A 144,179-nucleotide genomic window follows, 5' to 3' on the forward strand; every position below is an offset into this window, starting at 1 on the left:
CAGGCCAATCTGCTGTCCTCTGTTTTACTCTGAAAACATTGTGTGTATTTACCTGCAACAACCAGTTTTTAATTGATTTTTTCTAAAGGTATTTCTCTCCCCCACCCCCTTCTTTCACTCTGATTAACAATCATATCATGACCTCATCAGGCCTAGACAAGTATTGATGGGTTATAGTATCATGAGGCTAATAAAGAGTGTTATCCAGTATTTTCTCCTGACACATAAAAACTCCCTTATGAAAGATACAGGAGACAGAGTATAATATAAATGCCATTCTAGTAACAGTGGTATTACAGAATACATATAGCCAGACATTAGTGCATTCACTAATGGACTTAAAACAGGGTTAGAAGTGTATGTGTGTATTTGGGGAAGGGGGGTCACTAGAGGGAGGTAGAGGAATGGAGTGGTCTCCAACACAGTGAGCTTTCCAAAAGTGCAGCTGTTATGATTGGGGTGAAGTCAGACAGGTCCTGGTGCACTTCAGAGGAAAATAAATCCTCTGTGTGCTCAGTATGAAACACTAGCTTAGGACCTGATCCAAAACCCTTCCAGTCAGTGGAAAGACTTCCATTGACTTTAATGGGCTAAACATATGGCCAATGGAATACTACAAGAATGCTCTGCCTTGTGTGTCCTTCAGGTCTTTCTTTCATTATTTACATACTGATATATATTAATATAATGCCAATACCCTGGCTATATTAGACCTTTGCCTATTTAAAAAAAAATAAAAATGTTCACTGGAGTAGAGTTCTGTTTCACACCATTTGGAGAGGTAAATGTAAACAGGAGGGATTTTGATTCAACAAATACCTCTACACCTCTTAATAAACCTGAGAATGGTACTCAAAATAATAATAAAACAATCAAATATCTTACATTTATGTAACACTTTCAATCACAAAGCATTTTAAAAGTAAAAGCCAAAAATACAAACAATTCCCAGATTTTTTCATCCACCACTCTGGAGTGAAAGGCGGCAAATGGAGCATTCAGCAACAATGCACAGTAGTTTAGGACACGAATTTAAACTACTGCTGGAATCTAGGTAGCCAGGAAAAATCAGATCTTAAGCTCAATTTTTTTACAGCTTTCCACTGGCATAAACATAACTGATGTTTTTGAGCAAGGTTAGATGATGTGATGAAAATGCCTGTGTTTGGTCTACACCAGAACTTGCTCTATTGATAGCACCAGTGCAACTGCACCACTGCTTGAAAATGGGTATAAAATGTGGCTTAAGTTTTCAGAAGTATCTGGTGATTTTGGATGCCTCAATTTAGAGACATAAGAGGGTTCTGATATTCAGGAAATGCTGAGTACCCCCACTTTAGAAATCTTCTCTCTGTAAAGTATCTAAAGTTTGGCACACAAAAATGGAGGCACCCATCTCCTAGTGTAGATGGACACTGGATGGTTACACAAATACCACATGATTCAGCACCACAGCTAATATTTGCTCAAGATCCTAGGACAGGACTGCAAGTTTGAGGTGCTTTGGCACAAATGTGTGGCATATTTGTATATTGCCTGCCCACTGTATACTTAGTCCAGACCAAAGTTTAAATTATGCCTGTATAGTGCCAGCCCACTGTATTTCTGGTCCAGACCAAAGTTATTAAGCCTTCACTCTAAAAGGGGAATTACGTTCACAATATATTAAAAAACAAACAAAAAAACTGGATTCCCACATTGCTGCAAACATATCAAAATCGTATATGTACCCCCACCTGCAGCATGCTTGCATGTGTTACACCCTTTACCACAGCATGTGTACATGTAGCCTATGCTGTGACACAACACAGTACACATGCACAGATTATTTCTTGTAGGACACGCAAAAAGCTATGGCTGTTTTTCTTAAGCTATTTTACTGTTGCACTTACTGGCTTTTGTAAAGAAAAAGAGGGAAATCCTGACATTCACATCTGTGAGGGAGAGAAAATATCTTTCTTTAATTAAGTAATTTTAGAGGCTTGATGAGGATGGGGCCAGTCACTTCATGAAAACCCAACAACAAAAGAAAATCCCTCTTTTGTATGTCTCTCCCCCTGCCCCCCCCCCAAAAAAACCCTTTGGAAATAACTTCACTCCCACAGAGTCCTTGAATATAAACTTTGCTCAGCACACTCAGGGTAATCTTTTCACATCATAAAACTTATAATCCTCCTAAAGTGGTTTCTTAGGGTTTGAGGTATGATGCACTTATCAAATAACTGGAACAAATAAATCAGCTTATTTAGGCTGTGGTGTGTCTGCGTGTGTGTGTGTGTGTGTGTGTGTGTGTGTGTAGGGAGGGAGGCCAGCGCCATACCAACATTTGTATACATTAGCAACAAAGCTGTCTGTGACAAGCTGTCCTCTGCATAACTAAACATTTAGTTGTATATTATAAGTAACTTCTGAAACGATTAAAATGAGTTAGAGTGTGCTTTTCATTTGTACTGCACTGAAAGCAATGTGGGAAGCCTCACTAGTATGTAATTATAGGCAGCATGGCAGTGGTGATTACATGTGTATAGGGGATAACTTTTAGCACAATAACTTCAAGCTGAGATACAAAAGGAGAGGTTACTTACTATTCTCTGCTGCTGCTGCCACTGCATATGCATGCTGTTGGGAAAAGGAGCCCTGCGGCCGCTGAGTTCCAGAACCTTCTAGCAAAGTTGTGCCTATTGCAGACCACTTCAACACTGCATGTGAATGTTCAGTTACTGAAGTTATATGAGGGAGAAGCAGTCCCAGCCACTTCAGTTCTTTTGCCCCGGCTACGCAGGAAGACAGGCAAGGTGCAATGGATGTGGCTTAATTAAGATGCAACTTTAGTCACTTAACATATCTGGGAATACCTGGCAATGAATTGTACAGTGCAGGTCATCGTTCTTTCCTTCATCATTTCCACCCATTTTGGAAGGCTGCCATAAACCCTCCCCCTTCCCAGCCTGATCCCAGCCATGTGCTGGTTGGACCCTGCTATCCTCCTTGTGTTGTATGAGTGTTAATGGGGGGTGTATCCCTGCTGTAGCTAATGGTAGAAGTCCCAACTCCTTTTTTCCAGTTTCCTTAGAGGATGCCTCCCACAAATCCACTTTCAACTCCTGCTACAGGCTCCCTGATAAACAAGTACCTGCACTGGACGCCTTGACAAGGAGGCATCAGCAATTAGGCTGGATGCCTCCTCCACAGCCAGTTTTTACATACTTCACAGTTATTTCCCCTAACATCAGCCAAAAATATGACTGATGAGAAAGCGTGGCTTCTGGACTGCAGGGGTGTAAATACCTCATTCTCTCCCCTCCCCCACCTGAAATGCACATGATGGGTCAATGCCCCCATTTGATCTAGCCACTTCTTGTTCCCCTCCTTTACTCTGCTCAGATAAGTCCACCTCCCTTTCCCCTCCCTCATTCCCCAAATGCAGTAGGGACCTTTAAACAAGCCCCATCTACTTTTTCATGCCAGACAAAGACCCACCACATTCAGTTGAGGTGAGCACTTCTTTCTATAGCCACCAGTAGGTGAAACTACCTTTTCTCTGCATAGTCTCTTATCAAAAAGACCAGCCTCCCTCTCTCTTCCGGGGATGGGGGGCATGTACGAAATTTAAAATGAATCTAGTTAATTGTATTTTTTTAAAAATCATATGTACATTTTATTATATATCAATCACTGACTTGTAAAGATTAATGTAATCTCGTAGTTCTGTTGTGATGGTATAGGGATCCTGAGGAAAGAATGTGTGGTCAGAGAAGGATGCAAAGAGCTGATATTATTCTTTGGTGCAAATTTTACTAAAATGAAGTGCTTTGGTTTTTTTGTTTTTGAAAGAAAATAGCATTTTTTGCCTGAATAAAATTCCAAATTACAGTTAAATGTCTTGTGGCAACTTGGGGGTGCAGGAGTTCAGTCATGTGGATCCTGTTCTATCATCTGGCCCAGCATTTGTGGTGTTTTACTATGAGAAAAAGGTTTCAGCTACAATTTGCCTACTTTGAACAAGGACGTGGAACAGACAAGTTGAACAATCTTCAATAATCTGAATCTCTTTTCCTTTAGATGAGTTATACTATGGAACAGGATAGACAGAGATTGCCCATCATATAACAAAAATAGTTTATGCAAAAAAATTGACACTTGCTCAAGTGTAATAACATAGCTAGAAATTAAAAAAAAAAAAAAAAAAAGTCCTGTTCAAAACTGTCTGGAATAAATCTCACACAGCTTTGAATCCTACTGTTACTGGCCACGTTTTAGCATTCATTGAAGCCTCCCAGACACTATTATAAGTGCTCTGACAACCATGTGCCTACACTAACCTGGTCTCTACCAGCAGATGCTACCTCTAAGACTTTATACGTTTCCCATTCCTATTTTAAACTGTGGTTCTTCCCACTAGTTCATAGTGGGAAATGGTTAAAGCAGTGCTGGTCACACGACTGTCACTGTGTTAGTTAAGGGACTGTATCAGTCTTTTCACAGACCATGCCATATCCCAGCACATTATAGTTATTGTATTCCGCAATCTAACAAGGTATATACCAATACCAACAATGTGGGACTATTTCCCCAATTTAAACATGTAAATACAAACGAAAAAAACCCTAACATCAGAATGGTTTCAATTACAAAAATAAAATGAGTTCTATCATCTAGTTTACTGTATTGCTCTATTTTAAAAATTGTACTGACACGTTGTGTAAGAGATTTCGTTATATACATATGGGAGTTCTGTGGATGGAGGCAGAGGATTTTTTTTTTTAAACATTCATGTGTTACAGGAGGTAAATAATGAAATTAAAATGAACAAACAGTTGCTAGAAAGTCTGCCAAGGAAATAATCTACATTTTAAATTATCTACAGTAAATATGTATTCACATGCTAGTTCATAACAGCTCTGCAAATACTGAATAATGGATATTTTAATTATTGACATAGTAAGTATATTTGCTTGAAAATGTATGTATTTGCATAGACAGAACTATTAATACAATCATGTAGTTTATACCACTAATACTTCTGTTTTAAAGGGACATTGTCAAAACGGTACTACAGGGGGATAAAATGATTTGCCTACTGTGTTTTTTAACACAGGTTTATAATACTTTCCCTAACCCCACCTGTTTTGTGGCAGTAAAGTGAAACTGAAATCAAGAGACAATTACTGTGTTTGGATTTTAAAAGAATAGGCTAACTTTATGATCATTGATAACATCTGCAGATCTGCAAGCAACAATGATGATTCCTCTCCTGTAAAGTACCTTATGCTTTAAGTCTTCAGTTGATCAGCTGTGCAGAGAATTAACTACCAGAAAGCCTAAACCTGTTGTCACTGAAGAGACTAGGAGATTTGCCATGGCTTCAGCGGGTCCACATATATACAGCATTGCACAATGGGCTAGATGTGATAGTAGGATGGGGTTCATCTGCCACTGCCAAACACTTAATTTCAAGGACATAGAAAAATGCTACATTTCTATACAACAGGACTCACATCAATTTCATTTTACTGCCAGGATAAAATAAAATGAGGGAAAGCATTACACGCGACTGAGTGTACGCCTGCACACATGGAAAAAGAGCCCTTGCACTACTCTGGCAACATAGAGTTGAAAGTTTGAAACCAATAGATCAAACTCAACATTGTAGCCCTTATTTAATACCATCATCACTACCCCACTACCCAAACACTGAGCTTTTAAACAGGATACAAGGCCTAGTGCTGCAATGTACTAAGAACCCTTCCTGAACAACGTAGGAGTGAAGGTCTCTCTCAGACACTTTTGGGATCTGGACCATTGTGGGCCAGTTTCCGCCATGTCATATTGAATGGCACCTTGTGCCTCAAGCAGGCCCACTGAGTTCTGCTTGGGACTACCCAAACAGTGAAGTGCTACTCAGTGTGAAGAGCAGTCACTGAATCTGGCTTCATGAACAGATGAATGCTTCATGAACAGATGAATGCTTCATTTGCTGGTCTGCGATAAAAGCTACGTTATATAGGTCAGATTTTTAGTCTCAAGTGTAAATACATAATTACTGGCTTTCTAATCTACCATGAATAACACATTTTAAAAGTTAACAATTAGTGGTAACATTTTCAGGATAATGTCTATGGTTTGTAAGCACTGTTACAGATGGGAGTGAACAGCAGCACAATTGAACAAGTTCCTCCCCTGGAATGCATATTAACGCCAAGTCCTGCCCTGTTAGTTTTTTTTTAAATCTTAATTTTTATGGAGAAATGTCATACTTGAGACAATGACAACAAATCAGCCTTTATTCAAGTGTGAAAATTAAGGAACAACTTAATTCCTCTTAGCTCTCAAAACAATGTCTCATTACAAGAAATGTGATATTTTGAAGAGAAACAGGAAAAAATGAATCAAAGTTTTTGTTATTATTGCACTATCCTCTTGCTTGATCTACCAGCTATAGATATTCTGGGCCTGCTTAAGTGCTTTTCATTTTTCCCATAAGCAAATTCTGGTTGAAGACCATATATCTTTTTAGTCTTGTTCACTGCTAGCCTCAGTGCCTCATTACAGCAGAGCACTTTTTGAGACTGAGCTACAGCCCAGATAAATGATTGTATAAAGTTTTAAATAAACATACATTTATGTTATGTTGTTGCACTGGGATAATTTATAGTCATTTTCTTCTTCCAGTTCTGAGTTCTGGACATAAAAGACACTGAGCTCTCTGCTGTTTATCCAAGCTAAATCCTCTGTTTGTTCTGCATAAGCGTTCTTGATTCTTTAATATATTGCAGGCTTTAGTTTCAGGTTTATTCCCTCCGGGAATGGTGGAATTAGATACATTAACTGACAAAGATAAGGTATGGACGTTGTAGCTTAATAGCCATTAAAACAGATACTATGATAACAAAAATGGAACTAGAAAAAGCAGTTTAGTTTGTGATATTTTAAAAACATGTATTATGAGGATGCATGAATGTAGGATTTTAAATCTTCCATTAAGAAACCTCCCAAAGCTTGTGTTAAAGAGATGAAGGAAACAAGAATTAGCGCTAATCAGGAATTCTAGCTCATTAAAACCTCATGCTTGATGTTGCCTTTAACCTGCACCAACGCTACTTTTAATCCCCAATGAGTGTAATATCCACTTTAATAAGAAAATTACTACAATATTTGATGTTGGTGCCCTCACCTTTGTGATGCTGCCCCATAAAAAGGAGGAAAAAAAATAAATAGCAGTATTTTCTAGCTTGAAGATGTCTAACTATAATGCCTATCAACTCCATATTCTACCGTTTAGCAGCAGCAGATTTTAAGAGAAATCTTGTATAGGGTTGTTCTATGCTTATTCCATACTTCCATCCCTTCATAAATGGATCTTGTGCCTCATCTCTCAAAAGCAAACATTTGAAAGGCTTCAGGAACTTCTATTGCTAATGAAAATGGAATAAATCTATAGTTAAACCTCTGATTAAAATATTCATCCCTTATTATAACAGAAAAGAAAATCAGTTAAGCTAAGACTGCAGGGACCATTAAAGGTGGTTTTCTTTTTAATAAGTCAATATTAACTAGTATATAAATAACAGTCTGGTACATTCACTCCCAAAAGTTATCTAACTAAAAGTTTGAATCCAGCAATATAAACAGCAGACCTGCCTGTACTCACATAAGTTTGTTATTTTGTGGTACACAAGTTAGTATGTTGTTCATTCTCTGTAATAGATTGCATTCCTTACAGCATGAAATGTGTTAGCTGAAACTTGAGTGGTAAAATAAGCAGCAGCAAAATGAAGATATGGACAACCATTTATTTTTTAATTCTAGAAGCATTTTATGGCTAAGGTACATTATTTCCATTTTTAGCAGAATATTTCCATTAGAACTGGAAGGACAATGAAAATGAATTTTTGTGAATAATTTATTTGATGACTGCCAAAAGACTGCCAAATTATTTCCCGACCACTATTTGTGCATCTATACATGCAAGTTAAAAAATTAACACTTGAGAAGAATTTTTTGGGAAAACACTTCAGATTTTTTTTTTGGGCAACAGATACTCTGATCTAGCTTAATTTTGAGGTAAACACTTAAACATACAACTTCTATTTGCATTTACCCACCATGTGTTCATTCACACCTTTCATCAGTAACAATTCCACTAATATTAATTTCTGTTTGTAAGAGGAACTTGCCTCTCTCCTAGTGTGTACACTCCAAAAAGAAAAGGGGGGGGGGAAGCTCCATTGTGGAGTGCGATTTATCAGTTTTTTATCACCATTCTATTTAGAATGGATAGACTCATCACTCTAATCTAAGCTCTTTAGCACTAGCCAAGGAGTAAGTGGCAAAACAAAGAGCTGACTACCAAATGGACTCTGCAGCAGCCGTTAGTCCTGCACAAAGTGTATCAGTCTCTCCTCCACCCCCCTATTAGCTCCCCCTCAGAGATCAGATATTTTCCACCATCACAAGAATGCTGGTAACTAGTTGATATATAGGGAGATTTTTAGGTTTTGTAGTGAGCATTCTCTGCAATAGACAATCAGCCAGAGCTAAGCAACTGCTTTCTCTGCCTCTTTCTCTCTCTCTCTCTGTGGTCCAGCATCCCCTCAGAGTGTTTATGCTAAACTCCAGGCCAGTTTAGAGGATTTAATTCCAATGATAAAGCTATAAATTCACTGATGAGGTATGTGTGTGTCTTTGTGAGGGAGACATTTGGCTTCACACAGGCTGAGGGTTATTGTACTAATGCTTCCTTCCAGCCCTTTAAGTTTCACTTTGAACATTATCTGTCATGTTTCTTAGGACAATAAGGATTCACTTTTATTAGTACTCCAATACTAATAAGTCAGCAAATGATTTTCCTATAAAAGAATTCACTAAAACCCTCTCAATTTCTTACTCACTTAATATAAAGGATCTGATCATAAACAATGCCTTGCCTTAAATGTTTTCAAAGCACCATACAAACATTAACTAGTTGATCCTCAACACCCCATTGGGATGCCTCATCCGAATTTTATAGATTGGGAAACAAAGGTACAGAGGAACTGCCTAGAGACCACACAGTAAATCAGTGGCAAAGCCACAACTAGGCTCAGAACACTATAGCACACCCCGCTCTGTGCTACACATCTATTTCTTTTTCTCTAGGAAAAAAGCAGCCTGCCCAAGGCTCTCCTGAGAAGTTATGGGACTGGAAAAACCTCATTCAATTTTAGAAATTAAAAATGAAAAAATCCTCTCTTTAAGAGGCTCTTTATGCTTAAATTGCTAACCAAACTAGGAAGTAATAGTTGTTAGATTTTGCTGCATCAAAAGAAACTAACATAGGCAACTTCTATTGACTTGCTCAAAAAAGACAGTTCCAGTAGTGGCCAATCCCTCCTTCCTTCCTTCATTTTTGTGTATTATTAATGAGATAATAAAAATCCACTCTGATGTATTGCTTTTCATTTGCAGGCCTCCAAGTGCTTTACAGAGGCGGTCAGAATCATTAATTCCATTTTACATATGGGGAAACTCAGGAACAAGATGAAATGACTTGCTCAAGGTCACTCAGCAGGTCCAGTCCTGTGCCCTATCCACTACGTTGCACATATCACTGTAATATTAGGAGCATTAGGAGAGGTCAGCTCTGTTAATTGAAGCAATTAAAATTGTCATTCCACATTGTGTGATTGTTGTAGGGATGTTCCCTTTTGTTGATTTCTCCTAACACCCCTATCTGTCTGTTTTCTGTTATGCTTCACCCACACTTCCAGTAACCTGTGAAAATTAAATTAAAAAAAAAATCAATCTTTTATGTATCTTTACTCATTTTAAAGGTTTAGAATCCTTTCATTTTTGTGTAGAACAGTATCTGAACCGGATGCTGAAACTTTAAGTTTATATGCTGAAATCACTGTCTTGACTAGACTTTCAGACAGCATGAACAACCACTAAAGCTCCTTGGCAGTAGAGGTAGCAGTTGAAGATGTAATTCTTTAGACTCACTAAATCCTTGCAGTGGTAAACCAGAGACTCCACTATTAATGGAATATTTTAGCATTGACTTCAATAATTTGAAGGCTGGTTCTAATCTAAAAGGGACTCTAAAATAGCATTGTGGGGTTCCATACACACTGTTTCAAATTACTCTAGATCAGATTTGCTCAGTTAACTAATAAAGGGGTGGTTTTTAAAGCTACCATTCCATACAACCTCAATCTGGCATCTAAAAGTCAAGATGTACTCATACTGGCACATGTATCACCAACTGAAAAATAAATAAAAAAAAGTCTGCAGTCCAAATTCTCTCCTCAGTTACACACGTGCAACCTCTCTGCCTTCAAATGAAAATGCTGGCCCTGCACTTAAAGAGTTTCATTTTTGCTGATGATGCCTAGTCCAGAATATAACCCAGCTCACTTTACTAGTTCTGTTGGTTCTGAAGAGCTAAGCAGGAATAAATGGTAACAAGCTACTTATTGCTAAACTCAACAGATGTGACTCTCAACACAAATATAATTCTGATCTGCTGAGTAAGAAGGATCATTTCATTTCTGAGCTATTCTGATATTACCTGCTCTCTGAGGGGACAAAAGCTGTGACTGTGAGCTAATCATCATTACCATGATCCTTTGGATTTAGAAAGGAGCAAAACACCAGGAGCAGCTGGTCACCAGCCCTGTCCCAATCACTGATCTCCTACCCCTTAAACCTAAAAAGGAGCTTCTGCAGGCTTCTAAGGAGAGAAGTGTGCAGCTTCCATCCCCATCTGTACCAACCTACCCACCTCAGCACATGGTTTGCTACTTTAGTCACATAATCAGATTCCTCCTTTTTTATCCACTCTACATTGCATATACACGCACACACACTTTTAGCCCTACAATGTGGGCATAATATTGTGGTTGAGGGAGACTCTAGACACTCTCCAAATTCAACTAACTTTAGACCATTTTAGATATATGATGGGAGACCAATGATTTGTTTTGTTTGCAATAGGAAAATACAATCCTGGAGCTATACAATTTCATTTGTTCTCAAGGGACTGTGTTTCCCACCAAGGATCACAATGTTATTCAGTGGTATTCACAAAACAAGGCAAGAAGCTCCCAGAAGGACAAGTATAGAGGTTTGGATATAATCTCAGGACTCACATGGTGCAAACTGGTTGTTCATGATAAGGCAGTACAACAAAAATCTACAAGGGGGTCAAAAGCAGATGGAAAAATGGTGGAAGAACTGGTAGGAAACAGAAAACAAAGTCATTCAGGAAAGCATGGTGGGTAAAAACTTCCCCCCTTTAGAGATTGGATGTATAGGGTGACATATATGCAAGCTTTCCCAAAGTGGTAGCTTCTTCTCCCTGGTAGGGAGCCATGGTAGAGATTATGGTATGTGTGTAGTAAGCCATCCTGTGCTCTTGCTGACATCCTGTGAATTTGCTTCAGGTTATACTGGGTTGTAAACTCACCATTTCTTCAGCAGACATGTTTGGGTTATGGTTAGCCCATAAACATCTCCAGAGAGAGATGAAATAATAAAATAGATGTTTCAAGCAACATCATAATCAGCCATGCTTCCGAAAACCATAAATAAGAAAAAAAGTATGTTAGCTAAGTGAATACATTATAGAAGTTATACAAACCTGATAACATACCTTGACATAAACATGAACTTTGTTTTTAAAAACTCTTTTCTTCACACAAAGTTTAAAAGGGTCTCAGAGAAGTAGCCCAAACCAGCTCTCTACACTCACAGGTGTGTGACTGCTCATAAAAATAAGGGATTAATAGTATTAATTTAAATTACTGTACATAAAAATAAAGCTAATAAGCTGTATAAACTGTAAGCTGTTTGGAGTGAGAACTGTTTTCTTATGCGTATACAGTGCCTAACACAATGGGACACTGCTCTCTGATAGGGGGCCTTTAGGTACTACTATAAATAAATATGACGACTATTTCCAGTCATTGCCCTGCCAATACACCTCAGTCCTGATCTGTAATACCTGGTCTGCTCAAGTCCTGGGCGTCTCTTTCACAAACACAGCCAAATACATTGCACGTATTAAAAAGGTTGTGTGTGTTAAATTCCACTAGAATTTAAGGTGAGACCAACAAGCTCATTTTCCCACTGGTGGCCTACAGCAGAACTTGAATCACGTCCTGAAGTAAAAGACTAGTGCATCATCCATCTGTACCACCTTGCATCAAATCAGCAGCTTGGTTTAAAAAACATGATAACACGCCATATGGAACTCATGTTAAACGATTTACCAACTAAATGCTTTGTTCAGCTGCAGTGCCATTATGACTTGATGTACTTTATTTAGCGTTTTATGCAATAAAACAGTCTTAAACATGACTTATAGTGATGACACTTCTGTGAAAATAATTTTAACAGTTTCCTCTTACAGTAAAACCAAAGTCCATACTGGTTAGAAACAGGATGGAGCACCCCAGTGTGATCATTTGACTTATCAAATCTTGTTCTTTTGGAATTCTAAAACATGAACCTACCTTAAAGTCTCCATACATGTTCTGAATGTTCATCATGAATTATTTTGTCAGTGCAAATGTGCCTTTGTCAATACATCCACACACACATTAAAACCATCTGATCAAACATTCAACATACCTCTGTACTACTACACTGGTGTATTGTGTGTACATTTGTGAGGCAAAACTTTCCTCCATAAATACACAAAATTCTCAAAATTCTGTCAAGCTGCAAGTATTTTACTTGAAATAAAACTGGCCTACAAATTAGTGGGTGTAACTTTTCCAAGAGCATTATTAATGGGCACCATTTTAGTCTGCTATGATGAAGAATGACAGATTTGTGGGGGGATTTTAAATTAAGAATAGAAAACAATTTCTGTACTTGCAAGAATTCAATTCCTCTATCTTAAAGCCTCCATGGGGTTACTGTACATTTATACTCAAAGTCAGTAAATTATTTTTCCATAAAATTAGTCTTTCAAAGCTGACTCCCCCCAACCCCTTTCTTTCTATCCTGGATGCCAAACTCCTGGCTGCTTCTACACCACAGAGACTTTATATCTGGAGAGCCAACATCTGTAAAAACATTTCTAATGAAAACACTACTAATACAACCCCCTGGGAAAAGCAAATGAAATGAGATCTAAGTATATAGCCGCTTTTCTGCAGTTCTGTCTTTGACAATAGCAGAGCTGGTGCTTCCTCTTCGAGACTTGACACAGGTCATGATCATTTAAGCACAGAAGCAGCAAAATAAATAATTGAGTAAATACGTATTAACCAGTATAGACATAATTCAGTAGCACTTAACAGATGTGATAGACAACTTCCATTCTTGATCATTGCATTGGGGAACCTCAAGGGATGGAAAGGAAAGGCATCTTAATTCCAGTGAAAAAGGGTAGTTGTAGAATACATGAAACCTCAGCATCAGACGTAATATTACCATTGTAGAAAAGGTGCAGATCTTGAAAGTGGATTACAAACTGTAAAATAACAATTATAGCAATGAAGTGCAATTGCCATAACTCCACACAAAAAGCAATATATAGGAAAATAAACCATGCAAATCTATTTTAAAAATCTAGTTTCAAAGCACATACTGCTGTTTCTTTTTTTATATATATTTCATCTGGCAAATTTCTTTATCTACTGAATTCCATTGCACTGCAGTTACAAACTTTTTTAGAAGCCAAGATATTTCAGATAAGCATTTTAATAATTAAGAAACATTCTTTCAATTTGTTTGTACAAATCTCAAAACCTTTATCAAAGCTCCACTGTCAGTTGTGAAGGTATAAAAACATTACACATCTACCCTTCCATCTTTAACCAACAGCACTACATAGTTATTTCAGGTAACACTTCTAGTAGTGAAGTTGTGTAGTGCCAAGCAAGTCAGCATTGCTGATATATAAATATTCAACAATTAATGTGGCTAAGGGAGATGAGAAAATGGCTATCACATATAAGTAATGAGTTTGCAGACACCCTCATTTTTGGAGGTACCAATGACCCACCACCAGTTGAAGAACTGAATTTGGACAAAAATGGGCCCAGATCCTGCAACTGATTCCATGCAGGCGTCTGCCCGTGCAGAGTCAATCACAGGGTCAGGACCATGGCTATCTGGTAGATTAAGACAAACTGAATTAAACTCTAACAAACTGCAAGAAAAAACAAACAAACCACACACAGTAAACAACCCTCTGGAGATCTATGACTCTTTGGGAGGGTTGGGGGAGACGGTTGTGAAAGGGTAACTAGGGAGTTGTGACATGTTGGGGGGAAAAAGGAGGGGGAAAGCTTTCTTGCCTTCATGAGAAAAAAGAAACTCCAACTGTGGCACTTTACAACTAACTATAAGCTGTCACCCATGCAGGTATGAGTGCAGCACAGCAATTAGCATGTCACACAGGTACTGGGAACACCGTCAGAGTGGCACCTGGACCCTCACTCTGCCAACAAGGCTGCTGAAGCTCCTACTCTCTTGGTGCTGAGAACCAGAGGCTTGCTAGGGAACAAAAATGGGGACTCCCACAAGGGGGTAAGACATGGATGTAGGGGCTCTTGTGTCTAGGTGATGTCAGAGGGCCTCTCCCTCCCTTGAGGGAGGGGAGGGGATAATGAGAGGGGTGAACGTCTGAGAGATGGTTATGAGGGTGAGAGGGGGGCATGCTCCATGCCCAGTTTTTCTGCATCTTGGAGTGCCAGCCCTATTTATAAAAGTATTATAAAATTGGGATCACACTACTGCAATTTTTTGGATTGTCTAGAAATGTTTTTTCATGCTTTTAATTTTCAAACCCTGAATCTCTCAGATCCTTCCCCTTTGGGCTCACCTCTGTTAACGTGACTGTGATCACAACATGAAAAACTTTGGGAACCACTTAAAGCTATTTCAATCTAAGGACCTAACACTGTAAACACTTAGAGATATGAATCCCATCTACTTCACTGGTGAAATCCTGACCTACTGAAATTAAACAGGATTTTTGCCATGGACTCTGATGGGGCCAGGATTTTAACTATGTGCATAAGTAAGTGTTTGCTGGAGCTGGTGCATGTGGATTTCCTAGGAACCTGTTTCAGTTATCGGATAAACTCAGATAAACCCAAGTATCTTGTGTTTGTGTGTGTATTTGGGGGCGGGGGCAGGGAAGGACAGGGAGTTGGTCTTCTTCCTGCCTCACTGAAACATTTTACGGCAGAATAAAGTGAGATTTGGTCTCACTGGATTGTTAGTGTGCTGGAACAAGAACAGATCTTCAGTTAATTCAATGGATTTAAAAACAGCTCTGGAACACAATGCACACGCACAAATACATAAACCTCTGGAAAAATGTATTTGTACCAGACATAATAAACAGCTATTTTAGATAGAAAAGCCTTTGGGCAAGTTATGTCTGAAATAAACTAAACCTACTTTGCATATACTAAAGTGCCTAAAATTCCATCCAGATCCTTTTCAATCCTGGTCAAAATAGAAATACAATCCATTGTCAATAGGTACTAAGAAAAATGTACAGAAAAGCTTTTATCTAGAGGGTCACGGAATATACGTTTCCCATTCTTGCAATACTGTTTTTCAATGTAAATGCACATGGACATCTAGGTAGCATATCTAGAAACAGCTTTTAAAAAATAAAGTGTTCTTATCTTGTGTATTACTAAAAATGTTTTAGTTGATTAAAATGAAAAATGTTCACGGTGATGAGTTCTTAAAAAAAAAAATCTTTTACCACCACCACCACCTTTATTTTTGTTATAAAAGACTTGTAAAACTAGCCAATGAATTAGAAACAAATGAGTTTTCAAACTGAATTTGGCAACATTTTCATTGATTGAATATACAATTATGTGCAAGCATCTAACACACTAAGAATAGATTTTTGTAACAATAAATTGAAGTAAAATGTTTTCCCCAAATATACAGTTTGAGAATAAAAATCACTCAGTCCTCTGTAAAATGTGAAGTTGTTTAAATTCAGATTTTATTTGTTAAATAAAACAATGAAAATCACAAAATTTAAAATATTATAATTTTAAAGATGAGAATCTTTCCTTCACCTAAGCCAAAGTAAACGAACTTTAGTATTTTAAGAGAGTTGCCTTTTTTCTAGTCTAAGGCCCCCTCTAGTGTTAGAAAAAATTATAATCCCAGCAAAGGAATAAACTGAGAAAGATGACAAAGAACTCGGAACGGGTCTTGCATTCAAGATAATAAAACATCCCACATTTATTTGACTATATTTGCATATAATCATACATCAGCGATACAGAATATGTAGCCATAGTTAAATATCTACAATTCTCCATGGATTTATAAAGGTTACCTGAGCATTCATTATTCCCATAGCCAGGGGAGGTTTTTTTGCTGAATTTTTTTTTAAACTAGCATCTTTAAATCCATTAACATATTACAATAAACATTTTTTAAACACTGACAAGTTTACCAGATATTGCTTTTTTTAGTTATGAAATTTATGCGTTTATTGATAAATGATCATTCCTCATGAAAAAATTCTATGTTCACTTTCCCCCCACAAAAAACGTGTTTTAAAAAGTTTTGTTTTCTTCCAAAAAAGTGACCTAAACAAACCCTCCATTAAATAAATTGCTGACTAAAAGAATAAAGAAATACTATCCTCTTTATCAACATGTCAGAAGTAAACCCAGAACCAATACAAAATCTGTATTACATGAATGCAAAGCTCCAAAAGAAGAATATGGCACTTATATGACTGGGGCACCATAAAAGTCCAGTGATTATTTTAAATAAAAAAATTAAGTTCTCTGTATTAATTGTCTTCATTCATGTTTGAAGTGAAACTGAATTGTTAGGGTTTGTTTTCAGTACTATGAGATTTGCACCAGTCACTAACATTTGTGCTAGTAGGCGATATATCAAAACCCCAGCATTCATTGATGAGAGAAGAGATTAAGTCTAAGCTTTCAACCCTGCCCACAGTACGAATTTTAATTGTGCCAAAACAGAGTAAAGGGTTTATAATGCAGAATGATCCTTATTCAACTTTGGCAGTCAGAAAAAAAAAACACGCACACTATTCTTTGTGCTCTTCTCTTATAGCAATTAAACAAATACTGTTTAACCTTTCATTTTTTTAAGCTTCTTTATATCTCATTTTCACATAAAAATTTAAAACTGAAAATCATAGATGATTGAAAAAAAACTCTGTAGCCACTGCCATTTAGACCTTCATTCAGGAAAGCATCTTTGTTTACAAAAGCACTAATTATAATTGTATTGGCATTAAGCACGTATTTACATTTAAGCGTGTGCTTACAAAGAACTAGTGTTCTCCTGAATAAGGATGGACTTAAAGCACATGCCCAAGTGTTTTTCTGAATTAGGACCTTAACTGCCTCATGAGCAACTAATAATTGTTTTCCCTTTGAATGCAAAACTCTCATCAATAGCAAAGAGATTTCCGTGCTAAGAATGGTTACAAGATCAGACTTGGAGTTACCTAATAATTTATGCAGTTTCAGTTTGGTAAATTATACCTCTGGTTTTATCTTCAAAACTTTGTCATCTACAACGGGTACAAGTTTAAAAAAGGTGTTTGCTAAAAGAATGGTGAGCTACAGAATTTATGATAAAATAATTTAAACTGTGGTCACAGAAATAGTTTACAAATTAAAATACACTAAACATATTTGCAAATGTAACAGGATATGACATTTGTAGAAGTGCAGCACTTGTTTTGGCTAAGAATTAACAAAACTCATATCACTGGGAATTACTGCAGTCGCTTTTTACTAATACAATTTTATTGAAAAACCTATTTTGAAAGAAATCCATAAAACAAGTTATGATAAATATTGAAGAGAAGCTTAGAATAGATATTTTTAAAAAAGTATTATTATAAATAAATCCAGCCAGGGGATGGGGAGAGGTAGAAAATATTTAAACAGAAAATACAAAACATATGTAAGTATATTTACATATAAAAATATATTTTAACATAAAAATGTGTTAAAAAAACAAAAACAAAAAACTCCTTATGTTCTGATCCTGCATAAACTTACACATCTGTTTAACTTCACATCCTGTGAACATTTACATTGACTTCAAAAGGTCTCCTAAGTGCGTAAAATATATCATGTGCCTAAGCCTCTTCAGGATCAGGGCCTTAGTTTATAAAATTAATCATCCTAGTATGCTAAAACATAAGGTATCTGACTTAACTTACAAAAACATTTTCCAAATATACTATTTACTGCTGCTTCTTTTTGCAAGAGCCTCTCTGATTTGGCGATCCAGTTCACTTACTATATGGTCTTCATGGTTATACACACCTGTTCTCAACAATGTATCTCTCTCTTCTATCAGGCGAGTGAGATAATCATCCAAGCTTTCATTTAATTGTCTAGTATGAAGACTACCCACTTGCTCAACTGAAATATCTCTGGAATCTTGTGATTGTTTTTTGTCTTCTTGTTGCTTTAGCCTGACAGTAAAAGAAGTACATCATACAGGTAAAGGACACACGGAAATTCTGTCCTGTTAAATACGTTCTAGGTGGATTTTTACTGACATTTCTTACTGAAGTAGTAGAAATCAAGGAATTTTTTTTTAAAGTAACACAAACTAACCCTTGCTTGATTAAATTTAAAGGAAGCCTTTCGAATCTAAGAATACCTTAGATCACTTTTGTACATATTACCATGATCTCATCAAGGTTTCTGCACTGATAATGCAGTTTAAAAACCCACATAAGTGATCACACTCAGGTTCCAAAATTACTTGAAGCATAATAATAAATGGAGGACATGATTAGATGTACTTAAAATATAAAGATATGGGCCAAGAGGAGAGTTGAAAGAATCACCATTAGTGTAGCTTTTGATGAAGCAGTTCTGCTTAGAGTTGAGGGTAAAAAAGGCTTGCTGCAGTATAAGCACAATCATGACAAAAACTGGTTATAGTGGCCTTTGGCATAGATTTTCTATAATACAAGACTCTTACATCTTATAAATGAGCGATTTTTTACCTAAGGGACACTAAACTGTGTTCTTCTACTGGATTGACAGCCAATTAAAATTTGATTTAACTCAACCTTCCCCTATTTTGAGGCAGAGGGAAAAAATCCTACAAATGCTATAATACCTGTTCAGTTCATTTCTAATATCCTCCAGTTCTTTTCGCTCTGTTTTCCCCATTTCCTTCTCCTCTGCTGCCAAATAGCGCAGTCTCATGTGTTCCAGCTCTTGCTGCTGCTTTTTAAGGCGAGCCATAGCATTCTCTTGCTCACGCTAAGGTGGGAAAAAAAAATCATTTGACATTAAATATTGCAGATTTAAAAAGTGCTAATTCTAACAAATCTTACAGTGTTTCAGAATCCACAAGTAATAATATGGAAACAGTAACTAAGTAGCACAAGTCAATACAAAATATTTAATGTAGATGAGATTAATTCTGATGTCGGTCAAAATGAATAAGATTGAGGTAAAAGATTGCCTCAGTCAAGATCACGCTAAACATTTGTCCACAACAGATTGCAACTGAATCTGAGGGCAAAAGTACTAGCTCAACTAGTAGTAGACTATCCAAGGGGTATATTTTAGAGGTGGTGTGCAAGAGTCTGAAGATTTTGCTTAAACTGAAACACAGACTAGTGTCTTAAATACCACTCAAGTAGCTACAGTGACAGGGGTTATATAACTACCTAGACACATAATTGTAAAGCACAAAAATTCAATACAGTGAGAATTAATATTTCAAAGCCCTAAGTAACTGTATGCGACTCTCTCTCCCTACTAGCCCTGCTATGCATAGCACCACAAAGTTTTGTTGGGCAGAGATAATTTATATTGTCAAAAGAACTGCTTTCTAAACTGGTATCCAGTCTTAGGGCATGTCCACATGAACATTTAGTTTGCTGCAAGCTGGGATGTGAATCTACCCCACAATAGCCTGTCATACACTGTCATTGTGGATCCTGTTGATATGCACTAACAGATAGCGTGCTTTAATCTACTCCTGTTTCAAAGTGTGTAGATCAAGCCACATTAATGAACTGAACATTTAAGGTGCTGGAGGATAGTGTGGGGTAGATTCACGTGCCAGCTTGCTGCAAACTAAATGTTCATGTAGACAAGCTCTTAGAAAGTCAGGGGTGAAAATCTAAATATTTAGATTTCTTCTTACATTTATTCAATTTTCAAACTCTGAATAAAAGCCCAGAGGGGGAAAAACAGAACAAAAATTAACTCAATATACATTTTTTAAAAACTTCGTTCAATTCCTAAATGGGTTTTTCAAAGTCCCATAATCTAAGATATAGTGCCTTGCCCAGCATCAAAGATTATATTTTATAGCAGAACTAGGGACAAAACCTAATTATTCTTGGTGATATTCAATTGCCTTAACAAGGACTATCCTTTCTTTTCCTCTTGTCTTCTGACTAATGCTCTACATAACCCTGCTTCATTTACTGCACACAGTCCATCCTGTGCACTACAAAGGGCAGGGGTCCTGGAGTTAAAAAACAACATATGATCATGTTATTAAATACTACGCTATACTGCATGGTCCCCCTTAATTCTGGCACATCTTAACTTGCGCTTGCTTGACTTTGCAACATTTTACATTTTTTGCATGAGTTTACTCTCCACTGTCTGACTTCATTAATAAAATCTATTTGCTCAGTATATGTAATTCACCAGTCCTAGCACCACTAGCAAGCAGAAAAGAAGAGAATTAGGAAAGGACAGCAACTTGTAGGTGCCAGCCACTGAAGAGAGAGTATCCAACAAGGAAAGAACAGATTTTGTGATGATTAGTAAATGAATGAAGCAATTACCAGGTTGCAGCCCTGCAAATTTCTTCATGAAAGTGCTGTGTCTCTCTTACCATGAGCCAGCCGCTGACTTAGAGGCTAAATGAATGTCTGCTTACTAAAGCAGAAGTAGTTTCCCTACTGACGTGCAGACTGGAGCAAAGGACAGTAAGTCTATTTTGCTATATGGGCTTTGGACAAAGTGAAAAATCCTACTGAAATGGGGTATTTGTTATTAAATTCAATGGGGTAAAGAGACTATGACCTCTTTAATATCACAATATGAAACAGAACACACAATCTGTAGAAGGATACAGTACCTATAGGTCTCAGCATCCACATAAAAGCAACTTTCAGTAGGACAGAATAGGCAAAAAGGCGGAAGAGTAACGTCCTAATTAATGTGAAAGGCTCAGTTCACTTGGGACAAAACTTCCAGAGTTGTTCACAATCCTAGTTTTGTCCAGAAGAACTGAAAGGTTCTCCTTAACGCTTAAAGCTCCAAACTCATTTAATCTGCAGGAAGAGGTAAATGCCTAAGAAAAAAAAATTTACTTCAATGGTAAGATCAAACAATGAGCATATCATTCTGGGCTCAAATGGAGATTGGTACAATGTCAGCAAGACCAGATTAAATTTACATCTATGCAAGAAGTCAAAAGGCTGGTCTGATCATCTTGACTGCACTGAAGTTTAGAAATATGGAGAGGAGGATCCAGTGCTTCTCCATATATCCTCAAAGCTCCTGGTGCTCCCACTAGAATCTGCAAGCAGCTTAGCCTTTGTGAAAAGAAGAGAAAGGAGAAAAAGTCAGCCTCCAATTAAGGCAGTGTTAAGATTAATACTAAAAGGAGGAAATAAGGCTGCATACAGAGACAGTGTTAAACCTTGGTTGTACAGTTTTGATTGGATTTCAGGAGATTATCCACCATCTACATAGAGTAAATCTGGAAGTTTCAGCCTCTCCGTCTAGAGACTCTAGAAAGAGTCTAGGAACGTGCGTTCAAATAGCTGACCATGTAGCCTTTCAGAAGACCCTCAACAACAGGAAGTCTGAAGAGGTTTGTTAGACAACTCCTTGAAACAGCTGACACTAAAAGGTGGAATGCCCAACCACCATTGTTTACTTCATCTAGTCCCACCTGATTTTCCTGTTGAATCTACCTAAACAATGATAAAAGAGGTATAGAAGAACCTCACTTGAACACAGCAGTGAGAAGATTTGACCTGCCAAGCCACCTTTACCCAGTGTCTGGGAACAACTGGACCATTTTTGTGACTGTAGGGTACAGCTGTGTCTATCTGTGGGGTTTCCTAGAAGGCCAGCACCCTGCAGAGAACCCTACTCCTTTGGCTTGAGAACTCGCCCAGATGTTGAAAGTTTCTTGTATAGAGGAGGATGACATTAAGGGCCTCTCTCTCCTCTTTAAACCTGTATCACAATACAAACTGCTTAGTTGATATGTTCCAAAGGATTGCTATGGATTCTGGGGAAGGAGTGAATTTCTAGAAGAAATATCCTATGGTCCCTAGGTCCGGCTATACTTCAACTAACCTCCTTCTATACTGCTGCTCTTGTCATGTAAAAGAAACTCAGATGGGTATCCCAGGTCCTCAAACTTGCTTCTCTCAAGATTCAGATTGAGAGAGATTCTGGGAGAGATTTTCACTTGATTATTGGGAAATGTTCACCATCTCAGCAAACAAACAAGCTGGAAAGGTGGTATATAGATTTAAGTTCTCTTCTTGGTAGTCTCCTCATAAGAGCAAAAAGGTCTGAAGAGGTTAGGAGTGAAGTCTGTCTGTACACAATATTGTCTGTATTACCTCAGAATATCATGAGGATGGAAGGTGAAGAAAGCATCAGAGGGCTGTGAATGGAGTGAACAGAAGTATTTTGATTGTATCCTTCAATTTGTGGAATGTGTCACCGAGAAAAATCACCTCATTGAGGTGAGAATAGGATCTGCCGCTTAGGTGGTCCAAGCTCCTCAAAAGGCAAGTCTGAGCTCTTGCTGAGGTTTGGCATAAAGCAGTGGCTTTGGAGAACTGAAAGAACCATGTTGGGGCCCTAGGAGGCACTCTGAAAAGAAGAAACATCATATAAGGATTATCTAAGTAATGCAATAAACTGACACCTTCCCATTTAAGGCTGACGAGTACAATCACCAGGAGTTTCAGTGTCTTGGGAACAAACACACAACAAAAGGCAAGACAACATGCTGGTAGTATCATGTCGACAGCAAAGAAAACTCAAGTGTGCTAGAAAGTGCATGTACACATTTTTTAGGTTGATGGACCAGAATCATCTTTGGCTGGGTGGATACAAACTAAGGAAAGGCTAGAAACCTCTAGATTCTCTCTTAGTCAAAAGACAGTCTGGAAGTCCTCTTTTATGCTGGAATGGGCTAACAGTCCCCATGTCTAGAAGTTTCTTGATACAGGTAATAATTATTGACCATTTATAAGGGCCACAAATGAGGGACAAGCAGAAGAGCAGTCACAGATGGGGTCTGTGGAGGTAACTGTGAGGGAGACCTTGTGGAGAAACAAGGCCTACATGACACTTTCTTCGTCCTGCATTGGTCATTTCATCCTGGCAGGATGGGTTGCATCAGGCCTTCCAGCCTTGCAAACAGGCTGAAGCAAAACTTCCCTGGAAGTGGAAGCAGAGCTGACTGGTGATTGTACAAAGCAATTTTTTCTATATGGGCAGAGAACAGAGAGTGAGCTGCTGCAGTGTGGCTCTGGAGATAGTTTAATTTGAGTGTGCTGAAGTGCCTCCTGTCCACACAAACTGGGAATTGGTCTCCAAGAATCTTTTCTCCAATGACAGCTGTGGACAGTATTTCCCAGCAGTGTCAAGATTAGTAAATTGGGTACAGTATGATAATTTCTGAGTAACACATTTCTGATCAGATAAGCAAATCTTAACTAAACTTATTGCAATACAATCCTTCCACACAGTAGAAGACCAAGTCTGGTATATTTATTGCAAAGTCATTTTTTATTTCATTACTTTTGTGGGTTTATATTAGATTATTATAAAAACAATAAAAAATAAGCACCTTTATACCTTAAGAGGGTCAAACAAAACAATAATGTGAATTACCTGACTAGATGTGTCACTGGAAGATGTACTTATATTTTTAGCATTGTCCTTTTCTCCTTTTTCAATACTACTTTATCACATCTATCTAAGACCAATCTTCCCCTGAAAAATCCATAAAGTACATGGGAAGTGATCCCATAGACTACAATGACAATTTATGGTGTATAATCTAGTTTAAAATGCAAACTCACATTCTAAACTACATATTATTTACCCAACATAACTACTTGTAATCCTTTATAGTCTGTCAATCTGTATGCTGAACATACATAAATCACGTTTGTTTATGAAACAGTCTGAACAAACGGAAACTAGCTCCCTATATAATCCTTCAATAAAGGAAAATGATGTCAAAGAATGTACATTATTTGTTTGATACGGATAGGAGAGTTAGCATACAGTATGTGAAAATCATACTATGTATGATACAATTCCAAGCTAAGATTTAGTATTAGACCAGATCAGAGGTCACAAAAAGAATGGATCCTTTGTAAAACTCAGATTTTGGGAAGGGAGGGTGAAGGAAAGATTCTTTATCCTTATTTGGTAATGAAAATTGCTTCCCTTTATCAAAGGCTCTTTCAGATAACCAGAAACCCAATCACACTTTCAATACCAAATTATGCAACAAGCTCCGTAATCACCAGCGCTAAAAGTAGTTGATTGTGTAGGACTATTTCAATTTTAATGGAAATTAGTGAAAAACATCTTTTGAAACCAGGAAAAGATATATAAAATGATGTAGCATTCTCAACTTCATTTACAGTATCTATATTACATACTACTCACACAATTGACAAAAGAACAAAATTAATTTTTTGCAATTTCTATAATGTTAAATACTTTCAGTATAAATCTTCTACATATTAATATGAAATAGGAAAAAAGGTCTCAATTCTCCATTGCTGAAATCATGACACTTGGACTGCCACTGCAAAAATTTATACTGCCACTGATACTTTGAGGTAACACTTATGCAAACATTAATCCGATTATTAAATATCCTCTAGCAGGGTTGCTGAACTATTTGTATAGTGGGGGTGCTGAAAGCCATTGAACCAAACTGTAAACTCTGTATATAATGGAAATCTCAAGCCAGAGGGTACAGAAGCACCCCTAGCACCCGTAGTTCCAGCATCTATGTTCTCTACCAATTTATCTTAAACGAAAAAACATAGTTAATACATTTTAAAAATGTATTTGATCTGAGCATTCCATTTGTAATACTCCTAACCTGAGGACAAACTGAAGAGTATTTTCAGGTCTGAAACTGCACTCGTTGCTTACTGAGCTGTTGCTCTCCTCATGTGGCAGATGTATGCCTTAGACAGATACTTTGCATGGATGAGTAATTTTTATATTACACCATCAAATTTTGAAGTTTAAAATCTGAAGATGGTTACTGAGCCCTGGGGCAGTCTAACTGGTTTCACTAAATGGTTGGAAAACGTGTGAAACATTCCTGAAATATATTTCCTCAGATGAATATCTGCTCGCAGAGCAGAGAACTACAGCTGCTGCAGGAACTGCAGAAAAGCCAGAAGAGCAGCAGTGTGGTAGAGATGAAGGCTGACAGTGCCTCTGAACTGAAGGTACCCCTAGTCAGTTATACCAGGCCTCCAAATATCAACAGTCCCCAGTGCAGCAGTGGGATAAGGTAATCTCAGAAGGCCCAGATGCCCATGATGTCAGCAAACTACATTATGTATTTGCTGAAGTGATTCTTTTTTTTAAAATGAGACAAAGAGTCCTGTGGCACCTTATAGACTAACAGAAGTATTGGAGCATAAGCTTTCATGGGTGAATACCCACTTCGTCAGATGTTTATTGGTTATCTGATCCGGCACCATTCTATCACTCTCTTCATATTGACAGTCTCACTCTCCCTGCCTTCCATGCTGTCCTGTCCTTCCCTTCACTTTTCCTCCCTCTATAATCATTTATTCCTTTTTCATGTTCTTATCCTCAGGTTAACTCTGCACTCTTGCTATTGCTCCTTACTCCACCAATGACCCCATATCATCACCAAAAACAACCAATCCCAAACATGTATAGTTAACAAGAGGTATATCAATCGTCTGATTATTTATGCCCGATATATTCTTTTCCCCAATCCTTCATTTCTTTGTGTGTCTTGAGATTGCACGCCCTTTGGGGCAGGAATGATATCTTCTTAATGTTTGCACAGTACCTTTCACAATGGGGCTCTAAATAATGATTTGGGGCCTTTGGTACTACAGTAATTTAAACATTAATTAATTAATCAATCAGTAAGAAAGAAAAATAATCAAATTGTAAAAGAATCCCATCATGCTGCCAGGTGCTCTAGTTAAGAGGCTCTTCAATCAAAAGAGGACAATCTATTTTGCCATAGCTGCCTATAAATCCAAAGGGGAGATGTAAACATACATACACTAGACTAAACAATGGCTAAATAGCAGCCACTATTCACTCTCCCACTCACGCATACCATGCAAGCGTGTGGGAAAAAAATTACGATTGAAGCTAAGGAACTCAAGTAAAGTTTTCTGAAAATAACCCAGAGCTGACAAGTCAGTAGGAGGGCCTGGATGGTTTCAAGACACAGTTTTTAACCAAGACTTGGACCTCCATCTGTTTTTTTTTTTTTTTTTTTTTAAACAAAGATTTACATCCCATCCTTGGCTAAATTACTTATAAATTAATCAAATTAATTACTCTGAGTGGATAAGCAGGAGGCTGGACAAGATAGAGCTGATGTCAGTCAATAAGGTCTGTGTTGTTTTAAACAAATCCATCAGTTCTGCTTTGAACAAATCCATAGAGTACAAATATGGTAAGAGACTTAAATCCTACAATAAAACCTCTTATCCCAAAATGTACATAATTCTAATTTAAGCGTAAACATTGTTTTTGTTAATTTTCCAGACCAGAAAAGGGAGATTATCAGCCTTCAAAACTGACATAACACTGTTGCTAGTTACAGCTGCAATGGTAATATGCTGCATTATTCTTAAAAAGTGATTTCCTGCATCATTCAAATGTGTTAAATTTTACATCTCGAGCCTGCAAAGTCTTCAACGTGTGTAACTCAGCACATGAGTAGTTCCACTAACTTTAATGGCTCTACTTCCATGAGTAAAATTACATGTGCCTAAATCTTTGCAGGATCTGGGTCTAAGTTGGTAAATTTTAAAGGCCAAGGTTTGAAAACCTTGAGTTGTAAAGAAAAAAAATGCACATACATGCACCAAATGTGCACATTTTTGAATTTTTGATCTTATTTTTGAGTAAGACATTTTGTTAAACAGCATAAATTAAAAAGTTATGATAAATACCTTCAAGAAAAAATGGGAATGGGCATGAGGGAGAAAGATCTGAGGGGCCTTATGATATTCTGAAAATCCACAGACTATTTTATAAACTTTATATACCATGATCAAATTGGTTAAAATGTGTAATTTTGTATTTTTCATATTTAAAAGATGAGCCTGTGTCACAAACGTCAGTGTGCTTCAGGCCTTTCTCTAGTTATAACTGGTATTATGTTTTTATTATCCAAAAATTCTAGATAAAGAGAAATTAAAAACTTCTTCCTTTTAATGTCAAAACAAAATTTTCAAAGTTACAATGCACAAACTTCATTTTCTACAGAATATAAAGCCATCACAGCAGTGTTCTAACATGACTAGTTCTCAAAGAAAAAGAAAATGCTATAATTAAGGAAATATGGACTTTTAAAGTTGAAAAATCAGAAGAAAAGAACATTTTGCTAAAATACTCAGCCAGCTGATTATGCTTCTTTATTTCATAAATTGACTGTACTAGGTCACCTCTGAGTAATGGAAATCTCTGTTTAAACAGTTCTTTGGCAATGGGCACAAAGCATTAGATCTCATTTCCAAGACTTACCAGCTGGGTTTTGTCATTAACATTTATTAACAATCTAAGATATGGCTTTCAATGTCTAATTCTCACTACACAAATGTTTAGTATAGTCCTCCAGAGGGCTTTGGTGTGACAAATTACTGGCACAGATTACAACCCTGTGGCTATTCACCCAAGGCAACATAAAATTAATATGGTACTAATCCAATTTAAACAAGAAATTGGATGAACTATTGCAATTCCACAAATTATTTGAACTAAAAGCTGATGTGGAATTCCTGAAGGCAACTAAATTTCCAAATTTATATTCAGACACAGTCCACGGGTTCCTGATCAGTTTTGCTTTTTTAATTTTTAAATAAATTTAAAGTGCCAGATTATTCTATTGATAAATAGGATTTAGTCAAAGTACAGGATTAACAATAGTAGCATAAGCATTAATATATTATTTCTCACAAAAAAAAGCCTCCATCTAATTTTAAGTGGACTCCTTTCAGGGATAAAGTTTTAGGGGAGTTTTAATGGTTCAGATGTCTAACAAGGGTTTCAGCTGGTCCTGGACTGGAACCATTAGCTTAAAGTTACGAAACTTATCATCTACTGATGGTTTTTGTCACTACCCATCTGGCATGACTTGAACCAGTGAACTAAAGGTGAAATGCATCTAACAGGACTCTAAATAGCCTTTAAGGGAAAACAAACAAGCAAAAAAAACAGGCAGGACATTTTAGTGCTTCCTTTGGGAAATCCAGCATCTGGTGTGAAAAGATTAGAGGCAAATGATCACCCTGTCATGCACAGGTACACCTCTACCCCGATATAATGCAACCCAATATAACATGAATTTGGTTATAATGCGGTAAAGCAGCACTCCAGGGGGGCAGAGCTACGTGCTCCAGCGGATCAAAGCAAGCTCGATATAACGCAGTTTCACCTATAACGTGGTAAGATTTTTTGGCTCCTGAGGACAGAGTTATATCAGGGTAGAGGTGTATTTCAGAAATATTATGGGCTAATTTCTGACACCTACAATAATTAGACAAAAAGGAACAATGAGGACAGTACATAAAACTGAACCTTTGATTTTCTAGCTATTATCAAATATACATTGTGCTAATTTCTTTGATTTATCTGTAAGTTATAAAATAAAGAGCACTGAGAATTTGGGATCTCAAATTCACTGAGTTCAGATTTGGGTACTCAAATTGATTGGCTTATCCAAAGATTTTGACAATCACCCTGCCTTAGGCTCCATATCCCTCCTTGATTAGCACCCAAATTTCTCCTCTCCTCCCAACAAGACCATTGGACTCTCACTGAAGGACCTTCCTGAAGCTTCAGTTATTCATTAGATTGTGTTTTCTCTTCACGGGGGAAGGAAAGGAAAGGTAGAGAAGTAGCAGCATCCTGCTTATCCCTTTCCATATCCAGAAAGGGTCTCCTTTTGAGCAGATATCCAGATAGCTAGCTCCTCCTCCTTCCCAATCCAGTAGACTTTCCTTTTCAATCCACAGATGTAATTTTCTGAGAGCAACTGGTTGGCCTATTCTTCAGTAATGTCTCTGATAGATCCTGCTAGATTACTCCCTTACGGACTGCACCAGAAAGATCTCTAGTACTGCAGGAAAAAGAGTGAGTTAGCCCCCTCTTCTTACTTTTCCTCCTGGGTGTCTATATTCCTAGGAGATTAGAGCCCCTTTCATGCCACTGCAAATCTTATGGAAAAACAAGGAAGGCAGTTTTTATACTGCAACCTGGATCATACACATCAAAACCTTGCAATGGAAAAGCAGGGGAACATAATCCAAAGAGTTATTGAGTCCTGCTGAATTAGACTTGGATTCAGGGAGCTGAGGTGCTCACTTATTCTGTGAAGGGTGTCCTTAATGCTGGAGTGAATTAGAAGTGCCTCTCCTTGAAAAGTAGCCCTTCCATAAAGCAAAAAAAATGGACGGGAAACAGGGGTGAAGATGGAGTATGAAAAATGAAGACCCTTGTTTGAATCCTCAATCTTTAAATGTATTAGGTTTTGTTTCGATCTAGGAATAGGTAAAATTCTTGCTTTTTCTAGTGTGTTTGACTGTACCTAACGGAAGTGCTTACGGAATCTTAAATTACTGCAAGCACAACCCATACGATATTTATAGAAGGCAGTAAGGAAAGGAAAAATAATATACTGGCACGTATATGCATTACTGAGGATGAAGGAACTGCTGCTACATGTTTGCTTGAGAGAGATTTTAAATGCCTCACTGACAAACACAGAAAAATCCACAAAAACAAACCAACCAAAAAAAACCTCTATTGGCATCACTGATGGGAAAATTCAGAGACAGGAAAAAATTGTGTAACCTGTGATTTCTGGATCTCTCTAAGTTTGCTGTATTCTGCAATATTCTACAAATTCTATCACTCTTTAAAAGCTAAGGCCCAGATTTTTAAAGGTATGTAGGTGTTGCAGTATACCACCTGAAATACCCAACTGATTTAGGAGCATACATTTTATTTTTCAAAAGTGATTTAGGCATTTAGGAGCCAAAATTCTATTGACAGTGGGATTTTTGGCTCCAAAGTACCCCTTTTGCAAATGAAATTTAGGCTCCTAGATACCTTTAAAAATCTGGGCCTAAGTATTCTTTATGACAGCTATGATATAGCTGTCACAGTGCAAACTGATCTACTGATGCCTGTTAAGTCAGTTTTGCAAAAAACCAAAAACACAAACAAAAACAAGCATGCCTCCAAACCAACAGCAGCAAAGATGGGTACTTACCTCTACCCTTCATTCAACACACCACAGTTAGGATGTAGACTTTGTAAGCCTTAAAATTTTTTTTAAAGTATTTAAAAACACAAGTAAATTTTTACCCCTCAGTCACACTTCTGTTGGAAAATACAGGAAGTTAAAAAAAAACACAAAAACCAGAGACTAATGCAACAAGGTTTAATCCAGTTAATACTGTCAAACATGAATCTATAATGGATCCTCAGATACACGGGCACCTCATCCCCACCAGGAACAGATTAAAATTCAAGAGGGTTTTATTGCTTATGTTCCAGTACTACAGAATATGGCTTACAAACTTTACTGACAGTGCTATGCCATCATAACCTGAGACACCTGAAAAATAAGATATTTAACTAAAACAAAACTCTAGGTAAGGCACATTGTAGGTAGCCACTTCCTGTTTAGCAGGAAATCTCCATCCACTATTACAAAGTCTACTTCTCAACTGCACAGTATTTCTGGACACATGATTTATACCTCTACCCTTCCATTTGACATTGTAAAGGAATCTGGGGCAAATTCCATAAGAGGTTGGGCAGCAAAGAACTTTTCCAAGTAATTCTTTTGATTTTGCAGCTAGTGGTGATGGCACAGGTTCAGAATCAATGCTCTGTTTCTCCCTACTATTGAATGAGACATTCTAGATTTTCTTAAAACAGTCCTGAATGCAATGTTAAGGTTGCACAATTAAAGTTAGGGTGTAAAAGAGAAGAAATACCAGTTCAGAGTCTAACAGTGACATTAACTCAACTGCATTATTCATGCATAGCATTTTTCATTCTTGTTTTTCTGGTTCAATGTTGAATATGGTTAAATGTTAAATATTGCAGTTTCTGGCATAAAATATAAAAACAACAGGATGTGCACCATGGCCAAGATAAACCACTGTAACTTTTTATTTTTTTGACTTTTTCCAGCAGATGCTTACTGAGCATCCTCAGAAGTAACCTCTCTTTTTTTTAAATCACCCCAGTTCCAAGCCAAGCAAAGGCCTTGGTCTACAATGAGAATTATGTCCAAGTTTAAGTTCCAAACTTCAGCCAGTTGTTCTGTATCCTTGTTATTTTAAAAATAAGCGTAGTCAGAATTTTTTTTAAAACTTTGGGCAATAGATATTTTTCCATTTTTCCTGTACTCAAAAATAGATGAAGAGATTTTGCTAAAAATCACTGTCAGACAAAGCCCATTTGCAAAAAATTCCAGCCCAAAGATGACTGTTTAGGAAAGTTTTGACCGTTTTAAACATACACTCGCCGTTACAATGGAAATCAAAACGCAACAAGAGCAGGCATGACTAGCATATAATATTAATAAATAGTTTTTATCATAGAACCACAAAGAAAAAGACTACTACATCCTTATTGTGCATGTACTCTACCCTATTTACATACCTGTTTTAGTCTTGCAAGTTCTTTCAGAGCCCTTGCCCACTGTTGCTTGTAGTGCAGCTTTGATTTGGTAGCTGATTCCAACTTTCTTTCAAGTTCAACCTTATGGTGATTAAAATCATATCAGCTGAAACACTATACTAGTGGTAACAATCATGGAAAGATTATATATACAAAGAGTCCGTTTAAGAAAAGTGCTTATGCAGTATAACATACAACATCATCTAAAGCTGTTATGTAATTTAATGTAAATATTATGACACATGAACATTTTCTTGTTTAAAATATAGCCTTATTTTTATTGTCTAGCAGTCTATACAAAAAGAACTAGATCCGTCTTAGCCCCAAGACAGCTAATGTAAACTTTTTTAAAAGTCTCAAAGCGGTGAAAAACACATGCATTTTTCTATAATAAGCTCTAATTGTTAGCATTCCAGTTTAAAGGGCACTCTAAACTTTTAGGCCCAAATCTTGCCTTTAGAGGTGTAGGCAGCTTACTAAAGCAAATATATGTCTCAGAGGGCAGAATTTGGACCTTTGGTGGGGGAGGGGGGGAGAAAATCAGGAAAGTTGGCCTAGGTTTCATTGCAAATTTGCTATAGAACATTGCAAAAATATTTTGTTGTTTAACTTATCATTGATCAAGATATAAAACCAACTAAACAAATATTTGAAGATTACATTAGAATGGTAAAACATGGTAAGAAATAGTTACAATTATAGGCAAATACTCATTCAGGCTATATTTAAAATATACAAAAGCAACTAGGCACCAGCGGTTATAAAAAAAATATTTATTTTTATATGCACTAAGCAATCTGTTATACCTGCATTAAAGTCAACTTGGCTAATATTCAGGAATGCGGTGCCTCAATGTCTCAAACTAAGAACCAAGTTAATTATTGTGGCCAATACAGAGTTGGAGTTTTATTAATTAAACGATAACAGAAAATCTGTCCAGGTTTCAGTATAAATTCTCTCATATCTGATCTGACAAGTTGTGATACAAACAGAACGGCTAATTTTATCATTTCTGAATTGTGAATGATTTTGTAAAATTGTATCATAAAATTATTGTGTCATGGAAAGCCTACATATGTGGCTCCACCATGGGTTAGCAGAGTTGTGTCATATCTCTGCCAAGCCAGAACCAATGGTGAGTGATGTGCAATCATCTATTCAACGTAAAACATCTTGGAACAATGGGTTAGCTCTAGCTGAGAAAGATGCCCTCCTCTTGTTTGAAAAAGGGGGATGTGAGCAGTATGTGAGAGAAATGCAAAGTTGCCAGGAGAACTAAAGGAAGCAGGTACACACCAGCAGCAACTCATAAAAGGGACTCATATGGGGGAACTAGGGAGAAAGCCTTTTTGTACCAGATTAAGATGAGGAAGGCGGCTGCTGGGACGGTGTATGCAAGAGAAGCATGTATGCCAGTCTGCTTGCCTGACAGAACACAGATGGATCCCCCAAAGACTTCCAAGAGAATGGTGAGCTAGTGAGGGACACAGTGTTTAAGATGTTTTACTGTTTTGCATGACCTGTACTCTCCTGTGCTTTATCTACTAAGTAAAAAGAGCATAAAAATGTAAGACAAGGCAATGTGTGTGTGTGTGTTGACAGCTTCACAACTACTGCATGCCCCGACAATTAAACTGTAAACTAGAAGCTTCACATCTGTTGGGGTGGAGTTCTGGGAGAGATGTGTTTAAGTACTAGGCAGTCTGGGGCCAATGCTGAACTCAGAGGGGCTTGGTGGCTGGACAGCAGATTCCAACATATAGAGGGAGATGTCAGACAGAAGGTCTGCACCTTGAGAATGTGCATAACGACCTCAAGATTGGGGCAGTGCTGGACTGTGTTCAGGCTCCAGGAGCTTGAAACATCCCAGGGATCCACAGCAGTAGAAGTTTGGCATCCCCTCAGAGCAGCCCTAGTGTGTGGCCAGGCAGGAGTGCTCTCTAGGATGTGTGACAAGACATGATTCAAATATAAAATAGTTCAATCTTTTTCCTGACTATTCCTGTTCTAGGCATGGAATACAACTCCGACAAAGAAAATGAAAGGTAAAATGTGAAAATGCCACTGTTTTAGAATTATGAATCATCTACATTTATCATAGAGAAGTTTAGCATGATATACAGAAGTATCAAACTTTATACTACAATTTAGCTACAGAAATTTAAAAATAAATTACATTTTGGTAAGAAAGAGAGACAGGATATGCTGTATCAGAACATTTAGCATGGCTATTCTACCTCAAACTAGCAAAATGTTAGATACTTCAGAAATGGAATGGCAGTTCCACAATACGAAAAAGAAAGAAGCAAAAAACTTAAGAGCCAAAGCTACTTCCTGAATAAATACAAGAAACAAATTATCATCCCCAGAAGACTCATCACCCATAAACCTCTGGCCACTACATACAATTATAAATATGCTGAAAAGCTCTGCATAAGGACTTCAGAAAAAAATAAAGAGACATCTACATCTCACATAATTCCACCTCAAAGAAGAAATCATCAGATGCTCCCACAGAACCGAAGGCGGGTGGGGTGGGGGGGTGGAACTCCAAAAACCTAACATGCAGGAAATCCAAAGCAACTATCAAAAAACTTTATGACAGCCATCCAACACAAAACCAAAAAGTGGAACCGACTACAACTCCACAATCCACAGAACACAACCTCCAAGAGAAACCACAGCAGCAGAACTCAGCACAGGACACTACCTGACACCCCAACATCATCAGTCTATCAAGACTGTCACTAAACAGAGTTGAATTATGTAGTCTCTCCAAAAGGATTGAGCTTCTGATCTATCACAAGCAGGTGGAGGAACTAGAAGAACCCTTTTACTCACTCAAGGCTGGTCTTCATTACGGGGAGATTGCTGCTGCTGCAATCAATGCAGCAGGGATCGATTTAGCGGGTCTAGTGAAGACTCGCTAAACTGATGGCAGAGCACTCACTGGTCCACTCCAGCTCTCTGAGACGAGTAAGGAAAGTCGACCGGAGAGCATCTCCCGTTGACGCAGTACAGTGAAGACACTGGGGTAAGTCGACCTAAGCTACGTCGACTCCAGTTACATTATTCACATAGCTGGAGTAGCGTAACTTAGGTTGATTTACCCCCGTAGTGAAGACAAGCCCTCAGTCTCAAAGAATTCTTCCTCAAAGATGACCCCACCCACACTAACACATCCCCATTGACAGTTACAAGAAAAGAAAAAAAAAAATCATCTGACTGGACATCCCCCAGTGGGCAAAACCACACACTTGCTTGTTACACTGATTGCTTCAGGGAAAACAAAAAACAAAACTGAACTCCTTAAACATCACATCCTCTCAACCATCAAGAGGATTGCTATATAGTCCCTGAAGGTCAACCACCAAATTGTGATCACATCAGCAGATAACCACGATGACAACATATCAGTGAGGCCAACCAACATCTCTCAGAATACACCAACTATAAAAACTTACAGACTACTTTGAGTCTGCTACAATTCCCACAGGTATTTAAGGATATAAACAAATCCTCCCCCCAAAAATTCCAAGAGAATCCCTACATCATTATCTCCAACAAAAACAAGGGAACCCAGACAGACCTATCATATCTGGTCATGGCACTCTTACTGAAGAAATATTAGGACTCATAGAAACCATCCCCAAACCACTCCCCACACAAAGAGCTTGTTTCCTCCAGAAACTCTGCAACATTAAACACCACCGTCTTTGCCACCATAGTCTCACCTCCTATACACCAACATCCCTCACAATGACAACATTGCTGCCTGCCTCATATATTTAGTAGACAATGGACAACTCTCAGACATCCACCCCAAACACATCCATAAACTACCATACATTTAACAACAAATACTTTGTCCAAACCATGGAAACAGCCATGGATATTAGGATAGCTCCCCAATATGCCAACCTTCATAGGCCACGTTGAGGAAGAATTTCTGGACAAATGCACCATGAAACCAATGATATACCTGAGATACAGCAATGATATTTTCATCCTTTGGACAGACTACCTAAACTCCCTCCGATTTCTACAACTTCATCACTACCACCCATCTTTCAAACACTCTCTAGAATACTTCCACATGACCATTAACTTCCTGGATACCGAAATCAGCTTCAACAATGGAGACCCTAGAGATGACTATGCAGAAGAAATCCATGGATCTCCACATTTACCTTCACAGATCTAGTAACTACCGGAACACACCAAGAAATCCATTATGTATAGCCAGGGCACCATAGAACATGCTCCAAGTCTGAGATACAACCTTAATGTAATTAAAACCACCTTTACCAAACAAGGACATTCCATTAGAGAAATAGACCACAACAAAGAATGGGTATCCAAAGACCCTGAGAGAATCGCCCACAATACAGAGGGAGAACACAAAACCATCTCACCACTGCACACTTCTAGTGGTCACCTACAATCCCATACTGGAATCCATACCAAGTATCAATTACAATCATATTTGTAGGGAACCACATCCTGAAAGAAATGTTTCCCAACCCCCAATTCTGACCTTCGAACAATGCCCCCAACCTCACCAATGTTGTCTTCAGAAGTAAGCTCCCCACAGATCAGGATACATCCACTCAAAGGGGCACCAGACGCTTCCATAACAGATGTAAAACCTGCAGACATACCTCACTGCTATGATGATCAACACGCCTTTCAAGATACATGAGTCCAACGCATGTGGCATACCTCATTCAGCGCATCAAATGCGCTAACGACAGCTAGGCTGATTTCACCCATGTCACTACCCTCTCAAGTGAACAGAAAAATGATAAAAGACAAATGCACCTTTTCACAAAGCCATCACTGCATTTCTGACCTCTCAGTCCTTGCTCTCAAAGGAAACCTGAATGACACCTTCAAAAGACTAACTTGGAAACTTAAATTCAGAAGTCTTCTAGACACCGAAAAACGGTCTCAGAGACACTGGTTTTATGACTCACTACAAAAATCTGTAACCTGCTAACCCTCTTTTGTGCTATGACTGCAGAGATGTTAATTGTCTGCTTCATTTTAAGTGGTTTCTTGCCCCATGTTGAACCGTAAGGGCATGGCTACATTAGAGAGTTCACAGTGTGCCGCTGTAAACTCTCTAATGTAGCCATCCTAAATGACAGAAGAGAGCTCGTCTGTTGGCTTAACTTTTCCAGTCCCTGCAAGTGGCAGAAACTATATCGGCAGGAGAGTTTCTCCCACCAACATAGCGCTGTCCACACCAGTGCTTATGTCAGTGTAACTAATGTCACTCAAGAGTGGATTTATTCATATCCCTGAGTGACTAATTATGCCGACAAAAACTGTAATGTAGACAGCCTTATTCTTAATCTGCCTGCCTTGTAATTCGTTACCTTTTTCAGACCTGAAGAAGAGCTCTGTGAAGCTCGAAAGTTTGTCTCTTCGGCCAACAAAAGTCAGGGCAATAAAAGATACTATCTCACCTATACTGTCTCTCTCAGATACTTCTGACGACGTTGTAAATGTCTTCCATAATACACTTAAGTGTGTTGCCATTACCCTATGAAATTCTTCCAGACTTCAGTCAGCAGTACATCATATTTTTAATTCGTATATGAAAAGCTAATTCTTTTGATATTTACTGAGCTATTTACCCCTCAAATCTTATGGCAGCGAGTTTCATAGGGTAATTTTATGATGTATTTAAAATAATCCTCCTCCTCCCTCCTATGGATCTTAATTTGATTTTGTTAATTTTGAGTGCCTGTTATGCTGTATTCTGAAAATGGGTAAGTGTCCACCCAAGTAGTCCTAAACATTAAAACACAACTTTGATGAGATTTATAGTTTTTAACAACAACAACTATTTACTATTCAGTCTTTGGGGATCTCAAAGGAAACTGGCATGAAAAACAATATAAACATTAAAGGCCAAAAATTTCAAAAAGGAGGCTTATGGTCTGAAGGCAAAAAAACATATACTGAATTATGTGTGTGCATAAACCTCTGTTTTCACTTTTTAAAAATGTGAACCACAGAGAAAAATTCATAGTTTGACCCAACTTATACCACCATAGCAGGAAAAATAGGGATGAGTGGCCTGAGTTGATAACAGAATATCTGGGACTGAATGGTTCAGTGGATTAGCAATGATATGGTCACTGCTTCTTAGAAACTAGCTCAAGTCAGTAGTAAAATAAAGTAGTCACTACATGACTGCTGTTCAGTGACCCATTTAAAATAAGTTGAGGGCTTCAGTTAAAATCTCTGTAAACAATGTCCAGATGGGAAATGTACACTCTCACTGGTAGTCAAGCAAGAACGCAAAGAACCAAATGAACACAGACTAAAACTACCCTCTTACTCCTAGTTGTGGTGCCATTCTATCTAAAGTTGAAACTCATTGAAGGAGTTGAATGGGGGTAGTTATCATTGCTAAAGCAAATGTGGTTTCTGTCTGTAAACAAACAAGGGACTTCTTTCTGGAGCACTCTCTAAAAAGTAATAGTGGAATGTCCATCTTAAACTTACCTTAACAAAAGCTAGGAAATTCAAAACCCTCAATTCTTTTTCTCCTCAGGTTTTGCTCTTCAGAATCCCCCAATTCTAACTACAGTGGTAATCATTAAAACATAAGCATTTTCCAAGTCGTATGTAAGTTTCTACGGTTTCCCCCTGTACTTAAAACTGGATATAAATGTGGTAATTGTTGTCGAATGTTGACTTCTAATAGTCAAAAACTGTCAAAAAAGTTACATAAGACTATTCTACAAGATCAGTTTTACCTACAAATGGGTTCTAAATATTTAGTGGTGGAAGAAATTGGTGGAAGAGACAAAAAAAATGGACATTAACCCATCTTGGAAACAAATTATTCTTTCATCTTCATTAATAATGAGAACATCATTATGGAAGATTAGTAAAGTCCAAAGGTACCTTTTCTAAAGTGAGAAGATTTATTTCTGATTGTAACCGGATTTCTGGTTTGCTGCATTGCTGTTCCTTGTACTGCTGGAACTCCTTTTCCAAAATCTTATACTTGTTTTCTGCTTCATAAAACTACATTAAAAACACCCAGATATGAAATCCATTAGAATACATTACTGTAACAATAAAACACATTCACAGGGGATGGAATGAGTCACAGAACTTAAATTAGCCCCTGGACCTAACATTTTATTTCAGTCAAGTAACTGATATAAAACAGACACTAAAAGCTTCACATTCGTAAGTAATGAATTCTTGATTATGGGCTATACAGAGAGTGCAACAGAAATAATGTTTAAGGAAAGTTTTGGCTACACAGGAAAGGAAGTTCTATTTCCCTCTGACATAAAAACAAAAATGTATAAATATAGCTGTTCACCAAATTTTTCAAGTGAGACTTTGTAATTCTATAGAATTACAACCAACAATGAACTTTTATCAAGTTTGTACCCATGGCTGTCTTTTCTTTTTTTTTTTTTTTTTTTTTAAGTCAACTATATTCGTATCTTCTATCTGAAGTTTTTATTATTGACTCAACTTCACCAGTATAGCTTGTCCAGGAATGTCTGGAAGAGGAAATAAATAATATTTTGGTTAGCCAAATAATGATTTAAAAGGCTGAAGCAGCAAGAATTCAGTGACAAATGACTTAAATGTTAGGCACCTTTGCCCTCACAGTATACTTGCAGAGTTGCAGGAAGACAGGATTTTTGCTTTCTAGATAGAAATGGATAATTTCAAAGATGCTGTCTTAACCAACGTATGGCCATATCAGTCCATCAAAAGAACTAGGCAAATCATATCTTTAAGTAACTAGCACTTTCAATACTCCAGATTGGAAATATAAAGAAAATGCCTGGCAAAACAGTTTCAATTACCTACTGGGAGTAGGAGTACATAAAGTAATGATATAAATTAGTTAGTTAATCTAATTGACTAATTGTCTAACAAACTTGGTTCACCTCAATAACACAGTTCACTTCATTAGTGGAAATGAAGCATTTCTAAATGTTGGATTTTGCTTTTCTTTTAACATGTAAATATAACTCTCTCCATGGGTTTTCTTTTTAGCTTAGCAGTTTACAACCACATATTGGGGAAGTTATTCATTTTGGTTAAATGCATGAAATTGTTGCATTAATACATCTATTTATTTGGGCCCACTTGCTCAACACATTTTGGTATCCAACATTTAAAACTGTCTATTATTTTGTATAGAAATATCATCAGAAGACAATAGTGCTTAAAAAAACCCATCACACACAAAGCGGAGACATTTAGGTTCCAGTCATTCTCATTTACACCATTTGAAAAGAATTCATCATACGTGTACTGTAAAAGTAAGGCAGCTAACATACCATCTGTCTTTTTATTCCTACTAATTCCTTTGTAAATACGGCATTATATGTTAATCATCAACAAGGCAACTAACTGGCTTGGTTGTGAGGAAATGCCTGTAATGCTAAAAACATTTGCACCAAATGTCTAATCCCTGGCTTGTTTTCCAAGACCTGAGAACCATTTCCAGGAGAAGTATGGACATGGTCTTGTAACCAAACTCAGAATAGATGCCCATGCTGTGCAAACAGTCAACGAGACTCTGCCACTGGGAAGCGTTACAAAACAATATACATAGCTGTCAAAAACAAAACAGGATTCTGTTATTAGGTAGGTCTCAAATAGAACAGTTTGAAGATGACAATCCAAATATCCGTTCTTGAAAATGATTGGGCTCACCTTCATCCACCATACACTACATGACAAGTCATTTAAAATGGTATTTTGAAAGAATTCTTCAAGCATGAAAAAAAAAAAAAAATCAACTATCTTAAATAGGCAAATGAAAGAAGACACAAAGATAGGCCTTTTAATAGATCAGAAAAATGAAGAAGCCCACACTAGTGGATATGAAGATCCCTGTATGGGGTTACAGCTGTCCAGATTCACTTAACTGGCACTAAACAATAAAGATACCACAGGTCAGGCTTCTCATCTCCCATTCACTGCAACTTTAGGCAAAGAAAAGGCAAAAGCTTTTTTAGTTGTTCATACTTGAGGTTACATTTATTTGAAGGGCCATAAAAATATCTGGGAAGCATGGAATGTAGTGAAGCATTTCTTGGTAGGTCATTCTTTAATTACTAAAATCACTGATATATATCTGTAGGAAACTGAGTAGCATGAATTATTCCTTTATATCAACATCAGGCCACTGGCAGTGTCATTGGGACAAGACAGCACTTGGTCTTCAAGCAATTGATGTACCCAGGCAAATTTGCACCAGCACAATTTGAAAGCAATGCACTAGGTTGGGCAAATTTGGGGACCCACTGCTGTACCAAAACCAAAATGTCAAGATCCACCAAGTGGGGTGGAAGAGGAATCCAGTTGGTGTAAACCTGCATGAATGCCAGCAGGATGCAATAAGTTTGTCCACTGTGAATTTCAGGGGGACTGATAGGTATGATGTATGTGGTATAAAGACAATGGCAGGTCGTCAGCACTATGCTACTCTGCTGAGGAAAAAAAGATATATGGGCCAGTCAGTGGCAACTAATATTTTACTAATTAATTAGTGATGAACCAGAAGACACACATTTACTAATATTAATGAATTTTAAGGCTATATTTAATGATCATCAGAGCTTAGCTTTGTATACTAAAGGCCAGATTCAGAAGTGGTATTAGTGGAGTCTGAATATGGCTCTCAGTGTCCCATGCTATGGTTTGATTGGGCTTCTGGTAATGAACTAATATATTAACTTAGGACAGGGGCAGGAAAACTTTTTGGCCTGAGGGCCACATCCGGTTTCCAAAAATTGTGTGGAGCGCTGGTTAGCAGAGGCTGTGCCTCCCTAAACAGCCAGGCGTGGCCCAGCCCTGCCACCTATCCGACCCCTCCTGCTTCTTGCCCCCGACAGCCACCTCGGGACTCCTGCCCCATCCAACACTCCCTGTTCCTTGTCCTCTGACAATCCCCAGACTCTGACTGCCCCCTGCTGCCTCATCCAACCCCTCCTCTCATTCCTGATTGACCCCCAGGGACCCCTGCCCCATCCAACCACCCTTTCTCCCTGTTCCCTGACTGCCCCCAGAGCCCGTACCTCTGACTGCCCCCTGCTACCCCCTCTCCTTCCTGACTACCCCCGGGGACCCGCGCCCCCGTTCAACCCCCCTGTTCCCTGCCCTCTGACCGCCCCGACCCCTATCCACACCTGTGCCCCCTGACCACCCCCCCAAACTCCCCTGCCCTCTATCCAATCCCCCTCCCCCCACTCCCTGCCCCCTTAACGTGCTGTCTGGAGCATTGGTGACTGGTGGCACAGCTTGCACCAGGACAGGCAGCCGCGCTGCCCGGCTGGAGCCAGCCACGCCACCACGCAGCACAGAGCACTGGGTGAGGCCCCGGCTCTGCAGCGGCACTGAGGGGAGGGGCCAGGAGCTCAGGGGACCAGGCAGGAGGGTCCTGCAGGCCATGTAGTTTGCCCACCTCTGACTTAGGATATGAACACAGGTGTGGCACGATTAGGTCACATAACTGTATAGAATTATTTCATGTTTTGAATATTGCAAAATAGCTTAAATAGTCTAAATAAAAATAGTTAATATGATTTATGTGAAAATTGAAATGTATGCTTGTGTGATATAGTCACAATTTAAAATGCTGGCTGAACACAGCAGAATGAGTTTGGAAGATGGGCTCAATTTTTAAATGATCAAATATGAATACAACAGGTGTCATGCTTGTAATCAAAAGTCAATGGATTTTTGACTCAACAGCTGGACTATTTCTAGGTTGTCAACATCTCACCACCACAATGGAAAATTTACATTAAACCTTGATACACTGGATACTACTTTTCACATGAAAAAAAATCTTAAAACCAAGATAATGCTAAATGAAAATTAAAGACATACTGAAAAGGACAAAATTGAAAACAACCCAGCTGTTTCTAATACAAAGGATTCCTCTAGCAAGATACAGATGGATCTCTTCATTAGTCAGTGCTACTGTGGGGATTAGCAATCCATAAACTCTCATGTTAAGAAATGAAAGACATGAAAAACACTAAAGAAAAAAAAATACCATTCAAATGAGCTAAACACACTGAAAAATATTTAAGTAATATTCCGTAGTGTATTTCCAGTAACAATAATTAAGAGAGAGAACGGGGTAAAATGGCTCAACAAACTGTTAGAAATAATGCTACTAGAATTAAAAAGAAAACATGCTTTATTTTTCTGTTACCAACATCCTTTGTAACATTCAACAAAAAGGTTTGCTATCCTATTCACATGATGGAAAAATAATTATACTGAGTGAAAAGAATAATGTATTCTCAAAATTATTTTTTCCATTTTCAAATATTTAACTATACTTACGATCGGTTGTAAAATGAAGTGGTCAAAATAGTTAGAAATGTCATTAATAAATTCTAATTGCTTCAGCAAAATTTTGGAAAATATATACTACACTTTAGTAGCATCACTCCGAAACACAATACACCTTTGTAATTTCAAATTTGGTTTTCAGCCTCAAAAAGAAAATAATGCTACAATACCTAAATGGTAAAATAAAGGCCCTGCTCCTGCAATAAGCTTCTTATAGGTGGACGTCTACGCTTGCATCAAGCTCATTGAATGATTGGGACCAAAGTGTTGATTTCCAAGTTGCCAGACTATGCTTGTGTGTCTAAATATTCAACTTTTTAACATTATTTGTATATTTATTTCCACTCAACCAGTGGGAAGGGAGGTAATTTAATTTCTTTACTCACATGCTGTTGCAGGCGGACCTTGTCCTCTTCCAGCTGTTTGATCTTTGACCTCTCTAGTTCAACTTGATGTGCGCATTCTTCTTTGACTCGCCGCACAGAATCCTGCAGTTCTTGAAAGTTCCGTTCATGCTGTGCTTGTAACTCTCTCTTTACTCTTTGGAGCTTAAAATTAAAACATTTTTGAATGCAGTAATAGACAGGTTTATGATCTTTAGTTGGAAGTCTTCATTACAACCATTAGTACTGTTTTAATAAATTCTCATTACACTTGGATCCACTCTTTATGGCTCATATCTATGAAGTATTACTCTCACTTCCTTGATTTCTATATTTCCAATATGGACTATAGTCATCCGCTATTCCCTCCCAGACTCGAAATAGTGACCTTCACATTACTACATACTGGCCACAGATCTAACTCTCCTCTAATTCACCTGCCTGTTATGGGCCAGAGATACCAACAACTTACTGTCTAAGCATAGTCCACAGACATTGCACATCCTCAGTCCATCATAAGCCGAACTGAGTTTATTCCATCTAGCCTATTATAGTGGAGCAATAACAGCGCGATCGGATTTAAGGTTGAATCAAGATGTTCAGTTCAACAGGTCTCAACCTTCACATCCAGAACTGAACATGCAATATGGTCTTTCTTGGATGCTTGAATTTTCCAAAAAAAGGTATGAAGAGCAGTAGGGTTGCTACAGGCTGAACAAAACCCTCTCAAAAAACCTCCTTCTGAAATTACGTACATCCTAAAGACTTTTTTTTTTTTTTTTAAAAACCATGTTGCATAGATACTGTCGAACACAACAGCTTCATAATATCACTAAACCTTCAGGTCAGTGTCCCATTAAATCCAAAGCAAATTTTGAGCTAAAAATATCTAATTCAAAATTAATAAAAATACCTTCCCTCAAGACTGAAATGACCATGGCCAAACTCTGGCCACTGGATATTTGAACGAAAGCTAAAAAGGAAATTTGTCAGATATATGACTATTTACACAGCAAGTTACATCTCAGGTATGCAGGGAATCTCAATGTAGGGCAAGGCGTGGACAGAGCCAGGACAGCTCATTCTGAGAGCACTCTTATCTCTGTCCACAAACCTCAGAAGGAGTTGATGAAATGGAATGATATTCATATTGGGGGTGATAAACAGCCATATCTACCCACACTGCTAAGAAAATGTCCAGAAAGGGGGGCAACAGAGAAGCCCTCTCCACCCCACATCCACAATTAGCTTTCTCCTCCCCTGATATGGAAGATCCACTGGGACCCAGCAGCACTGTTAGGTTCTGCTGCTCCTCTTTCTCCCTTGTTCTTGGGGCTGTTATGCTAGGAGATAAACAGCACACACATTTTATCTGATTGCCAGAATTTGAACAATTCAGCCCATCCAGCCCCTGCTTGGCACTCTTGTATGTTAAAATGGGAACAGGGAGGAGGTGGGGGAGTCTCTTTCTGAAGCTCTTAGAATAGGGGAGTAGGGTTCCTCTCTAAGCAACTTCTATGCCCAGCAATCTTCTGCTCACTTGCCAGCAGGCAAATGCATCTGGTGGCCCTGATGAGGCTGCTCAGACAACAAAGGAGCTCTGAGGCAGAAGCAGGAGTCTCCATAAAAGAGGCAAGAATTAGAGCTGGGGGAAGGCAAAATGCCCTTGCGGGCAGATTGATGCCCTCATTCCCAACTCAGAACCACTTATATTAGGATGTGATGGTGACACTTTGGGGTGGTGACACTACTGGGTGATCTGATGCATCCAAAAATGCATTCCTTATAAGGGGAGCTACTTGTGGATGTGAAGTCTTGGAGAACTCCTCCCCACTTTAGACCACTACTACACCCACTGCACAATAGGCATTTAATACCTGTCTGCTTCTGCCTTTTGTCAAGTCTACCCCACTTCCATATTCCACACACACCCTCCTTTCCAACTGTTGGGTCCTTCACAAACAAACAAAAAAAGGCCACCCAGGAAAACAGCAAACAGAGACTTTGTTCAAGTCAGTTTAGGCACATCTAGAGCTTAATCCACCCACTCACAAAACCTAAAAATCGAGAAAATTGCAAATAGAGAATTTTTTTCCTGTACCTTTTCACCCATGACTCAAATTACACACTGTCTATGAGACAACGTGGCCCCCCACAGAAAAGTGATGTTCATTTCTAACAGATACAAGTACATAATACACTCACCAAATTCATTTGACTTGCAATGTAATGCAAAACATTAACTGTGACCTCAGTCTTTCCCCAAGAACATTTCCAATGTCATCTACAACCTGGGCAGATGTCTTCTCTGCACACATACTACTTGTTGCTGAGGTCACAATTCAGCTTTTCCATTACTGCAAATGAACAGGTGAATTAGCTGAAAGTAGAGGATTGCCACACAGATACCAGAAATAAAATTGCACCCTTATCTACGTCCACAAACTTCAAAAGAAGCTGAAGAAATGGAATGATATTCATGTTGGAGGTGTTAAATCCCCATATCCACCCAACTGCTAAGAGAATGTCCAGAAAGGGGGGAAAAATAGGAAAGCTCAAGAAAATGTACACATGCATACAGGATTTAAACACATTCTCTTTGACATATTGATAAGTATTTTTTACCTCCGATTCTGCACTGACAAGCTGTCGTTCACGCTTCTCTAAATCTGTCAAGGTTTTCTGAAGTTGCTCTTCCAAATTTGTATATTCCGCTACCTAAAACCCAAGCACCGATTTCTTGATTTTTTCTTGTAATAAAAACCCCAATTTTAGATAAGCCCAGAGCTCCAGATATATATATACCCCAATATCTATATAAACAAAAAAGTAATGAAACTTAAAACATGCATGTATTAGGATCAGAAATTAGAGATGAACTTCTATACTATACAAGGCAAGTCAAATCTCTAAATATTAAGGCTGGCTAATATAGAAATTACATGGTATGGCAGAGATCCTTTTATTCTTTCTCATACACTACCTCAGTACCATAATTGGTAGCACAAGTGACCTTTGTTCTAGATTTAGTTTGAAAGATGGATTTTGTCTGCCCTTTTAATGATGTGAAGTCTTGGTCCCCACTAACAGCCGCACATCCCCAGCTATGCTCTTGTTTGAAGTTACCATATTGCAAAACAATTTGTGTGGATCACTCTCCTTACCTTTTTCTTTACCAATGCTTCTCTTTCTTTATCCCTTTTTTTCCACTCCTCTGCAAGTGCCTGCATGTGAGCCAACTCCTTCTTTTTTAGCTAACAAAAAAACCAAAACACACACACTTCAGCTTTGGAAGTCAATAAAATAAAGCAGCAAAGAATCCTGTGGCACCTTATAGACTAACAGACGTTTTGGAGCACGAGCTTTCGTGGGTGAATACCCACTTCGTCAGATGCATGTAGTGGAAATTTCCAGGGGCAGGTATACATATGCAAGCAAGAAGCAAGCTGGAGATAACGAGGTTAGTTCAGTCAGGGAGGATGAAGCTGTTCTAGCAGTTGAGGTGTGAAAACCAAGGGAGGAGAAACTGGTTTTGTAGTTGGCAAGCCAGTCACAGTCTTTGTTGAATCCTGAGCTGATGGTGTCAAATTTGCAGATGAACTGAAGCTCAGCAGTTTCTCTTTGAAGTCTGGTCCTGAAGTTTTTTTGCTGCAGGATGGCTACCTCAAGATCTGCTATTGTGTGGCCAGGGAGGTGGAAGTGTTCTCCTACAGGTTTTTGTATATTGCCATTCCTAATATCTGATTTGTGTCCATTTATCCTCTTCCGTAGAGACTGTCCTATTTGGCCAATGTACATAGCAGAGGGGCATTGCTGGCATATGATGGCATATATTACATTGGTGGTCGTGCAGGTGAATGAACCGGTGATGGCGTGGCTGATAGGGCTGATGGTGTGGCTGATACGGTTGGCATCAGCCACACCATCACCGGTTCATTCACCTGCACGACCACCAATGTAATATATCCATCATAGCCAGCAATTGCCCTTCTGCTTGACATTGCCAAATAGGACATTCTCTTACGAAGAGAAAGTGACACAAATCAGATATTTAGGAATGGCAAATATACAAAAAACTGTAGAAAGAACAACACTTTCCACCTCCTGAGCCAACAATAGCAGTATCTAATGATAGCCATCCTAGCAGAAAAAAAACTTCAGGACCAGACTTCAAAGAGAAACGCTGAGCTTCAGTTCATCTGCAAATTAACCACATCAGCTCAGGATTCAACAAAAAGACTGTGACTGGCTTGCCAACTACAAAAACCATTTCCCTCCTATGGTCTTCACACACATCCCAACTAACTAAAAACAGCCTCATCCTCCCTGACGAATAAACCGTCAATATCTGCCACTATCTTCTTGACTTGCAAAGAATATACCGCCCCTGAAATTTCCATACATGCATCTGACGAAGTGGGTATTCACCCACGAAAGCTCATGCTCCAAAACGTCTGTTAGTCTATAAGGTGCCACAGGATTCTTTGCTGCTTTTACAGATCCAGACTAACATGGCTACCCCTCTGATAATAAAATAAAGGATACAGAAAAAATTAAAATGCACAGCTAGCCAACTATAAAGTAATTATTCAGGAGAGTCTTCCTGAAGAATGAGAACAAAATTCTATTCTAAGATCCACATAGCATATTTTAGTTAAAATATTCTGGCTTTACACAAGCAGAACTCTCAGGGAGATCTGACCTGTAGAGGAGCAGGATACTGAACATGCTGGGCTTTTAGTAGAAGGATGCCATGCACAATACTTGTTAAAACTATTTAGTACATTGAGCCACTCTGCATCTAATTTAATAGTGTAACACATACTGTGATACTGAAACATCTTTGTACTTTAATAACATTTAGCAGTACAGCATACACACAGTATGATATGCAATAATAATCGTTTTTTATATTTACTATGATAAAAAATTTCCTCCTACTTAAACCCAGGATCCCTTGAATTTATTTTTATAAGAACGTTTGGCACTATTTTTGAAACAATGCCTGTGATATAAATATTATGACTTCATGAACTGAAAGACAGCAATGGACAAGACATCCTAAGCAGCAGATTTTAATAGAGAATAAAAAATATTCAGGTTGAATAGTGGGAGAAAGTTAGGTATTATCTTCTAACAGTGGTCATCTTTTCAACTCAATAATCTATACGCTTTATTATATCCTTTAAAAATATTCTCAGGGATATATTTGAGCTCAATGGTTCCCAAACTTTTTCCTCCCACGACCTCCTTTGGGATCACTGCCTTTAACATGGCCCCCAGGAATCTAAGAGGTAGGTGGTTTGAAAATTAGAAGCACAAAAAATCATGTTTAGACCACCAAAGTGATAGGAAGGGGAACAAGTGGAGCAACTGAAACTCAGCAGTGGGAGGAGTGTGCCCGGTGCCCTTCTCCTCCCCTCTTCTGGGGCTAGCACCCAGTGCACCTACCACCTCAGCAGCTGGCACCTGTGCCCCCTGCCTAGCTGCCTCTGCCCTGTCCTTCCTGCCCCCAGGTGCTGGCCACATGCTCTGAATCCTGCCCTTCCCTGAGCCAGGTGTCTCCACCAGGTGCTACCTACCCAACCCAGGTGGACAGCCCAATCTTATGCACCATATCAGCCACTCCTCCCATCCATGTCAAGAAATCGTCTGAAGTAAATATGATGAAATTCAGTAAGGACAAATGCAAAGTACTCCACTTAGGAACAAACAATCAGTTGCACACATGCAAAATGGGGAACGACTGCCTAGTAAGAAATACTGTGGAAAGGGATCTGGGGGTCATAGTGGACCACAAGCTAAAATGTGTCAAAAGCGTAACATTGTGGCAAAGAAAAAAAAAGCAAACTGGAATAAATTGCCTAGAGCGGTTGTAGAATCTCCATCATTGGAGATTTTTAAGAGCAGGTTAGACAAAACGGTCAGGGATGGTCTAGATGATACTTAATCTGCCATGAATACAGGAGACTGGACTAGATGACCTCCTGAGGTCCCTTCCAGTCCTATGATTCTATGTGCATGGGGAGGGAAACATAGCCAGGGCCCAATCTCGCCTTCATAGATATTGTAGCAGAAGAAAACATTGGAGGGTGGAAACATACATCAGTTCCCTCTCCCCAATTCCTTCCTTTCCCCTCCCTCAACATCCCACAACCCCCCTGGTACTCTTTGGGGGATTGTGATCCATAGTTTGTGAAATGCTGTTTTAGCTGACAGGGTCATATAAACCTATTTCAGTTTACTGCTAGGTGATCAGGAAGTAACCTCCTACTGACCAGTAAGAAAAGCTCGGTCATATGATCCTGTAACAGTCAACTGAATTGTTTGGGTTTTTTTGAACTACAAGTAAATTAAAATAAATAAATAAATAAATAGCGTATGTCTAATGATTTTTCCCCCATTTTGTTAAATGTCACTAAAGCAGAGATGTAGTCTGAATTTTGTTATAAAAATATAGGTAAAGAAACCTGGTTCTCAAAGATGTCCTCTTGCATTTCCTTCCACATTTCTAACTCAAGAGCTGCTTTGTATTCAAGAGTTTCTCGTGGCTGTGGCTCTGGCTCAGTTTCTGGGACATGATGAGGCTGAGGTGGAGGGACCTGCTGCTGCTGCTGCCCAGCACCTAAACACTGATTATGAAAATAATGCAATTTTACTTGTTTCATAAACTTTAAAGAAAAAGGATTAGGTTAATGTACTGTATAATTTACCTGAGAAGAATCCGATACCAGAACTTCATGCATTTTCACAAGCCCATAATCTTCCAGAGTCACAGTGTAAGAAAGTTCTGCTATCTTATTGTTTGCCCTAAAAATTACATAAGAATGATTATGCTTTATTTTTGTTGGAAGTTCCCATAAAACGTACTGTAGTTCATTTATGGCAAGGTAGCGTAGAACTGCAAAGCTAAAAAGGTTGAACAAGTTTACAGTGTAGTCTGTTCGAATCTCTTCCAAAGCATAGTATGCTGCATGCGAGTTCTAAAACACTATTAATTTACAGAACTTACAGTACTGTTTCAAGAACAGTTAAGACTGTTGCTCCTTAGGGTTTTTTTTTTTTTTCTTGATCTTTTTTCTTTTATTACACATAACACTACAAAAGAGAATCAATGCTTCAGCTGGGCTACAATCTTAAATCTCCAATCTGAAAAATACACTTGATTAAAATATTTTCCAACTGAATTTACTTCATGAACCCTATATTCAATTGTATGCTTAACTTTTTAAAAATCAATTATAAAAAAAAATGACCTAACTGATGTAGTACTTAGCAACATACCCGAATACTATTCTTTTAATCAATATACCTGCCCATTGAATTTGTTAACCTTTTCCACTTCAAACTCTTGACATTTTAATTTAACCATTTTCTCACTAACTCTCCTCTTGTTTCATCACAGAGCAGCTAGTGAGATAGTCTGAACTATTCCTTCCAAAGCCCCAGTCTCAAATACGTTTTATGCAGAATGTGTTCACAAGCGAAAAGTTTGTGGGTTCCTAATGCTCATTTTAGAATGGGGAATTATTTCTCCCCACATCCTATAAAGAAAATCTGAACCCCACCTAGGGAGTCTCATGACAATGCTATTGTACTGAAACTGATATGCCAAGTGTCTTCAATAAGAGATTTACTATTCTAGATATAAAAAAGGAGACATCTTTTACAATTTGTGAGTACACAGAGAGTAAATGATGCCCACTAGCCAAGAGAAAATTTTGCCTGTCCCACCTCTCTGGGTGTGGAAGGCAGTGGAATCAGGGTGTTTATATTGCATGAGAAGAGGATGTTTGAATAAGTATGCATATAAACGCCATAGAGATGAAGGCAACAATCTTTCCAACATCGACGGCTGTTTTGGTATAGAAAGTTCTGGTCTAAGTACTTCTTTATTCAGCATTGTTTAAAAAGATATACTGAAGTGTTTTTAAAAGCTATATTCCATAGGCGTAGTTTGGGGAGAGCAGGAGGCATGTTGCCCCTTTCCCTTCCCTCCCTCCCACCCAGCAAATTGCAAGCCTTGGGCAGGCACAGAATTCCCCCTCGCCCCCCATGCGTGGCCTCATTGATCTGACTTGAGCTGTCTCCTCCCCCACCCTCAAAAGTCAAAACTACACCTATGTTATATTTTATTTTCCAAGGGAAGAAGTTAACTAAATCTGAGAGTGGAGTAAGCAAGATGATGTTAATTTCTCAGAACTGTCTAAACTTCTGATTTTCTGAAAATAATATCCAAAATATTTATATTTTTCTAGGTTATATTAAATGTATGCAGTTTACATAAAGAGATGAGACGTTAAGGTAAATTGTCTCTTTGAACACGATCAAATTAAAGTATTCACTGTAGTACTAAATGTTATGTCAAACGAGAATGAAATTAAAAGTCACTGCCACAATAAAAACACATGCTAACAACATTTTTGAAAGTGCCATCTATTGGTAATTAAGTTTTGTGCAATACTGCCATGTGTTCCATTCTGAACAGAGATTTTCACCTCTTGGGGAAAAGCCCATTTGATTCTATAAAGAAAGTCATAATTTAGACCGTGATCCTGCAAAGAGCTACACATATGGCTACATTTACAAACCAGGGGTGAAATCTTTGCCTTATTGAAGTTAATGGAAAAACTCCCATTGGTTTCAATGGGGCAGGATTTCATTTCATGTGTAGTCCCATTGATTTCACCAGGACTTTTTGTAATGTGTAAAGGTTTGTTGGTGTCACTAGGTATAAATCTAGGTAACTCAGGAAAATGGAAGACCACGAGTGTCAATAAAGCCCGCCTGCTCAGGCCTCAATGAACCATTGTTCCTCCATGTTTAACACTTTGTGTAACCTAATGGAACCTAATGTGTTAATAGCTGTAAAATGTAATGTCAGCAGTTAGTTTTCTGATTATAACAGCCAGTTCCCTGCTGTAATACACTGAAGCTAAATTGAAGCAAGTTTCAAGGTCGGTTTTAGATACAGCATACATGTCTCTGCAGCAGAAAGGGGGAGAGGGAGGGGGAAGACAAAGAAGTGTGTGAGAAAAGAATGCTGCAGCCGGACAGAAGAGGGAGGGGAAATGGGGGCTTGCTAGTCAGCGAGAAAAGTTCTCATGGATATAAAGGAACAGACTGATTGTTTTAGCTGGGCTGGATCTGAGGCGTACTAAGTCTCCCAGCACCGCTTTGGGATCCCAAATAAACTTGTGTTTTGCCTCTCCACCTCAGTGTGTTTATTGGCACTAAGCACTCCGGGCACGGACCACTGTTGCTCGCCTTGGGCATTCTTCTGTGCCTGCAACAGGTTGAGGCCCCTAAATTTCTATTAACAAGCTATTGTACTATTAGAAAGTCCTCTGAAGGACATTGTCCAACAAACTCCTGCTCAGTTTCTTATAGATCACAATACTGATTCAGGACACCTAAATGAAACCTCTTGCACTCTGATTCAGGAAAGCACTCAAGCATATAGCTAGCACACATTGAAGTCAATGGGATTTAAGCACATATTTGAAGTTAAGCATAGGCTTAAGTGTTTTCCTGAATGAAGGCCTTAATGAATGGGTTTTACTTTACTACTCCTTCTCTGTAGTCACCCAAGATTACAAAACATATAAAGGTTTGTAAGCTTTGATAATACTAATTCTGAAGTTTCATACTGAGGAAGACATTCATTTTGGGCAGCCTCAAGCTGGAAAGTTTTAAAAGAATAATATGTTCCAAAATGAAGAGGGCAATACAAGATTTATCCTAATTTAGCAAACAAAACAAAACAAAAAACCAAACAGAAAGTATGGAAGGAGAAAAAAGACAACAACAATTACAGCCTATGTTTTGTCAGCTAAGAACAGACCCAGACCTAATAACTTGCATGGAAGGAGGAATGAGGATGCAGTCGTGTTTACAGCTGGATCTGAAAAAACTAAAACTGGTTATAGGCTATGTTATTTCCAGGAGGTAAAAGCCACAACAACATAACTTGTCCAAACAAATTAGTGGGAATTTTCAGCTCTGTCACTCTCAATGGTCCCTGAAGTTACTGTTGTCCAACTGCCTGCTTCCCAGCCAAAAGAAAAATTTGACTTAATGCAATACTGAGAAATTGTCCATGATTCTCAATATATTTATAGTCTACAGTTATTAATAGGGACAATGTCCTAAAATATTTTGAAAAATAAAAAGTTCCTTACATGTTACTAAGACCACTTCAGATTATTAAAATAAGCTTTTTTAAAAAATCTAAAATTACTTTCCACTATTTGTTCTGATTACCTTTGAAAATGAAAGTCAGTCAATACAAATTTCAGTTTCTAATACTCCAGTACTATCATTTGTACAGCTCCAGAAGGGAATGTTTATTTACACGCAAATTACAAGAAATATTTGTATTGGCTTTCCAATCAGTTTTGGGAAATCTTGCTTTTACAAAAACATAAATTTGGGGCCAAATCTGACCTACAAGTATACAGTATCCCTTCAAAGAGCAGCTCAACTGAATATTTCGTTGAACCTTCAAATAATATTTCTTACCTATTTTCAAATTTTAATCAGAAATTTCAGCAATAACTTAAGTTTCTACAGCACTTTGAACATAAATTCAAAGTTATAATAGGTACATTTTTCTACACAGAAATTCTGTAAAGTTGTTAAAACATGGGGAATAAAAAAAATCAACCCCAAATACCACGACCGTATGTATTACAGCTATTCATAAAATTCTATGAATGTAAAGTTCTATCCCTTTCAAGCATCTGACCTAATGCTTCAAATGAAAGTTAAGAGTAAAAGATTTTCAAAGTAGGATAAGGGTCAAATAGAGGGAGGAAGGGATTCTTTTATCAGGAGAAAACATTAAACAAATAAAATTAAAAAGGTAAGACATGCTATTATGCAAACTACACCTCTAACCTGATATAACGCGACCCATTATAAGGCAGGCTCGCATACAACGCGGTAAAGTTCTGACATGCTGCTCTGAACAGCGTGCTAAGGGTGCTGGGTAAGGCCGGGACTGAGGGGTTTGATAAGGGGCAGAGGGTCTTGGGGACAGTCAGGGGCTCCCTGCCCCCAGGGTCTAGGGGGCAGGAGCTGTAGGAGGGGACTTTTGGGGGGCCTGCAGTCCCAGAATGGCCCAGGAGATTAGCGGAGGGCCAGGAGCAGCCTGCTCTGCTTCCCTCACCCCATTCCCAGCCGTGTAGCTTGGGGGAGGGGACTTGGGGGAAGCAATCCCCCTCGCACTCACCAGCAGCACCAGAAGCAGAGCAGCCCAGTCCCCTCCGTGGTGCTCTGCTTCCCACCGCAGGTGAGTGCGGGGGGGGGGCATCCTTTCCCCAACCTCCCCGCACTCACCGACAGCGGGAAGCGGAGCGTCGCGGACTGGTGCTGGGCTGCTTTACTTCCCGCTGCTGCCAGCGAGTGCCTGTCAGAGGCGGGGGGAATAGGGGTCAGAGCAGTCAGGGGACAGAGGGGGTTAGGTAACGGGTGGGGTCCTGGGGGTGATTAGGGACGGGGATCTCTGGAGGGAATGGTCAGGGAACAAGGAATGGGGTAGGGGGTGGGCGGTGTCAAAGCAAGTTTGATATAATGCGGTCTCACCTATAATGCAGTGAGATATTTTGTCTCCTGAGGACAGTGTTATATTGAGGTAGAGGTGTGTGTATATTATATATATATATAAAAAAAAAAAAAAAAAATTCCCCTCTCAACCCTATGGTGGATATGGTGTCTTCCCAACCCGGGTCCTAACCAAGAGCCACTGGGGAGTTGTGAGGTGTCTGCGCAGTATCTTAGCTGTTCCTACAGCCTTCTGGACAGAAGAGACTCTGATGTTGTCCTGGGACTGTTGGAAGCCACTCAACCCAGCTTAGTGCAGTCACAGCCCCGAGGGCTCCTACCACCACTTGGACACTTTGCCCTTCCACTTTCCACATCCTCTCTAGTTCTCTTTCAGGCCTGGTACTCTTCTCCAGCTTCTCTCATCACTTCCTTTCTTCCTGATGGACTCTGCCTTACTTTATGGCCATGCTATATCTATCACCCAACTGCTGTCTTCTGCTCGGCTTGTCTATTAACATACTACGATGGTGGTTGATTGGGCCAGTACCTTGCCTGTTCCGTCTTGATCTGAAGTCCACACTGCAGAATCTTGGAGCGCACGAGCTACTTGCTTCAAACTTTCTGGCGCGTAAGTCTTCCTCATCTGTCTGCGCAGGGCTACGCCATACGCTGTGCAGATGTTCCTGTACACAAGCCAGCACTTGGTTATGGCCGTTCAGGTCTATTGCTGTTCTGCGCCATGCATTACATCCTGTCCCACCTCACGTGTTGGACTGATCTCTGAGCCTCTGCTGCACAGTCTGCACCTTGGGTCTCTATGAGGTAGAAACCCCCTGCCTTGCAATGGATTGGCGCAGTGCCCCTTGGTCCTGTGCTGCTCATGATCAGTTGCCTCAGTGCTGTCTTTATCCAGCCCGTTCCAGCCACTGGTAGGATTTCCCAATGAGCCACCTCAGCTATCTGTCGATGTACATCCCAGAAGGGTCTTGTCTTGCCATGGCACTCTCTTCTGCTTGGTCTTCCTCCCATGTCTTGCTGCTAGAGCCTCATGGCATTCTCATCACCAAGCTTCCATCTTGGGCCATCTTATTGATGCTAACTCCTGGATGTTCCGGGTTTCATCCAGGATAGTGCCTTGACAGCTTCCATCCTTCCAAGCCCGCCCGCCTTCTTCGGCTGTAGTATAGTCTCTGGGGTGGTTTGGCGACCGTTGGGAGGTGGATACCTCCGTGCATGTGAGGAGCTTCCGGGTTTTTCACTCGCAAGCCGTCCATGCCTCCTTTGGTGTTTGTGCAGCCAGCTCCTATACCTGGCGAGGGTATCCTGATAACGGGGTTGGAGTTCAGGGCGATCCGATGACTACCGGCGGGAATCTTGTTCTTCCCACGAGGCATGGCTCTTCAGGACTCGGTATCCTTTGGATTACTTGGATGTGGTGCCTGGAGAACAGTCTTCCTGGTCGACTTCTCATCGTGGTTTTCCTATGACTGACGGCGGGACTTCAAGTAGACTTGTACCGTCCTGTATGTCTGCTATGTGGCCCGTGGTGTTCCACCCATCAGTCTTAGACTACCTTTCCTCCTCTCTCCTACCATCCGGCCACATCTATCTCCAGTCCGATATACCGACGTTCAAAATCTCCCCGATATCGCTCACCTTGATGAGACCTCCCGGTAATGGTGAGGAATTAGCGAGTCGATGTCCTTCCATTGAGCAGTCTCTCTTAGCATACTAGCTTGAATGTCATCCATGTAGAGGAGGTGGCTGATGGTTTAGCTAGTCAACTTCGCTGAGAACCTGTACTTCACCGTATCCATCCCGTCCTGTGATTATTCATGGCTGAGGGAGGGTTTTAAGCCTATGCCAGAACCAGCAGCGGGACATTTAGGAGCATCACCTTGTATATGCACATCATTGCATGGCCACTTGTGACAACGAGATTGCCTTGAGTCTGACTTATCCTAGTTGTGTCCTCCAATATACATGATCCCATTCGAGTTCTTGAGGAAGGTCCTTAGTGTCACCTGTTGACTTTGTATAGCACCAGACATTTTCACAGATCCACGGGTGCGGCATTGACTCATAGGCTTCCCGGATATAGTCAGATCTCAGCTGTGCTAGAATTGGTTCTGTCCTAGACCTTGAGTCTGGTGACTGCTCTAATAATATGAGCACACGGTGTTATGAGCCCTCTGAGCGTTGTGGTACACCCAATGCCTTCTGAGCTGTGCTCATGCACTCGGCCATGTGGTCCTGTAGCTTGGCAGCTATGATGCCTGATAAGAACTTTCCATGTTGGGGGACGCAAGGTTATTGGCGGTAGTCTGGCCCGGTTCTGTGCCCCTTGCAGGGTCTTCATGATCAGCATCTGATCCTTCCCATTGTGTTAGCCCACGTTTGGGTCGGGAGCCTGCGCACAGCTGGTTCAATCTGTGTCGCTAGGCGTTCAACAACTGCACACTGCTTTGTTCAATCTCTACTTAGCCTAGTGGTGTGGACATGCTGGTCCAGTGCTGTACCCAAGTACCTCTTCATGTTTTTTTTGACCCGCTGCTCTGGATGCTCTTCTACTGAGATGGTGCACTGGTTCCTGTCTGGGAGATTGCTGTGCTCTGTTCTCAGTCCTGCAGCCACTTTGCAACTAGCGTTACTGAAATCTCATTTCTCTTTCCTCCCATATTCTACCAGTTCGCTTAAGATTTAGTTTCATTCTGGTGGCATCGGTGGCATCCTACAGATATTGCTGCTTGATTTGCATCTTGCAGTTGGGAGTACACTTTGGATGTTACCTTGGAGAACAGGGCTAATTTACGTTTTTGTACTCTGGCTGGGCTCGTAGTGTATCTCTTAGCACGTTGGTAGCCAGTGCTGTGAAGCCGTTTGTGTTAGCAGTCTCATAGGTCGAACAGATAGAGTCAGCGCCCTTGGTAATTTTTCAAGGACCCAAAGTTCACTTAAACCTTAAATTATTCACCTCTAGTATTCCACCTCAGCTAGACTAAGGCTTATATCACTCTCCGACGCCTTGATCACTTTCATCACTCCAACCTCATTTTCCAGGGTGGGTACATACTGGTTGTTCTTCTTGAATCGTGTAGCCAAAGCATCTCCAGGATATACCAGAGGCTTGATTAGCGTATACCAGTTCATTTGGTTTGAGTATTTGGGTGGTAAGAGTAGGGAATGGATGAGGGCTCTATTGGTATCTTCTAAACAACTATTGGATGGACTTCCAACTGAGCCTTGGTAATCGGTCTCGAGGATTGACTGTAGTAGTTTTTCCATGATTTATGCCTCAAATAATCAGGCTGCTCGTGCTCTGCAAATGAGGGGGTGAACAGTGAAGTTTCAGCTTCAAGGGTGTGGGCCGCAACATCACTTGTTTCTTCCCAGTCTTCTTGAGTCTGGATGTAATGTGGAGTTGGTCTACTCAAGCTGTGAGAGCAGCTTCTCTTACTATGTTACAGCGTTGGGTAACTAGCGTTCTCAGTAAGTGTAGGATGTAGGAGTCTATTACTGTCCATCCACAGGGTACCCACTCCATTAACGTTTCATATATTCCCCCTTCATTAGCTCTACTGTCGTAGTAAGCATCCATCAAATTCCAGGTTCACTTTGTTCTCGTCCATGAAACTGGTTTTTGTTCCAGTAGCCCAATTATCCGTCAAATTGTCCTGGTTCCTCAACATCTGGCCGCATTTAGACCGTTCATCCGGGCGACCGTCCGAGCCGCAATCTCCTAGTTTTCGTGCTCACTCATCGCTGATATTTGACGTACGGCAGCTGAAGCGTTAGGAGGTCTTTTGCCCAAGGACCCACTGGAAGTTGGGTACCAACCGGGGATTTGAACCCCGGTCTTCTCGTATCAAAGGGCGGTCTCCGTATCAAGGCCGTCTAATCACTACGCTATCCAGTCGCTCATATATATATATATATACACACACACACACACACACACACACACATATATATTTTAAAAGAGGTTTTACCCTTGTGCTGCCATAACACCAACTGTTTCACTACAGGTCTGACGCCAACATTGTTCACCATTAGAACCCAAGAATCGGGTTTTTTCCAAGCTCAAAACATTTGAAAGCTGCAGCCTGGCAACTCCCAGAAGTATGTCTTTAGTCATTTTATCTTTGTGCCACAATTCAACCAGTAGCGGTAACCTGAAATACAGAAGAGTATTTTAGTAGTATCAGTAGGCCAGACAAAAGATGACATATTCACCTACATGGAAAAGCAAGAAATAACTTACAGAAATAAATTCCCAAACCAAACTAGCTCGTTCTTACCACAGCATAAACATACCCTTGATACCTTTCATTCCCACAGGAGAAAGACTGACTCACAACTCTGCATCTTCTCATGCATTCTGTCACTTCGGCTAGATCACTACCCTGTTCCACTTTGTATACAGAGAACAATCCTGCACTGACATACTGATGGGCTGGATGATCTTACAGGCCTTTTCCATTTCTGAAAATGTTAATCTATGACTTATTTACTGCATATACAAAACCTCTCTCCTCTACTCTTCTTTCCAAAATACCACTTTGTTTTAGGCTTTAGGGAGGGAGTATGTGTGAAAGATATTCTCCACCCTACTCACATGCCTACAAAAAGGGAGCAATGTAGTGGCGAAACATTCCACTACAATTTCATTTTTCTAATCCTTACAGCAACTATGTTTCACAAGTTATGGCTGGTTTGATTGCCAGACTCCAAGTCAGCAAGAGTAGGTTACACACCCAGGCCTGGTCTACACCGGGGGGCGGTGGGGGGCGTGAAAATTGATCTAAGTTACACAACTTCAGTTACACGAATAATGTAGCTGAAATCGACATACTTAGATCGACTTACCGTGGTGTCTTTACTGCATTGAGTTGACTGCTGCCGCTCCTCCATCGATTCCACCTGCATCTCTCACAGGGGAGGAGTATAGGAATCAACGGGAGTGTGCTCGGGGAGTCGATTTATCGCGTTTAACCTAGACGCGATAAATTGGCCCCACTGGGTCGATCACTGCCCGTCGATCCAGTGGGTAGTGTAGACATACCCCTAGAAAACTTACTACTATTCTGCGAAAGCAGAACTGTTTTTTTCAGGCTGCATCATGTAACCCTTACTTTGATAACAAATTTACCCAAACAGATGCTCCAATTGATATCACCACATTTCCTGTTTAAGTAACGTTCACAAATATGAGTAAGGTTTGCACAATTTGACCTTTACATGCTAGGCTAGACAGTCTCAAAGGGCAAGAAAAATATCTTAAGTATCCAGTACTAACTGCTGGATTTCTCTTTTACACAATTTAAATTATTTTAAGACACTAAATTTAAAAAAAGTGTAGGATTTACAAATTTTTATATATTAAAAAACAGTTAAATAATGCTTCATGTAATAAGATAAAAATACAAGTGCTACCTGAAGAAGGTGTCTTGTAGCTGATGAGACATAGTTGCAAAATCAAATGCACAATAGGACTGGGGTAGAAAAACTTCCACGTTTTTTCTCACTTCTATAGGAGGATTTGTCATAATAGGTGCCGCACTACCAAAAAATGGATATGAGTACCTAGTGAGAAAAAAGAAAATGCAAATTCAACTCAAGTCATATTCTTGTAGGCAAGAAAGTCAAGGAAAATTATCCTCAGTTGATGACTCTAGTAGCTTAGGACCAAATTCTACTTTTGGAATATGCATATGCAATGTCAGTTTTACAAGCATATCCAACATCAGAATTTGGCCCTTGATGTTCAACAGCTCCCAATTACGTTAACAATGCAGAATCAGAGTCAAAGTTCATTATCATCTGAACACAAAACACCCTTTATAGCTATTGCTAATCTTCAGGACTATGAAAGTTATATTTAACGTTTAAGCCCTCTGTAGCACACATCTAATTTCTGTAAGGGTGTGGGGGAAAGGAATCTTCATATCGGATTCAGGTTGCAGAGAGCAACAAGCATTTAAAATTGGGTATTAGCTACAACAATTACATTTAAACCCTGAAAACAATAAGCCTTTAACAAAGAAACAAACAAAACCCCACAAACCAACCAGAAATTTAGGTTTCTATTCCATTCCAGATCTGTATTTGAAAAAGCTGATAAAGTTCTTGCTGCTGCTAAAAGTCCAACTTTCTCTGGTTGCATATGTAAATACTGCTGTTTAAAAAGTCAGTTTAGACCTTCACTGAAAATGTAACTGAAGATGCATATCAACTTATTAGTTAGAATATTTGTCTGCTTTTTAGGTCTTTGAAGAAAAATCACCTCTGGCATCAGCATGATTATTTTGGAATATACTAAAGATGAAAAAAATATTCTTTGTCTTAACTACTAAAACAAAATGCTCATGTGATGCATGATGACAATTTGACTCCGAGCTCTGTTGTACTGGAGTGCATTTTGTCTACTTATTCCTCCACTTAGCAATTAGGTGGGAAGGTGTGTTCCCTTACAATCCAGAAGATCCCACTTGAGCCTAAAAGTGAATTGTGCCTAAGAAACAGACAAACAAACAATCTTCCTGTCTTTTCTTAGGGCTGAGTGACAGTCTATCACATGGTCTGAAATTTTCAAGTGATAGGCACAATAGGAAAATCCAATATAAATAAGTACAAACGCTCCCCAACTTATGCAAGTGTTCCATTCTGGAATGCCTTGTGTAACTCGAATTTTGCGTAAGTCGGAAATGTCTACCCGACCATTACGCAACACACACACACACACACACACTCCTATTTCTAGCTTACGGAACTTTTTCCATAAGTGTGGAATTGCATAACCCGGGGGGCATCTATACTATGTTTAATACACTACTCGAACTCTCTCAACTTTCATTTGTGATGAGTAAACCTAACATTTCCAAGTGTTTTGCCCACTACTGAAAGGTAGCTACTTGAGAAGGCATCAGGTTGCCTGTGCTACCAATATTCCAAACCGTGTGTAATTTTCCTTTTTTTTTAAATGGGGGCGGGAGGGGGACAAAAAACAAAACAAAACCCAATACCCTTTTTTACAGTAAGGTCATCAGCTGAAATATATCATACCTTAAAACGCAATTGACTGGAAACCCAACCTCGAGATTGTGAATACTCCGTAAATCTATTGAAAAGCAAAAATGATGCGATGCTGCTGGAACTGCAATTTTTTGCCCCGAAGTAGACTCGGCACCGGACGTAGCTCCAGGGTGGGACTGGGAAACAGGTGCCAGAGCATTCAAGGCTGAAAAAATAAATACAAGGTGTTTTACATATAGTTTTATCCTCCATTTTATCCAAAATAATATTATTATTTATATATGACACGATATGCCTGGCACTTTAAATGAAAATAAACAAGTTGCCACTCTGAAACACACTACAATCTGTGTTACATTAGAAGCAAGAAATGGCATTTCAATTTTTAAGTTACCACTTTTCAAGTAGAGGAAACCATTTGGAAAGATAAAATCCCATATGATCATAGCTTTATAGTGTGTATGAGAAGGAATATCGAAGGGGAAGCTACTTTATCATCCGCTTTAAATGGGCACTTATTACTTACATAGCACAGGTAAGTATATTCAATTTGACAAAATAGGTAAACAGAGGGTCTTTCAGCACTAATTTTAGAACCTGACGCTGAGATTTTAGGGAGCATCAAACCTTGTAAAAAACACCCATTAAGAGTTTAGTAAGTATGTGCAATAAAACACCACGTTAGCCACATGCAAATTACCAATGAAAATAGTTGGACACAGATTCTAAAAGCTTTCCTTGAAGGGATGAAGTATCAGACAAATAGTCTGGATAGATCCTTTGCCTGGAAAGAAGCAAACTCCCAGGCTTGTCCTGGGTATGGAATGAAAGTGCTTAGATTAAGTAATAATGCCTCTCTCTTAATTAGAGCTTTTCATCCTCAGATCTCAAAGCACTTCAAAAGAAGTTTCATCTTCATTTTACAGGTGGAGAAACTGAGGCACAGAAAGATTGATCTTGGGTAAGACACACAATCAGGTGGCCAGTTAAGGCCTCCTAAGTTCCAGTCCGGTGCCCTACCATCTACACCCTACCTTTCCAAATGCTCCTCCAGGGAGCTGACAGCAGGTCAAGTTGTGGGTTTGATGAATGAGGCTACCACGGCATAGCTTCTTCAAATCTCAAAAGATATGTTTATTCACTCCTCAACCTATTTTATGATCTAAGATAGGGACAGGATTATCTTTTATAATTGAAACTAATTTTAATTAGTTACTACAGTATATCCTTAAACACTGGTTCTTCTGCTTTTGGTCTTTCAAACCTGGTGCAATTTGTCATATTTTGAAGATAGGTCTCATACTAATAAAGAGATAAAATAAATAAAAACTCATCTATCTTCTGCTGGCTGGTGTTTTGTAGCATTAACAGTAGCAATATAAGAAAGGTACAGGAGAAAGCTAAATATGATGGCTTTCAAAGGATGCTATTCAATATATGGAGGGATCCATGGAAAACAGTTTGAGGGCAGTTTAAAATGTAGTATTTTACCCTTTATTGAAAAGATTCATTAATTGCATTATGTAGCCAAAATGACTCGACAGGAATCAGAGTTCATCACAAGCATTACAAATCTGTAGCAACTTACAATTTTAAAAAATGAACCTAAGCAATAAGGTTGACAAATTTTCAGTGGTATATGGAAACAAATACTTTTATTTTCTGTTTTTAAACAGTTGCACTGATTAGAGTTTTCTATGACTGAATATTAGTGAGCATTACATGAATTTTGCAGCTCTGACTGTAAAGGCGACTTTGCTCTGCTCTGAGATTTGAAAACTGCTAGCTCTTCAGACTCTTGGTTGTTAACTTCTTTGCAAGATTCAACCACCAGCTCTGAAAGATAATTGTGAAATGACTTAGGAATAACTACTTGCGCACTTGCAAAAATGTCTATTAAAAGACGAACAAAAAAAACACCAACAGCAAATACAACTCTGCATTTCCCTCATAATCTATAGATTAATTCCTGTGCTCTTGATTTTTATCCCTGTCATGTTTCAGATTAAAAGCCCAATCCTGCTGACTTTTCTTAGAGAAACTCTATTAATGATTAAACAGCTATTGCCCGAATAAAGGGAGCAGGATTGAGACCTAGAGTATATCCCTGTAGTATGGTATAAGACCATTCCCAGAAAGCTGAGTAACAAGAAGTGCATTTAGCAAATAAACTGAGTTCTTGTTGATTCCACTGTCTTGGGATGTTTAGCCAATCATATTGCTTGATTAATATGCCTCTTTGAAAAAAGTCTTGAATAATGTTCAACAGATAGTGTCAATGTCTCTTCTGGGCTTTGTTCTTTGATTTTTATTTTATTAAATAAAAATATCCCCCTTCGACCACCCCACCCAAAAAACCCACCTACACCTTTGTTGGGTCTCCTTTGTCTATGTTTTTATGCTATCACTGAATGTTTGGGCAAGATCAAAAATGCTTTATGGCTGTGGTACTTTGTATTGTCCAGGTAACCTACAGACAAATTAATGTGTATTTATAGTCATAGATGTGTTCTCAGACACCGAGTGACCTACACTGGGAAAGTATTTACTCACTGAGCTGGTCAAAAAAAGTCATGAACATTTTGTTTCCATTTTTGTCCAAGTTTCAAATCCCAAAGAATTCCAGACAGCTTTAGTATATGTATAAAAGCAAACTGTTCATACTGTTTTATACAATAAGGTCTTACTATCTTGCACCAGGCACTGGGGAAAAGTGATGTGAGTTAATGACTGAGAAAACAAAAATCAAGAACAGTACATATTAAAATTGTACTCCCCCCCCGCCATCTCTTTTGTTAGAAGTAGTTTAGGTTATTTTATTTAGTAACCTAACTCATTGCATTCTGGTTGATTCCCTGATAAAACCTATGTAAAACCAGAGTTAAGGATAAGTACACATCAGTAATTTAAGAGTAAAACAAACTGCAGAGATGTTGAATTACCACAAAAACAAGCATTGCAAACCAAGGTAATTCAGAGTTAAGATTAACTGAAAAGAAATTTAGAGATATTCAAGTATATAAATGCATAATTAAAGCACCCAATCCACCTTCACTCTACCCTGCAGTGACTGGATGCAAGAACCACAGTTATGATTAATGTACAATACTGATTGTAGTTACTAATTACAAGAAAGCTGGTTTTAAAAGACAATAGGCTTTTTTCCCCTTCTTCCCACTCCCTCCACACACACAAGAAAATGGGTAAATTCAACTCAAACTTAGCCAAGGAACCAAGACTGGGCCTTCCATAATGGTGAATATTTAGTAAAAATTCATTAAATCTAATCTCTCTTCTATTAAATCTCTGACGAGAAATGGGAAAGACTTGGGTTTTCAAAAAAACATATTTGTGGATTAGCAAACAGAAAATTAGTGAAGTTCTACTGTACATTTAAATATTTAATGTTAATCTGTAAGTAGTTTTCCTTTTCTCTTAAGGATGCATCACTCCTAGGTTTCATGAAGTTGATGCACTACAACCATTAAAATAGGCAGCTATTCTTACAAAAATTAGATTCTCATAGACCATTGTTGAGGAGCTGTTTCCCAGTTCCTTAAAGAAGTTTAACTTCAGGGTTAAATATCCTACGCTCCTCCTCTCCTTCCCCATTTAATGTATTTTTTCATGTCAGACCTTTTCACCTACAAAATTAAAGAAAGTATCTTTAAGATTTTTATTTAAAATCTCTAACCCACCAATTCCCAAATTCAGAGAGAGGTCTTTAGATATTTGTGGCACTGCTGGTCAAACTGCTGTCCATGGACCACTGGTGTTCTGCAGCGCAATGGTTACATGGGGCTGGCTCTTCTACTTATTTTCAGCTGCCAACACACATTAAAAAGGCAGCAAGAATACATTAACTACTCTAATATTTTTTCTACATAAGTGATTCTTATTTGCCACAAGGATATGATCACAAATGGGAGAGGATGAGTCCAGGAGGTAATCTGTGGGTTGTGCTATGAAAACATTTAAGAATAATTATCAATATTGATAGGCATAAATCACCTACCTGTTTTGTTTAGTTTTGTGCCCCTGTCATATTGAAGACTTTCTACTTCGCTCTCTGTTGCTTCATCTTTTGTGGGAGGAGAATGGCCATTCTGAAGTGGGGCAGAAGGAGCACTGTGAGATCTTTGCTCTGGGCTCTTTGTTTTATCCCATGTGGGAGACAAAACTCTTTTCTGCGAGTGTTCTGGCTCAGTTTGAAGGTCTAAGTGGAGCAAAGACTGAACAAAATAATGCAATTTTCTTATTAATCATAGCAGTGAAAAACTCTTTACTATATTTACAGAATTTGAGATTACTCTTATGGCATGGATAAGGCTTTTCTTTTCATGATTTAAAGTGTAAAATCTGATTCAACAAAATCAAACTTATTTTTTATCTTTTAGAACAGCAGCTGAACCACAATCTAGATGAGTGGATTGTACCTGGGTATTTACGCCTTCCTTTTGTAGGATTACTGATACCCCAACAGTAGGAGTCATATCTAAGGCCAATGGTGGCAATTTTTGCTTGGCTCTATTTGGTGGAACAAGGTTGAATGCCCCTTCAACTGCCACAGGTTGCTGATCAATCTCCACATTTCCTTTCTTCAGCAAGCCAGTTAGTGGTATTTCAGTGCTTCCAAGAGACTGGTCCCCACAGCAAAGATGGATCTATTGTAAAAAGAAGTGCTCAGAAAATAACTTTGAGATATGTATTTACATCTCCCACTGCCAGTATCTGAAACTGAACCTCTTTCTAAAAAGAAATGAAAAAAAGATGGAGCAAGATCCAGTCCCCTCCAGTCTCTTAACACTGAATAAAGGGGCTGGAGTTCTGTAAATAGACCTAAAATCTCTGTATCAATCTGGGTAAGGATTCTCTCAGAGCAGGCACTGTAGTACATAGACAAGATACACAATTATCTACACCACAGTGAGGTAGGCTATGTCTACAGTAGCAAATGAAAGACAAAATTTGTGTCCTTCAGAGGTGTTAAAAAAACAAAACAAAACAAAACAAAACCACACACCACACCACACACACACACACACACCCCCCGAAAGACAAAAGGTTTGCCGATGGCAAGTGCCAGTGTGAATAGCGCTTTGTCGGAAGGAGTGTGCTCCTGCTGACAACACTAACGCTGCTCATTGGAGGTGGAAGTTTTTTGCAGGCAGGAGAACCAAACAAACAGCAGCTACGGTGTGCACCTTCCAGAGGCACGCTGTAGCAGCACCGCTGTGTTGCTAAAAGCTGCGTAGTGTAGACATAGCCATATGCAAAGGGAAAAAAGGTAAGTTATGTATCTGTATGCATCCACATATTTCAAATATCATCCTAATAAAGAGACTTTATGAACTACTAGGGGAAGTCTAGAACTGTACAGTTCAGTAGAGAAAAGGTACAACTCTATAAATTCAGCTCTACGCTTCACATTTAAACAACAGACTAATAAAAAAGGACAAAATGTGTTATGTTTGCCATATGACTTGCTCATCAACTGTCAAACTTAGGGCCAGCTCCTACTCCCATTTGGGAATTTTTCTATTGACTTTAACAGGAGCAGAATCAAGTTCTAAGAGGGGTTTATAAATATTACCCAATAAGCTCAAAAGATGACAAGACAAAAAATTAGCCAACAATATAATAATATTGATTTTGAAGTCTACTGCATTAAAGTTCTAGACTGGCAAGTTTAGATCTGAATTGAATTTTACTTAATGTAGGTTACCACAGGTGTGAAGACACAATTTACCTGTATTTTTGGCTGTGCAGAAAAATAAACTTGAAGGACTTCAACAGTACTGCGTATTCGAACTGATGCTCTCTCTGGTTCAAAGTTTGGATTGATTAAATCAGTGAAGGGTTCATTTGTTACATCATTTCCCAGTAACGAATAGTAAAAGAAAAACTCAGGCTGTCGTTCTGGAAGTTTCATTGTACTAGGAATTAACTAAGTGTGGGGAAAAAAAAATCAATTTATTTATTTTTACAGACAAATAATTACAGCTGCCTTCAAGCATCTGCTTAGAGTTATAAATACTGTAGCAAAAAAACTGTCTCAAACTTCAGAAGACCAGACTAACCTAAATCCCAGACTGCAAGAATGTTTTAAAATATCTGTATACATGGGGAGTCAGTCTTTCCATATTAATGGCCAGATTCTGCCACTATTCCTCACGCTGAGTGATACTTTACTTCAGATGCAATCCGAAAGACTTCAGTGAGACTACTTGTGGGATAGCTTTAATTTGTATTAGGGCTGTCGATTAATCGTAGTTAACTCATGCGATTAGCTCAAAAAAAAAATTAATCAGGATTAAACATATTTGTAATCACACTGTTAAACAACAGAATACCAATTGAAATTAAATATTTTTGGATGTTTTTCTACATTTTCAAATACATTGATTTAAATACAGAATAAAAAATATAAAGTGAGCACTGTACACTTTGCATTACAAATATTTGCATTGTAAAAAGAAACAGTATTTTTCCATTCACCTCATACAAGTACTGTAATGAAGTCTCTATTGCGAAAGTGCAACTTACAAATGTAGATATTTGTTACATAACTGTACTCAAAAACAAAACAATGCAAAATGACAAGTCCACTCAGTCCTACTTCTCGTCCAGCCAATCATTAACAGGAACAAGTTTGTTTACATTTATAAGAGATAATGCTGCCTTCTTCTTATTTACAGTGTGAACAGAAAGTGAGAACAGGAGCTCGCATGGGACTTTTGTAGCCAACACTGCAAGGCATTTATGTGCCACATGCGCTAACGATTCATATGCCCCTTCATGCTTCATTCAGCATTCCAGAGGTCATGTTTCCATGATGATGATGCTTGTTAAAAAAAAAAAAAAGTTTTAATTAAATTTGTGACTGAACTCCTTGGGGTAGAATTGTGTATCTCCGGCTCTACTTTACCCACATTCTGCTATATATTCCATGTTAAAGTAGTCTTGGATGATGATTCAGCACACATTCATTTTAAGAACACTCTTACAGCAGATTTGACAATGTAAAGAATGTACTAATGTGAAAGACAGCTATAGCAGTCAATGCAAGGTTTAAGAATCTGAAGTGCCTTCCAATATTTGAGAGAGATGAGGTGTGGAGCATGCTTTCAGAAGTCTTAAAAGAGCAACACTCACATGCAGAAACTACAGAACCCAAAACTACCAAAAAAAGAAAAATCAGCTTTCTGCTGGTGGCATCTGACTCAGATGATGAAAATGAACATGCGTTGGTCTGCACTGCTTTGGATTGTTATTGAGAAGAACCAGTCATCAGTATGGATGCGTGTCTTCTGTAATGGTAGTTGAAGCATGAAGGGACATATGAATCTTTAGCACATCTGGCACGTAAATATCTTGCAACGCTGGCTACAATAGTGACGTGCGAACACCTGTTCTCACTTTCTGGTGACATTGTAAATAAGAAGGCGGCAGCATTATCTCCTGTAAATGTAAACAAACTTATTTATCTAAGCAATTGGCTGAACAAGAAATAGGACTGAGTGGATTTGTAGGCTCTGAAGTTCTACATTGTTTTAGTTTTGAATGCAGGTTTTTGGTGTGGGTGTTTTTTTTTTTTTTTTTTTTTTTTTTTTTACACACAATTCTACATTTGTAAGTTCAACTTTTACGATAAAGAGATTGCACTACAGTACTTGTATTGGGTGATTCCCCTCCTACTATTTCTTTTATCTTTTTTTACAGTGCAAATATTTGTAATCAAAATTAAATATAAAGTGAACACTGTACACTTCATATTTTGTGTTTTAATTGAAAATCAGTATATTTGAAAATGTAGAAAACATCCAAAAATATTTAAATAAATGGTGTTCTATTATTTTTTAACAGAACAATTAATCGCTTGACAGCCCTAATTTGGATTACACATTAGTGCCTAGAGGACTCAACTGAAATCAGGGCCCCAACACAACAGGAACTGTACAAACACATAGTAAGAGTCTAGAATCTCTGCACCTTGGAACCAATCAAACAAGGGAGGTCAGAGAGAGAGATGTGTAATGACTTGCCTGAAGTCAGTGGTAGAGATGGAAATAGAACCCAGGTTGCCTGATTCCCATTTCAGTGCCCCAGCAACTAGATCATATTGTAGTACTAGGATTTTATAGTTGTATTTTGTATAATTTAGAATGAAGGATAAAGAATAATGTAGCATGTATTAAATTTATTGATGTGTGATATTATTTGACCATACTCTGCCAGCCACCATTTCTGAAAGCAGAAAGGAATGGCCTCGCGTGCCCTTGATAAAGATACATCTGCCAGAATCTTGTGTCTGAAGCTGATTTCAAGGCAGTAAAAGATCTTTAGTGTCACCGCTTTGTTGTAGGTTTAAAATTAGTATTTTGAAATACGTAAAAGAATGCAATGATTATTTTCTCCTGCATTGCAATTTGATGTTCCTATTCAAATGTTCTCTGTAAATCAATCCTTTTTTGTGTGTGAATGACGAACAGGTGTGTTAGAAGACAAGTGTGAAGGCTATCACCAGAGCAGATGTTCTAAGGAGGACAGACAAAGGCGCCAGAAGATTGTAACGTGCCCTTATTGAGATGTCAAAGGAGGGCAGATTGACAACTCTAAAAGATGAGGCAAGCACCTATCTACCAGGACAAGACAGCTATGATCAAAACCAGCATGGGGTAATTCCCCAAGAGACTAATGAAGAAATAAAATAAAGAAGAAGAACAATTTAAGAAAACAAGCACTTATCAAACGGCAATTGATTACAACATGATGGTGCAAAACTCATTGGTCCCAATGAAGGAAGATCACTATATAAACAGAATGCTTTGCCCAAATTTTGGGTTTGTCCTTCCAAGACTTCCCCGGAGCATCATGTCATGATTGACAGTAACTGGCTCCTCCCTGCCCGTGGTCAACCTAGCTGGCAGCTAGGTTGCTCCGCACTGTGGACTGGTAACTATACTATAGACTGGCAGGACAGTGTTTATCTGTGTGTGAGACTGAATGCATATGCTAATTGTTGTATGTTCAATAAACGCAGTGTGTTGCCTTTTCCCCTGAAAAAGATCTCATGTGCTTCTTATAAGTATAAGAATACCACAGTCATATAAGGTACTCAATGTAAAAGTAGCAAAATCTGGTCCTATGATTCCAACCAGTTTCATTATAAAGCTCTAATTTTGTTTCCCTATGATTTTGGCATCGAAAATTGCCAAATTTACTCAAGGAAAAGACGACTATTTCTGTAAGGTTTGAAGAAAGTTCAAATAACTTTATTTACAAATCATTTAAAAACTACACTGATTTGAAAGTATTACCTATGTTTAACAATTATTTGTGTCCTTGTAATTCAAAAAGTAGCTTGTTGTGAACGCTCCACCTTTTCCATTCGTTAAATCTCTCTAAATTTATTTGTGTCTATATTTGAAGAAATAGGTTGTATTTAATTAAAGTTATTGCTTGGATAGTTTGAGCCCAATTACTGCGTGAGAGAGAGAGCACATGTTGTCTCTTCTGGGCTGGTTGCATCTTAGAAAGAAGAGAAAGTTACTCATCTTGCAGTAACTGAGGTTCTTCGAGATGTGTGTCCCTGTGGGTGCTCCACTCTAGGTGACGGTGCGTCCCGGCGCTGTTGATAGGAGATTTTCGGTAGCAGTGCCTGGTTGGGGTGCACGCACTCGGTATCTCCCGCCTCGTTGAATCTTCCTGAGTGCGTGTGCCCTACAACCTTCTCAGTTCTTTCTCTACATGGAGAATCCTACTAGTACTCCAAAGTAGAGGGGAGGAGGGCAGGGAGTGGAGCACCCACAGGGACACACATCTTGAAGAACCTCAGTTACAGCAAGGCGAGTAACTTTCTCTTCTTCTTCGAGTGCTGTCCCTGTGGGTGCTCTACTCTAGGTGATTGTATAACAGTACCCACTATGATTGGTGGGACTTTGGAGATGCGGCAGTGAGTACTGTAGATAGTACCGTATGGCCTACTATGGTGTCAGCCGTGGTGTCTTGCATAAGAGCATAGTGTTCTGCAAACGTGTGTTCAGATGACCATGTAGCCGTTTTGCAGATGTCAGGAATGGAAACGTTGTGTAGGAAGGCAACGGATGTCAACATGGCTCGAGTGGAATGAGTTCTAATGCCTTCAGGTGGTTGAAGATTTTTCGCATGGTAACAGGATCTGATACAGTCAGAGATCCACTTGGATAGGCGTTGTTTAGAGATAGCCATGCCTTTCGATCTTTCGGCAATGGAAACAAAGTCATGGAGACTTGCGAAATGGTTTAGTCCTGTCCAAATAAAAGGCGATTGCTCGCCTGACATCGAGAGTATGCAGGGTTGCCTCTTGCAGAGTCTTGTAAGATTTGGGATAGAAAGTAGGTAAATATATAGGTTTGTTGAGGTGGAAGGTTGATACCACCTTAGGAAGAAATTTAGGATGTGGTCTCAAAGTGACTTTGTGTAGGGAGGATGGGCCATCAGGGCACTCATTTCACCAAGTCTCCTTGCCGATGTTATGGCAACTAAGAAAGCCACTTTCATGGACATACAGAGGTGAGAGGAGGTAGTCAAGGGCTCAAATGGAGGCTTCATGAGAGCATGAAGAACGAGGTTAAGATTCCATGCAGCCGCTGTTGGATGAATTTCAGGGTAGAGATTTTGCAGGCCCGTGAGAAAGCGTTTTATGGTGGGGTGGATAAAGAGTGAGTACCTATCTAATAGGTCATGGAAGGTGGTAAGCGCCACCAGGTGCACTTTGATGGAGCTGAGCGAAAGTCTGTCCTGTTTTAGTTTCAGGAGGTAGTTTAGAATGTTAGGGAGGGTCATGTTATTGGGTGCTTAGTGATTATGTGAGCACCAGAGAGCAAAACGCTTCCACTTCTGCAGGTAGGTTTTACGAGCAGAGTCTTTCTTACTGTGCAGGAGGACATATTGGACTTCCTCGGAACAGGCTAGTTCATGGGTTTGGAACCATGAAGGAACCAGACTGTGAGGTGGAGCTTTTGGAGTTGGGGGTGAAGAACTCGTCCGTTGTCCTGGTAAAGGAGGTCTGGCTTGTTGGGGAGAGCCCGAGGTGACAGGAGGACATGCGGAGTAGGTAGGGATACCACGTTTGTCTTGGCCAAGTTGGGGCAATAAGGATGACCTGGGCCTTGTCGTCCGCGATCTTCCGAAGAAGCCTGCGTAACAGAGGGATTGGTGGGAAGGCACACAGGAGGTAGTTGTTCCATGGGATGAGGAATGCATCTCCTAGGGATGCAGTCCTGAATCCTGCTCTGGAGCAAAACCAGGGGCATTTTTGGTTTTGGGTCGTAGCAAAGAGATCTATTGACAGGGTGCCCCAGAGGGAGAAGAGCTGTTGGAGTACTGCGGGATGCATTTCCCATTTGTGTTCTGTTGAGAAGTGTCACTGAGTGCGTCGGCAGTAGTGTTGTAGCAGCCTGGTAGCGATGATTTGTATTCGATGTCGTATGCATCAATTCCATAGTCGAATGCCTTCCATGCAAAGGGAATGTGATCGGGCTCCCTCTTGTCTGTTTATGTAGTACATACATGGTATGTTGTCTGTTAAGAGCCGCAGATATTTTTTTCTTTATGAGGGAAGAAAGTGAAGGGATGCTCTCCCCACTGCTCTAAACTCTAAGAGATTTATATGTGTAGATGCATCTCTGATGCGGACCACCGGCCTTGTGCCCTGTGTCCCCCTAGATGCGCTCCCCAACCGATTAGGGAAGCATCTGTGGTGAGCATGAGCGTTGGGGATCGTTGCTGGAAGGAAACCCCTGTGCAGAGGTTTTCTGGACTTGTCCACCACTGTAGGGAAGCTATAACATTGGGAGGAGAAGTTAGCAGCATCCTTAAGATGTGTCTGTTGGGTTTGAAACTGGAGTTGAGCCACCCCTGGAGACATCTCATGTGTAGCCTGGCGTGTTGAACCACGAAGGTGGTGACTGCCATGTGGCTGAGGAGCTGTAGGCAGATTCTTGCTTGTGTCCTGGGACGAATAGAGAGTGTGTATATGAGCTGCGTGATAGAGAGGAATCTTTTGTATAGGAGCGAGGCCCTCCTCTGGGTTGAGTCGAGATGAGCTTCGATGAACTCGATCTGTTGTGTAAGTGTCAGGGTGGATTTTTGGAAGTTTATTTGGAGGTCTAGGCTGCGAAAGAGGGAAATGGCGAAACACGCAGCATCAAGAGCTCGCCATAGGAGTTGCCCTTGATGAGGCAATCGTCCAGGTAGGGGAACAGTGTGACCCCGTGTTTGCAGAGGTGAGCCACAACCATGGCTAGAGCCTTGGAAAAAACTCTTGGTGCTGTGAAGAGTCCAAAAGGAACAACTCTGTATAGAAAATGGTCGTGACCGATTGTGAATCGTAGGAAGCATCTGTGAGCTGGATGAATTGATATATGAAAGTAAGCATCCTGTAGATCAAGGGCTGTGAACCAGTCCCCTTGATTCAATGCAGGTATTATTGTGTCTAGTGTGACCATCTTGAATCTTTGTATCCTCACAAATTTGTTCGGTCAGCGTAGGTGTAGTATAGGCCTCCATCCTCCGGTCTTTTTCTGTATTAGAAAGTAATGGGAGTAGAAACCTGTTCCTTGATGTTGCGTTGGCACAGTTCCACTGCGCCTAGCTGCAGAAGATGTGCCACCTCTGTGCAAAGTAATTGCTCGTGAGAAGGGTCCCTGAAGAGGGATGGGGAAGGGTAGGAGGGTAGGATATAAAAGAGATGGAGTAACCGGCCTGAACTATTTCAAGGACCCAGCAGTCCTGTGTAATCCGCTGCCAGGCATGTTGGAAATTCTGGAGGCGGTGGCCAAATGGGCAAGTAAGTGGTGGTCATGCAGGCCCTCAACCAACATTTCAAAACTGTTGTTTATTGCCCGATGGATGGAAGGTGGTGGCTTGATTTTGATTTTGTCTGCGCTTGGGGGGGGGGGGGGGTCTAGTACGATTCCTAGTTGTGTCGTATGGTCTGGATTGAGGACAATAGTACTGATGTGTGCGTGGTCTTTGGTAGGGTTGGTATTTTGTCTCCTGAGAAGGGATGGGTGAATGCCCAGGGTGCACAGTGTCGCTCTAGAATCTTTCATGCTATGGAGGAGTTCATCAGTTTTTTTGGAGAAAAGTTTGTCCTTATCAAAGGGGAGATCCTCCACTTTGGTCTGGAGTTCTTTAGGAATGCCGGATGCGGAGAGCCATGAGGATCTATGCATAACTGCAGCAGTTGCAGTGGTACGGGCTGCTGTGTCTGCCATGTCTAAAGATGCCTGTAGGGCTGTTCTGGAAATCAGCTGGCCCTCAGTCAGGATTGATTTGATTTGAAGTCTGCTCTTTTATCCTCTGGAATGTAGGAGGCAAATTCAAAAAGTTTATTGTAATTATCAAAATCATAACTGGCGAGGAGAGCAGAATATTTTGCAATTCTGAATTGTAGCATAGAGGACGTATAAACTTTGCGGCCCAGGATGTCAAGGTGTCTAAGGTCCTTGTCTTGCGGAGTGGGTCGACACTGTGACTGTTTCGTCCTCTGTGCAACTGCATCCATGACAAGAGCGTTAGGTGGTGGATGAGAAAATAGGAAGTCTGCGTTACTTGCAGGGACATAGTATTTACGTTCAGCCTTCTTGCAAGTTGGTATTAAGGAAGCTGGGGTTTGCCAGAGAGTGTCAGCTGGCTCCATAAGTGCTTCGTTTATAGGGAGCACAATTTTTGAGGGCGCAGACGGTTGAAGGATTCCGAGGAGTTTGTGTAGCATCTCCTGAACCTCTTCTAAGGGGATATCTTGACTGAGTGCCACCCTCCTAAAAAGTTCTTGAAATTGTTTGCAGTCCTCCATGGCCTGTGGAGGTGAAGGGAAGAGGGCTTTATCCGAGGCTAGTGGAGAGTTAGGGGTCGGTGAGTCAGGATATGGTGCGTAGCTCCCAGTCTCAGGAGGGGGCTCAGGCACCCTAGAAGTGGATGGAGCAGGAGATTGAGGCACGGAAGGAGGATGATTGGTAGGAGGATGTTGCCACGGGTACCACTGAGGCCAACGCATAGGGTAGGAGAACTCAGGTGCCACCCATGGGGGGGGGGGCGCAAAGTAGAGAAACTGAGGTTGTTGACCTTGAGCCATGACCTGAGGTGGTAGAGGAGAAGCAGGAGGGGAGAACTCCGCATGCTGCTGTAAATCAAGTTCCCCGTCAGTGAAACCCAGTTCAGGTGGAGAGAGTGGTGGTTCAAGAAATGAGTCCTGTGTGTCTAGGAGCAGAGAGTGAGGCTCAGGTGGCACTGAAAGGTCACTTTGGGTGAGAAACTGTCACTCCTGCTCCCTGGGCTGGGCTGGGCTGAACTGAGCCTACTCTCTGCTCTAGCTCATTAGTAGGAGAAAGTGAGAATGAGAGTGCTGATGCAGACTGCTTAAAGTTGCCCTGCAGGGGGTCTGCTGCTGGTGCATGGGTAGAAGACAGGCGCGGTGCCGAGACTGAGTGTGCTGTCAGTACTGTAGCTGTTTTCGCTGTTGCGGTTGAGTGCGCTGTCTGCACTGCGGCCGTTGTCGGTGCCGAGAAGGAGCATGGTGCCGGCACTGTGGCCGTTTGCGGTGCCGAGAAGGAGCGACATGTCTGCGCCGCGGTCGTTTGCGGCGCTCTGGGGACCGGATCCCCAAGGACCTTCCCGGCGCAGGAGGTCAGGTCCCTGCCTCTGTGCTCTGTCAGAGCCGTGGCTGAGGCATTAGAGCAGGCAGAGGCACCTGTTTTTGGTGCTGTCAGCACAGAGGGTAAAGATCTCGCGGGAGACCTCCTACCCTTGTTAGAGTCTCTTCTGTGAGACTGTTGTGCTTCTTGCCTCCGTTCCAGGAAGGGTTCCAATCTGACTGGGGAGCATGAGGGAGCAGGTTTAGCCTTTCCCACCTCTGACAGCAGCTGTAAGGATTTTTCCATCATCAGGATTTTGAGCCATAGATCCCTGTCACGACGAGCTCTTGACTTGAGGCTTATGCAATGGAGGCACTTCGCGGGGATGTGGGTGTCCCCGAGGCACTTCACACAACGTGGGTGTCCATCTGACTGTGGCATGGAGTCCTGACAAGAGATGCACCTTTTGAATCCTGAAGCTCCTGGCATTATGAATTAGAGATGGCCGAGGAGAGTGTCTCAATGGAAGACAAGCCTGAGGGGCTTTTTTTTTTTTTTTTTCCTTCTTCAAATTAAGTAACTAACTATGTAACTATACTAAAGGAAGGTAAACAACTGGAAAGTAATTAATAATTATTTCTACGTTCTTTGTTACTGTTTCCTATAAAGACCAGGGAAGAGAAGGCAACACTGCCCCGAGTCTCATCTTTAGCCGAGGATGGTTGAGAAGGAACTGAGGAGGGTGTGGGGTGCACGCACTCAGGAAGATTCCAGTGAGGTGGGAGATACCAACTGAGTGCGTGCGCCCCAACCAGGCACTGCTACCAAAAATCTCCTATCAACAGCGCCAGGACACACCGTCACCTAGAGTGGACACCCACAGGGACAGCAATCGAAGAACAATTTAGGGTGACTTAGGGTATTTCTATAGGAAACAGAGCTTCCTTAACCTTAAGTGGCAGTGATCTGTATTTTTGAAGACGAAGGACCAAAAGTTTTCAAGCTTCAGCTAAGTAAGTGTGTAACATTAAATGTTGAGAACCTCTCCCTAATACAAACTTGCAACTACAGTTCCATGATTAGGTTGATCTGATTGCAATTAAATTTAGAATTACAAAGAATTTAAAAAAACAAACAAACAAACAAACAAAAAAAACACCACACAAACAACTTGGCAAGTTCCAAACAAAAAAAAACCCACTATTTTAGAAATCAGTTAAGGTTGCTGAGTGATGACAATGTACCTATCTCACCACTAACAAACCCAAATGCTGAAGACAATAAATGAATGGTTTGACATCATAAATCTTACACTGTTCACATAATAAAATTATTCTTACCAAATATAAAGTAATGCATAATTTTTCAAAATACAACTTTAAATCTAGCCCAAAATGAATACTATTCTTTCACCAGAAGATGATAAAGATTTAAAAGATAAGTCTTGTACCAGAATACAGGAAATAGGAAAACAATAGCCAAACCATTACTTTTTCACATTCTATAAACGTTTTATTGGCATAACGGTCTTAAAGGTGAATCATCATCATTACCTGTTCCAACTGTGTGGCAAATGCTATAGTCACAGACAAAACAAAGTATTCTCTGCAATATTCTGCTGGTCCAATCTGATGATAGCCTTCTTCCTCATTCAGGACTGCTACAATGTTTTTAGGATCTAGCCCAGAAAGCAGAGCAGGCACTTTAAGAGAAGATAATTGAATTTATATGGTTATGTCCTTCTACATCTCCAGATGCGTATTTCATCTGTTCTTAAATAAAAAAATAATCAGAAAAAAACAAACACACACACATACACACTACTGAAACCCTCCCTCCCCAAAATTACATCATGGAGCATCAGACTGATATCCACCTGGGCCACCAGCAGAGTTAGATCCATCACACCGACAATGATTGCTTGAGCTAACAACATAACTAATAGCAGTATCAGACTGGCATCTTCTATGTGGACCAGAACATTTTACCAGTGGGTTTCCTCGGCATTTGCTGACAGTAGAGGAACTGAGAGACTCGGGTGACTTGGGAATCCCAGGCTCTGGAGGGGAGTATGCTCTAGCAGACACCAACTCACATGCCCATTCCCACCCTAAGCATGACTCCTTCTGCTCTGTCTCCTCCAAATTATCCCTGTCTCTGCCCCATCTCCTCCCTGTTCTTGGCTCCTCCTGACCACTCTCATTCCCTCACCTAGTTAGTCTGTCTCCACTCGAGACTTAGGAGATAGCTGGTGGTGCCTATTAGCCTATGGGAAACAGGGAAGACCTTGAGTCTTCACAAACTTCAGAAACTTTTCACATATGCCCTCATTCCTCCTTCCAGGAAAGGGTGGAAACTTTAGAGGAGTGAGTTAGGCTGAAGGGAGCCAACCCTGACTACAGGTTATTTAACATGATGCCATTTAACACTGCATTGAACTGTCTTGTTGTGACAGTTCTCAGGGCACCCTGGACTTACAGTCACCTTGTTACCCCTGCCTCCAGAAGAGGGAGTCTTCCCTGTGGTAGCTGGGGGTCAGCTCCCTAACACCACCATCCTTTCAACCACTCAAGCACTTTGGTCTGGGCGATGCCAGCCCTAGCTTCGCCTTGCAGGTTAACAATAGGTGTCAACAGGTTAACAATTCCTGAGTCCCTCTGAATCATTCCTCTGTGATATCCAGCCCCTGGGTACTTACAGAAATCCCAGATCCTCTGCACTCAAACATGCACCCCAGTTTTACCTTAAACCACTGCTCCTGTAAACCACAAGGAGTTTGTTAGCACTTATAACTGGGGAAGTGGAGAAAGAGACAAAGGGAATTTGAACTTAGAGATCCCAGCGTCTAGGAATAGAGGAAGAGTCAGGCTACCAAAGTCAGGCTGACATGGACTCTAATAACGTGAGACTAGAAGGGCTAGGCGAGTAGAAAGCGAATGAGAACAGAATGTAAGAGATATGGTTTTGACTTTGTGTTAGCTAAGAATGGAACGTAGACTGTGGCAGAAATTAAAGTGAGATATCAGAAAGAAAATGTATAACAAAATACATTTGTTGCTGATTATTGTATGTAATGAAAGGTATAAGAGGTTGCCTAATTGTTTACCTAATGGAGACCTGCCTCGGGAGGGGAACCCCTGCCCAAGAGTACGCTCCCGTGCATTTACAATTGCTTGCAAATAAAGCTGCCTCTAGCTTATTGCTTCAAACTCAGAGTGAGAACTTGTTTTTCTCCCACATGATAAAACAAGAGTAGTTTTCAAAAACAAAGATTGAACCAGAAATAATAAAAAGTGGTAAAAACAAATGGTTACATTTTAAAAAAAGAAAGCAGGAACCTGGGTCTACACTTATCAGTAGTTACCCTTCGTACCTAAGAAAGCTGATTTTCTTCCCCTCCCGCCAAAATTCAGTCTGTTGCAGAACAGGCTGGTTTCTCTAGAACCAGGATCCAAACATTCATAAGGGGTTTCCTCAGTGAATGGGTGCAGACTGTCCTTCCCCATACTATATTATACTGAAAAGAGTATTGGTTTCTATTCACAGATAGGACGAAACCCTGCCTAGCTGTAAAGTTTCTTTTTTACCTCAGTGGTTTTGATTGTTTCTTGTTGCCTCTGCTCGTTTCCCATTCAAAAGTCTTAGGCTATATCTCTACACTGGCAATTGAAAGACAAAAGTTGTGTCTTTCAGGAGGTGTTAAAAAAAACCGAAAACAAAAACAAAATCCTGAAAGGCAAATATTCTGCTGAGACAAGTGCCAGTGTGAACAGCGCATTGTCGGCAGGAGTGCTCTCCTCCCAACAACGTTAACACCGCTCATTGTGGGCAGAAGTTTTTCGTCAGCAGGAGAGCTGACAAACAGCAGCCATGCTGCGCTACTTTTAGTGGCATGGCTGTGGTGACAAGCAGTGTATTGTAGATATAGCCTTCATATTACGCAGGGCTAAACAACCTAGCCTTTCTACTGCATCACTGGCCAATCAAGGCAGAGTGACAACTCCCCCTTGCCTATATGGGCCATCACCGAGACACTGTCTCCTTGTGACAAATTTCTACTCCAAGTCCATCAAGCATACTTTCAGTACATTATTCCTTAAACATTACTCATACACGTATTTCACAGTGATTATGACTCTTGACAAATTACAAGCATTTGGAGTTACATTACATGTTACTCTCTATAGATAAATAAGCAGTGTTTCAGATCTGGTGCAAGAAATATTTACAAAGAAAGAGGATCCTTTGCCAAGGGATCTGTGCGTCACACTCATTTTGGAGCAGGAGAGCACCAGCTCTCTCTCATCTTAAACTAAACATTAATAAATTTTTGCACCTTCTTCTTTAAAAATCCATCTCTGTATCTGTATTTTATTTTCCTGCATGCCCTGATCAACTCTTACCCATGTTTTCTACTGCCTCCTTTCTATACTACTTGATTTCAATACTTTGAGCTTAAGTACTATCCAAACTACATTCTGACAAGGAAATAAACAGCTTTTTTGTTTTTAAATGACACAAACCTCACAACCATCCTATTAAAACAAACACACACACACTTTACTGGATCCTGATATGATTGGAAAGCCATTATAAAACAACCCTTGCACTCAGTGCTTACATTTATATGTACTATACGCACTGTAACAGGTTGTAAATATTTTATATAAAAATGCTATTAAAGTAAAAGGCACTTGTGTCCCAAAACAATGATTTGCAATAAACTATATTTTCTTCAGGCACATGAAACAAAAACTTTCCTAAATAAAATGTAATTAAATTTGAATTATGCTACTAACTTTTCCCTTCTCTCGGAGGTGCTTCTTTTGCTTTAAAGCCATCCACTGGTGCTTTTGTATCAGTTTCCAGCACTATACTTATCTGTATCTCAGATTTAAATTTAATATATTTGTTGCTGAGCAAAGGATACCATTTTGGTGCCTGCAGAATTAAAAAAAAAAAAAAAATGTTCCAAAAATAAGAAAGCAGAGAATGGCAAAGGCATATAATGTGGTTACAGGATGAAATACATCTTTTGGCAGTTAGGCTGTAGCAGAGTTAAGATAAGCTTCAGTGTTTATTTTCAAAATATCAGACTGATTCTCTGTCACGTTCTACCATAATAGCTTTGGTTTTGTTATATCAAATTTCTTAGGTAGATTGATGTGGACCAAACCTTTCTGCCTAACAGTCTAGATGTCTAACAACAATGCCTTGATAGGCTGCTTCCCATGCACTTTCAAAGGCTAAGATGGAGGGGGAAAAAAAAAAAAAAAATTACAGCAAGAGGTTTACGGGACTCCATGGCAACATCTGAAACTGAACCTCTCCCTCCCCACCCGAGACCTGGGGGACGGTGGCAGGGAGAAGAGGAGGCAGAAAGCGAGCTTGCCCCAGACTCACCCTGCAGAGGCACCTCCTGCCCCACAAGGCTGGGCATGGTTCTCTGCTCCAGGCATTGTGATCTGGCACATGGGATCACTGCTCACTCAAATTTGGCCCAACGACCTTTCCAACAGAGGAGTGGCCGGGCCAAATCAAAGTGTCACTGCGACTTGTGTGCCAGGTCAATGCTAGGTGCTCAAATTCCAAAAGTTTGGGAAACCTCTTAAGCGGGGACTGGAGAGTAAACTGCCATTTCTGCACATGCCCCATCCCAGGCATCCCTGAGCAAGGTTTACTCAAAAGTGCCCGCCATTCACCTAAAAAAATAGCTCCCTAAAAATTGCCAAACACCAGCCTTTTGCTTTATTTTTTCCTTTTTAACATTTTTCTCTCTCTGTCCCTCTTTTTCTCTTCTAAGGTAGGCAACTGTGGCTTAATGACTGCAGCAGAGGGAGCAGAAGTCAAGATATCTGAAGTCTATTCCCAGTTTTGCCCTTATTCCCTGCATAACCTTGTGCAAGTCATTACCTCTCTTTGTATATCAGTTTACCTATCTGTATAATAGGTTGCACCCTAACTCACAGATGTTTTGTGAGACTGATAAGCCCGGTCTTGATACACAAAGAGGGCGTGTTGTTTTTTTTAAATCCAATTAGCTCAACATAACTGAAAAACTGAATCAAGACACAGACTGACATATCTGAAGTCATATTAGCTGGCCATATTTTAGACTAGACTCCTAGAGGAAAAAAAACTGCACATATTCCTTCCAATGCCTGGGCATATTCAACAAGATAACAGGCTAAAACCGCCATAGAATCTTTAATCAGAATAGAGAAAAATCTTGTTTTTCCTAAGATCTCATCTGATAAACCCTCCTCACATGATAAAACTGTATGGAACGCAAGCTTTCTCAACCCCGCTAAAATGGGAACCTATGGCTCTAGGGACTCCAGGCTATCATATGACCAGCCATGGTGTAGTTTAAGGCCAGTAAGGAACATTAGATCATCTAGCCTGACTTCCTGTTTATCACAGGCATTAAAATTTCACTGTATTGAGCACTATAGTTTACATTTGGCCACAGAATAATTTCCAAAAATACATCCAGGACTGATCTGAAGATATCAAGAGATGGAAAATCTGCTACTTCCCTTGGTAGTTTGTTCCAGTTTCACACTGTTAAAAATGTACTTATTGTGTCAGTGTTACTGTATTGGTCCCAGGATAGTAGAGAGACCAGGTGGGTGACATAATATCTTTTGTTGGATCAACTTCTGTTGCTGAGAGAGACATGCTTTTACAGAGATTTTCTTCAAGGCAACCCTCAAGCTGTCTCTCTCAGCAACAGAAGTTGGGCCAACAAAAGATAGTACATCACCGACTTTGTTTACCTTATTTCTAGTTAAAACTTACTGGCTTCAGCTTGTCCTTTAGTACCCAGTATTTTCTCCCTGGGAAGGTACTTAAACATCGTAATCAAGTCACCACTCAGTCATGATTTTGATAAACTAAACAGATTCAGCTCTCAGTCTCTCACTCATTTTAATCACTGTTTGAGTGTTTTTCTGTGTACTATTATTTCATTGTCATGATCCAAGGGCTTTTTAAGAATGGAAATTTGGTTGTTGCAGCAAATAAGAACCAACTACTCAATCACAGACAAAAAAATAAAAACCCAATACTAGTCTGATTATTAGACACAGCTTAGAGAATTATTGATGTATTTGTATTTCATATGAAATTTAATATTGCAATTCTCAAAAATCTTTAAAATTCAGGAAGGCAAAAGAAACTTCACACTTGTTTAACTTGGCCATATCACAGTAATCTCCAATGACCAATTTAAGGGTCAGATATATTTTACATTTCATTATGTTAATAAAATGTATACAAAATATTTGCATTTGTTCTTCACAGATGCTATTAAAATCTCTTTTGAAAAGGTTCTGATCCTTATGCTCTGATGAGTCAACATTCCTTCAAATAGGATTTGAGAGCTCTGCAAATTCCATTTATGAACTACTTCAGTACCTACAAAAATGGAAAACGAAGTAAGTACTGTCAAACTGTCAGTTATTACCATCTCTTCATAACAAATAACATACCTGTTTCTTTTCTTGAGCAGCTCTTAAATCAAGTACAATATAGCCTATATTCTCCTTAGTTGAAGATCTAGGATCCAAAGCAAAACACTGGAGTTTGATAGGCGTACGCTGTAGCCTGAAAGAATACCACAATGAAATCCAATTTGTGCCAACAATCCCTGTAATCAGACTTAACTGATGAAAAATGTCACAGCATGGAAAGACGACAGTATAAAATAAATGTGAAAATAAAGCAACTTTTTAACTGGTTTACATCGAGTTATGGTACAAACTGAATGTACTGTTAAACTTCTACAATCTAACACTTTTATAAATGATAAAGAAGTAAATAAACCCACTTAAAAAAAGTTAGTTCACGAGACCCTCCTAAAGCCCAAGCGATCATGGAAAAGATATAGTGGTATTATATGAACCTGTTCCACACCAGAAAGAGAGGCAGGTTCAGATTCTACTCTCAGACATGTAACATTCATCACCACTTATTTTTAACTAAATTCAAATGCTTGTTTTGTTAAAGTATGATATATGTTTGCTGTTGAAGAAAACAATCCAGAATACATAACGTTGTTGTTTTAGTTAAATAAAACAAATTAAATGTCTGTCTGGAGATGTTCTTCTCCTAATACTGCATGGCAAGAAAATCCTCCAAATATTAATGATTAACCTGTTGAGTTGGAGATAGCACCTCCCGATGACTTCATAAATATCTGCTTCAATTACCTTTGGTAAATGAAATAACCAAACAATTATTCATTTTCTGATATAGCCATAAAACTAATCTGAAAAGTTTTCAAAATAAATATCACTTTAAAAATGTATAGTGTGTACCTTCTAAAAATGAAACCTACATCTATCTGAGTTCTGAAGAATATGTATTAAGCTTATAACAACCAAGAAGAATGCACTTTAATGTAGAAATGCATGATTAAATTAAGTCTTCCTGACTAGTGATTTAAATCAAATCCACCTTGGTACTACTGTCATTAAAATTTTTAGAAGCCAAACACACAGCTTTCACTGGCTGTAAAGATAAAAATGACAAAATTGACAATTTTATAATGTAACCTGTGCTGGTGAAGTGCTTTCCTATCAAGCTCCCAAGCCAATTCAGTGGCAAACTCTGGCTGGTCTGCATGATCCACGGGATCCGTAGCTAGCTGTTCACCATCAAACTTTGCTTCTACCACAAGCATATGCTTTGCACGTCTGGGGAAATGGCGTCCTGGAAAAAATACAAAGGCACAACTATCAGGCATCTCTCCTAAAAACACAGAAGAACTTCTGTTTTTTGACAAAAAATAAACTGTACAAATAAGTTTCCTGTATCATTCTTCTTGAAGTTGTTTTAATATGTATTAATATACTTTCCACATCTTAATTTTAAAAAGAAGTGGAAGGTGGACTTCAACATATAAAAGGTAGAAAAAAGTGTCCTGAGTAAATATGTGATAAATAAATTTCTATTAAGAAACTGGCTTTTAATCATTCGGTCCCATGCAAACATGTATGTCAGTAACTTTACTAGTGAACAGCTTTATTAAATATAATGGAGCTACTCAAATGAGTAATTTTACTCTCCCATGTATATGAGATCAGACACTTACTATGATATTTTGATTTTTTTCTTTTAGTTCTGGAAGTTCTTTGGGTTGTTTAAATGGGTATAATATGCAATATTTTCTAACTCTATCTCAAGAGCCAGGGCTGAAATTTTACATTATTTGTTGTACACCAACAGTGTCCTAGTACTGTCATAAGCAAGAATAATTCACTACCTGCCATAAAGAGCTTACAATCAAAGTTGGACAGACAATACAGTCAGATACGTAGCAGGAATGTTGCTGGTGCAGATTATTTATTTGTAAGTGGTTCATTACAAGCTGCCATTAAGCTTTACACCAACCTGATGTGAGGCTCTTATTTTTTTAAAACAATAAGGGGTAGAGGAAATGAAGATGGAGTCATACCTCTTGTGTTTGTTTGTTAATTTTGTGATTTGGGTGCTCACAACAGCAGGATATTAAAAACACTCAGCCAAATAGGCACTGTGCAATTCCACCACCCCCCCCCCCCCCCCCCCCCCCACAAATTTTCACAATACTTCATTTAGGGATTTGACTAGCATCTATCTAAATTTGGTATACAAGTTTTCAGCCCAGGAGCATTACTTCTAAAGATGTTTGAGTTGTATTATTGGAATGTAAAAATGTAGAACCACCTCCTAAAGTATGTATAAGCTGAATCTTGAAAGCTATAGGTCCATAAAGAGTAATCAGTCTTACCAAATTTTTATATATACCTGGAAAAGGAACGTTATTACGACCGCAAATATTTATATACATCCTAAAATTCTCAACACTTCATAAAAAGCAGTCTACTTTTTCAAATGTGACAAGTTATTTTGAAAGTACTACTTGGGACTTTTAAAGAGGTGGGAGCTCAGTATTCTATGAAAAGTAGGCTTCTTTAAGATAAGATAATTGGTGGTACCCAATTTAGTTTTTTTTGAAAATTTAGACCAGCATGCCTCGCTCAATTAGTTACTACATAGCAGTAACTCCTGAGACAAGAGAGATAAGAAAGCAGTCTGAATCAACACTCTTCTGGCCTAATGGATTTCTCATTTTAAGGAAACAAGACAGAGGTTTTCTCCTTTTGACTGTGAATGTAAATCAACATGTATTTTGTATTTACTGTAGTTATGTCTCAAAAATTAGTTATCAGACTATGGGAAAAGTTCTTTCAAATTATATACTGTAGTGTTGGGCACTTTACAATTAACATTTAGAACAATTTCTGGAAAAAGATCCTCCAAAGTCATTCACTGAGAATCTAATGCTGAAAACACAGAAAAACACACAGAAGTGCCTCATAATAATGAAGTAATCAGATATTTTCAGATAGAGTAGAGTAACATTAATTTAGGACAATCTACAACTGAAGCATAAAAAAGCCCAAGATATTTATTTAACCGTCCTTTCCCTACCTACCTAAATTTCAGAAAGTTAACAGAAGGCTGTAAATCACATTTACAAAGTGTATGTCCAAACTGACACGATTTTCAGAAGAAAGCTCTCTCCCGAGTAAAGACATTTTGTGTAGAGAAATGAGGTGTGGATACACCTGTAAGGAACATGAGTCCAAACCTGTAATGAGGCCTGCACGGAATTTATTACAACACCTAAACCTTTCAGCTCCATTTGTATTTATATTTTAGCTTTTGTCTCTATATTTTAAAGAAATTGTATTTCTACAGGGTTTGGTCAGTCCAGGCATCAAACTTTATTTGATTATTATTTTGTTAAAAAAATTAAGATATGGATCATTAGGATATGGCAAATAAAGGGACATACAAACTTTTTAAAAAGCTGAGTAGAGTTGAGTGCCATGAGTATATCAAGAGTTTCAAGAATTATACCTGTCTTTAATTTACATCTGTAAAATACACAAAACTTTGCAGTCACCCTGTTTGGGTTTCTCTCCCCCAACTCCTCTTTTTTTTTTTTTTTTTTTTTTAAAAAGTCCCCTCCTCCATTCCCTGTTTGTTTATATGTGAAAGCACTGTGCAAATAAAACCGTTAAACTGATCATACACACACTGCTATCAAATGTTCTAACAACACTGAAAATTAGTTCCTCCTCACCCAATTTCTTTCTGTTAAAGTAATCATACAAACAGCAGCTACAACACTGAAAATGCTGTTTCCCTTTTACTGTTTCAATTCTAACTTATACGTAGCCGAAAACTCACTTTCCCTCAAGTAAACCAGAATCAGGGATTAATCTAAAACCATGGAATTGATTTTTACACCATCTAATTTCATGGTGTTACATGAATGAATGTTTTCTTTCAATATTTTCTGTCATTTACAATTGGAGAAAGAGAGCACCACCATACAGCAAATGAGACAAGCAAAATTTTAATATGTCTACTCTCCAATACCTTAGAAGGAGTACCCTGTTATTTGCAATACCCTGAATTAGCTACAACATCCAGGGCAATCAAGCAGAAAAAGCAGGGAAGTTCTTAAAGACTGCATAGTTGTTACCCAAACACCTGCTTCACCTTCCCAGTGGAAGATAGTGGCTAGGAGACCCTTAAGATATGTAGGCCCTACATCAGCCTTGCCATTAATGTTAGACAGTTGCACTGAGAAACATGTCCATTTAAATCAGAGCCGAATTTGGTCCACAGAGCTTTCAACAAAACTAATGAAAGTTTGCTCATTCATTTAGATTTTAAGTAATTCTGACTTTATTAAGACTACACTACCCCCCAGATCAGCAGGCAGCAATTGATCCACCAGAGGTTGATTTATCGCATCTAGTCTAGAGGTGATAAATCAATCCCCAAGAGCTCTCCCATCAACTTCTGTACTCCACTGCACTGAGAGGCGCAGGCGGAATCCATGGGGGAGCAGCAGCAGTAGTTGATTCACAGCAATTATGATATTCACATAGCTGAAGTTGCATAACTTAGATCGGGGTCGGCAACCTTTCAGAAGTGGTGTGCCAAGTCTCCATTTATTCATTTTAATTTAGGTTTCGCATTTGAATAATACATTTTAAGATTTTTAAAAAGGTCTCTTTCTATAAGTCTATAATATATAACTAAACTATTGTTGTATGTAAAGTAAATAAGGTTTTAAAAATGTTTAAGAAGCCTCATTTAAAGATTAAATTAAAATGCAGAGCCTCCCAGACCAGTGGCCAGGACCCGGCAGAGTGAGTGCCACTGAAAATCAACTTGCATGTTGCCTTCAGTATGCGCGCTATACGCTGCCTACCCCTGACTTGGATCTATCCCCTCCTAGTGTAGACGGGGACTTAGATGGAGACTGTGCCTCTAAGGAGTAATGTAACTTCAGTTCTCAAACTATTCTTGTATATTCCATATGAAGTACTCCCTGTTGGTAATAGAGAAATCAGACAAAAAAGACATCAGTTGTAAGGCAAGCCCATATACCTTACTTAAAAGTAATTCAGTCCCACATCCTGGCATGGTATTACAAGGATTACTAAATCCATCATCGTGGTATTTTAACAAAATTTACACAGTCCAAAAACAAACAGAAAGGGAAAATGAAAGAGTGCAAAGATGTTAATGCCAGGAGATAAACATGCACCGAACAAGAGCCAGGTCTGGGCTCAGAGGACAGCTCAGTACTTTACCTTCCAGGATGGAGACAACGATGAGAAGCTGGTCGGATTTGGAGACCATTTCTGCTTTGGGGCTGTATGTGAAATCGGGGATCCGGGCTAAGGCTGGCAGCCTGGGGGGTCCCTGGCCCTGCGGGGTGGGTGGCGGGGTTGGGATCTGAGGCCGGGGCGAGCGGTGTTCCGATCTGAGCTGAGTCCGGTTACGAGGAAGGGAGTCTCGGGCCCTGACGGCGAATCCCCACATGCAGCGTTTCCAAGCTCTATGGGGACAGAGCAGAAAGCCGCTGCCACCGGAGAGCCAGATCCGCCCCGCCCAGCTCCGCTCGCGGTGCCGCCACCCACAGCCCTTTGGCGCCTCGGACGCGCTTTAAACCAAACCGCTGCCTCCGCCACTCTACTTCCGCCTAGCAACCAAGCCGCACGCCGTGGCCGGGCGGACAAAGAAACATAGAGACTAGGGTGGAAGAGAAGAGAGCGCCGCTTCCGGTCTGGGGTCACTTCCGGCCAACCTACAGCCCGGCGTTTAGGGTGGGAGGAAGCGGCGTGTATGGAGCAGCGCCACCTGTGGCTGAGGCGGGAGAACGACACCCCGAACGCTCTAGAGGGGGCGCGCAAAAGCAAGAGAAAAAGGGGCGCGTGCAATTATGTTATCCGTCCTCCTAGCGGTGCCGTAGGGCTGGGGTGGGGGGAAAAGGTCCGAGGAGCTGCAGGGAGTGTTGGCGGTAGCCTCAGTTGCATACAAATCTAACCTAGCTACCACAACCCTGGGACTGTTACATTGCACTGAAAGTGGTGTAAGCTGAAGCAAGACAAAGGAGTGCTACCTTAGAAGGCCCAAGCTACAATTAAAGTTGACATAATTACAGCACTCCAGGAGTGCTGAGTTCCATAGCTAAATTGACCTAACTCCCACTGTAGCAGGAAGGTCAACAGAAAAATGCTTCAAGGAGCCAAATCACTGCTGCTCAGGGAGGAGGAGTTCCTATAGCAATGGAAAACGCCTTCTGTCTCTACAGGGTACACTTGGTTTATGCTATTAAAAAAAACACAAATACAGGGAGTCCAGGGGCACTTTAAAGACAGATTTATTTGGGCATAAGCTTTTGTATGTAAAAAAACCTCATTTCTTCAGCTGCATGGAGTGAAAGTTACAGATGCAGGCATTATATGACAACACATGAAGAGAAGGGAGAGCCTCACAACAGGAGCGGCGCTAGGGTTTCTGATGCCCTAGGCGGAGGGCCATTTCACCACCCCCCACGAGTCCGGTGGACATACCGCAGTCATACTGGCGGATGGTCCGCTGCTGGAAAGGCTCCGGTGGAGCTGCCGCAGTCATTTCGGCGGGTGGTCCGCTGGTCTAAAGGCTCCGGTGGAGCTGCCGCAGGTATGACTGCAGTAGGTCCGCCGGAGCCTTTAGACCAGTGCACAGCCCGCCGAAATGACTGCAGCAGCTCCACCGGAGCCTTTCCAGCAGCAGACCGTGTGTTGGCATGACTGCGGTAGGTCCACCGGACCTGCATGCCGCCCCTCCCCCCCCCCCGGCAAAATAGCACCCCCCAAAAATTCTGGTGCCCTAGGCCATTGCCTAGGTTGCCTAAATGGTAGCGCCGGCCCTGCCTCACAAGCAGAGACCAGTGCTGACAGGACCAATTGGATCAGGGTGGATGTAGTCCACTCCCAAAAATAGATGCGGAGGTGTCAATTCCAGGAGAGGCAAAGCTGCTTTTGTAATGAGCCAGCCACTCCCAGTCCCTATTCAAGCCCCAGTTAATGGTGTTAAATTTGCAAATAAATTTTAAGTTCTGCTGTTTTTCTTTGAAGACTGTTTCTGGTTTATGCTACCATAGTTATGGCAACATAGGTATAATCCCAGTAGTGTAGATATAACCTCAGTGCGTCCACACAAGGTGCTATACCAGTATAATGAGCACAGTACCTTTATAGCCATATATAGTTTGTGGCAAAGTACCTGCCTCTCCTTCTGTTAGCTCAGTCCTTCTTAGCCTCGGAGACACAGGTTTGGGCAAAGTTAAGAAAAAAAAACCTTCCCAATCTCGCAGGGTCTGGCTGATCCCTTCTCAGCCAGCCCCTTGCTCTAGTTTCCTCTCCTTCTGGGGAGAATGCAATCTGCCTTGCAAGAAGAGTCTCAGAGTTCAGCTGCCCCTACTTCCTAGCAGCTACTCTGCTTCTCTCTTCTTCCCCTTCCTTGCTTCCCTGCCAGGGAGGATTTAAAAAGGTCTCCAGCAATTGGGGCCAGCTGAACCTAATTAGTTCCCTGATAACCCCTGTCCCTGCTGAACCTTATTCCTCCAGGGCTAAGCCTTCCAGGACCAATTACTACCCCTCTCCTGGTAGCTAATTGTCCTGAGTTTGCCACAAGTTATGCTGGTAAATGTCCACATGCAGACAAGCTCTTACCATGAGGGAACAAAACGTGGTTTTAGAGTCTCCAGAATGCTGAAGATTTCCTTAAGAAAAGTAACTTAAATTTCAAAGTAATTAAATTTCTATTTGTAAAATTCCATGTATATCCTTTTCTTTATTTATATTTGTTAATAAAATATTATGGATGTAATAACTGCAAAATATAAACAGACGAGGTGAAAAACAATTTGTTTTATCTAATAACTTATTCCTAGTATTTACTAACTTGGCACTGAAGTGCTATGAGAAACTATTTTAAAAATGTGCAAATAATGCCAGTGCTACAGAAGTTGAGAGACACAATATAGTGTAAAATTGTTTTTGTCAGGAACAAAACGGAAATATCTTGAGTTTCAAAATTAAATAGCCTCAGTTCACTATTTTTCACCCTTTTGCTCCATATAGCATAGATGATACTCCTGGGACCCAATCTGTATGCCAAAATGCAAAAATAAGTCCAAAGACCATAGAAGTTCTTCCAATAACTTAAATAGGAAGTGGATGCAGCCTTTAATTTGCTGCAAGTTTTATGTGCTTGAAATTTGTCAATTTGTTCGTTCTTAATGCTGATCAAAAATGCAGAATAATATCTCAAAAATGAAAATTGACTGTAAAATACTTGTGCATGCAGATCTCTGACATACACTCCATACCATCTGAACACATCAAGAAAAAAATAGCCAAAAGCTTTTTTTTAAAAAAAATTACATGTAGACAAGTCACCATTAAAAAACAGTGTTGTCCAGGCAACAGTTGCCAAACAGTGGTATCCAAAATATCACAGTTTTCCCTTTAAACGTAGAATAGAAGATATCTGTGGTAACAGTTGACAAACATTGACTATGTAAAAGCAACTGCAGTATGTATTATATTGTGCCCCACTCAAGTCAGAGCTCAAACAAAGTTGTTGTGGGTTCAGTGAATTTTTTCACTATAAGGAGGAACAGCTATTTGCAAACATATAGTTGGTCCAATAAAATTCTTTACCTCACCCACCTTGTCTCTTTAATATCCTGGGACCAACAAGGTTACAACAAACATTGCATACCTATATAGTTGTATCATGCATGCAGCATGGCTGTGGTTGACAAGAAAAAAAAAGCATAATGGACCTCTAACATAAATGTAGAATAAATAACAGACAGCAAGGCATAAGTGATAATCTTAAAGAAGAATTATTTTTACAGCATCCAAAGTATGCTAGATTTAATAGATTTTAAGACCAGAAGAACAACAAGGAGTCAGTTTTTTTAAAAAACCTGCAAAAGTTTATGCCCAAATAAACCTGTTAGTCTTTAAGGTGTGGTCATAAACAGATAGCTAAAGGTTAATGTTTCTTTTACCTGTAAAGGGTTAACAAAGGGAACCAAACACCTGACCAGAGGACCAATCAGGAAACCGGATTTTTCAAAGCTCAGGACGGAATATTGGTCTGTGTCTTTTGTCCTGCTCTCAGCTAATGAGAAGGGTCTTTCTATCCTTCAAGCTTCTAATTTCAGTTTCAAAAGTTGATACAAAGGTAGAAACAATAGGTGTTATTGTTTTTTTGTATTTACATATGTGTAGTTTGCTGGAATGTTAAAGGTTATCTCTTTTTGAATAAGCTGTGTATTCATGGTTTCTTTTTAAGCAATTGATCCTGTATTATTGTCACCTTGATACAGAGAATATTTTTATGTCTTTGTTCTTTCTTTTTTTATATAAAGCTTTCTTTTTAAAACCTGTTTGAGTTTTCTCTGGGTAGGCTAAGGAACGAAGGGAGGGGGAAAATCTCTTTGTGTTAGCTTGACTAGGTTTGAATCTGCATAGCCTCAGGGGAAGAAGGAGGGGGGAAGGTAAATTGCCCTCTCTGTTTTGCATTCAAGGAGTTTAAGTACAGTATCTTCCAGGATAACCCACTGAGGGGAAGCCTGGGGAGGAAGTAAAGAGAAGACGAGGGGAGGGGGTTTATTTCCCTTTGTGGTAAGATTCAGGGCTTCTGAGTCTTGGGGTCTCCCAGAGAAGGTTTTGGGAGACCAGAGAGGGAGCCAAGCCCTGGAAATCACTTGGCTGGTGGCAGCGATATCAGATCTAAGCTGGTAATTAAGCTTAGAGGGTTCATGCTAGCTTCTCAGTTTATGAACGCTAAGGTTCAAATCTGAGTAGGAAGCTATGACAGGTGTGATCAGACTCTTTGTTGTTTCTGTGGATACAGACTAATCCCCTGATACTTAAGACCAGTTATGGACCCTTAGATCATCTAGTCTGACCTTCATTATAGCACTGAACCTCATAACTTGTATTTGACTAAAGCATCTCTTTCAGAAAGATATCCAGTCTTAATCTGAAGAAATCAAAACATGGAGAACACACTATTTCCCTTGGTAGCTTGTTCCAATCACCCTCACCATTAAAAATGGTGCCATATTTCTAATTTCAATTTGTCTGGCTTTATCTTTCAGCCATTGCTTCTTGTTATGCCTTTCTCTCCTGAATAAGCCACATTCCATCACACTAAGTAGTCACCTTCACATCCAGCACTTCAGTCATTCTCAGTTTTCTGTCACTGGAAGCCACTAGAAACCAGGCTATGGGCACTTGCTTTGTCTCAGTCTTCAATAGAGCCTGGAGGCAGCCAGCTGAAAAGTTGATGGCGACAGAGGAAACATGGCCACAGTGCCTAGGAGATGCAGACATATGCTGAATAAGCACATCTCCACAGCATCCTCCTCTGTATCTTAGCTATAGTTGAAAGTTGATCCCCCTTAGAGCAATTGCTGGGGAAGAATGCCATCTCAAGTGCAATTACCTCAAATCAGTTGGGTCCAGCCATCTGTGAGGCTATACAGAATAAAAAATAAGGATTGCAATAGTATTTATTCTAGAAATCAAAGTGAGTAGGTTGTTTGGCCCAAAAAATGTAATTAGATTTATTCCCATTGTGACTCAAGGACTTCTCTTGTCAACTGGCAGAGGACACTGGGACTCCCTGTATCTGATATTTACATGCAGGTTCCACCAGACAGGAGGCAGCGACTGGCCACTGTGTTTTGTGTGCCTACAATGGAAGTCTATTTGCATACTTAGTGAACATATTGCAGAGACTTCAGGAGAAGAAATTAACAGGAAGAGATGAACAGTGGGGGAGAAGAAAGTGAAAAATAAAGGACTGGTGTAATACAAATAGGGGTGCAGAGGCAAACCTTGGCATCTTTCATCTGGGGAGACAAGCAGCCAGTGGGCTTGGGCACATGAAAGCAGGGTCTCAGCAATGTTGGTGAAAAAATGTCGTAAGAAGGACTTTGGATAAGCAAATATTTCTATTTTGGTTCCCAGTATTTCTGTTGGTTTCCAATATTTCTACTTGCTATCACTAGAATGTCTAAGCTTTGTTCAATAAACATAGATTTGTTTATAGCAAAAACAAGAATAAGTGCTGTGCTTTAAGTGGAGCAATGATCGAGGGTGTAACAGTAAAAGCTGGGGTGTACTGTTCTTTTGGGAGCATCAGGTATGGAAATTCTGTCAATGTTTAGTGGATCAGTGGCTGGGCACTCCAGGGGGAGGCCTGGAGCACTCCGGGTGGACTGTATCTATTGCTAACCTGCAAAGGGATGGCAGAGCCTTCATATGCTGAGAGGAGAATACTTGTGTTGCCTGTGGCTGGTGGAGTTAGGAATCTGATCTCTGACATATGCAGACAAATCGGGGAGGTGGTATCAAGATGCTTCACAACCCTGGGAAGCACCACACACATTTAGGTTTCAGAAGGGTAGCCATGTTAGTCTGTGTCATCAAAAACAACGAGAAGTCCTTGTGGCACGTTAAAGACTAACACTAAATTTGTTAGTCTCTAAGGTGCCACAAGGATTCCTCATTGTTTTTACACGCATTTAGGTTTCCCTCTTCCTCAATACTGTTCAACTTCTGTATTTCATCATGTTTCCGCCCTTAACTTCTAACCTTGCTCCCTCCACTCATATTCCTCCATTGTCTTCTCTAATATTCACAACTTTGCTACCTCTCGCTTTCTCTCATTCTTACATTGACCCCTTTTTACTTCTTCCGTCGTGACAGAGTGTATAAACCCCCACCAGTGACAAAGTGGTTAAAGAGCTACTGTGGACAAGGCTGATTCCCTCCTACCTTCTCCTGTCCTCCATCTTGTCAAGGATGGAGTAAGAGTTTAAAAGCAGGAAGTTCCAGACAGCTGGACACCTCTGGGGGGACAGACTATAGCTCTGCAGCTCCCAGAGAAACCCCCAGGGAGCTTCAGAGAAGCTGCCCTCCACAAGGCCACTTACTGATTCCCATGCCTACTGATCTACTGACAGTGGAATACTCTTGGCTGCCCCACGGTGGTGAATCAGACTATGCTAAGAAGGAGTTGGGGAGTGGGAGCCAGGGCCCTCCTCCCCGTTAAATGAAGGCAGATTGTTTAGCTTAATTTAGTATAGGAGAGTCTTGTTTTTGTGGATTGGAGTGCCACCTTATGGGTTTAACCAGAGGCCAGACAACAGGAGTTCCCAGTCAGTAATCTGAGAATTGTGACACCCACCCCACTTCACCCACATTGATCTGGTCTGATTTGCCTCTTTGGCTAGTCTTTATAATAGTTTCCTCCCCACACTCCAAGCAAGTCTTTTGGTAATAGAAATCATTTACTCTAGGAATGAAAATTCATATGGCTAAATTTCTGCACATTTTTCATCCTTGTGGCTGAAAGGTTACCAGGATGGAACAATCTAATGGCCTTAAGACTTTAAGAGGAACACGGGAGCTGGAAGGGGACCTAAATTAACACAATGTAAAGCAAATAACAGTATGAGTAATATTTTAAATGTTTCAGAGCAGCATATTTGTTTTAGTTGACTAAGTGAAATAAATAAAGGTGTCTGAAAATGAAAACAAAACTTCAAATTCTAAATAAATTGGAATATAATTCAGACTGAACCAAATGTATGTCATTACAATCACTAAGAACAGCCACAGTGTTTTCTTCAATAAGAAGTCAGCCTCTGCCCCATTACAATTATTGGTTTCTGTGTGTGACTACTGAGGTCATCACATAACCTAGGCATTGAAATCTTTCCACTTCATTGATTTAATTCTCATTAATGCACATGCTCTACAAATTAAACACAAAATCTTCCATTTAGTAATGAGATTAGAATTACATGAGTTTCAATATCCATCTATTATTTTACAATGAAATTTGCATGTAGTAAATAGCCCATCTACTATCCTGTGTCTCACTTCTACCTTAACTCCACAAGGAGTCTAAGGGGAAAAAGATATATTATAAATAGTAAGCATTAATTATATTTAATTTTCTACTACTTAATGTACTTCATACATTGTATTGCTAGACTAATTATGGCATAATATGTAAATTATGGCTGACTGGTCTTGTTAAAGACTATAATGTAAATTAACTTGTTTTTCCTTCCAGTCCCAGAAACTGTTCAGCTACAGTAGCTCTCTCTAATCATTAACATTCCCCTGCAATTTCAGTTTTCACTGATCTCTCACATTCTAATTTTGCACCTGTGCCCTAATTTATCCCTCATTTTACAAAGTTCATTACTTAATTCACAATCTCTTCTTCTTTCACTTCAGTAAACATTTTCAATTGCTTCTCCATTACTGGTGTTGTTGCTGCATCATGTCCTTACCTTATGCACTCCTGTAACCTAACTCAACCCCTAAAGGAACAGTTCCTGCAGTTCCTTCTATAATTACATTTTAGTTTATTCTATTCCTCTGTTCTTTTCTACAGAGGTTCTTGTATCATGCCTATCACTGTAGTATCTAAACACCTTCCCACAGTGCATTAAGCAATATAACTAACATATGACACATATTTGTTCTCTCATTCTCTCCTCAGGAAGAAAAGTGCGTTCAGTGGAGTGGGGAATTTGGGATTTTTTTTTTTTTTTTAAATAATAGAGGCAATGGCCCAAGTTCATTCATCTCTGCAATAGTTAAGGTTGAGAAGCCCTTTCTGTTTGTAGCTTGACTCTTCAAAGTGCTATAAAATCTGCACTGTTACTTGGATTGTCTTGAAACAGTGTGTGATTCAGTTGGACATGGGGTATGGTTGGTGGTCCAAATTTGGGGCCATTTGACCCAGAGGTTCCACAGATGCAGCCCCCCTCCAAAACACAACTTTTCTTAAAGTTGATACATTCTAGCAACGGTTTTTTGCCCACAGACAGAGACCAAACTGGGGCTCAGATCATTGCGCCAGGTTATCAGATGTTCCAGGGTTACCCCACCACAGTGCATGGCACCCAGCAACCCTTTGGGGGAAATTAAATTAAAACACTGTTTGAAAAATAGTCCACTCCCCACCCCCAATCCATCAAGCATCATGCGACTCTGAGCCCTTGTCATAAGTAGATAGGTAAGGGTTAATTTTCTTTTACCTGTAAGGGGTGGACAGGGGGGAATCAAGCACCTGACCAGAGGACCAGTCAGAGAACTGGATTTTTTTAAAGTCTGGGAGGGAAAGGAACTCGGGGTCTTTTGTTTCTCCCGGCTATGGAGGAAACAGCTTTTCTGCTAACTCCAATTTCTTTCTAACATTCTACTACAAAGTGTGAGTACAAAGGCAACAAGGCAAATAGACTGTTATATGCTTTGTGTTGTATTTACATGTGTGTTGATTTTGCTGGACTGGTTTAATTTGGCTATTTTTTAAATCAGACTGTTTAGTCCTATTTTCTTATAAGCCATATCCCTGTATTGAATTTCTTAATGCAGTGTTTAGTATATGTAAGTTCTTTCTTTTTATATAAAGTTTTCTTTTTAAAACTTGTGGGAGTTTCTTTTCCTAGTGAGGTAAGGGGGATAGAAATCTCTGTGCCTGAGCTCTGTCTATCCCTGTGACAGGCTAGGGAGAGGGAAGCCTATGCTCTGTGTTTTACTTCCTATTGTCCCAGGGCGGGAAAAAGCTACGGGGAAAGAGAGAGAGAATCAACTCGTTCTCTGGGTTTAAGGTTGTCTCTTTGTGGAAGACGGAGACAGGTTCTTTGTATTGTTGATGTAAAAGATTACATCAACTCCCTCAGGTTGCTCAGAGTAACGGCTGATAGGGAGGGGGGAGGGAAGGTAGATAATTCCCTTAGCGGTAGACTCAGACTTCTGAGTCTTGGGGTCTTTCCAGGGAAGCTTGGACGAGGACCAGGAGGGGGTCCCCAAGGAATATTTCGGGAACCCGGGCTGATAGGAGCCAAAATCCTATCTGGTGGCAGCGAGATAAGAGCCAAGCTGGGTATAAGCTTGGGGGGAGAATCATAGTAAGCACCCAGATTTTGGACGCTAAGGTCCAGATTTGAGACAGACGCTTACCACAGCCCTGGTCTACATTACAAACTTATGTTGGCATAACTATGTCACTCAGAGTTGTGGACGCAGTTATGCCAACCTAACTCCGTGTGTAGACACTGCTATGTTGGTGGGAATGCTTCTCCTATCAACATAGCTACCACCTCCCGTCATCTTAGGTACCGTCTTCACTAAGCGCTGCAGCAGGGCTTGTCTATACTTACAGCTGCACTGCTGTAGTGCTGTAAGTATACAGAAACCCTGTGGTTCATATGTCTAATCATGCACCTAATGGATTACACTGCACATGTGCATAGAGAAATTTGGAAAATTACCTCTAGATCACAAGACCTGGGTAGCTCTAAGGTATGTTATAGTCATCAAATCCAAGCACCAAACCATGCACTGAGTGCAAACCCACCCCAGGACAGAAAGCAGACTTTGGTTCCAGTCTTCTTCTATCAAAGTGGGGAGGGTTATTTTGAGGAACTATAATCTAAGTACAGCAGAATATTCAGAGGGTGCTAAAACCATTTTGGAAAGAAAATAAACTACACCTGCAAATTCTCATTGGGATGGGAAGGTGTTGGGGTGGAAGGGTAGGTGAGAATAGGAGAAAAGGGGGTTGAGGAGTAGTGAGGACAGGCACCATTATGGGGAAGGGGGGAAAAGGGATGGGTGGGGTGTCAGGTAATAGGAGGCAGAGGGACACTGGGAAAAAAGACATGGGTGAGAGTGGCAGTGGGACTGGGAGAGAGTAGGGACAGGGATGCCGGTCAGCCCCACATTCTCCCCTTCTGTGTGCGCGCCAGGATCTAGTGTACCTCTGCTCATCTGTCAGGATCTGACCCCCACCCAGGCCCTGCTCATGTTAGCCAGGTTCTAGAGGGGCTTGCCTTTCTAGGGGTGTCTGAGCCCCTTTCCGAACTGGGATCTTGGGTGATACGTCCCTCTGAAGGGGGTCTGAGACCATCTGTGCACCCACTTCCCCCATGTGAGTCAATATCAGGGAAAACTGTGTCTTTCAGGATTTGGAGCTTAGGATGGTGCATGCTCAGAGCATACACCAAGAACACACTGATGACACTAGAGTGAGGAGCTGAGAACTGGCACACTTAACACATATTACAGCCTCTCCGGCAGTGGGTAGGGACGATGGGAACACCCACTGACATGAATGGAGCAATAACATATCTCAGAGCTGTTGTTTCAGGCTATAGGCGTTGCCATAGGGTATTCTCTTCCATCTGAGAACATCTCACTAAGATGATTGGACCATCTCACACCTCTCTGCACCTGCTGTGCTACTGCTGGATGCATACAGCCCCTCCTCCTTCTAATTTCATACAGTATTATAGCCAAGAAGGAACTCTCACTAACTAAGATTGGAAAGCCTGTCCTGTTTAAAGGATGACTTCTACACATGCGCTAAAATCCTGCTTGCACACATCGTCTTAAAATTTCTTATGCAATAGAGTGTGGGGGTGTTTTGAGCAATGGGTTCCTGAGATACAGCCCCAAGAAGAAAACAGCATTTTATTAAGTTTACACATTCTTTAAAGTTGGAAACCAACTCTGAGCAGAAATCTGAGAATGAACAGTACACTTTGGGGAAAGTCTGTCTGCGTTAAGAATGTGTTGTTAGTGGTGATTGTAAGTGGTGAGTTTGTTTTGTGTGTGTGTGTGTGTATTTACTCATGAGAAATGTAATCTGAGTACAGTAGAATATTCAGATGGCACTGAAACTATTTTTGAAAAGAAGATAAATTATACATACAAGTGCTTGCTGCGAGGCATGGTGTGATTGTAGGGGGTGCAAGAGTAGGTGGAATTATGGAGATAAGGGTTTGGACTCTGAGTACAGAGCAAGGGCTGGGAGTATTATGGCGAAGAGGATTAATAGGAACTGGTAGTTGGGAGGGAAGAGGGGCTGGAGGCTCAGCTAGGGGGAAGGAGTAGGGATTAGGGTGAGTGGGAGGGACTGGAAAATGTGAAGTGTAGTAAAGGAAGTTGGGGATTTGGGGGTGGGGAGGGATCAATTATTCTTTCCTGCAGTGTGTGCTTTGGGATATACTGGGAGCCCTACCCTTTTGCAGCGGTCTGATCCCCTCTCCCTGCCATTTGTTCTGGGGGCCCCTGCTCCCTTTGAGGTGTCTGTGTCCCTGTCCCTCTATGAGAGCTTGGATTGGGGGTGGGGAATGGACTGAAGGCACACACACATAAACATCTGAAAGCCAGAAAATGAATATTTAAAATACACATCACCCCTCGGTGGGGTGGGGGGAATTACCAGAGAATGTGTGGGAAGGGGGGAAAGCAAGCATGTGACCTATGGAAAGACAATTGTTGTGGGACTATTACTAGCTCTGCCACTGGCCTGCTGGGTGACCTTGGGCAAGTTATCTCACTACCCTGTGGCTGATGAAAAGCACTATGTGAAAACTAGGTCTTTTTATTATTACCTAGCCACAGTAGGCATATCAACTGCAAATCTAGGTGACAACTGTCTAAATGGCTACTAACTTCTACCAACAAACATTTCTCTTTCTGTTTAAAAAAAAAACACCCACAAAACACTAGTAAATCAAATGGCAAAAATCCCCAAATAAACCCTTTATTAACACAGAGTTAAGGTTGTCAGTGAGGACAGCAATAGCAAGTTCAGCAAGCTCACACTTCTGGTAGTCAGGAAATAGACTTAAGGTAAAATAGCCATATAACTTTAACACCCACATACCTGCCCTCTTTAGTGATGCTCCACAACACTCATACTCCCACACCGCCTTTTCACTGTAACAGACAGGTACTTCCTGAACCTGTCCCATGCTTAAACACTGAGCACAATCCTTCTACAGCATACCACACTTGTAAAATTTAACAACCACTTCATACTCTTTTATAATTCTTCACACTTGCACACAGGATACCCACTAAACCTATGCTTTCCCCTACCCATCATTAAATTTGCAGCACAACCTCACTGCTGAAAATATCTGTGGCAAAAAGAACCCATTGCCCTGCTACTGACAACCTATCTAAATCTGTATTGAAATGATGTGGACTGGAACCTCTTTATTTTGAAAACACTTCTTCCTTTCGATTAACTTCTTTCCCTTGATCACATACCTGGGAGGACTCCTACCCAGATCTACTCAATCACAATCACAACTTTTCCAAACTGCTTCAAGGTTTCTCCACCATTCAACACAGCTATGCCTGAATGCACCTGGAGTGCATGAAGATTCCTAGTCCAGCTCTGGGGGTTTGTGGGCATGTGCAGAGTTAAGGTGGCATGGGCATTTACCTCAGCTCTGTATTTTCTGTTTTTCAGAAATTTGAGTTTTGCTGAACTTAAGGTTGCTTGAGCCCTTCCAGAACATCAACTTGTCAACAAAAATTGTTAATGCTATTTAATTCTATAGACAACTTACCCTTTCCTTACAGACCACACTTAGTAGTTTGCACAAATTAGAAACATTGCTTTTGTCATAGCAGATGATATCATTGATCCACCAGCTGCAGCGTTGTGCCCCTGCAGTGGGCAATAGCTGATGCCTCAAACAACTGTGAATTAGCTACATGGATACCCTGTTGGCAATTTTAACATACAATTAGGAACAGAATGTAGGAGTTTAAGCAGGATAGAAGATGATAGTCCTTGTGCTCTTACTTAATAATAGGTAACTTACAATTTTAAACAGGGCTAAATTAGTCTGTCTCCACTCACATCTCATTTCTTTGTAGTTAGCCTTATAGCCCTTTCTGCTTTGAAAGCGTACACAATTTCATTCAGAATGAATGCCACTGATATTAGCATTTAAAAATCTACATTGAATGCTGATACTTTTAATTTTACATTGTCCCCCACTATTTTCAGCTCCAAGATTGACTTTATTTATTTCAGAATGACCTAGTAAATCACCACTGCATAGCTATTGACTGACTATTGTCTGCTTATCTCTCATTTAAGCCTGCCTCAGGTCCCTTTAATTTTTACAGATCACTTTACCTAGTAAGATTGGTCTGTCCTAAACTTAAATAGCCTTGCACAGTTCATTGTAAATTGTTCTGTCCTCTGGTGCTTATGAATAGAGCTTCTGATAAAAAAATTGGAGGAAAACTTTAGTTCCTTTGATCAGCCATGGGTTGTTTACAGTTATAGGAAGTAATCAGATGTTTTGTTCTATTTCTTCATAAAATATAGAGAATTTCAATAACGTATTAAACTGTACTTCAGGGGTAGGCAACCTATGGCACGCGTGTGGAAGGCAGCACACAAGCTGATTTTCACTGGCACTCACATTGACCAGGTCCTGGGCACAGCACTTCAAAAAGGTTGCTGACTGTACTTTATATACAGTTTGTATGTGACAGGGTGTAAATACTATCCTTGAGCAAAGAACTAAAAATAAAGGTCTGTCCTCACTGCATGACCTGCTAATGCTCAGGAAGAGCAAACTGAATCCTCATTTAGGGAAGGGAAAAACCGAAATAGGAGAAAGATGGTTTGAGAGTATTTTTTTGCAGAGTTTGGACCAGCAGAGAAATAAACAGTGTCCTGGGAACAAGAGACCAGAATTGTAGGATACGCTCCTTCAAATGGATTTGATCCAGCTGTGCTAAGCAATAGGTCTGTTGAAAAGTTTATACTTAAGGGAGCTGGTATTCAGGCTGGAAGCAGCAGCAAGGGAAGTTTACTAAAATAAACTTTGATAGCTGGTAGGATTCCACCTCTTTGACTTGCTACTAAGACACTGTAGATCACTTATGGCAAATTTCACAGCATAGACATGGCTGGGAGGGGATGGGGCACCAGTGGAAAATTGATTGTTTATTTTTGTATGAGTATGATATTTGAATAAATTTTAAATACCTAAGGATAAGATTCCTCTCTCACTATCCTGGTTGTATTTAATCAGGGTTGTGCCTGAGACAGAAACTACCTATCTCCATGGAATGCAGATGTCTCCTTACTCTGTGACTAGGGCCCTACAAAATTAACTGTCCATTTTGGTCAATTTCATGGTCACAGGATTTTAAAAATCATAAATTTCATAATTTCAGCAATTTAAATCTGAAATGTCACAGTGTTATAATTGTAGGGGTCCTGACCCAAAAAGGAGTTGTGGGGGTGGTCACAAGGTTATTGTAGAGGGGGTTGCATTACTGCTACCCTTACTTCTGCACTGCTGCTGGCAGCAATGCTGCCTTCAGAGCTGAGGAGCTGGAGAGTGGCAGCCAGGGCTGCCCAGAGGATTCAGGAGGCCTGCATAGGTGGCAGGTTATATATGTTTGCAGTGCTCGAGCACCAGGAATATTCAGGGCTGGGGGCCCTGCTCCAGTAATATTTGGAGCTGGGTCTCTCCCCCGATCTTGCCTGGATCCGGCCCCGGCCCCCACGGGTCTCCCCCCATGCCGCGCCGCGTCCCTACCTGACAGAAAGCAGCGCAATGCTTCTCCCTTGTCTGCTTGTGCTGCCCTAGTAGAACGGCTCCCGGCAGAACTGCTGTCTGCTGCCCCAGAGTCCTAGTGCCTTCCATTCACTAATGGCAAGGCAGGCTGCCCTTACCCTGCCCTAGCCCTGAACCTCTCCAATGCCCCAAACCCCTCATCCCCAGCCAGAGCCTTCATTTCCCTGCAGCCTAATCCTCTGCCCCAGCCCTGAGCGCCCCCCCTCCGCAGCATGAACTCCTCATCCCCAGCCAGAGTCCTTATCCCCCTGCACCCTAATCCTCATCCCCAGACAGAGCCCTCATCCCCCCGCACCCTAATCCTCTGCCTCAGCCCTGAGCTCCCCCGCAGCATGAACCCCTCATCCTCAGCCCCCAACCCTCATCCCCCCACCCCCGATCCTCTGCCCCAGCTCTGAGCCTCCCCCGCAGCATGCACCCCTCATCCTCAACCCCACAGCCCTCACCCCAACCCTCTGCCCTAGCCCTGAGCCCCATCCTGCATCATGAATCCCTCATCCTCAGCCCCAAAGCCCTCACTCCTGCACTCCCTCCTACCCCCAAACTCCCTCCCAGAGCATGCACCCCCTCCCAGATCTTGCACCACCTCCCCTTTCCCACACACCCCTTCCCACCCCCAAACTCCTTCCCAGAGCCTGCACCCCTCACCCCTTCCTACACCCCCACCCCCGAGCCTGCACCCAAATTCCATCCCAAAGCCTGCACCCCTCATCGCGTCCTGCACACCCACCCCCTGCCCCAGCCCGGAACCTGCACCCAGCACCCAAACTCCATCCCAAAGCCTGCACCCTGCACCATTCTTGCACCCTAATCCCCAGCCCAGGACCCGCACCCCACCCAGAGCCTTAGGCAGGTGGGGATGGATTTTGAGGGGGATAGAGTTGGGGGGCGGGTTCTGGGCACCACCAAAATTTCTACAAACTTGCCACCCACGGAGGCCTGGGATCTTCGGCGGCAGGGACCCCCTGCTTTGGTGGTAATTCGGTGGCGGGGGGGTCCTTCTGCTCCAGGACTCGCCACTGAAGTGCCCTGAAGACTGACGGCAGGGGCCCCCCGCCGCCGAAGACCCGGCATTTCAGTGGCGAGTCCTGGAGCAGAAGAACCCCTGCCGCTGAATTGCCGCCAAAGACCTGGAGAGGAAGAAGAGAGTTTTCCGGGGTCCCTGGAGCAAGTAAAGGCCCCCACTCCAGGATCCCGAAAAACTCTTGTGGGGGCCCCTGCGGGGCACGGGGCTAATTGCCCCACTTGCCCCCCACATACACTCTGGGCGGCCCTGGTGGCAGCTGCTGGCCAGGAGCAGTGCAGATGTAAGGATGGCATGGCATGGTATGGTATGGTATTGCCACCCTTATGTCTGCACTGCTGCTGGCAGGGCACTGCCTTCAGAGCTGGATGCCTGGCCAACAGCTGCCACTCTCTGGCTGCCCAGCTCTGAAGTCTGTGCAGAAGTAAGGAAGAGGCAGGGCCAGCTCCAGACCACAGCGTGCCAAGCGCGTGCTTGGGGCGGCATGCCGCGGGGAGCGCTCTGCCGGTTGCCGGGAGGCCATCAGGCGGCTCCAGTGGACCTCCTGCAGGCATGCCTGTAGGAGGTCCACCGGAGCTGCGGGACCAGCGGACCCTCCACAGGCATGCCTGCGGGAGGTCCACGAGAGCCTCAGGACCAGTGAGTGGCAGAGCGCCCCCCGCGGCGTGTCGCCACGCTTGAGGCGGCGAAATGGCTAGAGCCGGCCCTGGGAGGAGGTCTGTGCAGCAGTAAGGGTGGCAATACTGCTACCCCCCTAAAATAACCTTGTGACCCCCCTGCAACTTCCTTTTGGGATGGACCCCCAATTTGAGAAACGCTGGTCTCCCCCATGAAATTTGTATAATATAGGGTAAAAGCATACAAAAGACCAGATTTCATGGTCCGTGACACATTTTTCATTGTCGTGAATTTCATAGGGCCCTAGCTGTGACACTAGAATCTCTGTGTTAATATATAATTTACAAGAGTTTTATTAGTGAACTGAGCTGTCAGTGATCTTTAAGAAACCTGTTAGAAAAAGTGGAAAGAGAATAAAATGGAGACCTATACATGAAAAGCAACTGCAATATACTGGAGATTCAGGTCCCAATTCTCATTTACTGTGTTCCTGCATTGAGTGCAAGAATGATGTCTTTGTGCTTCCATTTTTCTGAGCCTTTCTAGGGGTCTGTTCGCCCCACAATGTAAATTAAAGTAGCCTGGGGGCTGTAATATACTCTTGGACTGCTCATAAATCCCCTAGTGCTGGGGCTCTTTCCCCAGAAGCTATTTCTGTCTGCTTTAAGACCTTTTCAGGAAAAGGAGAATTGGGGCCTTACTGTTAGATGGCCTAAAAATTGTGGAAGGCATATCCACCTTGTTGGTAAAGAGAAACTTGGGCCTGAGTTCACCTCCCTTCTGCTCTGACCCCAATGCCTTAGAACCACCCTATTAACTTTTTAAAAATATCTGTTAAGTGCCCAGTTAGCACAAAAGGGGAGAGAAAAGAATAGCAGCAATAAAAAAAAAAAGTGCAACTTCTGTCTCTAGTGCAACCTCACTGCAGGAAAAACACAGGTCTAGCACATGGTCTTATCAGCCAGTCCAAGCCCGGGCAAACTTGTACTAGCATTAGGCTCTTTATGATATTGCTTTTACTTACCTCTCTAGTCACAGGCTCCCAGCAGCATTACAAAATATGCACTATTGACTGGCTAAGCCAGAGTTTTAATAGGCAGAAAAAGTAAGAAAGTAGTAGTAAGGTAAGGAAGGAAAAAGATAAAAGGATTGCAGAGAGACAAAGTCTCACATCTCAGGTGGTGGTTGGGATTCAGCTAGAGCTGTTGGAGGTGGCAATTTCATCTCGCACCCCATCTGGTCAGGACAGAAATGGAGGCGGTCTGGTGTCCCAGGAAACAGCAAGGGTGGCAGCCAAGAAGGTGAAGTTCACTTCAAGAGCCAATTTATCTCCCAAAATCTATATAAGGACCCCAAAAAGAAAGAATGGTTAGTTTAGCCCAGCCCATCCTCTTATTATTTTGTCCACCGATTAGACCTAATTTCTGATACCAGTTTTGATTCATTGATTTCCACTTTTCTCAGGAAATGTAGACGTGAAAAATCAATATATAAGTAGATCTTTTTGCTTGGACTAATTTAGTTTGTCTCCCTTTTGCACCTTTTTCCAATCAACATTTGTTGTACCAGTTTACTCTGACAGCTTCTGAACTTATACACTCACTTTTTACAGCTGAGCTCACAATTAGAGTACATTTGTAGGCCCAGTTATTACAACACACCCTTCTATGACTAGAAATATGGGGGGGGGGAGCAGAAAGGGTATAAATTAATATACTTTTATACAGTGCTTTTCATTAGCAGATCTCAGAGCACATTAAAAAAAGGGCAGTATCTGTAATACAGTGAAAGCAGCAAAAAGTCCTGTGGCACCTTATAGACTAACAGACGTTTTGGAACATGAGCTTTCGTGGGTGAATACGCACTTCGTTGGATACATGCTCCAAAACGTCTGTTAATCTATAGGGTGCCACAGGACTCTTTGCTGCTTTTACAGATCCAGACTAACATGGCTACCCCTCTGATACTGTAATACAGTGGCAACCACTCCCTTGAGGCCAGAGGTGCCTCAACAGTGCTCTGCTCCTGTTTTTCCTCCTCTTCCTTAAATAAAACTTCACAGCTTTGCTCAATTGCAGCCCTTCTCAGGGTCTGGGTATTTTATTATATTAATACAGTACCCAAAAGACACTCACAAAATGCATCTTCCATCCAGCCTTAAACTGGACACAGCCTCTCCTCCCTGAGGTACTGTCCCTTCCTCAGGGATCCTGCAGGAGACTTTCTCTTGCTACAGCTTTATCTGCTATTCCCTTCTAGTTCTGCTTTCTTTGTCGTCTCCTTATTTTCACTCACTTGATCCTTGTATCTACTCCCTCCCATCAATCCCAACTCCACAGTCTCTCAAACTTGCCTAGCCTACCCCCTGGCCTTCCTGCCTTTTATATTGGAATCACTTGATTCCTGTCAGCTGGGGCTCCTCTTGTAATCAGGGCTGACTTAAGTTGAGGCATTCCAGCCCAGTGCCAAGCCCCTCTGTTACACAATTGTCATCTCCTTGTTAGATAAAGAAACAGACATAAAATGACTTGCCCAAGATCACCCAGCAGGCCAGTGACAGAGCCAGGAATATTGGTGTTCTGAGCCCCAGCACAGTGCTCTATCTACTAGACTACACAGTTCTAGGTATAAGGGGTTAACACTTGTTATGCTTTAATGAAAAAATCCTCACCTGGGGGAATATTATTTGAAAGTTTTTAAATTACAAGATATATATTACTTGTATAAGCAGAGTCAGGATGAGCTCTACCCTGATATCCGGTGGTGAATTATGGGGAGTATGGAAAGAATTTCAGGGAGTGCGGAAAGGAATTTCAGGTATTTGCATTGGCACGCCCACCCCACTTAGCATAGCCCATGGCAGCCTGGGATGGTTATTTTGACAGCTCTGGGATCCCCAATTTCTTTGTTCTTGGGGCAGGAGGAATAAAGTGTTGTCACCTTGATTATGTGAATGAGGAACTATGAGACTGCTTTATGACAGAGATGACTCAACCTCAGTTAAGTAGTACTTGCTAGACAAGGGACATGGGTTCCAAAATCCAGTGAATAGAGAGAGGTTTGGGACTGGTGTGGGTGCTTGATGGTATGGGTACCCTTTTGAGGGCCTGGAATACCAATTGCACATCCTTCTCTCTCCACTGTTAAAGAGTAGAACTAACTTTGATTCCATTAGGAGTCCATCTAAAGGTAGCTGAGCGGAATTCACATTGGGCCAATATTGCACCAGCACCAGGGTTCCCTTACTACAAGCTGAAATCACTAAAAAAGCTGAGCTGAGATCACTGAGTGCTGTGTTAACTAGTGGGGGAGCCTGAAAACCTATTGCTAAGCAGTGGGCAGAGTGGAGCAGTTTGCAGCATGTTGGAGCAGCCCATGGAACAGTGAGTGGAGTGGAGCGGTTTGCGGGGATGGCTGGAGGAGCGGCATAGCTGGTGTAGTGGAGCTGGTTGTGGTGAAGGCTGCAGCAGAACTCCATGGAGAGGCAGAGCAGTTGGCCCTGGCCCACGTAAGGTGCCCCTTAACACCCTGTGTGCCCCCCGCCCATTTCCACTCAGGCTTGGGGGGGGGGGGGAAAAGTAAAACTCTGCAGATAAAAACGTTGAATTGCCTCGGGGTGGCACTGACCAGAGAAGCGGAACTTTCGGGTTGTTGGACTCTGGGGTGGATTGGAGTCTTAGACCCTAAGGGGGGAGAAGGACATTGCCCACAACGTACATTGAGGGTGGTTTTTGCTTATGGTTTTGTTATAATCTTGTGTTTGGGTGTGTCCAATGTGATGGCCACAATTGTTCCTCTTTATTAAAAGATTTTGCTACCACTTCAGACTCCGTTGCAAGAGCGGAAGTATTGCCTCCTAGAGGAGCCCAGGGGGGTGGTATGTAAGTGTCCCAGGTCACTGGGTGGGGGCCCGAGCCAGTTATGCATTGTGTTACTGAAACGGAACCCCTGGATACTGAACCCGATCCTTGTTCCTGCCAACTCAGAGGGGCAGAAGGGTTACATTTGCAAGGTTCAAAAGGTTTCCCTTCTTCTATATCACTGTAAAGTGCATGGTAACTGCTTTTTGACCTTCAATGTAAAGTTGTCAAAAACATGAACACACTTGTAATTACTGTCACAACTAGGGTGTGTTCCCAGTGGTTGGAACAGGAGCCAAGAACAAGAGTTAAGGATCAGAGACAGTACTCCAGTGTAAGAAGGCCTGGAGCAAATGAGGAACAAAGCGGAAACACGGAAAATACCATTCCGACACACAAGGAGTAACTAGTGAGCTGCTGTTGAGCTTAAAAGCAGGCCTGCTGTCTCGCTTCAGCCAATCAGGTGGTCCTACCACAGCCCTGCTGAGTTCATTAATGTGCCTGGAGGCTAGGCTGCCCTAGTCCTCAGCCTCAGCCAAAAGAGCTCATTCCTGACAATTACAATGGTCTTTTCAAAAAAGAAAAAAAAAATAAATTACACAGTTAATATCTAAGGGTGTTCACAAGATATTTGTGTATAAAATGCAAACGGTCACTCCTATTTCATTACTAGGGTAATGCTATTTTTGTCTACTCATTTAGGACCCAACTTGATGCTCACTGAAGTTAATGGATTTCTTTCTATTGACTGGAATGATCATTAGATCAGGTTGATAATGCAGCACTCTTTTTTCTGTACATTATTATCTGAAAAGGAAGAATGCTGTCATTGTGTTGTCTAGATTTTCAGTTCTGGTCTATGAATCATTCAGAAGGTGATATGTTTTAGAAATGTTGTTTCAGCATTGATAGCTTAAGATGAGGTACCAAGGTTACATTAGTAAAAGTATATGACCTCTCCAAAAGAAAACTGTCAATACAAATGTTTTAATTGACTTTTTGGTCATTAAAGAGATTTACAATGATGTCAATGAAATTTTGAGTCTGGTTTGGTTTCTTGAGCCAAGAAACAACACTGTAGATCATTGGTCAAATGCTTAGCTGATATAAATCCATGTGGCTCCATTGACTTCAACTGAGCTATGCTGATTTACACCAGTTGAGAATCTGGCTCAGAATCTTCTTTATTTTAAACAAACTGGATTAGTCTACTTTATATGACAGGGGTTTTCAGACTAAAGTATGTAAGAGCGAGATCAAGATAACAGTGGTCTACAATTTTTGAGAAGTCGTCTGTTTCAGAGATAAAATGTGGTATTTATTATGTATTTTGATGTGCTGAATTCAAATATGACAATTAAAACAACTGATTGGCTACTGTTTCTAAGATATTTAAGTTTTTACATTTTATGTCTATGTATATTGTGTAGATAGAGTTTTAATCATAAATTGTAAACCTAGGTCTTTTTATGTGTTTATGGTTGCTTTACATGATAATATTTCACCTGTCCTGTTTATGTAACACTTATACAACTTTAAAAATCAGCAAAAGGGTTATTATTTAAAATAAATTTATTATGAAAACAAAAGGCAAAAATTATTATGTACATAGTTGAGTCTATTCCAGTGTTCTACTCGGCGCTTCTCTTGGCTTTTGTCTCTTGTATTCATTAAAAATGGAAGCATCTTCTTGTCACACTGTCCAGAAATAGTCTGCAAGCACTGATGAGGACTCCATTTGCCCCCTATTACGCGTTCTCTCCCATTGTTTGAAAATGTCCCCCCCCTGGTGAAATCGCTCGCCGTCTCGTCGCTCAACTGCTCCTCAGTTCCAGTGGCAAAAAAATCTAGATGAGAAATGCAAAAAAACATGTACTTTAGTGACATGTGCAACCATCCAAGGTTTTTGGTGTATGCCTTGAGGAAGGTTTCCACCAACAACCCTGTAGTTGTCTGCTTGTTGTTTCCGAGAGAAAATTAACAATTTGCCCACTAAACCTGAAAAGGGGCTCCCCCAGCCCCGGCCTTTTCCTTTGCCCAACGTGCAGTTGCATGGTCCAATCCCAATGATTTTATCCACTCGGAAAAAAGTTCCCAACAATCGAAGGGGGGATCCACCAATAAGAACACCTTTTCCTTTATTTCTAAGCCTTCACTTAACCCTGGAATTTTTCCCACGAGTAAAACGAAACGGCTTTGCTTAGTGAGTTTTGTCCCAATGCCCCCCTTGACAAAGGTTCTTTCAATAACAGGACCCAGCTTGAAAAAAAATTGTTTAAGGTGTGGTTTAACAAAATCTCCTTTTGAATTTCACAAGGTGGTGGGATGCTGAGAAAACACTCTTGTTTCCTCCCAGGCTCCAAATGGTGGGGGGGACTGTTCGGGGTGGCACCCATCCCCCTTCCCTGGGATGTAGGTTGGGATTCTCCCTATGCAAACAGGGGGCTACCCATTCGCAAGAGAAACACAGCAAAAGTACTTTTGTTTTAACCCAGGGTCTTTGCGAAAACCCAAAGCAAAAGAAGCACAAACCCAACCTTCAAAGTTACCGACAAAGCCCCTTCCACTTTTGATGGTTGGTTTCAATACGTTTTTATTTGCACCTCAAAAAAGTTGTTTTCCATGTTGTCCATAGGGTTGCCCTTCATTTCTTGGACTTGCAAAGGAACCAACTGGAAATTTGAATTGCAAAAAAAACATTTGCCCGATTTTATAGGGGCAAGCAAAACAGCCTTTTGTAAGAACCTCGTCTTCCATGAATCCAAATTGGAAACATTCCCCCCCTCTCCAACTTGTTTTCAAATTCTGGATTGGTAAAACGGGTGTGTTGAAAGGTGCCCTGCCATCCCACAACCAATCGACTGGTTGTTGGCAGGCTACAAGATCAAAGTACTTTTCCATGAAAGGGAAGAAATGGAAAACAAGAATCCCTTTGAATGGTGGAAAACCCGGAACAACTGAAAAACCCTATACAACTCGCTTCTGCCCAAGGAGATTCCAGGAGATTCCACTGCTGTAGTCCGGAGTCCAACAGCTAGACTAGAGCCAATCAACAATTTTAAGCATCATTTTTGTTCTCAGTGACCCAGAATTAGTAAAGTTTGACTACATTTATTTCAGAAGCATTTTGGCTGTAGAGCAGTGTAATTAATGTTATGCTGCAAGTGATTGAGCAAACTGTAAATCAGTACTACAGCCTATTGATCCCTTCATAGTTGAGGTGAATTTGGGGTCATGAGTTCCATATGAGCTCATGAGAAATGGTTGAGCAATAAGATATTAAACCTGGATTATTTTAAAGGGGACTTCAAAATAATCATACAGTTGTTAAATTCTTTGTTCAACATGGACAAAAGTTGAAATTCTTACTCTTATTCACATGAAATTATAGAAGGTTTGTTAGGAAGCCAAGCAGCTCAACTAGTTTAGTAGCACTGATATGCACACCATACAGTTTTCTTTCATGTCATGATTTCGTGCAGATGATTATTAAACTATCCAAAATCCGTCTAGGTATTTGGCACTGCTACCAACAGTTCACAAACGTATTTCCTTTCTTCTGTTTTCTCATGAAAGGTTTTCTGTCAATTTATTTAGCAAGAACTCAAAGTCAAATTTCAGCAAGGTTACATGGGTTAAATGTGTGCCTTACTTTGTTTTAGCTAACACATGGATTTGTTATCCACAAAAAATGGGTTATTTTGATAGCTGTGTGCAGTTTGCACCAGGGGAATATTTGGAGTCAGTTCATAATCTCTATACTGTAAAGTTAATGGCAGATCAATGCAGACATTGAAAAATTAATGTAATCCTAGATTTAATCAGATCTAATTACTAGGTTGTATAAACAGCCGCTTGAAACGTGAAGTCCTCATAACAACTGATTCCTGCAAAGACAGTAACAAATACCCTTCTTATAGCAATTGGAGTGTCTAAAGTGCTGTTTATCAAAATATGAATTATCATAAATTATATAGACTGTATATTTTCTAAAATATTGAAGAATTTTCTTTGTGTCAATACCTGTCTGTCAGAGGATTAAATCCATTTAAGGTAAGTAGCAAAATGGCTTAGGATACCATGTGCAGGGCTTGCTTAGGCTAGGATATAAGGTGGATATTTAAAATGTTTTAAAGACATTTTAGAATTTTAGTACAGAAAGGTCAAGTTATATTTTGACACCTAGCTGGTTGAGAAAAACCCCAAAGCTTCCCCTTAGAATGAGGTTTATCTTTAAAATGACTTTCCATTCCAAAATCCCTAACCATAAATCAATAAGGGGGTTTCTTAATGCCCTGTGGTTATAAACATGTTATAACCCTTATAATGAACAAAAGCATTTATTTATGACTTAATTTGAATTGTGCACATCTGTATATTTACATCTCCTGACTTCACAGCTGTCAGAAAAAAAAATGGACTCCAAAAGTGGGTTATTTCCTCATTGGAAAAGAAATGAGATGACAAATGTGAGATGCTGTATTCCTAACCTAATTTATTTACCAGATGATCCCTTGTTAAACAGGGATATTGTCAGATGTAAGCAAAGTGTAGCTTATCAAATATAGCATCCTGTCATAGATATTTAACTAAAGCAATACTGTTATTGATTTCATATTTTTATCAATTTTGCTACATACTTGGACTGCACATAATGTTTTCCTCTGAAACTAAGTGCTGTATATATAGCCTGAGACCCACAAAGAAATTGCTGTGAAACAGGTCATATATAATTTATCATCTAATCTATTATCTAATGAATTAGTCCCTACTAGTCTAGTTAATTAGCTGGCTTTGCAACCTCAAAAATTAAATCAGAATTTAGAAAAGAAATTTACAGACACATTGATAGTAACTAAATGTGATTGGTGGGACCAGGGTGGAATACAGACTGGCCTGCTGGGGTTCTTCACCCTCTCTCTGGTCCAATTTGGTCAGGACATCCTTCAGCATTAGGCTGACAAAGGCCCAGGGTCCCAAGAGATGGTAGGGGTAGTAGCTTGCTTCAGGAGCCAACATATGTTCTTCTATCTCCTCTGCCTCTGCATCTCTTTCTTTAACGAAAATGGAAATGATGCGTGGAATCATCCATCCCCTCATTATGTTGTCCACCAATTAGGCGTAATAGCTGACGCACCAATTTAGGTTCATTAATTTCTGGTTTCACATTTTCTGATACCAAGCATAGTCCTGGAATTATATCAGCAGATCTTTTTTAGCTTAAATTAATTCAGTCTCTTTGCTCATTTTCTTGCACCTTTTCAATTAGTGACAATAACTTGGCTTATTTTTCACCAGCATTGGTTATTATAGGTTTTTGCAACATTGTGACAGAGTGCGGTTTACAGGGACCCAGTTCCCTGGTTGCTTAGATCAAAAAGAGTACTGGGCATAGTTAGAGTAGGAGGGAAAGTGGTAATCTCATTGGGTTAAGAAGCTGAGTGGGGATTGCTTGCGTTTGTAGGGAGTCCAATGAGCTAATTAACTCACTAGCTGGATAGCTCAGAGGAAAAAGCAAGCGGTATAAAAGGCTGGGCCAAGGAGCAGGAATGAGGTTCCCTCTCTCTGCTGTTCCCTTTTGTTGTACCAGGAGTATAAGGCAAGAAATAATAATAATAATTAATAATAAATAAAGATTCTTGGTTAATGTACCCTGCTAGAGTGTGTGCTAGGGTGACAAGACAGCAAGTTTGAAAAATCAGAGGGAGTAATAGGTGCCTACATAAGACAAAGCCCCAAATATTGAGACTGTCCCTATAAAATCAGGACATCTGATCACCCTAGTATGTGCTGTTAAATCACCATGATGGCTTATCTCCCAGGGCTGAAGAGGGAACCTGCTTACAAACATCTTATGACTTTCACATACTTTTTTACATTTGAGCTCACAGTTAGAATACATTTTTAGGCCCAATTATCACAACATACCTTTAAGGCATTTTGTCAGGCATATGAATACTGTTACTTCAGCAAAAGGTTTAGATAGAAGGGTATTTCTGGAAAGGGAAGATTGGGTTGAACCAGGAACTGAGGGGACTTGAAAAGGTTCTGAGCTATGAAAGGGTTGGACTGGCAGGATTGAATAAAGGGGGAAACTGAGGCAGTTGGTGAATGATGTATTGGTGAACTGGTGGCATACATGGTAGGGAGACAGAGAGATGATAGGGTTAAAGCTAGATTGACAAGACAGAGACTAGAAGAGAACAGTAAAGGGGTCACAGAGCAATAAATACTGTTTCCTCCCACATTGCCCTTTAGTGAGACATGTCCCAGTTTTTTTTTCATTCTGAGGAAGAGAAAAAAAGAAGCAGCCCTTTTCCTTCCCACTTCACCACTAACGTCCTTTATCCCCCATCAACATGTTCCCCATGATACCCCAGCCAGTATGTCAATTTTTCACTTCATAAAATTTTCACAGAAAGAGAGCTCTGGTTCATGCAGCACTGCTACTTATTTTGGGCTAAAGCCTCTCCCCTCTTTGTTTAAATGGAACTAACTACCCATGATATCTAATGTGTTGCTCTTTAATGCTCAATATCCAAGCTTCAGCAATTTCAATGCTTGCTATCTAAGAAGTAAAGTTGATAGGAATTGTATGTATTGGCTTGGACTAATCACCTACTTGAATAGTAATATTGTGTTTACATGAAGATTCCAGTAACCAGCATCCTAACAAGTTTTCCATCCTAACAGTTTGGTAGTTATTGATCTGATTCTGAAAAATGTCTGTCTTACTCATCTTTGAAATTGGTGGCAGAATTCCAATGAGTATATACTTATTTACATATTACATTTTCATAGTTGATCCCTGGTCCAGGAAGCAAAGAGCATGCTTTCATCACTAGTACATTGATATTTGTCATGTTTTATTACATTCCCCTTTGCAACGTTTAATGTTGTACCTTCCCTCTTCACTGATTTCTTGCTTATATAATAATAGGGAACCATTTTGAATCTACTAAGATGCGCAGACCTGCATGGCAGAGCTGTAGCAGCAATAAATGTAAATAGTAAAAAAGCATCACTGCAGGTGCATTATCTCCTTTAATTAGAAATTTATAATTTTGTGTGTGACATAAGACTGTGTCTTCATAGCTTTTTTTTATTAATAAATTATAAACAATATCTTAATCTGGTCTAGGAATTTTAAAAAGTTTATTTTTAGCACCCTTAAATGAACAGAGAGGCAGATGAAGTATTTTTTAAATGCAGGTGACCTTGTAGAAATCACCTGTCATATGCAGTTAAACTATAAGGAAAAATTATGATGACTCCAGGCTGATTTTATTGTAGCTCTGTATGCCAGACACATTTGACATAGATATTAGATTTGGAGGGAAGAGAACACTCTTAACTCTACTGCTGTCATCTCTTATTTATGATAACTAATCTGCTAGCTGTAGGAATAAAAGCTGGATGCAGCCTCTTCAAAAATCATTATTCACAGGGGTAGGATAGTTGTGGTAACTTGGCACATCCTGGCTCTGTGCCAGCTTTGTCTTATATCCAGTGAAAATGACATTGGTAGATCTTATCTTTTCAAAATGGAAATATATCAAATACATTTAGTTCTCTGCATAGTTTACGTTAGAAAGCAATACGACTCTTGTTCCAGAAGAATAAAGATATTTTTATCACATGGGAAGTAAAAATAAGTCATGCAAGAAGGATTTCTGCATTCATAATAGGGCACAACAATAATAATTATAGTAAATGTAAAGGTGGAGCACTTTTGCATCTATTTCTCTTGTATATACAGAATCTCAGTTGGCTATTCAGATTTTTAAATCTTTTTAAATGTCAAGCAATTTTTAACTTCCCTAGTAGTATATTCAAAAAGACTGTTAGAATCCTTCATGTGATCCCGCTGGGATTCAGGAGAAGGACCAGGCAACCCAATAGACCTGTTGCTCTGTTCTAAACACCAGTTGTCAGCTGGAAGTAGGAAAAATCAGCTGGAAATTTTCAGCTGAATTTTCCACTCAGTTGCTTTTAACAATAATTTATTATAAGAAAAACCCTAGAAAATCTGTGTGTAAGTATTCTATGCCATCGGTGCCTCTCAGTAATTCATAATCTGTACAATAAACCACAGGAATGTATCATTAATATGAAAATGAGTGGTATAGTCAAGTGATCTGAAACAGAAGTGTCTGCACTCTATTCTCCTCTTTGATGCAGATTCCTTCTGTAGTCATGGGTTGCATCACATACCAACACATTTTCAAAATTGGCTTATTTTGGGGGGCCTCATTTTTGGGCCCCCAATTTCAGATACTTTGTCTTTCATTTTTCAGAAATGTGCACCCACAGCTCTCACTGAGCTCATTGGGAGTTGTAGGCTCTCAGCCTATAAGGCCAAGGCATCTCAAGTTTGGCACCCAAAAACTGAGGCACCCAAAAATTAGATCCTGCTTGTGAAAATGTGTGCTTTAACCTAGCTGCTTCCGACCAGCTTTAAAATGGAGATAATAAAAATATTTATTTATCTGCCACCTGGGGATGTTAGTGTTTATAAAGCAATTTGAAGATGAGATGAGTATTATTTTTATTATATTGGTTTGGAATTGTATTTTTTTTGCTTGCATGAGACAGTCTTCATGCCCCTTTTGGAGCTCTCATGGTGATTTACATATCTTATGCCATCCTCCGTCATGCTGTGACCACCATCTTACTGGATGGATCTCTTCCCAGGTGAAAGAGACTGGTCATCAAGCTTGAGCTGGAATTGGGAGTTGAAGTCACTCTAGCACCTCCCAATGGGCTCTCAGCATCCTGTAGAATTAGCTCCATAGCAAGGACAAGGGACTAAGAAGCTGAATCCAGCTCCCACTGAAATCAATAGGAGGCTTTCCTTTGTATTCATAGAATATTAGGGTTGGAAGAGACCTCAGGAGGTCATCTAGTCCAATCCCTTGCCGAAAGCAGGACAAACACCAACTAAATCATCCTAGCCAAAGCTTTGTCAAGCCAGGCCTTAAAAACCTCTAAGGATGGAGATTCCACCACCTCCCTAGGTAACCCCTTCCAGTGCTTCACCACCCTCTTAGTGAAATAGTGTTTCCTAATATCCAGCCTAGATCTCCCCCACTGCAACTTGGGACCATTGCTTCTTGTTCTGTCATCTGCCACCACTGAGAACTGCCTAGCTCCGTCCTCTTTGGAACCCCCCCTTTAGGTAACTGAAGGCTGCTATCAAATCCCCTCCCATTCTTCTCTTTTGCAGACTAAACAACCCCAGTTCCCTCAGCCTCTCCTCGTAAGTCGTGTGCCCCAGTCCCCTTATCATTTTCATTGCCCTCCGCTGGACTGTCTCCAATTTGTCGACATTCCTTCTGCAGTGGGGGGACCAAAACTGGACAGAATACTCCAGGTGTGGCCTCACCAATGCCGAATAGAGGGGAATAATCACTTCCCTCAATCTACTGGCAATGCTCCTACTAATACAGCTCAATATGACATTGGCCTTCTTGGCAACAAGGGCACGCTGCTGACTCATATCCAGTTTCTTGTCCACTGTAATCCCCAGGTCCTCTTCTGCAGAACTGCTGCTTAGCCAGTTGGTCCCCAGCCTGTAGTGGTGCATGGGGTTCTTCCATCCTAAGTGCAGGACTCTGCATTTGTCCTTGTTGAACCTCATCAGATTTCTTTTGGCCCAATCCTCCAATATGTCTAGGTCACTCTGAACCCTATTCCTATCCTCCAGCTTATCTACCTCTCCCCCCAGCTTAGTGTCATCCGTGAACTTGCTGAGGGTGCAATTAATCTCATCATCTCGATCATTAATAAAGATGTTGAACAAAACCAGCCCCAGGACTGACTCTAGGGCACTCCGCTTGATACCGGTTGCCAACTAGACATTGAGTCATTGATCACTACCCGTTGAGCCTGACAATCTAGCCAGCTTTCTATCCACATTACAGTCCATTCATCCAATACATTCTTCTTTAACTTGCTGGCAAGAATACTGCGGGAGACAGTATCAAAAGCCTTGCTAAAGTCCACCGCTTTCCACATATCCACAGAGCCATCATATCTCATCATAGAAGGCAATCAGGTTGGTCAGGCATGACTTGCCTTTGGTGAATCCATGTTGACTGTTCCTGATCACCTTCCTCTCCTCCAAGTGCTTCAAAATGGATTCCTTGAGGACCAGCTCCATGATTTTGCCAGGGACTGAAGTGAGGCTGATTGGTCTGTATTCCCCAGGTTCTCTTTTTTCCCTTTTTAAAATATGGGAACTATATTTGCCTTTTTACAATCATCTGGGACCTCCCGCGATCGCCACTAATTTTCAAAGATAATAGCCAATGGCTCTGCAATCACATCAGCCAACTCAGCACCCTTGGATGCATTAGGTTGGGACCCATGGACTTGTGCATGTCCAGCTTTTCTAAATAGTCCTTAACTGGTTCTCAAACTGGGGGTCGGGACCTCTCAGGGGGTGGTGAGGTCAGTCTCCACCCTAAACCCTGCTTTGCCCCCTGCATTTATAATGGTGTTAAATATATTAAAAAGTGTTTTTAATTTATAAGGGGGGGTGCACTCAGAGGCTTGCTATGTGAAAGGGGTCACCAGTACAAAACTTTGAGAACCACTGCCTTAACCTGTTCTTTCCCCACTGAAGGCTGCTCTCCTACTCCCATGCTGTGTTGCCCAGTGCAGCAGTGTGGGAACTGCCCTTGTCTGTGAAGTAATAAAAATATCATAATGATACATAATAATTAATAATAAATAGTGTGTAATAAGCATGTCATAAAAACAAATTTTATATTTTCAAGATCAATGCTTTTCTAATTTATGCTCAGCTAAAGGAAAAAATCCCCGGAAATATTCATTTTTGGGGGAGTTCGTGAGACGACATTTTAGAGAAAGGGGTTCACAGGCTGTTAAAGTTTGGGAACCACTTGATGGGAAGGATCCCCTGGAAGGCTAATATGAGGGGGCAAGGAGTCCAGGAAAGCTGGCTGTATTTTAAAGAAGACTTACTGCTCTAGCAATAATTTTATACTCCTCCCTAGTCATCTTCCAAATTTTCACTTTTTAAGCTTCTTTTTTGAGTTTAAGTTCACTGAAGATTTCATTGTTAAGCCAAGCTGGTCACCTGCCATATTTGCTATTCTTTCTGCACTTTGGGATAGTTTGTTCCTGCGCCCTCAGTATTTTTACTGCATTATGAAAACCGTAACACTCTTCCAAGATCTCACTTTTGTAGCTTATATCTCTTTGAGTAAGCCTGTTATAAGACAAGGCTCCTATGTTTCATCTAGGAGTGTCAGATGCGAAACAGCATGAAGGTATTTAAGAAGTCAAGTCAAAGAGTTCCTCTTAAACAAGCATTAAGGTCTTGAGCTGTCCAGGCAAACAACGAATGTTACAAGAAAGCTTAAACTTGTTCTTCATAATAATTTTTAAAACAATACTAGCCGCCTATTTAATTTTAAAAACAGCAAAAAATATCCACCTCCTTTTCCATTTCTTATAAGGAGTCTTGAAGTTTAAATTTCCTCAGTGTGATAGATATGCTTGCTTTGATCTGCTTTGATCTGCTTAGCTCTTGGAAATCCAGGGGCTCCGGACTGCTGGCCCTGTGCTGAATAAAATGAGCACAATTTCTCCTTCCATTAGTCAGAAAAATGGGTGCTTAACACACCCACTACTTTTAACCAGGTCTGTGATCGTCTGCAGATCAAAAACCTGTTTGATGGCTGCCACTAACATCTTCCAGTATAAGAATATTTACCTATTTCACAATTCCTAGCCTTTTATCAAGAAAGTTCTACTCTGAATTAAATATATTAAAAGTATATAATGGAATTCCATGTTTTTTCATTTTCTTTAAACTGAGCAGGCTCACTATTGCAAGTTAATTTATAGGTGTTACTATCTGTCTCCTGGGTGTTTCCTACTGGATTCTGAGTCAAATAGCCAGGAAGCATATAGCAAAAATGTAAAAATAAAATAAAATAATAATAATAGTAATGTAGATCACTTATAAAAATAGGGAGAGAACTTAATGAGTGAAAGTAGAATGGCAGGTAAAATTAGATAAACCAGTATTTTTCATAAATTGTTTATCAGCTTAGAAGGAGAACTCAGAATATTAAGATGGAAAAAGAGATTGTCCAGTTCTTATCTTTTCATTTGGTAAAGAATATATTTGTAAACAGTATTCTTTAATTATGACAATGTTGGGTATATGGACTTCAGTTTTTTAAAATTTGACACACAAGTTAACTCCACTTGTTCTAATTACTAAACTTATAGTGTTTAAATAAAGCATTTAAATGACAGGTAAATGAGTTTACTAGAAAGTGGTACAAAATACAACAGTAATCTATTTCAGAATGGATAATAAACTGACAGAGGAAAAGATTTCATAATTTCCCCTAATACTTATAGTTCCAGTTGTTAGTTTTGCCAGGGGAAAAAGATAAGACAGATATCCAGTAGAATAGCTAAGAATTTTGTTTCTGGACTTTTAATGGAAATGGATTATAGGTAGAGTGTTATTCAAAGTATGCAAACTTTTATATATTAACAGATGCTATCAAAATAAATGAGAAATCTTTTGCCTTCCAAATGGAAGAGAGAGAATGGAATGAAATAATATATATTAGGAGCAGTACACTGCCTGCAACTTGACGGAAACACCATATATGCTTTTACAGAGTCTAAGTACATGACTGCAAGGTGGTGGCCCATGAAATTAATGCCATACAAGTAGCGCTGAAGAAAGTGCAGTGAGAATGCCCCAAAATATAGAACTACTGGCAGAAAATATTACTAAAAGTATAGTTGGATTGAAAAATATTAAGTTCTTTCTGGAGCAGTTCATCTTTGGAATAGACAATACTGAAATGGCACCTAAAGAACCACAGTAACTGTAAGGATGTTACTTCTAGCTGGGAATCATGCTATATAAAGAAAGTGGAAATCTCCTTCCCTTAGTGATTTGTTATACAGCCTGGGGAGGAAATGGAGTTTTGGACTTACTCATTTCAAAAACTAAAAAACTTTGAAGACGTGTCCTCCTCTCTTAAATTGCATGGTAGAACATGCTTATGCTCTGTGGAAAAACAGAAGAGAAAAATAAACATATGACCAATTTAAATGCAGTAGTTTGAAAAGAGTAAATCATTTGTGTGTCAAGCATCAGAATACATTGGAGAATTCTTCAGCTGTTGGTTTCATAATGTACAATACCAATAATGGATATTAGAGAGATTTCCTATTTTATTATGTAACTTCACAATATTCTGTTTAAATACTACTTTATTTTACAAAAGTATGGGTAATATGGCAAAAGATATATATTAGTTTATGTTGAATATAGCTTGTAAATATGTATTAACTTGATTTGTATAAGTGCTGGTCCAACATAAATAAAAAGCTACTTTTATCTTCCTCTGCAGCATGGGTCACTTGAAGGTTTAAACTAGGGTAAATGGTGGATTCTCTAAAACTTGCAGTCTTTAAATTATTATTTGAGCACTTCAGTAATGCAGAGGCTATGGGTCTATTAAAGGAGTGGATGGGTGAGATTCTGTGGCCTGCAATGTGCAGGAGGTCAGACTAGATGATTGTGAATGTCCCTTCTGACCTTGAAGTCTGAGTCTAATAAATCTTTGTTGGACTCTGCAACTCCATTGGATAAATAATGGAGTAGCTTGAAATGTGGAGTAGGACTGTTTTGTATAAAGGCCAAGGGCCTGATTATCACAGATGTTGAGTGCTTGCAGCTCCTGCTGACTTCGATGGAAATTGGTTTTGCTCCACAACCTTTATATCTTTTTGATGGTATTTCTTAAGGTAGGATTTCAATGAATACAAAGGAATTATAATAAATCTTACCAAATTAAGTTTCTTAGCAGAATGGGGAGTTCATCCATGGAAATTCACTAAAGGGAGAACTAGCTCTTTTTCAGATGAAAATAGAACGCATGCAGTGATTCCTCCAGGCAGCAATGTATTAGTCCTGAGAAAGCCAAGGGGGAAAAATAGTCTAGGCATACGTTAGCTACCACTATTCCTATGCTTCATTTGATCACATAGGACTAAAATCCTTCCTCATTTACACCTAGGTGACCTTATGGAACAAAGTGAAATTTCGTCCATAATTGCAGAGGGAACTTTTAGACAATGTTCATTAAAATAACTAAACTCCTGAAAGAGAAAAATCTGTATTGATTTTTCTATAAATTCACATATAGCAACCAATTTGTAAAAGCTCACAACACTCATCTATCTTTTTTCCAATTTGTTATATAGCAGCTGCCACCATTTATAGATTACAAACTCAAGGTTTTTCATGGAGAAGCAATTCATAAGTATGTCCTTGGCCTTGGCACAGTGCTCATCGTCCCCTGTGCTTAGCATTATACTGAAAATATTATGATCTTGCTTATTGTGAATGAAGGAGAATATATATCTGGGTTCTGTGGAAATATCCTTCACTGAAAAACATCATCCTTAAATGTTGTGACAAATTTAAATAGCAGCAGCAACAGCACAGAATACACAAACTTTGAAAAGCAGAAGGTTTTATGGAATTAACCTCCATTCTCTTTATTTAAGGGAGCAGAGAAATTATAATCTCATTCCTCATGCTCTGCCTGGCAATCTAAGAGACTCCTGTTGCTTGGTTGGAATGAGACCTTTCCTGAAAAGTCCTGGGTTGAAGACAGTTTCCATGATTCTAGACTGGATAGGCCCTGAGTCTTTGTGTAACATGCTTCCTGAAATCATCTTGAACATTCATATCTGAAAGTCATAGATTTCTTTAGATTCTTTGGGTTGGCATTTCTTTTAGACTAAATGTAAGTAGACAAAATAAACTTAGACTTATTCTAACTTGTATGGAAGAAGGAAGGAATGTTAAAGAAGCTCCTGGTAATTACTAGAGTAGACATTAACATAATTAAAGTCAGTTGATTCTTCTCTTTGAAAGCAGGCTGACAACAGGACTCACTCTTGGGGTTAGATTACATTCTGATTCACAGCCTGTGAAACAGAAGAAGCTCCCTCAGAAGACTTCAAAAATGAGTATAATAGTATAATTACAGTTGGATGAGCAAATCAGAGGAACCCTGAATCTGAATATACTCTGAATTAGACAGTAGTCTTGCAAACCCATTAGAACAATATTTATCTCATTATGGATGTAACTCCCCCCTCCCCCCTTTATCCTCAGTGCAGAGACAGAGTGTAGTCCTGTGTTTGCACAGTGCCTGGCACATTGTGGCTTGGAGCCTCTGAATGCTACTGCAATACAAAAAATGAATCACAACATATTCTTGATCATGCTAAATGAAAAAATAATCAGTAGTTCAGAGGAAGAATTTTGTTGTGATATTCTTAGCAATCCAGTTCAATATTGTTCTCCCTAAACCCATTTTTCTCAGATTTCCCTCCTGTTATATTTGACAAAGAGCTCCTAGCCATATTCAGCACACCTTAGCATTATGTAGCGTGACCAGATGTCCCAATTTTATAGGGACAGTCTAGATTTTTTGGTCTTTTTCTTATATAGGCTCCTATTATCCCTCACACCCTGTCCCGATTTTTCAAACTTGCTGTCTGGTCACCCTAGCATTATGGAACATTTTGCTCCATCCTTTGGCTGGGGAACCTTTACTGGGAGCAGAGAGAAGGCAGGTAGAGGTGGGAGTAGAAGAGAGCCAATGAGATTTCCTCTGGAAAACATTTGAGGCCATCATCTGCCATATGGGAAAGAGCAAGAGCGCTTAAGGGGTTGATATGAGTGAGGGGGAGGTGCCTACATGTAGGAGCTGAAAAAGTGTAAGGTTTTGTTTTTTTCCTGAACTTCCCTGCCAGTGCTTGGCTGTTCATATTACCTATATGGGTAATGGCTAGGAGATCCTGTGGGTGGAATCTTTGAGGAATAGCAGTGGAAAGAATGGCTGGATAATGTGAAGTTTGGTATGTAAGACAGTTGCTCTGTTAATATACTTTTGTGGTGCTTTTCACATACTCCTCTGTAGCAGAATCCAAGCATGATTAGTAGTCACTACAGTTGATTTAATCAATAGGGAAACAAGAGGTGGGTGGGTGAGGAGAATTCCAAGATCCAGAGTAATGGAGTGAATAGTTAAACTTAACATCCTCCTTCCAGGAGAGTGGAAAGAAATAATACAATACACAGTTTGATCTACAAAGCTTGAATTCTTCTTCTTTGACATAAGCAGAAAGATCAACAGCATAGTTTGTGATGAATCAGCAAAATCAGGAAGAAGCAAAGCTGTAACTTGAATAATGGCTGTTATAAAGGCAAATGGAAACACTGCAGAGTAGCCTGAAATACCTTTGGATTCCTGATCATAAACCATGTATGTATCTATTACATCAAGCAGGTGCCAAGAGTATGAATATATGCAAAGTGCAAAGTGAAAATCTATACAAATATTAGATTGTTTAAATTTTCTGTTATAAATGTTTCTTTATATTAGATGTTTAATGCATTCTGCAATCAGATTAACAGAGACTCTTCCCAAAAGCATTATTGAAATATAAAATATTTAACAATTATATTTTAACATCTGAACAAAGTACAAAAGCTAAGACACTTTATAACCCTCTGGTAACTGCTGCTGAAGACTCCCCAGTGCAAAACAATGAATAAGGAAACTTAGCAGTTGAAGGTCCTGGTGGGGAATTACACTTCTGGTGCTTGTCAACTTTGTGATAAAACACTTCATAAAAAATCTTTGCAAAATTAAGGGACTTCTTATACTGACAAACTGCCATATTACTGTATGCACAAGATATTTTCAAAACATTGAAAAGCCATGAAGGCAATAATTGGCAGACTGGGAATTTAACTCTTGAAGTACTTTGCTTCACTTTGATAAGCATGCATGAATGTTTGTTCAGTGTTATGAAAATCAAGCAATGACATCCTCTCTATTTTATGTACTTGATGTATGGTATGTCTGTGTGTTCTTAATGATTGAGGGTATAGACACATTCTACATGGAGCAGTGATCCACTTCTTCCATTGTAACCAGTAAACAGTTTCATTCAATTTTATGTCACAAACCACTGATTTATTTTTTTATCAGATTAAGACAAGTGAAGAACTATACAACTTTGCCACTCTGTCTCCTGTTCCTTCACTGACACCTGACTGCATTCTAGAATTACAGGTTTTACTGTATTACTGATTAAGTGAACTATTGGGCCAAAATAAAGAGTAGTGAAATACCTTGCATTTTTGTTAGAAATCTACAGCTCTTACCTGCAAAACTCAGATTTATGCAAGTTGAGTTCAACAACCTGTTCAGAAAAGCAGTGTGTAGATATCAATAACTTCAGTAATTCTGTAAGAATTTGTTCATGTATGATTGAAAATTGATAAAGAATTTGAGGAAAGATTCTGCCCAATAAACTCAGAATCGGACTGAAGCAAGACTTTTATTTGCTCATGACAGAACTAGTTCCTTTCTTCTCAACAGAACTTTATTTTATTTGAGGGACTGGGAGGGATACCTGCTGGTCAACCCAAAGGTTGACCAATTCCCCATAAGTCTATAGTTACAAGTTTGTCTTGGACAGAACTCTGATTGTATAGCCATTGCAGCTGTACATATGCACTCTTGAAGTACTGAGCTGTTTTGATGAAATTGTATTTTTCAGCTGTAAAACTTTTTGTACACACACTCTTCAACCAGCTCTACTTCTTCTGTGACTCCAGAAGATTCCCCATCTGAGATGGTGAGGAAGGAAACCTTTGGATTTCATGGAAAAAAGCCATTCCAAGGAAGAATCTCTGCTCAACAAGGTAATAGGGGAAGATTCCCCATGCATATGAATGAATGAGACTCAGTGACATTGAGGTTAGCTTCACACACTCAACTTCTACAGAGTAGTCAGTATGTTTCACAACTAAGAATTTTGTACCAAGATGGGAAGAAATGATGTGATTTTTCTCTCTCAAAGGGAGAAGTCTGTGTCATCCTCAGCACCAATGCTGCCTTAGTGCTGTCTGGACTTAAATTGTTGGGGCTCCAGAGGAATGGTGATGGCCCTTTACTCCACAGCACTAAGGTGGTACTAGTGGGACTGAGTCACTCTGATGTTTAGCCTAACTAGACTCCTCACTCCTGACCTTTTTGATCCAATGTTTTATTGGTTCTCATTCACCGCTATTTCCCTACCGATAATTCTGAGGGTCATTTTGGTGGAATTGCTTAAAGGTCTTACTTAATCAGGAAGGAATGAAGTATAAATTCTGTCCCCTTGAACTCTTGCAGTGCTCTGTTTTGCACCACCTTCATCTCCCCAGTAGCTCAGTCTCACTAAGACAGAGCTCTAGAAATGTTTGTAGTAGATATTTGTATTACACAAAAGATGCTATTTCAATCCAGTTAACTTTATGGCCATCCTTGACTACCAACTGGCAATGCCTTTTGGAACTAAGACCAAAATAACGAACTTAAAATGAAACTGAAAAATAGAATATAACTGACCACACAACTACTCGAAATCTACACTAAATTAACTAAAAAACATTGAGAACATGGAAGGGGGAAATAACAAGAATAAAGTGAAATCTATAAAAAAAATAGCTGGAAGAAGCTAGAGCTGGATTTTATCTTTGATGGCTAAAACTGAGGGGCAGACCCTGTTGTGGTGAAGGAGGTCTACAAATTTACCCAAATTGTGAGTTTAACTGTAAACAAAAAAAAAAGTTCATAAGATGTTATACATTGTTGTGACCAGTATTGATTGCACTGACTTCCTTTCCCCGCCCAAAATGAAGACAGACTGAATTAGTCCAAGTGAAAAGGCCTACTGATGCAACTCAGGCCTGGTCTACAGTGGCAGGGGTGGGAAATCGATCTAAGATACAGTTTCAGCTACAAGAATAGCATAGCTGAAGTCGACATATTTTAGATTGACTTAGAATCACTTACTTTGCATCCTCGTGGCACGGGATCGACAGCTGCGGCTCCCCTGTCGACTTTGCTTCCACCTCTCATCGAGCTGGAGTTCAGCAGTCGACAGGAGAGCAATCAGGGATCGATTTATCGCGTCTATACTACACACAATAAATCGATCTCCAATAGATGGATCACTACCTACCGGATTGATGAGTAGTGTAGATATACCCTTAGAGACTACTAGGATAATGCCTGGTAAACAGAAAAAGTGTTGAACCAGAAATCTGTGAACCAAAATTGGTGTGTTGGGTTTGATGGTTAATTCGTGGACAAAATAATGATGGTAGGGAGTTATTAAGCTGTCTGGAGTGGCTCACAGGCATAAGCACTATCCTCAGGGAAGACTGTTAAGAAGCAGGGCATAAACCCCAAATGGATTATGAGCTCTGTATTTAGATTTCCCCAACCAAGTATAAAGCATGAACTTGGACATTCTAACAACCTAACCATGGAGTCAGACAGTCTCTTTAGATACTCCGATCTATTTAGTCACCCAAGTAAGCCTACCCTTGTGATAGATGGTCCCTTACTCTGTTTAAATGGCTGCAGCAAGGGAATTACTTCCCAGACCAGAAAATAACAGTTGGGGATGTTGAAATGCCTATAGTTATCCTGGGTGACTCCAGCCTACTCCTTGATGCCATGGCTCATGAGCCATACACAGACAGCCTGGACAGTAGTCAGGAAGCTGTTCAACTACAGGCTGAGCAAGTGCAGAATGTGGTAGAATGTTCATTTGGCTTTTTAAAGGCGCACTGGCGCACATTACTGACTCACCAGACCTAGCCAAACCAATCTCCCTTTGTTATGCTGCTTGCTGTGTGCCCACAATCTCTGTGAGAGTAAGGGGGAGACAGCTGGTGGGGTGGGAGGCTGAGGACAATCACACTGGCCGCTGATAACGCGCAGCCAGACACCAGGGCCATTAGAAAGAGCACAACAAGGAAGCCCGGTGCGCATCGAGAAGCTTTGAAAATGAGTTTCATCACGGGCCAGGGTATGTGTGATGTTGTGTTTTTGTTGGTCCCTTGATGAAAACTCCCCTTGATTGACTCATTCTCTGTAAGCAACCCCACCCTTCCCTTCGATTACAGCTTGCTTAAGGAAATAAAGTCACATCGTTTAAAATCATGTATTCTCGTTATTAAAAGTCATTATAAAAAGAGGGAGAGAACTTACAAGGTTCCAGGTGGTGGTTTGGAGAGGATAGGAGGAAAGGAAAAGGCCACTAAAAACATTTCAAAGTAATGACACTTTTGGTTGGGCTATCCATGGGGGAGTGAGCGGGTGCACGAAGCTTCCCCCACGTGTTCTTACATGTCTGGGTGATGAAATATGGAACAGGTGAGTGTGAAGGGCGGCAGCAGCATCTGTTGACCCTCTGTGACCCTGCTGCTCTTCCTGAAGCTCCAGTAGAGTGGAGGGATATCAATTTGAGTCATGCAGCAGCCCCAGCATTGCATCCCGCCACTGGCTGATTTTCCTGCCTACACTCTCCTTCGCGAGTGTCCTCCTGTCCTTAAGTTCACGGGATCTTTCCTGTAATTTGATCAACATCCTTCCACTTCATCATGAGCTCTTCATTGCGGGTCACTCCATGATTTCCGAGAACATTGTCTCGCGTCTTCTTTTCCTCCGCCTTATCTGAGATACGCCTTCGGATGGAGTAGGGGCTTGAAAAATCTGCAGCTGCATGAGGGAGGCGAAAGGGAGAGATATTTTAAAAAGATACTTTACGAACAATGGTCATACTCTTTCACAGTGAAGAACACTATTCACCTTATATAGCATATGTGATTTGCACTACAATAGTGCATTTGCGCATCTAATATTGAGTGCCTGCGGCTCTGGTACAGATCTGCACAGACGCAGGCCCGCGGCATCGAGAATTCAGCTTGCATGCGGCATGGAAAGCCACTGTCTTTGGCTTCTGCAGCCTCATATACACAGTGCCCTCCTTCCCAAAAACCAAGCAAATCCCGTTCAGTGACACTTCTTTCCTGTTAACATGCTGCAGGCAGAGCCATGCCCCCTCCAATTCTGTGGGATGATCATTTACCCTCCCCACATGGCTGGTTCAATGGAAGATCACTGCTAATCACCCCCTCTCCCACCACCCCACCGTGTGCTGGTAGCTGGGAAGACCCCTGATAGCCAAACGCGAAAAAGCTAGCGTATTCCCCTCTTCCCCTCGCTTGGCTAACGTGCAAGGAAGGATTTCTTTAAGCAACAGGAAACAGCCCAGTAGGAATGGCCATTTCTGTCCCCATTACTAAATTCCTGAATTTCAACCAGGTTACCATGAAGATATCAGTCTTGAGGATACACAGCGAGATAGAAGATGGATGTTTCTTGAATGCCAGCAATTACCGGGACCATACGCAGCTATGCTTGTCATGCAATGACACTGATTACTTGCTACATGCACGGCGTGTAAAGTGTCCTCATGTGCGGAATAAGGCTGGCCTTGCCCGAAACCTTGAAAAGGCTTTTGGGTATCTCCAGGAGCGCTTCATAGAGATATCCCTGGAGGATTTCCGTCCATCCCCAGACATGTTAGCAAACTTTTCCATAACTGTACGGCCAGCTATGCATCCAAGTCCTCAGAGCAAATTCAATCATTAAAAAACGCTTTGCTTTTAAACCATGTTTTATATTTTAAAGGTACACACTCACCAAGATCACTTCATGGCTTCACTGTCTGGTGCAGTGGCTTGGAGGGATGGAGGGTAATTCCGTCTGGGTGAGAAAAAGTCAGGCGCTGTGGGGCAGACAGAGGTGCTGTGTGCTCTCTGCAACCTCGTTCTCCTCTTCCTCCTCGTCATCTTCCTGTCCACAGAATCTCAGCCATGGCTGAGATTACAACCCCCACCCAAATCCACGCACAGGGTGGGATACTGGTGGACACACCCCTAGAATTGCATGCAGCTCAGTGTAAAACAGCATGTTTCGACCTGCCCAGACCTTCCGTTTGCTTCTTGGTGTTCTGGAGGCTTGTCTGAGCTCCTTAACTTTCACTCTGCACTGCACTGCAGTCCCTGGTGTGACCTTTCTCCATCATAGCCTTGGAAATTTTTTCAAATATTTTTTCATTTCGTCTTTTGAATGAGTTCGTTAGCACAGAATCCTCTCCCTATATAGCGATCAGATCTAGTACGTCCATGCGCTCCATGCTGGAGCGCTTTTTCGATTCCCTCAGGAGACTGCATTGTTACCTGTGCTGATGAGCTCTGCGTGGTCACTGTGCTGATCAGAGCCACGCGGGCCAAACAGGAAATGAAATTCAGAAGTTTGCAGGGCTTTCCTCTGTCTACCTGGCCAGTGCACCCGAGTTCAGATGCTGTCCAGAGCGGTCACGGTGCATGGGTGGGATACCGCCTGGAGGCCAATACCGTGATGTGCGGCCCACCACTAACCCTAATCGATAACGGTTAATACCGATTTCAGCGCTACTCGTCTCGTCAGGGAGGAGTACAGAAACCGATTTAAAGAGCCCTTTATATCGATATAAAGGGCCTCGTTGTGTGGACGGGTACAGCGTTAAATTGGTTTAACGCTGCTAAAATCAGTTTAAACACGTAGTGTAGACCAGGCCTAGGTGAACAACAGTGTAAAAGAAGTAGAGACAAAGACATCCTTTAAAAACTGAAGTAAAATCCTGTTGAAGAAAATAGGAATATAAACTCTGGCACGTCAAGTGTAAAAGTATAACTAAGCAGGTTCAAAAAAGAATTTGAAGACCAACTAGCAAAAGACATACAGGCAGATTTTTTTTTTTTTTTTTTAAATACAGTAGGAGCAGGAAACCTACCAAACAATCAGTGGGGCTGATTCAAGTAAGCACTCAAGGAAGACAAATCTGTTGTGGAGAAGCTAAAATTCTTTGCAGCAATCTTCACTGCAGAGGATGTGAGGGAGATTCCTATACCTGAGCCATTTTTTAGGTGAGAAATCTGAGGAATTGTCCTAGATTGAGGTGTCAGTAGAGGTGGTTTTGATAAATTATACAGGAATAAGTCACCTGGACAAGATGATATTCTCCCAAGAGTTCTGAAGGCACTCAGATATGATATTGTAAATTAACTGTGGTAAGTAGCTTATCGCTTAAATCAGTTTCTGTACCAGGTGACTGGAGGATTGCTACTGTAATGCCAATTTTTAAAAAAGGCTCCAGAAGCAATCCTGGCAATTACAGGCTGGTATACCTAACTTCAGAACCAGGCAAATTGGTTTGAAATTAGGAACAGAATTATCAGACACATAGATGAACATGATTTATTGGGGAAAAGTCAACACTTTGGTAAAGGGAAATCATGCCTCACCTATGTATTAGAATGCTTTGAGGGGCTCAACAAATTTGTGGACAAGGGTGATCCAATGGATATAGTGTATGTGGATTTTCAGAAGGCCTTTGACAAGGTCCCTCTCCAAAGGCTTTTAAGCAAAATAAGCCATCATGGCATAAGAGGGAAGGTCCTCTCATGGATCAGTAAATGGTTAAAAAAAATAGGAAACACAGGGTAGGAATAAATGATCAGTTTTCACAATGAAGAGATGTAAATAAAAGGGTCCTCCACGGATCTATCCTGGGATTGGTGGTGTTCAACATATTCATAAACAATGTGAAAAAGGGGGCAAACAATGAGGTGGTAAAGTCTATAAACAATACAAAATTACTTAAGACTATTAAGTCCAAAACTGACCATGAAGACTTACAAAGGGAGTTCACAAAACTGGGTGACTAGCAACAAAATGGCAGATGAAATTCAGTGTTGATAAATGCAAAGTAATCCACATTGGAAAGCAATCCTCGCTATACATACGAAATGAAGGAGTCAAAATTCAGTGTTACCACTCAACAAAGAGATCTTGAAGTTAGTGTGGCTAGTTCTCTGAAAACCTCTGTTCAATTGCAGCAGCATTAAAAAAACTTAAATGTTAGGAATCATTAGGAAAAGGATAGATAAGACTGAAAATATCATACACTAGATAAATCGATGGTAGGTCAACCCCTTGAATACTGTGTGCAATTCTGATCACTGATCTCAAATAAGAGATGACAGAATTGGAAAAAGTACTGAGAGGGGCAACTAAAATGATGGGGGGATGGAACAGCTTCCTGTGGAAGAAAGATTACAAAGACATTGCATTGTTCAGCTTAGAAAAGAGATGACTAAGAGGGATGCAATAGAGGCCTATAAAATCATTAACTATATGGAGAAAGTGGATAGGGAAGTGCTACTTTCACTGTCACATAACACAGGGGGTCACATGATGACATTAATAGCAGATTAAACCCACTCAAGGAAGTACTTGACACAACATACAGTCAGCCTGTGGAACAGGTGGCAAAGAAATGTTGTGAAGGCCAAAAGTTTAACTGGGTTCAAAAAAAGAAGTAGGTAAATTCAGGGAGCATACATAGGTGCATCAATAACCAAGACAGCTAGAGAAACAATCCCATGCCCCTGGGTGTCCCTAAACCTGACTGCCAAAAGCTGGGACTGGATGACAGGGGATGGCTCACTTGCTAATGACGCTTTTCTGGTCATTTCCTATGAGGCTTCAGACACTGACCCAAGTCAAACAGCAGCTACTGACCCGCAGGCCCATTGGGCAGACCCAACATGGCTGTTCTGCCACACCTCAATGGGCCTGCTTATTTTCCTTTAGGGGGAGGTCACATTAACAGACTGATCTTCGCAACCCACTAGTTGGAACCACAGGTTTTTCACGGGACACCTCGTTGCAAGTCTCTTTCAGATAGAGTAACCAGATGTCTCATTTTTTTAGTCTTTGTTAAGCTCCTATGACACCCCCCCATCCCAATTTTTCACACTTGCTGTCTGGTCACCCTACTTGCAGAAGGTGCCGGGACCGCAGCAGGACAAGGGTGTCCGCAGCCTGCCTCTCCCGGCAGCAGATGGCTGCTGGCACTGGCGGGAATGACGCTCTCCCGCCAGAGGGGCCTCCCTGCAAGGTGTGAGCAACCTAGCCCGCCGCTGTGTCGCCGCTCCAAGGAACGGCGAGGCCTGCCGCTTACACTACACACCCCACGTTTTATTGAAACGATTAGGGATGCGATCACGCGAGTCACCCAACGCTTCTTATTGGCTTGTTCCCAGTCCCCCCCCCGATCTCTTCGCTGATTGGCTGAGAGGCCTGTCGTTCTTTATTGGAAAAGTAAGTCTTGGAAAAGGGGTGGCTCCCAAGACCGTGGTTTCCCTCCATTCTCCAATCACATTTCCTCTCCTTTTTCGTGTCATTCAGGACCCGCCCACCTGCGAGTGTGGCGTCATGTGCCCCCGCCCTTTTCCTTCCTTTCGCCGTGTCCCCTGTTTTCCTTCGGCCCGTTCCTACGGTGGAGTCTGCGTCCTGCCCCTCCTCCCCGGCTCGCTTAGCCCCGCCTCTTGTGGCGGGGGGGCGGGGCGGGAAGGGGCGTGCGTTCCGTGTGTGTTGCGGCCGCCGCTACCGCCGAGGTGGTTTCCGCCGCTGTTTCCCTCTGACTCGGAACCCCTCTCGGGCTGCGCCCTCCCCCCTGACCCCATTTTTTCCGCTCGCACCGCAGGCGGGGAGGGCGCCGGGCAGGATCTGAAAGGGTCAGCGTGCTGGGGGCACTCGCCGCCGTCCGGACAACCCGAACGAGCGCTCCAGAGCCGGCTCCACTCCGCCCCCAGCAGCAGCGGCGGCGTCTCTTGCCCCAAGTGCCCGGGAGGTAATTGCCCTCTGCCCCGGGGTGTGATTCGCAGCCGGGCCGCCGGAGGCCGGCGCCGCTCCCCCTTCCCCTGCTCGGCGCGTGTGGGCTAAGCAGCGAGCGGAGGGCTGCGATCGGGGAAGTCGCCCGGTGTCTGTGACGTGAGGCGCTTGCTTGGAAACAAGCTCGGCGTGGGCAGCGCCTCGGTGGGGCGGGTGGAGGCTGCGGCCGAGGAGGTAGCTGGGGCCGGGTGGAGAGCGTGTATTGTGTGGCTGGGGGGCGTGCGTATGCGGGCCGGGACACTGGGAGGTTGCTTGTCTTTCTGGGTAGGAGGGAGTAGGGCATGATCGTCTGGTTGTGAGTCAACAGGCACCCCGAGTGTGTTGCTGCGTTGTGTTTGTGTGTGTTCGCTGGTCTGGGGGACGTGCTTGTTTGCTCCTTTTACACGAGAGTGGAAATGACACCGAGACCCATCTGTCCTTGTGGAAGAGGCGTGTGTGTGGAGAATCTGGGCTTGACTCCCTTAGCCAGGAGAGAATCGAGAGTCTAATCTCGTCCATGAAGGGACGCGGCTCAACAGACCAGAATCCAGATTTAAGGCGCTGGGGAGAGTATATTGCTATTGTTGCTGGCACTGCCGTGTGTTGTGCGTAACCCTTCCAAGCTTCGGGTGGTCAGACCTCACTGCTACTTTTGCTTTGTTTACTGTTTGCTGCAAAAGTCATTCTAAATCATCTAACTGGAGGAGCATTACTGACTTACTGTTTCCTTTCATTATTTAAATCATTCATTGCATACTACTGATAACTAATAATATCCAAGAAATGATTTGTTTTTGTGGGAATAGGTCAATATTTTCTGTCTGTAGAACTGTGTTAAGTAGATTATATTAGGTTGTTGAGTAAAGTGAGTCCAAGTGAGCTAGTGTTGATGTTTTAAAAAGTCTCGATTAACTTTAGTAAACAGGGGTTCTGTCAACTTGATTGTTTTGACTCACTGATTTAAAAAAAATAAATAATTGAATTTCTAAGTGACCACCTTTTAAATGACTCAGATAGGGTCATTTAAGAATAAGAAAGCAGAATACATCAGATCTAGTGTACTACTTTAATGCTTTGAGTTCTGTGTTCAAAAATATTTGTCTTGGGAGTCAGTGTTTTTTGGTCTGGACCAAGATGAAAACACTCGTGAGTAGTCAAGTTTCTGCTTGACCTGCCTGATCCTGAAGAATTGCAGGCCATGTTTTTGATGACAACTTAACACTTCGCCCACAAAATTCACTATCTATTAGATTGTCCCATAATAACTTTTTGCAGGAGTAATGTGTTTAGTGTGTTTTCCTAATCTTGCTAGTACAAGGTGCCAAAACATAAAAATTTTTTAAGTGCATATCGGGGAAACTTGCATTTGTAAACATAAGATTGTTGCCATACCCATCTTTATTTTTTAAAAATAGCTGCATTAAGTAATCCCAGGGATATTTGTAACCAACTTGTAATATCTAGGTGTTCTGGGATCAAATTGTTTTATTTGTATTTCTTTAAAAAAAAAAAAAAAAAAAGAAGCTCAAAATTTGTTATCAAGAATCACATCCTGGTTTAAAAAAATTCTTAAGTCTTGAGCCATACAGCATTAGTGTGTGTTTATTAGGATCCAGCTGTTAAGGGTAAATCATCCAGGTTGAAGAGTGAAGTGAAGGTAGTTGCTGCCTACTAAATTTTCCAGATGTATCAAATTACAGAAATAATCACGCTAAAAAACAGTATACTGATCAGTTGCAACGTTTAATAATTTTAAATGTCTGCCTGTAGCGGGGTAGCTGTAGTGTTCAATGGGAAAAAAAGTTATAGCACAGTGTAGTTCATTCCCGCTTAAAGGGCCTTTTTAAAACTTCTCAAAAAAAAAAAAAGATAAGCTATTTCTTATCACTTAGCTTTGATTTTTTTTAAACTGTTATTTTGAAATGGGATACAATGGAAGTATTGCAGTTATGAGAGTGACCACAAACCATGTGAAGAAAAAAATTTACATGATGAAACTCAGAGTTGGCAATGAATCTGGGAGTCTTGCATGTTAATAGTTAGCGTATATACACATTCATTAGCCTGTTCGTTTATAAGCCGACCCCCCAAAATTGATAGGTAAAAATAGCAAAAACTGTATGACCCTTTTGTAAGCCGACCCTATATTTCGGAGGTTGGAAAACTTTGGCTCCCGGCCCGTCAGGGTAAGCCGCTGGTGGGTTGGGACGTTTTGTTTATTTGGAGCGCCTGCAGGCATGGAGTCCCTCAGCTCCCTGTGGCTGTGGTTTGCTGTTCCCAGCCAATGGGAGCTGCACCACTTCCAGCAGTTCCCATTAGCTGGGAACGGTGAACTGTGGCAACAGGTCGCAGAGGGGCTCCATGCCTGCAGGCGCTCCAGGTAAACAAAATGACAGTGTATTAGATCAGGGATTGGCAACCTGTGGCCTACTGGGGTAAGCACCCAGGTGGGCCAGGCTGGTTTGTTTACCTGCCACGTCTGCAGGTTCGGCTGATCGTGGCTCCCACTGGCCGCGGTTCACTGCTTCAGGCCAATGTGGGTGGCGGGAAGTGGCATGGGCTGAGGGATGTGCTGGCCACTGCTTCCCGCTGCCCCCATTGGCCTGGAGCAGCAAACCACAGCCAGGGGGAGCTGCGATCAGCTGAACCTGCAGACACGACAGGTAAACAAACCGGCCTAGGCTGCCAGGGTGCTTAACCTGGTGGTCCGCGGGCCAAAGGTTGCCAATCCCTGTACAAGATATTCAATTCAATGATTCCATGGAGTTTAAAATCATCAAATGTTGGTTAGACCCATTTATAAGCCGACCCCCGCTCTTTGATGCGTCACTTTTACCAAAAATATTCAGCTTATGAGTATATAAGGTACATTGCTGCGAAACCACAAATGTACACCACAAGAGCAAGCAAAAGTGAGAGGTGCACTGATGGCAATCGATAATTCATTCAGTCTAAGGTATCTATTTATGTATCTTTCACGTTCTAGTATTGATTTACTTGTGATTTTAGAGAGAGATGCAGTTGGCTTTCCCCAGATTATTAAATGTGAAAAATTGAGGGAAATATTCAGCTAATTACCATGTTTATATTTGTAGCATGTGTGTAAATGGATTGGTAGCTTAAGTAAACATATATTGATATTTTCTTCTTCAGTTAAAATGAATGGCTCTGTTAAATCTTAGTTCTGTGGAAACAGGATAGTACAAAATCAGTTTGGAAAGATGGGCTTGTGGTTTAAAGTACAGAGCTAGTAGACAGAATGTATGGGTTCTACATTGGTCTGAGCCAGCTTCAGTGCCTCTGTTTCCTCATTTGGAAAATGGAAACACCAATCTCTGACAACAATACTGCAACAATCTTAGTTCCTCTTTGTTACAGAAGCTCAAAATCAGTTCAGTTCAGCGTTCTCTGGTCAATTGACAAATGCTTGAATAGTGAATAGTAAAATACTGTGAGCTGAGTACTCAAAAACACAGATGAGCCAGATTTTTTTGGCTCATCTGTTTTGTGTCTTTATAATGGTAAATGTAGTAGTGTATTAGTATCCACAAAGTAAATGGATAAATATTTTGCGCACAAAAACCTTTAACGGGTATTGAATTTCGATATGCATAAAATCTATTAATTTACCTAATTAATTCTTTTATCACATCAGATGAACAGCATTTTCTCTCTTTATGTATTGAATTTATTTTTAAACAAGTCTTCACTATAATTACACTTTTTTTTGCAAACTTATTCCTTTACCAGGTATTTTTAAAAAGGTTGCCACTATATGTATGTGCTTAAAGTATACATATTATATATCTTGAGAATGTTAAATTTTATAATACAAGAAATTGAGAAATAGCAGCATAGTTACCAGTGGGTAATGGAAGTCATCTTCAATATAAAGTACAGTAGAACCTCAGAGTTACTAACACTAGTTATGAACTGACCTGTCAACCACACACCTCATTTGGAACTGGAAATATGCAGTCCAGCAGCAGCAGAGACTCCTATCTCCCCCTCCTTCAAAAAAGCAAGTACAGTACTGTGTTAAATGTAAACTAATAAAAAAGGGAAATTAAAAAAAAAAATTGACAAGGCAAGGAAACTTTATGATTTTCATTTAAATTAAGGTTAAAAGCAGCATTTTTCTTCTACATAGTAAAGTTTCAAAGCTGTAGTAAGTCAGTGTTCAATTGTAAACTTTTGAGAGAACAGGCATGGCATTTTGTTCAGAGTTATGCACAACCTTCATTTCTGTGGTATTCATAACTTGATACTTTCCAGATCTAACTGCTATTTGATGTATATAAATATCTATCTTCAATATTGTACCTTAAAAAAAAAACACACATGCATTTAGCCACTGATGCTCCTAGTATTCTTTTGCTGCCCTGTGTTTAGGAGATAGCCTTCATTATAAAGGAATAGAAACAAAAGGAAGCCTTATAAAAGCAGATGAATAATGGGTCAGAGAATTGTCTTTACATGAACCTGTGCATCAGTTGATAGTAGCACAGTGAGCTTTATGGCATAAGTTGCAGGGAGGATATTTAAACATTGTAACTGTGTTTTAAAATTCACATACTGAGTATGTTGTAGTTAGATTCATGTGACAAAACTGCTTTTTTTCATGTGCCAGTGACTTCCTCTCCTACTGTTTGCCTATTAACCTTTGTCCACCAGTTTTACTTCTAGCATTCTAAGCCTTTCAGTTTTTACAGCTGCTGTATTTCACAGATTTGCACTTGTTGAGCCTCAAACCAAAGTAAATTGGGAGTGATAGAGGGGGTTCCACATTTGGGGAAAAAGGAGGAAATTTAATCAGAAGCTGGAGGTGATTGATGGCAATTTTCATTTCTCAGGTTGTCTGCAGGCTCAGGAATACAACTGCGAAACAGTTTTCATGTGCTTCATATTTGGAAGACTGCAAGGGTTAGAATAATGTTTTAAATGAAAGCTTAGAATCTGCTGCACAGCTTCAGGAACAGGCAGATTCTGTTGTAAATTTTGTATCTTTGCAGTTGGAATGCACTGGGGCCTGGGTATAAGGTACTTGTTTCCTGGTCTTTTAGGTTAATAAATATCACTTCATAAAATCAAAACATTATGTATGAAAAAGTTCTTAAGTAACTTGGTATTTTTTAAGCTGTTAGTAAAAATTTTCCTTTGAGGTCTGTGCAGTGAACTTGTGGTAATGAAGGTAGCTTGATTTTACAGTGGAAGAATATGAAGGATTTTTTTATACCAATAGCTTTTTAAATAATTGTATAAAACTCTTAAAAATGACAAATAGAACATGTGATGGGGTACTCATTTGGTGACCTGAATAACTGAATCATGGTGCTGTCACACATGAAGATACAGACAAGCTGAAATGATAACTTTTTTTACCCCATGCCATTCTTGATTTTCATGTATATTGAGGATATCCACATCAGATCTCATCAAATCTGAGAAATTGCTGAACCTGTATGATAGTGTATTTTGTGTCTTTGACTACCTCGCCTATGCACTGACCACTAAGCATTCTTCTTTGTCACTAATATTCTAAATAGCTTTCAAACAGGTGTAAGTTTTAGGTTTTAATGATCTGACGCAAAAAGGCCTTTTCCTTTCCCTTCAAATGTAAGATTTCCTGATTCAACTGCTCTGGTTTTAAGTTCTGGAAATATTCTATCCTGGGGCCTTTGGCAGTTCTGAGGTCTGATAGCTGATGATATGGCTAGAAACTCATGTATCACAGTGGAGAGTAAGGATCCTGAACACTAATTATATTTAGTATTTGTTTCCAGACTTGATAGGTTAAGATCTGTCTATCTATGGCTTTTGATAATAAATAGTACATCTTGGATTTACAAGTATAGTATAACAATGAATAATACTAACAAACATAAAATAATTCATAAACAGATGAGGTAAAAACAATGTAGGGTAAACAATGTCTGTCTTCCTAAGCTTTTTTTTGTAATTTTTAACTTACACAAATATCTTAGCTATCATTTTTAAAATGTAACTTGTGATGCCCTTTTGGAACTTAAAAAACTTTCAGCCTCTACTTCTGAGCTGTTAGGTTGCATTTGAGTTTATTATTTGTCTAAAAAAGGGGATGTAGTATGTGGCAAAGTGTAATTTTTGTTTGTTTAATCTCAAACATAGAGGAAATGTGCAAAGTTGTAACTGGTTTTCGAAGCTCAAACTTGTGTCCTGATTTTCCTTAAAATCAGTGGACATTCTGGGTGAAATCCTGATTCTATTGAAACCAGTGGCAAAATTCCCTTTGTTTTAAGTGGGATCAGGATTTTGTCCTTTGTGTTTATACTGGCAGTGTTAATAATAATAATAATTAATAAAGTTTTAGTTCATATTTACTATTGTAATTGAGTTTAATATAAGTTCTTAACACTTAAGGGAGAGAGCACGAGAGAACTCTTTTAGGCACTGATTCAGCAAACAACTTGTGTGCTTGCTTGTCTTAGGACCTGATCGAAAACCTACTGAATGAAGTCAGTGGAAGGATTTCAATTGATTTCAACAGTAGAGGACCATCAGTAATATCTGGGTTCTTTTGAAATGGAATGTTCAGAGGTTCTCATATATAGAGTGACTAATTGGCTAAAATAAAGCAGGTTTCTGGTTTGCTTACTTGGTGCCAGTGATGCTTTTTACATTTTACTGTTTCACTAAAGTTAATTAAGTTTATTTTCCATAATCTTTTAATATAAAAAAGTTTAAATGTAGGAGTTCCTGCAAAGAGTGACATTCTGATGCAAATAGGTTATTAGAGAAATGTTTTAAGTGAGCATTGCAAGGTCTTGGGTCACAGCTGTAAGAGTGGAAGTCTGTGGCCACGTCTAGACTACGCGCCGTATCGGCGCGTTAAAATCGATTGCTCGGGGATCGATATATCGCGTCTGATCTAGACGGGATATATCGATCCCTGAGCGCGCTTATATCGATTCCGGAACTCCACCAAACCCAACGGAGTTCCGGAATCGACATGGCAAGCCGCGGACATCGATCCCGCGCGGTGAAGACGGGTGAGTAAATCGATTTTAGATATTCGACTTCAGCTACGCTATTCTCGTAGCTGAAATTGCGTATCTAAAATCGATTTTACCGCGTAGTGTAGACCTGGCCTGTGATAGCAATTGGGATGCTCAGCAAAGGAGTTGGTGCTGTTGGTAGTATGTACATAATTAAAATAGGTAAGCTATGATTGAAAACGCATCTTGGAGATTCTTATAATGAGAAGATCCATTTGATTTTCATGCTGCTTGTTTGACATAATCAGAAACTGATAATTATAGTTCACTTGAAGTTCACTCTGTCAGCTTTTTTCCTGTAATGATGTGTATCAGTCACATTTTTTGTGCTGGTCCTTTCATTGTAGGCATAGCAGCAATGCCTATAGTTAAGATCGCCTAACAATTTCCATTGTCAGTGCCTGTTTTCAGTTGCTTTGTCTGTTTTGACTTAGACTTTCCATGTCAGGTGTCTGGCTGATTTTTGGAATTTCAGCAAAATCAAATTCAGCTATCTCTGAGACTGAGGTTAGGGAAAAGTACATGGTTCTTCCAATATTTAAAAAAAATCCCTCCTCTGTTTTATTGAGAAGTTCTAGCACGTCCCTGCTTTGAAGCAGAGACTGAAACTTAACATGGAAAGGCCCAAGTTGAGGAGGTGCCTTTTACTGTTTCATGAAAATCCACCCACATTTGGATGAGTTTTAAGAATATTGCTACTTCTACATGCTTAGTAGAGGCTTGTTAGAGTTTGGCAGCTAAATTCTCTAAAGATGCAATATACATTGAGCATGCCCTAGTCCAGGATTCTAGAGCTAAGCAATACATTTTCTGCAACTGCTTCCAGGGTGTTGAAGACCTTTGGGGCACTGAGCACTGGAATTGAGAGGAGGGTCTCTGTCCTTTGAAAACAACATATCTCCCTCCTGGCACATAAATATATGTGTGTGTGAGAACAGCATCACCCCCAGGGGTGGGGTATGTATGTGAAAACAGCACCCATGGCTTACAGGAAAGCGGCACAGACCCCGGTGCAGCTCCTGTTCTGGCTGCCTTGGGCTGTCAGCAGGGGCTCATAGCTTTGTCTGCGAATCTCAGCATCTTCACTTTCTGGCTGTAAGTGGGTACCCTGTGTGTGGGGGTGGAGGGGTATGCAATACAGGCACAGTACAGTATTTGCATTTTTTTTCTGTCTCCACT

General features: G+C 40.5%; 2 protein-coding genes across 13 annotated transcripts in view; one reads left to right on the forward strand and one right to left on the reverse strand.

Moving 5' to 3' along the window:
• Positions 1–16,190: 16,190 nt before the first annotated feature.
• CEP120 (centrosomal protein 120) lies at positions 16,191–90,000 on the reverse strand. Of its 4 annotated transcripts, none has more exons than XM_032790762.2 (21): positions 89,574–90,000; positions 85,467–85,623; positions 84,402–84,516; positions 81,708–81,849; positions 78,462–78,610; positions 68,037–68,234; positions 66,724–66,951; positions 66,303–66,519; positions 64,010–64,123; positions 62,318–62,492; positions 60,689–60,838; positions 59,245–59,427; positions 50,422–50,518; positions 50,179–50,340; positions 46,873–46,962; positions 46,334–46,426; positions 43,712–43,873; positions 38,883–39,005; positions 31,941–32,039; positions 19,111–19,256; positions 16,191–18,451 (listed from the first exon to the last, which is right to left on the reverse strand). In XM_032790762.2, exons 1-21 carry the CDS (start codon positions 89,803–89,805, stop codon positions 18,214–18,216), a joined length of 3,270 nt encoding a protein of 1,089 aa, XP_032646653.1. In that variant the 5' UTR covers positions 89,806–90,000; the 3' UTR covers positions 16,191–18,213. The 4 variants fall into 4 exon arrangements, with proteins under 4 accessions (XP_032646653.1, XP_074923275.1, XP_032646654.1 ...); XM_075067174.1 differs by having other exon boundaries at positions 50,179–50,322; positions 50,410–50,518; positions 89,574–89,974; XM_032790763.2 differs by lacking the exon at positions 64,010–64,123 and having other exon boundaries at positions 89,574–89,974.
• Positions 90,001–135,686: 45,686 nt separating this feature from the next.
• The window catches only part of CSNK1G3 (casein kinase 1 gamma 3), a 161,279-nt gene continuing 152,786 nt past the window's right edge, over positions 135,687–144,179 (forward strand). For 7 of the 9 annotated variants that reach the window (XM_032790756.2, XM_032790758.2, XM_032790759.2 and 4 more), the window contains exon 1: positions 135,687–135,946. The gene's annotated coding sequence lies outside the window, so the exon portion shown is untranslated. The other 2 variants (XM_075067176.1, XM_075067179.1) reach the window with 1 other exon arrangement.

The sequence above is a fragment of the Chelonoidis abingdonii genome, chromosome 6 (assembly GCF_003597395.2).
Source record: "Chelonoidis abingdonii isolate Lonesome George chromosome 6, CheloAbing_2.0, whole genome shotgun sequence".
Lineage (NCBI taxonomy): Eukaryota > Metazoa > Chordata > Testudines > Testudinidae > Chelonoidis > Chelonoidis abingdonii.

Coding starts and splice junctions, on each gene's coding strand:
- CEP120 (XM_032790762.2), bottom strand. CDS start 89,805: ATGTGGGGATTCGCCGTCAGGGCCCGAGACTCCCTTCCTCGTAACCGG. Junction 62,493..64,009: donor GTCAGAGCTGCAAAATTCAT/GTAATGCTCACT, acceptor TTATTTTTTCAG/CCTTGAATGCTCTGGCACCT. Junction 39,006..43,711: donor AGGTCCGCCTGCAACAGCAT/GTGAGTAAAGAA, acceptor TTTTTAATGTAG/TTTTATGAAGCAGAAAACAA.